The sequence below is a fragment of the Bubalus kerabau genome, chromosome 7 (assembly GCF_029407905.1).
Source record: "Bubalus kerabau isolate K-KA32 ecotype Philippines breed swamp buffalo chromosome 7, PCC_UOA_SB_1v2, whole genome shotgun sequence".
NCBI classification, from domain to species: domain Eukaryota; kingdom Metazoa; phylum Chordata; class Mammalia; order Artiodactyla; family Bovidae; genus Bubalus; species Bubalus kerabau.
The window spans coordinates 117,148,650-117,263,054 of NC_073630.1; the positions used below are offsets into that span (position 1 = coordinate 117,148,650).

The window sequence follows — 114,405 nt, forward strand, 5'->3', positions numbered from 1 at the left end:
CAGGCCACTGAAAGATGGAAGGAAATCATGTGGCAAGTGAAACACGGAAAACCCAGTGTAAGGATTATTAATATTAAAGATCCCACTGGTCTCATAATTTCAGGACCACGAACAGCAGCCACCTCAGGACGCTGTGTTTCTGGTGACCATTATGAGACAGAGCAGGACACGGAGGGGGTCTGGAGCTGGTGGGTACCCTCAGAAGGGTTGGCACAAGAAGGGGAGAAGAAGAGATGGCAGGAGCAGATGAACATATGAAAGCGTGTCAGTGCCATGCAGCTGTGTCCTCTGTGCCCGGGTTCTGCACTGGGGTTGCCTGCCTTGGTATGAAGCCCATTTTATGCAAGACAAGCTGAACGGGAATGGGTAGAGAGGAAGGTTCTCAAAATGTGGATGTTTGACTCTGCTCTGAGAAACTTTTCCTTCTCCCCAGCCCCCAAATGCCCTCTGTTGGGGGCAGAGCTGTCTGAACTCCCCTGCTCCCCAGGGATGCCCTATAGAGCTAGACAAAGCCCTGGAAGCCAGCTCCAAGGAGGAAAATAGAGCTGCTCCCTGTGTGATCTTGACATGAATGGAGGACTGACTTTCTGATTCAAGCTGCCTCACCCAAAGCAGGAACAATAACCTCCCCTCTGGACACTAAAGACCTTAAACTGCAGGAGTGTGGATGGACTTGAAAACCCTGCCTACCCATCTCCCAGCCCCAGAGTGAGATTAGAGGCGAGATGGCCAGGGAGAGGGAACAGGTGGAGTTATAAAGAGATGAAGCCAGAGCAGAGAGAGAGAAAGAGCCTGCAGGACCCAGCCTTGCCCTGGCTCTCCTCCCACACCATGGCCCAGGACCAGCCATCTCCCCAGCACCCTGTGCCCTCCACCCCTCCTGGAGGAAGCCCTCCAGGGTCCTCTGAGCACTTCCAAACCACCAGAGCAGATTCTCCTGTGGGCAGAGCCACCACGGCCAAGTCCTGTCTCCCCACAAGGACGTCCTGGGGGCAGCATAACTCGTGCCCCTCGCCTCCAGCACAGAGCCTGGCACAGAGTCAGGGTTCAGTGGCTGTTAACTGATGGAAACTTGAGAATGGGGTGCAGGGTAGCCTTGCAGCCTGGGGTGGGGTGGACCTGCTGTGTATGAGGAGAGTTATCTCTGTGGTCAGGCACTGGGGGAGGGGGGGTGGGTACTTACATCTCAAACAGCTTAGTATCCAAACCACCCTATGGACAGACCTACGAGTGCCCACTGTACAGGTCAGGAGCCCGGGGCTCTGAGTCAGGCTGTCAGGAGGTGTGCACTGTCCTGCTCCAGGGGTGAGGGACTCGCTCACACAGCAGGTGGAGGTGAAGTTGGGAGGAGCTGCTGAGCTGAGCTTTATATGCTGTGCTGTGGGTATCACCCATGTCATCCATGGTAGAAGGGGAACAGCCATGTCCATGACAGTTACATCCCTGAGTTCTTACCCTCAAAAGATCAAGAGGTCCTGCTTTGTTCCTGGAGCAAATCCAGCAAAGGACATAATAGACCCATGTGGACCAAACACACAGGTTAATACAGAAAGATATTCATCAGTAAGTGCTATGGAGGCTGGATGGGAGGCCCATAAAAAATCTTTCAGAGATGAGGTGACATAAAGGGGGAACAGCACCCTGCCAGACAGGAAGTGGGGGAAGATGCTTCCCAGCAGAGGGAGCAGCACCTCAGAGCCTGAGCTGGGAAAGGGCTCGACCTGTACGGAGGCCCTGAGCCTGCAGCTGCAGTGCTTGGAGGACGGGGCTCCTTCCAGGCCAGGAGCACAGAGGCCAGGACTCAGCAGAGGAAAAGGGTCGTGAGGATGGGGGCAGTGGAGCGTCCAGCAGCTTCAGGGTGGACTGAGCAGAAGAGTGCGTGGGAGGTGAGGCCAGAAAGGCGGGGGGGACATGTGCTGGAGGGCCCAGGTGCAGGCTTCGGGTCAGGCTCCCAGAGGGCAGACACGGGAGCTATGGAAGGCTGGAAGCTAGAGGATGCCAGGCCCTGCTGCTGTGGGGTGGATCTTGGCACTGGGTGCAGCCCAGGCAGTCTGCCCATCAGGGCATCCTGAGCCCCAGGCTGGTCACACGCCCTAGAGGACAGACAGCGACATGTCCCCAAGAACACACGGAAGTGGTGCTGGTGGGTCCATTGTGCAGACTCCCACGCAGCACAGCGTAGGGTCAGGCTGCTCCTTCTCTGGAACACCCAGCACAAGTCACGCTTCACACTCTCATGATTCACTATGGCCCAGATCAGGAAGAGGTCACAGGCCACACGCCCATGTGTGACACCAGGGACAAGCTGGCGCTGCTGTGGGGTCCTGCCAGGACCATGTGTTCCCATGGTGCCCGGGCTCAGCGTGCAGTTCATGGTGCATCTCATTGGAGCTGAACACATGTGCATGGGCCCTTTTACTTGATAACACTTTGCTGCCAGGAACCAAGGTCACGTGTCCCGGAACCTCAAGTAGCCTCTTCCACTGGACCACTGGCATGGCAGAGCCTGACCCAGAAAGAGCCACTCCTGTGCTGTAGAAGGAAATGCTACCTTCTCTTGAAGTGTATTAGTCACTCAGTCATGTCTGACTCTTTGTGATCCAAAGGACGGTAGCCCACCAGGCTCCCCTGTCCATGGAATTCTCAAGACAAGAATACTGGAGTGAGTAGCCATTTCCTTCTCAAGGGGATCTTCCCTATCCAGGGATTGAACACCAGTCTCCTGCAAGGCAGGCAGATTCTTTACCATCTGAGCCACCTACTGGTAAAGAACCTGTCTGCCAATGCCAGCGATATAAGCAATTCAAGTTAGATCCCTGGTTTGGATAGATACCCTAAAGAGGGCATGGCAATACACTCCAGTATTTTTGCCTGGAGAGTCCCATGGACAGACGACTGGAATCTATAGGGTCCCCAAGAATTGGACTTGACTAAAGCGATTTAGTAAGCCACCAGTGAAGGACAGCAAGCCTTGAGGCTCTTACAGAAGCTGCCCTAACTCTCTGGGGGTCCTCTGGTCTCCAGATCTGTGAGATAATACATGTCTGCTGTTTAAGACCCTCAATGGGAGGAAAGTGCAGGTCAGGTCAGGTCAGGTGGGTACCAGGGAGAGGATGGGAGAGAGAGGATGGAGACCTGCTTGGAGACCGTGTTCTCCAGATGTGTATGCTGGAGGAGAGGAAAAGGTGGCCAGAAGGGAGAGTGAGTCTCAGGTCTGGCAGCGATATTAAGAGCCACTCAGGTATTTGGGTGTCAGACAGAAGAGCCCACTCCCTTACTCCTGAGCAGGGGGTACAGAGACCCCCAGGCAACACTCTGGCCCCTGCAGGTGCATCACCACCCCCCCTGTCCTCCAGGAAGGAGGCCCTGTGGTTATCATCTCACGTGCATTCCCTCATGGGCCCCAGCTCCTCTAAGGGCGTCCCATTTTACAGGTGGGCTGCCGAGAAGCAGAGAGCTTAGTCTTCTTGCCAAGGTCACTAGCCCTGATCCAGATGTAACTTTGAGTTTCAGGCCTTCTTGCTCCTCCACTAGCTGTGCAACCTCGGGTTCAGTTCAGTTCAATCACTCAGTCATGTCTGACTCTTTGCAACCCCATGAATTGCAGCACGCCAGGCCTCCCTGTCCATCACCAATTCCTGGAGTTCACCTAAACTCATGTCCATCAAGTCGGTGATGCCATCCAGCCATCTCATCCTCTGTCATCCCCTTCTCCTCCTGCCCCCAACCCCTCCCAGCATCAGAGTCTTCCAATGAGTCAATTCTTCACATGAGGTGGCCAGACTATTGGGGTTTCAGCTTTAGCATCAGTCCTTCCAAAGAACACCCAGGACTGATCTCCTTTAGAATGGACTGCTTGGATCTCCTTGCAGTCCAAGGGACTCTCAAGAGTCTTCTCCAACACCAAAGTTCAAAAGCATCAGTTCTTCGGCGCTCAGCTTTCACAGTCCAACTTTGACATCCATACATGACCACTGGAAAAACCATAGCCTTGACTAGACAGACCTTTGTTGGCAAAGTAATGTCTCTGCTTTTGAATATACTATATAGGTTGGTCATAATTTTCCTTCCAAAGAGTAAGAGTCTTTTAATTTCAAGGCTAGAATCACCATCTGCAGTGATTTTGGAGCCCCCAAAAATGAAGTCTGACAAAGTTTCCACTAGTTCCCCATCTATTTCCCATGAAGTGATGGGACCAGATGCCATGATCTTCGTTTTCTGAGTGTTGAGCTTTAAGCCAACTTTTTCACTCTCTGCTTTCACATTCATCAAGAGGCTTTTTAGTTCCTCTTCACTTTCTGCCATAAGGGTGGTATCATCTGCATATCTGGGGTTATTGATATTTCTCCCAGAAATCTTGATTCCAGCTTGTGCTTCTTCCAGCCCAGCGTTTCTCATGATGTACTCTGCATATAAGTTAAATAAGCAGGGTGACAATATACAGCCTTGACGTACTCCTTTTCCTATTTGGAACCAGTCTGTTGTTCCATGTCCAATTCTAACTGTTGCTTCCTGACCTGCATACAGATTTCTCAAGAGGCAGATCAGGTGGTCTGGTATTCCCATCTCTTTCAGAATTTTCCACAGTTTCTTGTGATCCACACATTCAAAGGCTTTGGCATAGTCAATAAAGCAGAAATAGATGTTTTTCTGGAATAATCACAATGGTGTGACCACTGACCTAGAGCCAGACATCCTAGAATGTGAAGTCAAGTGGGCCTTAGAAAGCATCACTACGAACAAAGCTAGTGGAGGTGATGGAATTCCATTTGATCTATTCCAAATCCTGAAAGATGATGCTGTGAAAGTGCTGCACTCAATATGCCAGCAAATTTAGAAAACTCAGCAGTGGCCACAGGACTGGAAAACGTCAGTTTTCATTCCAATCCCAAAGAAAGGCAATGCTAAAGAATGCTCAAACTACCACACAATTGCACTCATCTCACACGCTAGTAAAGTAATGCTCAAAATTCTCCAAGCCAGGCTTCAGCAATATGTGAACCGTGAACTTCCTGATGTTCAAGCTGGTTTTAGAAAAGGCAGAGGAACCAGAGATCAAATTGCCAACATCCACTGGATCATGGAAAAAGCAAGAGAGTTCCAGAAAAACATCTATTTCTGCTCTATTGACTATGCCAAAGCCTTTGACTGTGTGGATCACAAGAAACTGTGGAAAATTCTGAAAGAGATGGGAATACCAGACCACCTGATCTGCCTCTTGAGAAATTTGTATGCAGGTCAGAAGCAACAGTTAGAATTGGACATGGAACAACAGACTGGTTCCAAATAGGAAAAGGAGTTCGTCAAGGCTGTATATTGTCACCCTGTTTAACTTATATGCGGAGTACATCATGAGAAACGCTGGACTGGAAGAAACACAAGCTGGAATCAAGATTTCCGGGATAAATATCAATAACCTCAGATAGTCAGATGATACCACCCTTATGGCAGAAAGTGAAGAGGAACTAAAAAGCCTCTTGATGAAAGTGAAAGTGGAGAGTGAAAAAGTTAGCTTAAAGCTCAACATTCAGAAAATGAAGATCATGGCATCCGGTCCCATCACTTCAAGGATAATAGATGGGGAAACAGTGGAAACAGTGTCAGACTTTATTTTTCTGGGCTCCAAAATCACTACAGATGGTGACTGCAGCCATGAAATTAAAAGACGCTTACTCCTTGGAAGGAAGATTATGACCAACCTAGATAGCATATTCAAAAGCAGAGACATTACTTTGCCAACAACGGTTCATCTAGTCAAGGCTATGGTTTTTCCTGTGGTCATGTATGGATGTGAGAGTTGGACTGTGAAGAAGGCTGAGCACTGAAGAATTGATGCCTTTGAACAGTGGTGTTGGAGAAGACTCTTGAGAGTCCCTTGGACTGCAAGGAGATCCATCCAGTCCATTCTGAAGGAGATCAGCCCTGGGATTTCTTCGGAAGGAATGATGCTAAAGCTGAAACTCCAGTACTTTGGCCACCTCATGTGAAGAGTTGACTCATTGGAAAAGACTCTGATGCTGGGAGGGATTGGGGGCAGGAGGAGAAGGGGACGACAGAGGATGAGATGGCTGGATGGCATCACTGACTAAATGGACGTGAGTTTGAGTGAACTCCGGGAGTTGGTGATGGACAGGGAGGCCTGGCGTGCTGCGATTCATGGGGTCACAAAGAGTCGGACACGACTGAGCGACTGATCTGATCTGATCTGGAACTCTCTTGCTTTTTCTATGATCCAGTGGATGTTGTCAATTTGATCTCTGGTTCCTCTGCCTTTTCTAAAACCAGCTTGAACATCTGGAAGTTCATGGTTCACGTATTGCTGAAGCCTGGCTTGGAGAATTTTGAGCATTACTTTACTAGCGTGTGAGATGAGTGCAATTGTGCGGTAGTTTGAGCATTCTTTGGCATTGCAACCTCAGGTAGTCAGGTCCTATTTGTGAGAGCCGACTTTTCTCCTTAAAAGAGAGATTACAATTGCTATTGCAAGGCTCAGTTTGGGGGTTTCATGTGAAGGAGAGTGTATCACAGTGGGCGTCCTGGTGGTGGCAGGCCCCACACTGAGTGTTACGTCTTGCATGGCAGTGTCAAGGAGCCAGTCCAGTGGGTTGGGGGCAGGGATGGGTAAGATGCCCACTGGGAAATACCACTGGGAGAGGCCTAAGGGAGGGGCATGAGGACTGGGGTGAGGAGATCCAGGTCCGGCCAGAGGGAAGCTGGCAGTCCCCCCAGGGGAGGCGTATTTGGGGTTTGTCTAAAGGTGGATGGTCAGGAAACCACAGATGGGAGCAGAGTGCTGCTAGGCAGTGAGCGAGTGCCACCTGCCTGCACTGCTCAGGTGACAGCATCTGTGTGGGTGTCACTCCTGGTTTCCTTCCCACTGCATCCACCAAGGGGTGGTGGCCCAGTCAGCTGGCAGGAGGCCGGGCCCTGCAGGCAGGCAGACATCCTCCTGCCCCTGAGCTGGCCGAGGAGATGGAGCCGTGGGGCTGGCTACCTCTGCTCCTGTGGTTGGGCCTGATGTGGCCCCTGGGGGCTCTTTCTGAGCCCCGACTGAGGGTCTTCGTGGTTCCCCACAGCCACATGGACGTGGGCTGGCTGCACACCATACAGGTAGGTGCCCCGAGTGACCCCTGCACACCTCTTGAAGCTGCGGGTCTTTTTCCATCTGGACTCCAGAGTGGGTTTGTGTAATGGGTTTGTGCCATAAGGAGTCTCAGCCTGGGGTCCATGACTACTCAGCTATGGACTGGCTGAGGGCTTCCCTGGTGGCTCAGATGGTAAAGAATCTGCCTACAGTGACGGAGACCCAGCTTTGATCCCTGGGTCAGGAAGTTCCCCTGGAGAATGCAATGGCAACCCACACCAATATTCTTGCCCGGAGAATTCCATGGACAGAGGAGCCTGGCAGGATACAGTCGATGGGGCCTCAAAGAGTCAGACACGATGAGCAACAAACATGGGCTGCTCTAGGCAGTGGTGAGAATGTGTCCCTGGCTGCAATGGGTGGAAGGTGTTCCTCAAATATTCCTTGAGTGAATGAATGAACCAGGGCAGAGGAAAAGAGGTCAGGACTGAATTCCATAAGTTTCTGGGGCAGGTAACTGAAATGATTACCCAGGCCTGCACAAGCTCTTTTCTGGAAGGAGGAAGGAAATAAATGCATAGGACCACTCTGTGATCGTGGATACAATACTTTCCCTGAGACGTTAATAAGTGAGTCGCTCATTTTAAAGGGAGTCATGCAGCAAGAGGCCCTGAGGCTGAGGGTTGAGTCTGGTCCCGGATCACTGGGCAGCCTCTGTGGGTGGTCACCCACCTGCATGTGGAACTGCTGATGTGTGGGGAGGCATGCTCATCACCCTCAGTTTAGAGATGGGACACTGAGGCCTGGGGTGGGGTGCTGCCCAAGTCAGCATACATCGCTGCCTTGCCCGCTCACCCCCTGCCCAAGGCTCCTTGCATTCCTTTATCAGCATCTCTGGAAACCATAGTGAGCCAGCCTGACCCAGATGGGAGCAGACAGTGCTCCATCCTGGGGACTCCCAGCCTTAGTGTGCAGTGGGAGATAGACCCAGAGAGATGTTTGAGCTGTCAGCTCCTCTCAGCCTCAGCTCTTGACACACACACTTCCCCATCATTTCATCCCAAGAAGGCCCATCAGGGTCCCTGGACCTCACTCCCAGGGCCCTGTTGTCGACTGGTGTGTCCTCCAAGGCAGGAGTGGTCAGCATGCCCCTCTGGGCTGGCCTGTGGACTTGGCTGGACTGGCACAATCCTCTGTCACGTAGAGTGTCTGTCTCCTCATGACTCTCCTCAGGGGAAGGCTCCCATCAAAGGTTGTCTGCCCGGGTCCTTCTCTCAGTGCAGGGCTCACCATGTGTCCATCACAGAGTGGATACCAGGCTCCCTTGTCTGAGAAGCAGGGGGACCCGACTGCAGGGCCTGGACAGGCTTGGGGGAGCGCCAGTGGCCCCCAGACACCATGTCTCCCTGGATGTTCCTCCTCGGTCCCTGGCCCACGCCCTCTGGTTTCCCCCACGGGTCTAGAGTGATGGTCTCTCCTCCTCCCCACCCCAGGAGAGCATGCAGGCTTATGTCACCAACGTCTACAACTCCGTGGTGGAGGAACTAACCCTTGAGAAGAAGCGCAGATTCATCATAGTGGAGCAGGAATATTTCCGGCTGTGGTGGGATGGTGTCGCCTCAGACAAGCAGAAAGGCCAGGTAACGCTGCCCTCAGGGAGTCCTCACCAGGCAGATGAGAGCAGATGCCCTCGGGGTCCTGGGGACGACCCTTCAGGAAGCTCCTGGGTTGTGCTCCATGAAGCCAGGGCGGGGCTGCATAAACCAGGAGGCCACAACCCGGCGAGGCTGTGCCCAGGGTCCGTTTAGTACAGGTTTGTGGTCAGCCCCACACCCAGGGGACAGGTTTGTGTTTGATCCTGCCTTTCTTGTTTCTCCTGAATAATTGCAGCTCTGGCAGCCCAGCCAGGCACTCAGCTGGTGTGACTGGGGTCACCTCTGACACTGCGCGCTCTGGAGTGACCTGTGTCCACACCTTCTGACTTCATTTGTGGATCTGTGTGGCCCTCATGGGCACCAGAGCCCAGGACCAGCCAGGGGTGCAGGAATCCCTGTGGATTAGCCTCCGGGGCTGATTAACTCCGTGTCACAGGGGGTCAGAGGCCCTGGTCCTTGGAGGGGCAGCCTGGGGCCAGGTCCTCCCCCCATCCCCATATGGTCACAGGTGGGGCTGGCTCTTCAGCTGCAGGTCCCACATCTGGAAGCAGGAGTGACCTCCCTCTTCAGAGAGGCTGTGCCCAGAATGTGCCCAGGATGTAAGCACCTAGGGTGCTTGGGGCGTGGTCCCCTCCAGGCATCACCTGCCCTCAGAGCAGTCGCTGGTGGTGAAAGTCAGAGGCTCAGCCACCTGCTCAAGGCAGAGAACTCAGACGGTGAAGCCGGATCCACCAGGTCCGCAGAGGGGATGTGACCCTGCAGCCTGTGGAGCCGAGAGAACGAGCCTCCCATCTGATGGGCTCTGCCGCGGGCCAGGTGCTGGGCTCAGGTTTTACAGGTTACTCTACTGACTCCTCCCCGCAGCCTGCACGGTGAGGACCCTCTCCTACTGCACAGAGCTGGTCCAGGTTCAAAGAGGGCAGGCATCTGGCTCAAGGTCACACAGCTTATACCTGACAGATGGGTTCTGGGTCAGTATTGTGAATCAAAGCCTTGCTCTCTGGTGTCCACTGGGCAGTTTTTCCTTCTTTACATGGACATGCCCAGACCCAAATCACTTACTCCTACTCTCACAGTTAGGTGTGCTGGCTAAGACCTAGACAGGAAATTCAATAATATGTCCCTGGAAACTAGCAATTTTCTGTGAGTTGTGTGGGCCGAATCCCAGCTCCTGGATGGGGCCCAACATGAAGCAGGTGCACATTTGAAACAGTACACGGTAGTTGTCATTCCACATTTCTCAAATGAACGATCTGCAAAGACAGTACTTTGAGATCAGATCAAACCCACGGTCTACCAAGAGCATGGTGTGCTCAGTGGCATGGTCTCTGACTGTATTCATGCTTCCATTCTGCCCTCTTTCGTGGATATACTTTATTGTTTGCACCATGAGGTCTGTGGGTTGTTAGCTCCCTAAAGTAAAAAGGAAAGTAACTCAGTCATGTCCAACTGCTTCTAATCCCATGGACTGCATCCTGCCAGTCTTCTCTCTACATGGAATTCTCCAATAAGAATATTGGAGTGGATAGCCATTCACTTCTCCAGGGGGTCTTCCCAACACAGGGATCAAACCTGAGTCTCCTGCACTGTAGGCAGATTCCCCACCATCTGAGACACTAGGGAAGCCCATGAAGGGATCAGAGTCACATCCTCATCACTGAAAGTGCATCCTACACACTGAAGCCCCAGGAAATTTCCTTCATTCCTGTGTTCTAAAATATCTGTTAGACAGACATGTGACAAATGCAATTGGAAGAGCATTCTACAAACGTACTAGCCTGAAACCATAAAAATTATGAAACAGAAATACTCAGAAAGTGTTGGAAATTAGAGGATAAACCCCAGTATTCTTGCCTGGAGAATCCCATGGACAGAGGAGCCCAGTGGGGCACAGCCCATGGAGTCGCAAAGAGTTGGACATTACTGAGAAACTGAACATGAATGCATGCACATGTTATTAATGTGAAATAGCCTGAGTTTTGATCATTATATAGCAGTGTAATTATCTTTTTCTTTCAAAAATGACCTAAACTATTCAGATAAAGGCATACAGTTGATAACTTGTACTTTCAAATGGTTTAGAAAAATCATACTGTGTGTAATGACATGGGAGAGTGTTAACAGAAAGAGGTAAAAAATATTAGCAATGAGATAATCTGGAGAAGGATTTATGGGAGTTTTTTGGTACAGTTCCTGCAAGTTTTCCATAATCTTGACATCATTCAAAAGCAAAAGCTGTGAACATATGTATCTGTGTATATGCCTGACGAAGCAGCAGCCAGGGCCAGGTGCTGTTCTCGGAGCTGGACGCAGTGCTGACCAGGACAGACAGTGTTCTGCTTTTGCAGAATAAATGAGGCTGTGGATTTTGAAGGAAGGACCATGAGATGCTATAAGCATGTGCCCAGAAAATACAACTGGCTCAGCTTGGAAGGTGTAACCTGGCCTTTTCTCTCTGCCCACTATCCCAAGGTCCACCAGCTTGTGGCCACAGGTCGCCTGGAATTTGTCCTCGGAGGCCAGGTCATGCACGACGAGGCCGTGACCCACATTGATGACCAGATCCTCCAGCTCACAGGTTTGATTACCCTTCCCCAGATAAGGGTCCCTGTGGCCTCCTGCGGGGCTGGGACTGGGTGTCTGAGCCCTGGTGCTGGGCTCCATCTTCCCCTCTCAGCAGGAGACTGTGACCCGTCAGCACTGTGACTGCTGGCACCGTGTCCATGTCTGTGCCTGAGTGCAGGGGATGAGGGTGTGGATTCTAGACAAGCCAACCTGGCTGACTCCTGACTCTGCAAACTCCCAACCCTGTGACCCTGGCATGTGATGCAGCCTCATTAGGGCTCAGTTCCCTCCTCTGTGAAAGTGCTCAGTAGTGATGGAAGGTCTACCTCAAAAGGGTGTTATCGAGATTCCTTTCAGTTCAGTTCAGTTACTCAGTCCTGTCCGACTCTTTGCAACCCCATGAACCACAGCACACCAGGCCTCCCTGTCCATCACCAACTCCCGGAGTCCACCCAAACCCATGTCCACTGAGTCGGTGATGCCATCCAGCCATCTCATCCTCTGTCATCCCCTTCTCCTCCCGCCCTCAATCTTTCCCAGCATCAGAGTCTTTTCCAATGAGTCAACTCTTCGCATGAGGTGGCCAAAGTACTGGAGTTTCAGCTTTAGCATCATTCCTTCCAAAGAAATCCCAGGGCTGATCTCCTTCAGAATGGACTGGTTGGATCTCCTTGCAGGCCAAGGGGCTCTCAAGGGTCTTCTCCAACACCACAGTTCAAAAGCATCAATTCTTCGGTACTCAGCCTTCTTTACAGTCCAACTCTCACATCCATACATGACCACAGGAAAAACCATAGCCTTGACTAGACGGACCTTTGTTGGCAAAGTAATGTCTCTGCTTTTGAATATGCTATCTAGGTTGGTCATAACATATCACCTCACTCACCACTAAAGGCAGGGTGTGCAGGGGCATCATGGCTCTCAGGCTCCTTTGCAGAATAGAGTATAGAATAGAGAACACAAGCAGAATAGAGAATATAAGTAGGACAAAGAGTCAGTGGGTGAGCCAGGATTGACTGCAGTGTGTGCTGAGCTCTACCCATTCTCACTCCACTAAAGAGGCACTGTGTGTAGGACATCACGATGGCATTGGGGTTTCCTTTCCTCCAAATGTGTTCCTTTTTATGGCTGAGTAATATTCCATTGCATATATGTATCACAACTTTATCCATGTCAACAGATATCTAGGCTGCTTCCATATCCTAGCTATTGCAAATCGTGCTACAGTGAACATTAGGAGTACATGTGCCTTTCATTATTAGGGTATAGGAATGCAAGGGATTTCAGTTTATTACTTTTATATCCTGTAACTTTACTATGAACAGTATGAAAAGGCAAAAGGATGGGATACTGAAAGAGGAACTCCCCAATCACTAGGTGCCCAATATGCTACTGGAGATCAGTGGAGAAATAACTCCAGAAAGAATGAAGGAATGGAGCCAAACCAAAAACAATACCCAGTTGTGGATGTAACTGGTGATAGAAGCAAGGTCCAATGCTGTAAAGAGCAATATTGCATAGGAACCTGGAATGTCAGGTCCATGAACCAAGGCAAATTTGTAGTGGTCAAACAGGAGATGGCAAGAGTGAACGTCGACATTCTAGGAGTCAGCGAACTAAAATGGACTGGAATAGGTGAATTTAACTCAGATGACCATTATATCTACTACTGCAGGCAGGAATCCCTCAGAAGAAATGGAGAAGCCATCATGGTCAAAAAAAGAGTCCGAAATGCAGTACTTGGATGCAATCTCAAAAATGACAGAATGATCTTTGTTCATTTCCAAGGCAAACCATTCAATATCACAGTAATCCAAGTGTATGCCCCAACCAGTAATGCTGAAGAAGCTGAAGTTGAACGGTTCTATGAAGACCTACAAGATTTTTTAGAACTAACACCCAAAAAAGATGTCCTTTTCATTATAGGGGACTGGAATGCAAAAGTAGGAAGTCAAGAAACACCTGGAGTAACAGGCAAATTTGGCCTTGGAATACCGAATGAAGCAGGGCAAAGGCTAATAGAGTTTTGCCAAGAGAACACACTGGTCATAGCAAACACCCTCTTCCAACAACACAAGAGAAGACTCTACACATGGACATCACCAGATGGTCAACACCAAAATCAGATTGATTATATTCTTTGCAGCCAAAGATGGAGAAGCTCTATACAATCAGCAAAAACAAGACCTGGAGCTGACTGTGGCTCAGATCATGAGCTCCTTATTCCCAAATTCAGACTGAAATTGAAGAAAGTAGGGAAAACCACTAGACCATTCAGGTATGACCTAAATCAAATCCCTTATGATTATACAGTGAAACTGAGAAATAGATTTAAGGGACTAGATCTGATAGACGAGTGCCTGATGAACTATGGACTGAGGTTCATGACATTGTACAGGAGACAGGGATCAACACCATCCCCATGGAAAAGAAATGCAAAAAAAGCAAAATGGCTGTCTGGGGAGGGCTTACAAATAGCTGTGAAAAGAAGAGAAGCAAAAAGCAAAGGAGAAAAGGAAAGATATAAACATCTGAATGCAGAGTTCCAAAGAATAGCAAGAAGAGATAAGAAAGCCTTTCTCAGCAATCAATGCAAAGAAATAGAAGAAAACAACAGAATGGGAAAGACTAGAGATCTCTTCAAGAAAATTAGAGATACCAAGGGAACATTTCATGCAAAGATGGGCTCGATAAAGGACAGAAATGGCATGGACCTAACAGAAGCAGAAGATATTAAGCAGAGGTGGCAAGAATACACAGAAGAACTGTACAAAAAAGATCTTCATGACCAAGATAATCACGATGGTGTGATCACTGACCTAGAGCCAGACATCCTGGAATGTGAAGTCAAGTGGGCCTTAGAAAGCATCACTATAAACAAAGCTAGTGGAGGTGATGGAATTCCAGTTGAGCTATTCTAAATCCTGAAAGATGATGCTGTGAAAGTGTTGCACTCAATATGCCAGCAAATTTAGAAAACTCAGCAGTGGCCACAGGACTGGAAAACGTCAGTTTTCATTCCAATCCCAAAGAAAGGCAATGCCAAAGAATGTCCAAACTACCGCACAATTGCACTCATCTCACACGCTAGTAAAGTAATGCTCAAGATTCTCCAAGCCAGGATTCAGCAATACATGAACCGTGAACTTCCAGATGTTCAAGCTGATTTTAGAAAAGGCAGAGGAACCAGAGATCAAATTGCCAACATCCGCTGGATCATGGAAAAAGCAAGAGAGTTCCAGAAAAACATCTATTTCTGCTTTATTGACTATGCCAAAGCCTTTGACTATGTGGATCACAAGAAACTGTGGAAAATTCTGAAAGAGATGGGAATACCAGACCACCTGATCTGCCTCTTGAGAAACCTATATGCAGGTCAGGAAGCAAGAGTTAGAATTGGACATGGAACAACAGACTGTTTCCAAATAGGAAAAAGAGTACGTCAAGAGTGTATACTGTCAACCTGCTTATTTAACTTCTATGCAGAATACATCATGAGAAACGCTGGACTGGAAGAAACACAAGCTGGAATCAAGATTGCTGGGAGAAATATCAATAACCTCAGATATGCAGATGATACCACCCTGATGGCAGAAAGTGAAGAGGAATTCAAAAGCCTCTTGATGAAAGTGAAAGAGGAGAGTGAAAAAGTTGGCTTAAAGCTCAACATTCAGAAAACGAAGACCATGGTATCTGGTCCCATCACTTCATGGGAAATAGATGGGGAAACAGTGGAAACAATGTCAGACTTTATTGTGATTTGGGGCAGTGATTTGGGGCTCCAAAATCACTGCAGATGGTGACTGCAGCCATGCAATTAAAAGACACTTACTCCTTGGAAGGAAAGTTATGACCAACCTAGATAGCATATTCAAAAGCAGAGACATTACTTTGCCAACAAAGGTCTGTCTAGTCAAGGCTATGGCTTTTCCAGTGGTCATGTATGGATGTGAGAGTTGGACTGTGAAGAAAGCTGAACACCAAAGAATTGATGCTTTTGAACTGTGGTGTTGGAGAAGACTCTTGAGAGTCCCTTGGACTGCAAGGAGATCCAACCAGTCCATTCTAAAGGAGATCAGCCCTGGGTGTTTTTTGGAAGGAATGATACTAAAGCTGAAACTCCAGTACTTTGGCCACCTCATGTGAAGAGTTGACTCATTGGAAAAGACTCTGATGTTGGGAGGGATTGGAGGCAGGAGGAGAAGGGGACGACAGAGGATGAGATGGCTGGATGGCATCACTGACTCAATGGATGTGAGTCTGAGTGAACTCCAGGAGTTGGTGATGGACAGGGAGGCCTGGCGTGCTGCGATTCATGGGGTCGCAAAGAGTCAGACATGACTGAACGACTGAACTGAACTGAACTGAGCTTTACTATATTCATTGATTCCCTCTAGTAATTTTCTGGTGGCATTTTTAGAGTTTTCTGTGTATATTATCGTGTTATCAGCAAACTGTGAGAATTTTACTTCTTTTCCTGTCTGGATTCTTTTTTTCTTCTTCCCTGATTGCTGTAGCTAAGACTTCCCAAACTATGTTGAATAATAGTGGCAAGAGTGGGCTGCTGCTGCTAAGTCGCTTCAGTTGTGTCCGACTCTGTGCGACCCCATAAACAGCAGCCCACCAGGCTCCCCCATCCCTGGGATTCTCCAGGCAAGAACACTGGAGTGGGTTGCCATTTCCTTCTCCATTGCGTGAAAGTGAAAAGTGAAAGTGAAGTCGCTCAGTTGCGACTGACTTGTAGAGACCCCATGGAATGCATCCCACCAGACTCCTCCATCCATGGGATTTTCTAGGCAAGAGTACTGGAGTGGCTTGCCATTGCCTTCTCCCTTGTCTTATTCCTCATCTTAGAGGAAACGCTTTCCGTTTCTCACCGTTGAGAACAATGCTTGCTCTGGCTTTGTCGTGTAAGTCCTTTATTATGTTAGGTATGCTCCTTCTATGGCTACTGTCTGAAGAGTTATAATAAATAAGTGTAGAATTTTGTCAAAAGCTTTCTCTTAATCTACTGAGATGACCATGTGGCTTTTATCTTTCATTTTGTTAAGATGGCATGTCATATTGATTGATTTGTCTCTCCTATGATGGTGATATTCTGTATATTGGAGAATCCTTGCATCCCTGAGATAAGGTCTACTTTATCATTAAGTATGATCTTTTTAATGTGTTGTTCGATTCAGCTGGCTAGAATTTTGTTGAGTATTTTTACATCTATTTTCACCAGTGATATTGGCATGTAATTTTCTTTTTTGTGGCATCTTTGTCTGGTTTTGTTATCCGGGTGATGGTGGCCATGTATAATGAACTGGGATGGTTTTTTCCTGTGCAATTTTCTGGAAGAGTTTGAGCAGGATAGGTAACAGCTGTTTTCAAAACTTATGACAGAATTCGCCTGTGAAGTTCTCTTGCCCTGGGTGTTTCTCTGTTGGAAGATTTTGTGAATACAGTTTTGGGAATCTGTGCTTGTGACTGGCCTGTTCATATTTTCTATTTCTTTCTGGTTCAGTTTTGGAAAGTAGTATTTTTCTAAGAATGTGTACATTTCTTCCATGTTATCCATTTTATTGGCATATATTTCCTCTTATGATCTTTTGTATTTCTGTGTTGTCTGATATAACTTATTTTTCATTTTCAATTTTATTGATTTGAGTCTTTCTATTTTTTTTGATGAGTCTGGCTAATGATTTATCAATTTTGTTTAGCTTCTCCAAGAATCAGATTTTTGTTGTATTGATCTTTCCTATTGTCTATTTCTTTTTTTTTTTTTTCATTTATTTCTGCTCTGATGTTTATGATTTCTTTCCTTCTACTAACTTTGGGGGGTTTTGTTCTTCTTTTCTGTTGCTTTAGTGCAAAGTTAGATTGTGTATTTGATGGTTCTCTTGTTTCTTGAGGTAGGCTTGTATTGGTAAAAACCTCCCTCTTAGCACTGCTTTTACTGCATCCCATAGGTTTTGAGTCACTGTGTTTTCATTCTCCTAGGTCTTGATAAACACTCTTGAGACTTAGTTTTAGATAGAATATCTCAATGGGGGAATGGCGGTTTTCCCAGCAGCTCAGAGGACAGGACGAGCTGAGTGTGGCAGCAGGCCCTGGGGATGCGAGCTCATCCTCTCCCTGAGGTGACATTTCTCAGCTGGGATTCTCAGCAGAGGCCTGGAAGAGAGGCGGGACACAAAGAGGTGCCCCCAGTGACCCCATCCTCTGGGAGGGAGCCCAGCTCAGGTCACATGGGGGCTGGGGCTCCCATAACTGCAGTGACAGAAGCAAATGTCCCCAAGAGGGAAGGACATGCCTGGGACAGTCCTGCGAGGACCCTGCTGTCCTGGTTATTCCTGCCCCAGCTCTCGGCCTGTGCCCACCCCCTCCCCCTCCCAATACCAGTAATCCCCTGTCTCCTGGGTGCCCCTCTGTTCCACCTCCCTGCTTCTCTCTGACTCCTCCTCAGCAGAGTTAAAAACTGCTTAACATTCTCCTGAGGAAGAAGGAAGCAGGTCTCTCCAGCTGAGGCGGAGACCACAATTCCAGTGTCCCCTTGGCCTCTCGGGCACCTTAGCCCCTGCACTCTGGCCCCGCCCTCCATTACTGGGCAGGGAGGTCTTGACCTGGTCTTTGTGCTCATTAGGATGCTGGTTCAGCTGCAAGAAGGTGACTGAGTGACAGTGACTCGAGCAAGAGGGAAGGTTACTTCTCTCAGCGCGGGAGTGGGGCGTGGAGTCTACACTTCGGACTGTTCTTGGCCGGTCAAGGGTCACTGCTCCACAGAGTATTGAGGCTTCCAGTAACTGGTGTGTTTTGCTCTGCCACCCCACAGGGTGTCCCTGCCTTCCTTGCATGGCTGAAGGTGCCTCACCCCCCTGAAATATCATCTCAGTTGGGAAGGGGTGGGGAATGAAGGGAAGAGGGCAGTGCGTCCTCAAAAAGGTGACCCTGAACTACCCTCATCACTTCTGGGCACATCCACTGTTCAGAACCTCGTCACGTGGTCTGTCATCCTCAGGAGGCAGGGGAATGCAGGCTCCTGCCAGGAGTCTATTACCCTGTCCTAATTAGGAGGGGCTGTGTGGTTCTGTTCCTAAAAGGCAGAGGGGAGAGTATATGTTGGGCAAAGATTAATTGTTTTATGCATTAATCACCTGTTCGTCTGGACCTCAGGAAGGTTTTCTAACAGTGTTGAAAAAACCTGAGGTACACTGAGCTGTCATTAAGATATTTACTGCTTCCTTACAAAGAAGGGGGAGGATTTAGGGACAGATTCTGCAGCCCACTGATGTTTCTCATATTCTCATATCGTCTCCCACATGATCACAGAATGGCTGCTACTGCTTCAGTCATCAGGAAAGGAAAGGGGTACAAGGGGACATTTCTTGCTAAATCTTCTTAAAATAGAAAATGTGTGAATTCTTGCCCTGAAACTCAAGCCAGTTAAGCCCATACATCTTTTCAGCTATAACTATTTGCATGCCCACTTCTAGTTCCCACAGAGGTGGCAAAAACAAGAATCAGGCAGAGGTGGATCTTTCCATGACCTGTGGGACCAGTGCTAAGTCATCCCTTGGGTCTGGGTCAATATTCCCTGATTGAAGTGAGGATTCTGAGTGTGGAATTAGGGGCCATCAGACCTGCCCTCCTCAGGCAGATGATATGGGGACAGGGTGTGCCCTTCACAGATTGCTGAACCCCCATCTCAGACCCCCCATCCCCAAGTCTTCCCCCTCTTCTCCAGCTGCTCCTCCTTGGTCTCCTCTGCTTCCTGCGCCTCCTCTGCTGCTCCCACTGGTTCCTGAGTTCTCAGAGCCCACCCCAAGTCCAACCGCCTGGCTGTCTCTTTGCAGAAGGACACGGCTTTCTCTATGAAACATTTGGGGTCCGGCCACAGTTCTCCTGGCAGGTGGACCCATTTGGTGCATCCTCCACGACCCCCACCCTCTTTGCCCTGGCGGGCTTCAATGCCCACGTCATCTCTAGGATCGACTACAACCTGAAGGAGGCCATGCAGGATAACCGGGTGAGTGGTAAGCTGCATCTACTCATCCACTTTCTCACCATCAGAACTGAAAAAAGCTGCTGTACCTTTAGTAATAGTGGTGAGCTCCCGGTGTCTGCAGGCATTCAAGCCAAGTTACAGACAGCCTGGCTGGCACGCCCTGGCAGAGAGTCCTGCCCTGAGGAGGGTCAGATGAAGGTGCAGACAGGCGGCATCTGGCGGGCTGATTCCTCTGCCTCCTGTGGCTTTGGGAGGTCAGGGCAAACCTTGAGGAGGGGGCAGCAGAGGGGGATCTTGACCTGAACCCCTGAGAGCAGCGGGGGCGGCGAGGAGACTCAGGTGGGGCCTGAGTGGGTTGGGGACCCGGCAGCCGTGTCGCCCCTGGGCTCTCACTCCGTTCCCTCCGGGTTTGCAGCAGCTGCAGTTCGTGTGGAGAGGGTCCAGATCCCTGTCGGCACAGCAGGAAATCTTCACACACGTCCTAGACCAGTTCGGCTACTGCTCGTGAGCACCTGCCTCGGGCCAGTCCCTGTCCCAGCACCCTCCCTGGACCACCTCAGCCACGCCCCTCATGGCCGGCCCTGAGGGCACGCACTGAGCTCCCATCTTACAGAAAGAACAACTGAGGCCTGGACACCCAGCCAAGGTCCCGTGGTAGCCGCTGTAGGGCAGCTGCACTGGGCTCAGAAGGCAGCACCAAGGCCTCCATGTCCTCAGTCTCCCTGGGTCTGAGGATTTTGTAATACTGCTCTGTCTTTATATAGAATTTTGTGATTCTGTTCATCACCATGTTTTTTGCATTATTTTTTAATTTGAAAAGTGTGAAAATCTCATTATATTGTTACTGAGATTTTTACAAGTGCGGAGTTTTGTGTGAAGGCAAGTATCTCACTTGCCTCGTTCTGGTCCCAGCCCTGCTCAGGGTTCTTGGAATCAGAACTGAAGGGCACAAGGATGACCTAAAGAATGAGTGATCGCATGAATTGCTCCTGATCCACATGGAGGAAGTGGGGCCCAGAGGTTGTGGGCTCCACGGAACAGCTGAAAAGATACGGGCTTGTAGGGTCACGTGCCCAAGGTCCTGCAGGGCTGGAAGGTGACGCCTTCTGTCCACACAGCTCTCATCTGCCCACCGCCCCCCTCCACCCTCTGATGGGAGACAGAGGTCCCGAGCCCGGTCTGCAGGCACAGTTGCTCTGGCCTTGCTGAGTCCTCCCGGCCTCCTAGGTCTCGGGCTGCTGCCCTTCTCAGGGCTGGTCCCTAACACTCGTCTCTCTCTCAGTGAGGGATTTTACTGGGATGGTGACCCAGTCTTCCCAGGTCCTCCCACGAATGGCCTGTACCCCAGCATGGAAATCCCTGTCACTGAGGACACCATCCCAAGCTTTACCAATCTCCTGCTGAACAACGTGTTGGCTCGAGCCACCTGGTTCCGGACACCACACGTCCTCTGGCCCTGGGTAAGTGGGGATCCCTGACCCTGGTTGCTCAACTCTGCACAAGGGCTGCTCCATGTGTCCCACCCTAGCAGCTGGGTCCACCCCAGGACGGTGTGTCCTGTTCTAATCAGGCCAGCATCCATCCAGGCAGTGGGCCATCCCAGCCCCGGCTCAGTCCTCCTTCCCTGCACCCCGAGTCCTCACCCAGTCTACCAGCTCCTCACCCCACCCTGGATCACCCCAACAACCTCTGCCTCCAATGCAGCCCCTCCCCGATGCAGGCTCCAGCCTCTCCCCAGCTCTCCCCTCCTTTCTCCTTCTCAATGCTGGGAGCAGAGGCTTCGGCCTGAATCCTGGCTTCCTACTCAGGAGCTGTGAGACTGGGAACACTCTGAGCCTCACTTTCCTCATCTGTGAAATGGGGATGATGACGGGACCTGCTCATAGGCTGGATCTGAGGTCAAGTGGGAAAGACCCCCCAGGGGACAGTGCCTGATGTTATGTCATCATAGGTGTCACCGCTAAACTGTAGGGAGCACCCCGTTTTACGGGATGCATGTGTCTCCTCCATTTCCTCTGCCCCACTGGGCATAGGGGCAGGGCCTATGGTGTCCTGCCTACTCGTAAGGGACTGAGAGCCAGAGAGGTTAGGGAATCTTCCTGAGGCCACATAGGTACTTAGCAGGGCAGCTAAGAAAGTGGAATTTGCTCAGAGCCGTCAGAAAAGCTCCCGAGCGAGAACGCACGTGTGCACGCACACGCAGTCAGCATGCTGCACGTTACGTCCTCATGACTTGTTTTTCAGATGGAAATATAACTTCTGACCTCCGTCAAGCATTTAGCCCGCCCTGCAGCCCCTGTCTTTGGATCTACCCATATGTTCTCTCCATACATGAAGTTATTTTCCACATACTTTCTGCTTTCCTTTCATTCACGTATACCTGAGACCGTATAGTATTTCATCTTTCTCTGACTGGTTTCCTGAGCATAGTGCCCCGAAGTTTCATCCATGCTGTTGCAAATGGCAGGATTTCCTCTTTTTTTGGTGAATAATACCGTGTACATATATAACATTTTCTTGATCTCGTCGTCCACTGATGCACATGTAGGTTGATTCCATATTTCTTGCCGATTATAAATACAGCTGCAGTGAACATAGGGTTTCAGAAGTCCTTCCAAGTTAGTGTTTTTGTTCTCTTTGAATAAATACAGAGAAGTGGGGAGACTGAATCACGTGGCAGCTGTATCGTTCGTTTTTCCAGGAACCTCCACACTGCTTTCCATAATTGCTGGAACAATTTACTTCTAAATCAACAGTGCGTGAATGTTTACATTTCTCCTTATCCTGATGTACATTTGTTGTTTCTTTTCACTTAGACAATAGCCGTTGTAACAGGTGTGAGGTGGTACCTCTGTGTGGTTTCGATTTGTTCAGCATCTTTTCCTGTGTCTGTTGGCATCTTCATGTCTTCTCAGACAAATATCTATTCAGGACCTCTGCCTATTTTTTACCTGGATCATTTTCATCATTACTACTGATCTATATGTGTTCTTTTTATATTTTGTGTATTATGCCTTTCCAGATTTATGACTTGCAAATGTTTCATTTGATGGAAGTGAAAGTGAAGTCGCTCAGTCGTGTCCAACTCTTTGCAACCCCATGGACTGTAGCCTACCAGGCTCCTCTGTCCATGGGATTTTCCAGGCAAGAGTACTGGAGTGGATTGCCATTTCCTTCTCCAGGGGATCTTCCCGACCCAGGGATTGAACCCAGGTCTCCTGCATTGTAGGCAGACACTTTACCATCTGAGCCACCAGGGAAGTCCGTTTCATAGGCTGTCTTTATTTATGAAGTTTCTTTGCTGTGCAGAAGCTTTTAGTTTGATGTAGTCTTACTTGTTTATTATTCTCTGTATTCCTTTTCCATGTGATGTGAAATCCAAAAACTCATCATCAAGATTGATGATGAGGAATTTACAGTGTATGTTTTCTTCTGGAAGCCCTTATAGTTCCAGGAGTTACAATCAAGTCTTTAATTAGCTTGACTTACTGTTTGAGTACAGTGTCAGGCAGTGGTCCAACCTCATTCTACACCTGAGGATGTTCAGTTTCCATAAGACCATTTCTGGTAGGAGATGTCCTTTCCCAGTTTATATCCTTGCCCTTTTGCTTTAGTGTAATTACCATACACACATGGCTTTGTTCCTGAGCTCTCTATTCTATCCCATTGATCTATCTGTATCTTTTATTATAGGTACCAGACTATTTAGATTGCTATGACTTTGCAGTGAAGTATGAAATCAGACGGAGAAGGCAATGGCAACCCACTCCAGTACTCTTTCCTGGCAAATCTCATGGATGGAGGAGCCTGGTAGGCTTCAGTCCATGGGGTCGCTGAGTCGGACATGACTGAGCAACTTCACTTTTCACTTTTCACTTTCGTGCACTGGAGAAGGAAATGGCAACCCACTCCAGTGTTCTTGCCTGGAGACTCCCAGGGACGGCGGAGCCTGGTGGGCTGCCATCTATGGGGTCACACAGAGTCGGACACGACTGACATGACTTAGCAGCATGAAATCAGGGTGTACAATGCTTCTAGTTTTGTTCTTACTAAAGATTGCTCTGACCACTCATGGTCTTTGTGGTTCCCATAAATTTTAGGATTGGTGGTTCTATTTGTGTGAAAAACATCATTGGAATTTCAAAAGGTTTTGCCTTGAATCTGTAGATTGCTTTGGAAAACGCAGCCCTCCTCTTGCAGTCATGAGCTCAGAATATTTTCCCACTTAACTTGTGTCTTCCTCCATTTCAATCATCACAACGTCGTCTAGTTTTCAGTGTGCAGGGCTGTCACCTGCTCCATGAAATGTATTCTTAGGCATTTTACCTTTTTGATGTAACTATCAAGAGGATTGTTTCCTTCATTTCTCTTTCTGATGGTTTGTTGTTAGTATGTGGAAACACTAATCAGCAGGTGATTGTGTCTGTTGATATTTTATCCTGCAACTTTACTGCTGTTATTCATTTAAGATTAGTACAGCCACTATGGAGAACAGTGTGGAGATTCCTTAAAAAACTGGAAATAGAACTGCCATACGACCCAGCAATCCCACTGCTGGGCATACGCTCTGAGGAAATCAGAATTGAAAGAGACATGTGTATCCCAATGTTCATAGCAGCACTGTTTACAATAGCCAGGACATGGAAGCTACCTAGATGCCCATCAGCAGACAAATGGATAAGAAAGCTGTGGTACATATACACAATGGAATATTACTCATCTATTAAAAAGAATACATTTGAATCAGTTCTAATAAGGTGGATGAAACTGGAGCCTATTATACAGAGTGAAGTAAGCCAGAAAAAAAAAACACCAATACTGTATACTAACACATATATATGGAATTTAGAAATATGGTAATGATAACCCTATATGCAAGACAGCAAAAGAGACATAGATGTATAGAACAGTCTTTTGGACTCTGTGGGAGAAGGCAAGGCTGGGATGATTTGAGAGAATAGCACTGAAACATGTATATTATCATGTGTGAAACAGATCGCCAGTCCAGGTTCGATGCATGATACAGAATTCTCAGGGCTGGTGCACTGGGATGACCCAGAGGGATGGGATGGGAAGGAAGGTGGGAGGGGGGTTCAGGATGGGGAACACGTGTACACCCGTAGTGGATTCATGTCAATGTATGGCAAAACCAATACAATATTGTAAAGTAATTAGCCTCCAATTAAAATAAATACATTGATATTAAAAAAATTTTTAAGATTTGTCTCTAGGGTTTTCTGTAGTCACTATTTTTATGACATCATTACAGCAGCCATTAGTGAGAATTTTATTTCTTCTGTTCTGATTTCCATGCTTTTTCATTACTAATTGCTGCAGCTCTGATTTATAATACCACATTAAATAAGTGGTGAGTGGGATCATCCTTGTCTTTTTCCTGATCTCCCAGGAATAGTTTTACCTTTTCTTCCTTGAGTTGGTGTTAGCTGTCAACTTGTAATATATGGCCTCTACTATGTTGAGGTAATTTTCATCCACACCCACTTTGAGAGTTTTTATCACAAATGGAATTTGAATTTTGTCTTATGCCTTTTCTGCATCTGTTGAGATGATCATATAATTTTTATCTCACATTTTCTCACTGGTTGATTTGAGGATGTTGATCAATCCTTGCATTCCTGGAATAAATTCCTTGCATTCTGCTTTATGATGATGCAATATTGTCTTCAAGTATTGTTGATTTTGTTTGTTATTATATTGTTGAGGATTTTTGCATCTATGTTCCTAGGATATATTCAGCTATAATTTTCTTTTCTTGAGGCTTCTTTGCCTGGTTTAGTGTCAGGGTAATCTTGGCATTGTAAAATTATATTGAAACCTTTCAGTCCCCTTCTAGTTTGTAAAAGAGACTAACAAGGATTTGTATTCCTGAATCCTTGATGGCAATACCAGACCAGCTTACCTGCCTTCTGAGAAATTTGTATGCAGGTCAAGAGCAACATTTAGAACCAGACATGGAACAATGGACTGGTTCCAAATTGGGAAAGGAGTAAATCAAGGCTGTATATTGTCACCTTGCTCATTTAACTTACATGAAGAGTACATCATGCAGAATGCCCGACTGGATGAAGCACAAGCTGGAATCAAGATTGCTGGGGGAAATATCAGTAACTTCATATATGCAGATGGCACCACCCTTATGGAAGAAGCAAAGAGGAATTGAGGAGCCTCTTGATGAAACTGAAAGAAGAGAGTGAAAAAGCTGGCTTAAAACTCAACATTCAAAACACTAAGATCATGGCATCTGGTCCCATCACTTCATGGCAAAGAGATGGGAAACAATGGAAACACTGAAGGACTTTATCTTATTGGGCTCCAAAATCACTGCAGATGGTGACTGCAGCCATGAAAATAAAAGATGCTTGATACTTGGAACAAAAGTTATCACCAACTTAGAAAGCATATTAAAAATCAGAGACATTCCTTTGCCAACAAAGGTTCATCTAGTCAAAGCTATGGTTTTTCCAGTAGTCATATATGGATATGAAAGTTGTACCATAAAGAAGGCTGAGCACCAAAGAATTGATGCTTTTGAACTGTGGTGTTGGAGACAACTTTTGAGATTCCCCTGGACTGCAAGGAGGTCAAACCAGTCAATAGTAAAGGAAATCAGCCCTGAATATTCATTGGAAGGGCTGATCCTGAAGCTAAAGCTCCAACACTTTGGCCACCTGATGCGAAGACCTGACTCATTGGAAAAGACCTTCATGCTGGGAAAATTTGAAGGCAGGAGGAGAAGGGGATGACAGAGGAGGAGATGGTTGAATGGCATCACCAACTCGATGGCATGAGTTTGAGTAAACTCTGGGAGTTGGTGATGGGCAGGGAAGCCTCAGGTGCTGCAGTCCATGGAGTCTCAAAAAGTTGGACACAACCGAGTGATTGAACTGACTGAACAAGGATTTGTATAAATTCTTCAACATTCGATAGACATCGGTGCTGAATGTTGATCTTTGCTTTCTTGTGAAGTATTTGGATCCTGGTTCAGTTTGACTGTAGTATCCATTTGTTCAGGCTTTCTATTTACACATAATTCAGACTGGGCAGGTTATATATTTCCAGGAATTTATCTGTTTTTCTACTTTGACATCTTTCTGAGGATGGGATTAAGGTCAGTAAATTCAAGCAAGCCATTCTGCTTTTTATTCTTGTTTAGTATCTCATCATAATCAAGGTTATTGATAACTAAGAGCAGTGCTGGGATTTAAGAAACTGTCAGGAAACGGAATCTGGCAGACACAGAAAATCGAAACCTAAATCATCACGCTTATGTGGAATTTTACAAAACCAGTCTCATAGAGAAAGAGATCAGATTTTGGCAGCCAAAGGCGGCCCTGGAGAGTGTGGAGACTTGGGGGAATGTTGTGAAAGGGTACCAACCTGCAGCTGTAAGACAAACCAGTGCTGGGGAATCACCCTCAACATGGCAGAGAGGCAGACACGCCCAGCACAGGGCCCGGGATCGGTGCCCGCTGCGGGGAGTGCGGGTGGTCATGGGGGTGAGAGGGGCTCTCCCCGTGCAGGCTGGGCTCTGAACCCAGAAGGACAGGGCGTTGCTTCTGTCCCCGGGCCTGCAGGGATGTGACAGGCAGTTCTTCAACGCCTCACTGCAGTTCACCAACATGGACCGTGTAATGGAGGAGGTCAACAAGTTCACAGAGAAGCACGGCATCTCGATGGAGTACGCCACGCTGGGCAACTACTTCCGGGCTGTGCATGCTCACCAGCTCTCCTGGAAGGTCCGAGACCACAGAGACTTCCTGCCTTATTCCTCAGGTAGGAGCCGCTGGTGGGGGAGCAGGGAGGGATTCGGTGCCAGGGAGGAAAGGGGCCCCCAAACTCAGTGCCTGCTCGGGCCTCTGCTTGGAGCCTGCTAGGGGCCCTGGGGGAGGTACAGGCCCTGACCCTCCTTCCTGACCCCCTCCACACTCTGCCCACTTCCTAGCTCCCGGAGCCTCTCACGCTGTCCACATGCAGCAGGCCCCGTCTCTGCCTTGTATTGCAGTGCTGCCGGAAGGACTGCCCCGTGCCCACCTCCTCTTCCTGCAAAGTCCCAGTTGTCCTGTGGTGTCACCTCCTCTGATCCCCAGGTGGTGCTTGTGGTAAAGAACCCACCTGCCAATGCAGGAGACACAGGAGATGCAGGTTGGATCCCTGGGTAGGGAAGATCCCTCGGAGGAGGAAATGGCAACCCACTCCAGGATTCTTGCCTGGGAAATCCCATGGACAGAGGCGGGCTACAGTCCGTGGGGTCGCAGAGTCGGACAGGACTGAGCATGCATGCATACATGTCACCTCCTCCAGGAAGCCTTTCCTGACCTTAAGTCTAGATCGGGTGTCTCCTCTTCCCCTCAGGGTCCCACTTTTCACCTATTGCCACAGAGTCATTACTGGGGGGCCTTGTCTCCCACAAGCCTGTGTCCTGGGGGCCAGGACAGGTTTGGCTGTGGCCAGCAAGGCTCAGGGTGAAAGGTCGTGGAGTGAGCCTTGTGCTGGGTTGTGTGCACCGTGGAACCGCTCTGTGTCAGGACAGGGGGGACGTTCATCTTGGTTAGCGCATCCAGTGTGAGAATGAAGTGAGATGAGGAGAGCCCTTAGCCTAGTGCCTGGGCCAGAGCCAGGGCTCAGCAGATGCAGCTTTTAACACTGACAGTAGCATCTCCATCCTGGGAGGCCAGGCGCCATCCTGGACATGCTGTGGACACTCCGTGCTGAGGAAGCTAGCCCGGGGCCTGATTGCCCAGAAGGAAGCCCAGCATCAGCGTCTCTTCCAGGTCCAGCCCCACCCACCTCCAAGCGGACCCCCCTATAAGGTCCAGCTCCGCTATCTGCAAGCCAGACAGGAATTATGCACACACAGCCTCCCACTGACAGCTGGGGAGGCAGAAACGCCCTCCACACCCCAGTCCAGCCTTTGCTCAGGGCATCCGCGGGGGATGGTGTTGGCTAAATTATTGAGTATCTGAAACTCTTACTGCATACAATGCCAGAATCCTTGAAGGATCCTTGTTGTCCTGCTCCCCTTTTCAAAAAAAAAAAAAAAAGAGGAGCTAAGGGGTATGGTCGTGGGGGGAGACTGTGGCCAGGACCCCATGAGCCAGGGCAGCCCAGGGACCCTGATCAGGTCCTACTTCCCAGCCAGGTTTGCCCAGCCATCGGTACACGGTGGGATCACTCAGCAGGACAGGTTGTTTTAGAAGGGAGAGGTGAGGTGAGTGTCTGTCTCCATGGACAGTTAGGAGACCCAGGCTCACAGCAGCATCCACTGGCTGAGCGTCCTCCAGGGGACCAGGGTGCCTGGGCTGCGCCTCTCCAGGCCCTGTGCCCTGCCCGCCCTCACCATTCAGCAGGCACAGTCTCTCAGCAGGGCTGGCCCCAGGCGGTGACTCAGATGCTCACCTGGGTTGAGATCGCAGCTCCTGCCCCCACGGGCTGAGTGGCTTTGGGTAAATGACATCACCGCTCTGAGGCTTGGTTTTGTCATCCATGACATGGGTTCTCAGAGGACTGGAGGGACTCCCACATGGCAGTTCAAATACAACCACTCCCCTTCTCATTTCCTTCCCTTCCGAAGAGACAACAGGATGGGCCCCCAGCTGCAGGGCTGGTTCCGGGCTGGGTGCCACCCTGACTGCCCCAGACCTGGATTTGCAGTGCCTCTCCGGCCTTGGTCTTCTGCCTGAGTGGTGAGAAAGGGGAGCTACATACCTCTCAGGACACTTTCCTTGGGACCTCATCAGACTGGGGGAGAGCTGGCTCCTGGAGTAGATGAGAGGGGCTACCAGAATGTGGGCGGTGTCCCAATTGAGGTGGGTGTGACAAGGCCGTGTGGGCGTGGTCACACTTGAGGTGGGAGGGGATAGACGGTGTGGGCGTGGTTACCAGGAGGCAGGAAGGAGTGTATGCTGAAAGGTCCAGTGAAAAGCGAGGTGGGTGTGGCCACTTAGCCTCCCTCTAGAGAGGCACCATTTAATCAGAGACTAAAGTTCAAGGAGGAGACTTGGTCCTGATCTGAGAGCAGGATTATCTTGGTAGCTTTGTCTAGTTGGGTCCCTGCTTAGAGCTGAGGCTGTGGTGAGCCGGTGCCTGACCTGTGTGCTCAGCTTCTGGGAGGAGCTGTGGAGGGCCCCTGTGTCTGCCCCCTCAGGCTGTAGCCTTTCCCCGGTCCTCCTGGCTTCCCTTCCTTGTCTAGCCAAGGTCCTCTGAGGGAAGAACAGAGAATGGAGGCACAACCCAGCCTGGGGAGGAGGCAGGAGGAGGGAACAGTCGGGAACCCTGAACCACCTGCTGAGACACATCCCAGCCCCAAGGTGTTCAGACTCTTGCCCCTTCCACCAGCCTCACACTCTTAGTCCAGGGTCAGGACAGTGGCTCCGGGGCTCTCACAGCTCCCACACCCCTGCCACCCTTCCCTGCTGAGCATCCAGAGAGAACTGCTGAAATGCATGCCTTCCAGGACCCACTTTTTCTCCAGAGGCACACAGGGGCTGCCAGCACTCCAGCGCTTCCCCTCTGGGTCCCTCAGTCCTCGCCCTCATCCCTCTCCCTCCTCCCCTGAGGTACTCAGGGCGTTTCCCCACAGGCCCTACCAAGGGTTCAGGTGCACACTGAATTCTTGTCATCACAGTGCTTCAGCACTCGGGCCTCTCCAGGCCTGCCCCAGCCCAGCCTGTCCCTGCCAGCTGCCCAGCCATCCAGGGATCTTGTACCATTGCTGATCTGGCTGAGACAGGAGCCCTGAGATCACCCCCCTGACCTAGGCTGTGTCCCTGGGGACCCAGGCAGATCTATCTCTGACCTCATCTTCCTCAGCATTTCCCAGATGAGGCTCAGGGGCCTCCATGGGCAGGACCTCACACCCACTACTGACCTTTTGCTTCTAGAAATATTTCACGCTTGGACCGGATTCTACGCCTCCCGAAGTGGTCTCAAGGGGCTGGCGAGGCGAGCCAGTGTTCTGCTGTACGCCGGGGAGTCCATGTTCACGCGCTACGTGCTGTTGGCTCCCCACCGGTTCCTGGACCCGGCCTGGGGCCTGCAGCAGCTCCAGCAGCTCCGCTGGGCCGTCTCCGAGGTAACACAACGCCTCCCAGAGACAGGACAGGATTGGACCCTCCTGGGCTGTGTGCTTCTTCCTCCCTAGGTCAGCACACCTCCCAGTCCTTGGTCACTACAGGTCTACTTTACAGATGAGAATACTGAGGTTGCCTTGGTCACAAGACCTGTGCCTGTTGAAGCTGCCCCAAGGCTAGCACCATGGCCTGCAAGGGTTCAGCTTGTGGTTCAGTAAGATTCAGAGCCCGATTGACCCAGAGGGGAAAGGGCAAAGTGGAGTAGCACTGATATCCAACAATCCAAGGCTGGGCTCAAATCTCAGCTCAGTTCTGTGACCTCAGGCTACTGCGTTTCCCTCTCTGAGCTTTGTTGCAGAAACCAGTGCTTGAGAAACCAAGCACCACACTCAGCGAGTTGGAGAAGTCAGGTTTACTACGCTGGCAGGCCTAGAGGAGTTAGCACTCTAAGCTGTGATCCCCAAACAAAGGGGTTACAGAGTTTTTAAACACGGACAGGAATGACTCTGTGGATTTGCAGGGGCTGGGAGATTGCAAAGAGCAGGACAAGGGTGAGTGAGATAAGATCCAGTTCCTAGTATTGTGAGTCCCCACTTTCTGAGACTATGTGACCTGCGTGATCCAGACTTTGCAAGGAGCAAGCTGAGTTACAGAGGCAGAAGGAGCAGGGGGTTATGTAAAACTTTAACTTATCCTCTGCATTCCCCCCTCTTGATGCTTCTATCATTCACTGTAGAAAGCATCATCTCGTGTTTTGGTAGGATATGCAAAGCTCCCCTTTGTTTAGGGGGTATATTGAGCTATTACCATTGTAACTTTATGGATTCAATTCGAGAGGTTATGAACTGGGTAATAGCACTGAGAATACAAGGGCCAAACAAGAGCGCCACAAAGAACATGAAGAGAGGACTGGTTTAAGGGAGAACCCACAATGTCCAGCTCCATATGTGGTTCCAGTGACCCCAGGAATTTGTTAGTTCCTCTCTCTTTTTCATCATTCATTCCCTTAGATATTGGGCCGTGTCCCTGACTATTCCTATTTGGTTTACATTAAAGCAGAAGTCTTTGTTCAAGAAGAGGCAGAGGCCTCCCTTTTCAGCTGTCAGTAAGTCTAGTCCTCTTCTATTCTATAAAGCCACCTTAGCCAGGGAATCTGTTCGGTCCTGTAAAGCCACTAAAGATTTGGCTGCTCTCTCCATGTTGTCTGTGAAGTCCCTGAATAGTGTATGGCACGAGGTGGTTGATGAAACAATTCCTCCTATTCCCATACCTATCCCAGGAGTAATTTCCAGACCAACTTGTAGAGTCATGAACTGGGTGGCTCTTTTGACCATGTCTTTGCTGCCAGAGGTAAGGTGAGAGTCTGGCTGTTAGGGGCAATATTCATCGGCAGAGTGAGGAAAGCTAAGATGCAGATACCCATCCAATTGACTGGTAGGCATAAGTAAGCATCTTTCCCACAAAGAAAAGGCCTTGATGGGGCAGCAGCATATTGTGTTTGTGGGAGGATGAGTGGGCCACTCACCTTTTAAAGTTTGATTACACTGGTCCCTGGCTAAATTGTCTACAGATTCAGTTCCTGCATTATTTGTAAAGCATTCTGGAGCCTTTTGAGTTAACTCAATTGTCCTTAAGACTGGCCCTTGTAAGGGTGAATATATAGGAGGTCCCATGGCTGTTGCATTATTCAGTGGTACTGGTATAGCTAAGTGCCGTGGCACTCCTCAGGATAAGCAAAGCCGGCAGTCCCTGACCAGCTGGGGGATGGTGTCTTTAAGAAGGCGATGGGTTGCACTGAGAACCTGGTACAGATGAGGGTTTAAAGGGGAGTTAACTCTGTAACCTGAGTCATACTGCCAAAGGACAGAGCCTGAGTGTTCAGGGCAAAGTTGCTCGGTGATTTTGTCTGTCTGCATTATTGTTCCTGTCCAGTAGGTTTTTCCATTTATTTGCAGACAGACACCTGTTTTCTTTTATTGCATCTGTGTGGCGTTTGGGGGTAAACGGGGGCACAGGGGCATGATGACAATGGCATGGTATCAGGATACCCCCGGGGCTTGGACCACCTGGTGGGGGAAGGCAGTGGGGGGCATGAATGGAGAACATTTTTGGTGCCCAGGCCTCTGGATACACGTCACATGGTTAAGGCAGTAGGTGACCAGCCTATAGGATTGGCTATCTATACATTGTTCACGCTGATGATTAAGGACGCAGTTTTCCAAGTTGACCAGTGCATGATGGGTAAGGATCGGCACCATCTGTTACAGCAAGGGACAGAAAAGGTTGCAAAGCAACCTGCACATAACAGATAACTGAACACTAGCAAAAGATTTTCTCCCATCTTTGGGTTGTCACGGCTATAGCAACTGAGCCTATCGTGAAGGGGGTCAGCTATAGTGAGCGATTTAGTTAGTAGGGTGAATGGATCATAAGAGACATGATCCCTGAGGCTTCCTGCTACAGTGAGATAACAGACAGCTAACTGCAGCTTCGGACCCAAATCCCAGCCCTGGAGTGCAACTGAAGCTAGTCCTGGAGCAAAGAGCACAGCAATAACGCCAACCAGGGATAAAGACCAAGGTTGACAATGAAAATCCATTGATATTTTGATAGCCAGATCTTCAAGTTTCCACTGGGGGGATGACCAGTCAGCTGTCGGAGTGTGGCTGGAACAATCCTCAAGCTTCTGCTGTGCACTGACTAGTCAGCTTCTGAAGTGACTAGAGCAGGGCTCAGCTCCCTTTGTGGGTGAAAGCCACTGTATTTGGAACCAGACCTTGAGGGGATTTTCAGAGTCCTGAACTGCTTTCCAGATGTCCTCGTCACAGGAAGCCACTGCCTTCCTGACTCTGGTGGTGGATCCAAGGGATGAAGTCTGTAACTTTAACAGCAATAGGGGTTGCCAGGACGACAGTGAGAGGGCCTGTCCCAACTTGTGGAAGTGGTTCTTTTTCCAGTCTTTAACCCATAGCTCATCTTTTGGCTGATAGGGATGAATCCAATTGCCAAAGGAATGGGTGTCCTTTCTAAGGTTTCTTGGGCGATATGGTGGAAGACTTTTCCCAGAGCCTGGAAGTATCAGTACATCTCCAGGTCAGCTGGTTATTGGGGGTTTCCCTTGAGTTTTCCTATCATTGGGGGCATTTTCCCATATAAGATCTCAAGGAGAGAATTGCCTGAGGACCGCAAGATACATCTGGCTCGGACTAAGGCTAGTGGCGACATGTCAACCCAAGATAAATGAGTCTCCTGACAGTGTTTAGCTAATGTAGTCTTGAGGGTCCGATTCATGTATTCAACTTTCCCTGAGCTCTGTGCTGGACTGCATGATTGCTGGGGACAGCGAGTCTTTGGTCTGGGAGCTTCCACCAGCCCTCCTTTTCTTTTATTCCTCCATCATTTAGAGCCCATTGGTCTTCTTTCTTGGTGTATCTCGGGGATGGAGGCAATTCTGGTGCCAAGAGGACCTTAAAGGTGGCCTCAGGGTCGACTCTGGGGATTGGTTGGGTCACCGCCTCCCTGGCTGCCTGGTCAGCTGACCAATTTCCTTTGCTGATTGGATCAGTTCCTCGCTGATGGCCTTTACAATGGATGACTGCTATTTGGAAAGGCTTCCAGACTGCGTCTAACAACTAAAGGATTTCTTTTTTGTTTTTAATCTCCTTTCCCCCTGCTGTCAATAGTCCCCTTTCGTTATAAATGGCTTCATGTACACGTAGAGTATCCAAGGCATGCCTGGTATCAGTATAGGTGTTGACTCGTCTCCCTTTGGTGTGCCTTAGCGCCTGGCTGAATGCCCGTAGCTCAGCCCGTTGTGCTGACCACCCTCGTGGCAAGGCCTCGGCCTGCACTTTCTCGTCAGCTGTTGTTACGGCAGAGCCTGCTTTGTGCTGCCCGTCTTGGATGAAACTGCTTTTGTCAGTGAGCAGTTCCAGCTCTGGGTTCTGGAGGGGGATGTCCATCAGGTCCAGCCTGCTCAAGTGAATTTCATCTATGACCTCCTTATAGTTATGGTCAGGGGTTCCCACTTACACAGGTAAAATGGTGGCGGAGTTCAGCATCCGCACAGTCTCGAGTTGTACCTGTTTGTTTTCCCAGGGCAGTCTTTTATAGCAAATCATCCTGGAGTTGGTCAGCCACTTATGGCCCTGGCTGTTCATCAGGGCAGTAACAACATGGGAAACTTTTACTTTTATATTTTGTCCTAGAGTAAGCTTATCTGCTTCTCTGGCCAAAATCACAGTGGCAGCTGATGCCTGGAGGCATGGTGACCGTCCCACAGCCACTGGATCCAATCGCTTTTACAGGTATGTGGCCGGGCGCTGCCATGGCCTAACTGTTTGTGTGAGGAGCCCCACTGCAGTGTGATTTTTCTCACGCACAAAGAGGTTAAAGTCCTGTGCCACATTTGGCAGCCCTAATGCAGGAACAGTGGTCTAGAGTCTCTTTATCTCCTTGAAGGCCTTTTCCTGTTAAGGGTGCAACTCCAGGGGGTCCTTACCACTCTGTTGTGGCTTTCAACAAAGGCTTGGCAATTTCAGGGAAACCCAGTATCCAGATCCAGCAGAATCCAGCCCCGAGGAGCTCACGGACTTCTTTCTTGGTGTTCTGCCGAGGTAGTGAGCAGATGGCTTGCTTCCCCTCCTGTCCCAGTGCCTGATGCCCTTTTCAAATGACAAACCCCAGTACTTGACCTCCTATGTACAGATCTGAGCCTTTTCCATGACACCTTGTACCCTGTGGTGGAGAGAAAAGCCAACAGGGCTTTGGTGCCTCTACAGCAGTCCCCTGGGTGGGACTGGCTAGCAACAGGACATGCACATACCGGGGTAGTGCGCAGTTCAAAGTTTCTCTGCGAAAGGCAGCAAGGTCTTCAGCCAGGGCTTCACCAAACAGGGTAGGTGAGCTTTTGAAGCCTTGTGGCAGCCGTGTCCAAGTCAGCTGTGTCTTCCTCCCAGTGTGTGGGTCTTCCCTTTCAAAGGCAAAGAAGGGCTGGCTGGCAGGCTGGTAAGAGCCAGAGCCAGAAGAATATATCCTTGTGATCGAAGCAGGTGAACCAGCTTGCATGAGCGAGTAAGAGCCTCAGGAGAATGTTGGGATTTGGGGCCACTGGATGGAGGGTGATCACTGCACTCTTGATGCCACAGAGGCCCTGGATGGGGCGGTAGTCATTCCCTCCTGACTTTTTGACTGGTCAGAGTGGGGTGTTCCAGGGACACTGACATTCCATTAGGATCTCGGCATCTTGTAGGCACTGGATGTGGTCCCAAATTCCCAGGCATGCCTCCTGTAGGTACTGGATATTGTTTCTAACAGGAGTGACTCCTAGCCTCAGGTCCACTACAATGGGGGCATGGTTTGTGGCCAAACCTAGGGGCTCCTTCTCTGCCCAGACATCAGAGAATTCTATTAGCAAGCTTGGGGGATTTATTTTTTCACTCCTTGAGTAGCAGAGATGCCATTCATCTTCCCTGGGCATAGTCATGGCCTTCATCAGAGCTGATTGGCTCCCCAGAGTGAGGCTCGTATGCTTTCCAGGAGCAAAGGTGATTTGTGCCCCCAGGTTTGTCAGTAAGTCTCTACCCGGCCAGGGAATGGGGCATTCAGCTAAGTAGAGAAATTCATGGGTCACCAGATGGCCCCCTAGCTGACACGAATGGACCTTGCACAATGAGCAGGCTGCCGTGTCCCTGTGGCCCCAACAATAGTTGCTGTTCAGCCTGTGAGAGGAGCCAGAGGTGTGGTTACCATGAAGTGTTCAGCTCCACTATCTGCCACAAAAGTCATTGATTGGCTTCCTACTTTCATTGTGACCAGGGGCTCCCAAGGGCCCAGGATTAGCGAGCCCAGTCTTCCTTAGTCTGATTTTGCTCCAGCCAGGCCAACAAGGTTTTAGACGGCCAGTTCAGGCTGGTACCTTTCTTTTCGGGTTGACCGAGCTTCTTTGACCCTTTAGATGGCCCTCTGTGACGGTGGCACTCAATCCTCCAGTGTCCAGTCTCTTTGCAATAGGTGCATGGGTCGTGGTGTAGAGGTGGTCTCTTCTTAGTTTCCCCTTTCCACGAGGGAACATTCTGTTTCACTTGATCTGAGCTCCTCAATGATGCTGCTAGCAGGGCTGCTCTCTGTTTCATTAATATATCTGATTCTCATTGGGCTTCATGGTCTAGGTTCATGAAGACTTTATTTGCCACCTCCGGTAGGTGTGAGAGATTCATCCCAGTGAAGCCTTCCGGCTTTTGGAGCTTTCATTGGGTGCCTGCACAGGATTGAGCCACAAAGGAAGCATTAATCATTGGTTGATTCTCTTTTGTCTCAGGGATGAACAGGTTGTATGTCCGGAATGCTTCACACAGTTTTTCATAGAAATTGGTGGGAATGTCATCTGCCTTTTTTGACTGTTGTTGTAATTTTGAACATATTGGTGGGCTTTTTGGCTCCTGCTTGAAATCCATGTAGAAAGGCATCACAGTAGCGACCCAGGGTTTCTTATCCTTCTCTGAAATTGAAATCCCTCATCTCTGGCATCACTTCTCGTGCCCATCCTTCTGCATCTAAGACCTCTGTGGACACTTGTCCTTGGAGCCATTTTGGGGCTTCTGTTGAGATGCGTCAGCTTTCTTCAGTGGTGAAGAGAGACGTAAGGGGCTGGTGACAGTCATCCCATGTAGGCTGATGGGTGTGGGAAATGGCCCCTAGGAGGTCAATCATAGCCAGTGGTTTATCAGAGTACACTGGGTTATGGTGTTTCCAGTTTAGGAGATCAGTAGGGCTGAAGGCTGGTGATAGAGGAGGGAGCGACCAGGCTGGACTGAGCCTCATCCACTTGTTGAGGACCTTGAGTTTCTTGCAGTGGCGTCTCATGGGCCGTGGCCAGCTGCTTAGATTGTTTGGCTGAGTGAAGCTGCTTCCCTACTGGCTCAGGGCTGGTGTCTTGCTCATGAGGTGCTGCGGGGGACATGGAGGGAGGTGGACTGTCTGGCAATGGGTCTGGTGCTGACTGTGCCGGGGCGTCTGGAGTCAGGGGAATGTACAGCAGGGACAGTCATGGGTCTTCCACTGGATCTCCCTGGAATATATATTTTTTCTCTTCTTTCTTTTTCTGAGTTCTGGTTGGGGAACAAATACCCTACTCTTGCAGGATCTGTGCTATTAGAAGCCAGGTGTCTATATATGCGGGCTTCCTTGGTGGCTCAGAAGGTAAAGCATCTGCCTGCAATGCAGGAGACCTGGGTTTGATCCCTGGATCAGGAAGATCCCCTGGAGAAGGAAATGGCAACCCACTCCAGTACTCTTGCCTGGAAAATCCCATGGACAGAGAAACCTGGAGTCCCAGTGACTACCTGGTTCACTGCTTGAACAGTGGGAAGGTCAGGATTGCCTCTGGCAGCCATCCAACATCAAAGGATGGCAACTGAGCTCACATAAGTTAAGTTTCCTGGGGGTCATCTTGACTAATCTCCTGCAGAGCCCTTCTTGAAGCTCTTTATCAGTCTAAAACTGTTGCTTCAGAGGAACTGCCACCCATGTTGACAAGCGTAATCTCCCTTGCAGGGTTTTGAGGAAAACCTCATCTCTTACCTGTCAGCTCAAGGAGTCAGTCAACAGAAGAATAACCAGTAACCAATAATTTCTCCCTCACTGTATATCCCACCCTGAGTCAGTGGTGCAAAGACAAGCAAGGGTGGGTGGCCCGTCAAAAGAGAATACCATTCAGGTGACTGCTTGCCTGCGTCCCTGGGGGGAACTTAGGTGCCTCTTAGCATTGGCAGATCAGTATATACCCCTGATCCAGTTCTGTCTCGCAATGAGGGACTGGGTCCCTCAGAGCAGACACCGCCTTGAACCACATGAGGTCACCACGGAACCACAAGTTAGGGCCTACTCGAACTCCGTAGCCATGAAGGCCGTGAAGCCACACAATCAAGCCGGAAGCACAAGCAAATCAGGCTGCACACTCGTTCACATTCATGTCTCATCCTCCTGGCTGCTCTCTTGAGGGAGATTTAAGATGCCTCTGAACACTGGCAGGTTGGTATAAACTGCCGACCCAGACCAGCCTCGCAGGGAGGGATCAAATCCCCCACAGACTGGCCCTGCCTTTCAGCCTTATGAGGTCATCACAGAACTGCAGGTTTTGGATCCGCTCAGGCTCTGTAGTCCGAGGACTGTGTAGCTCACTTCCACTTCCTTCAATCAGCAATCATGCATACACAGTAATTCAAGAGGTCATCACAGTACCTCCCTTTTCCTGAGTCCCCAGGTCTCCCTATCTGATGCTCCCTTCCTGGGATCTCCAAGGAGGTGATCAGTCTCCTCTTCTACTCATTAGGGTAGGGCCTGACTGGGGACTGGCCACGGGGCCTTACTTGATCCTGTGGCCCTTCCTGGTGAGTTGGTCCATTCCTCCAATGAGTCTGGTCAGGGCTAAGCCACCTGGAGAGTCAGAACGCTGGTCCAAAAGAGAACCCAGAATACCACCAGATGGTGTGCCACCTCATCCCTTTCGGGGCTCCTCCACTCCGACCCAGCTGAGCAACCAGTCTGGTGGCTGAGGGGGTGGCATGGTTACAATCTTGCTGGGGCCTCCAGAAATTTTGCAGAAACCAGTACTCAAGAAACCAAGCACCACACTTGGAGAGTTGGAGAAACTCAGGTTTTCCAGAGGAGTTAACACTCCAAGCTCTGAGCCCCAAGCATGGGGCTTACAGAGTTTTTATACACAGACAGTGATGATTAGTGAATTTGCAGGGGGCTGGGCGATTGCAAAGAGCAAGACAAGGGTGAGTGAAATATGATCCAGTTCCTAGTACTATGAGACCCCACTTTCTGAGACTACATGACCTACATGATCCAGACGTTGCAAGGAGCACACTGAGTTACAGAGGCAGAAGGAGCAGGAGGTTATGTAAAATTTTAACTTTTCCTCTTCACCTAGGTCAGCACACCTCCCAGTCCCTGGTCACTACACGTCCACTTTATAGATGAGAACACAAAGGTCGCCTTTGATCACAAGACACATGCATGATGAAGCTGCCCCAAGGCTAGGACCATGGCCCGCCTGGGTCAAGCTTGTGGTTAAGGAAGATATACAGCCAGATTGCCCCAGAGAGAAAAGGGCAAAGTGGAGTAGCATTGATGTCCAACAATCCAATGCTGGGCTCAAATCTCAGCTCAGTTCTGTGAGCTCAGGCTATTGACTTGCCCTCTCTGAGCTCTTATTTCCTCCTTGGAAAATGAGAACCCTATATCCAAATCACACATAAGTTGTTGGGCTCTGTAAATTGTTAATAACTCTGCATCTTACTTGTCCCCACTGTACAGATGGGAAAACTGAGACCGAAGATCTCCTACAACTTGTCTCTTCACTAGTCAGAAATGGGCCACACTGCTCATGACATTCATAGTCACTAAAAAGAATTGTTGGCAGGACTAGTCATTGTGCGGGGGGGGGGGGGGGGTGGGGGTGGGGGGGGTGGGGGGGGGGTCGGGGGGAGGCAGTGAAGGGGATTGACTTTAGCATCCATCAGAGTGGGTGGCCATGTGGCTTCACCTCACAGGGACTCAAGTTTCCCTTCTGTGAAGAGGAGGTCATCCAACCCTACATGGTGCAGACAAGTAATAGGCCATGTGTGGGGCTTTTCTGAGCAGGTTATCAGCACTTATCGAAAGGTTGTTGCTGAACCATGAAAAACACCGGATTCTTGGCCTCTGGAGGAGAATTCAACGCGGGGCCAGAGACGAGGCTTGCTCACTCAGAGCTTTTGTGTAATAAAGTTTTATTAAAGTATAAAAGAGATAGAGAAAGCTTCTGACATAGACATCAGAAGGGGGCAGAAAGAGTATCCCCCTGCCAGTCTTTAGCTGGATGTTATATAGCTACTAGAAATCTGCTAATTAGAGAAAGGAAATGTCTCAAAACTCAGAGAATGGCACCAGGCCCCTCACCCACAACATTCATTGAGATAACATTAGCACCAGGTGAGTCATCCCAGGCCATAAAACGATTGACATGAATCTTGAAGTAGGGCAGATTGTCATACACAGATACAGTTTCATTAACATAGATTAGGAGAACAATGTATGAGTACAACATACTGGTTTGTCAAGTGGGTTCTGAGTCTTTAGGGGGAACCAACTTGAAGACAGAGTCTAGGGTAAATGCATAGTACATTAACATAGCTTAAGACAAACATTTCCAGAAGAAAAATGCATTGGTGAGCTCAAGGTTGGAGAAAAGTTAAGTTCAGGTGGGACCAGGTGTCATTATGGCAACACAGAATTTTAAGAGAAACCTCTTTTTAAATTTGTATAGAAAAGGGAAAAAAATATAACACTAGTTTGTTTCCTCCTGCCCCTTAAGAGAGAGATAAAAATGTTGGACACTCTTCCATTTGGAGACCCCTGGCCTTCCTGCTTCTTACCCTCTCATTATGGGATGGCCGGGTCATGGAAGGAAGCTGGGGAGGGTCCTTTTCAGAAGTCAGTTTTCTGTCCAGAGTTAGGGCCACAGTTATGTGTTTTCCCAAGGTCAAAAACACTTGGGAAAGTTCATCGACCTCTCTGACCTGTTTCCTCTTCTGTAAAGTGGGAGGAACCCCCAATTCTCCAGCAGCACCTGCTGAGAGGGAAGTGGTGTCAGGGCCCTGTGGGTGTCAGGACAGCAGGTGCTGAGCAGAGGCTGGCCTGACCCCACTTCTGTCCTGCTCCTGCGGGGGCCCAGGTCCAGCACCACGACGCCATCACCGGGACTCACGCTGGCAAGGTTGGTGACATGTTTGTGGAGCACCTGAGCACCGGGATGCAAGGGGTGCACAAGCTGATGGCCTCCATCACCCAGGACAGGTCTCCAGCAAACTCAGGTAAGCGAGGCCCCTGGGGGCACAGTGGGCCATGGCAGGTGTCTGCCCGGTTGTACTGCCCAGCTCTGCCCTCCGCTCTGTATCTGTGTGCAGTCCCATCCTTCTTTCAGAGTCTGCAAGGGCCCTGGAGACCAGGGGTGCAGCATACAGGAACTCTGCCCATGCAGACTGGTGTTGGGAGGGGAAGACTTTCTCAGTAAGGGACTTAGAACTGGGTTCTTCTGGTTCCTGGTGGGGCTGGCTATTCCAATGAGCTTGACTGACTCCCCAGGCAAGGTGTAGGTGGAGACCCCAGAAAGGCATCCAGCCATGGGAGCTGCCCAGGCAGAGGCCAGGGACTGGACAGTGTGTGCAGTGTTCAGGGATCCAGGAGTCATCAAACATGATCTTATCCTGGGGCACATCTGGTGGAGGATGGAGTGGAAAGAGAATCCAGGTTCATACCAAAGAGACCTCCAGTGCTGACCTTGGTGATTGACCTTGACCCTTCAAGCTCCAGAGAATTTTCTGTACATTTCCAAGCTTTTAAGCTTTGGAACCATGCCTTAGAACATGGGTCACCTTGGACAGCTGACCCTTCTCTCTGCACCTCAGTGTCTGCACCAGTAAAGTGGGCTGACAGGAAGAGATGTGTGAGGACCTCATGGACCCTCATCTCTGGGTGGATGCTCTCCCACCCCCCCTGGGAACCAAGACCCAGCTTGAACAGATTAGGAGGGAGTTGGACGTCAGAGCCCACGTGTCTGCTTGTTCTTCCCCCTGGACTCTGCAGAACTTGTCTCACCTGCCTCAGTTTCTCTTGTTCTGAGGGGCACCGGGGTGAGGGGTGGGTCAGGTACAGCAGTAGAGCCTGTTCTCTGTATGCAGGCCCAGAGCCTGGGGGCCACTTTGCAGTGGTCTACAACCCGCTGGCCTGGACGGTCACCACCATCATCACCCTGACTGTGGACTTCCCCAATGTCAGCATCACAGACGAGTCAGGCCGCCCTGTGCCTGCACAGGTAAGGGTGACATCCCATCTATGGTGCATGCCCTGTTGCTGCCCCTGCTTTGGGCTGGGGCCCCAGAAGTAGGCATCTAAAAGGAACATGTGACACGCTGCCCTCACTGTGAGGACAGTGTCCTATGGGTGAGTCACCATCAGGGTCAGTGGATCCACCCAGGGGACTGACCCTGGGCTTTGGGCATCTGAGTTGACCAGAAGTCTGCTCTACTCTTCCTGCCCTGGAAGGTCTCATGGTATCTTCAGCTCCATGGGAGGCATCCACCCACAGTCCGGCCCCTCATTGGGAATATATATATATATATATATATTTATACATATGTATACATTTCTACTTCTCATGGGGAAGCCAGAAATAGTCCTAATTGTGCATTTATGGAGGCGCTGTCATAGGCGCAGGCCCCAGCTATGACACCCACATCCTGTGTGGTCCCTCCTCATCTCCTTCCCAGACCTGGGGCTAGACTTGGTTCTAGAGGTGACCCTACTGTTACCAAGCCAGCCCCTTCTTGAAGAGGTGAGAGAGGGAATGCCATCCAGTCCATCATTCCAGAAACACTGCCAAATGTCTGTTCTGGGCTTGGCCCCAGATGAGTGCTCATCCCTGGACTGTGGAACCATCCTGGGATTCAAGAAACAGACACAGAAATGGACAGTTAAGGCATGGGGTGATGACCTAGCAGGCAGGGCGGTGATCCTTAGCTGAGACAGAGGAGGAAGATTCCTCTATGTCAGGGTCGGGAGACATGAGGGTGTTGGGTTGAGTAGACCCAACACATAATATCCCCCTCCAACCCAAAGGCACCACCCACTAAGTCTAAATGCTCTTAAATACTCAGATCAGATCAGTCGCTCAGTCATGTCCGATTCTTTGCGACCCCATGAATCGCAGCATGCCAGGCCTCCCTGTCCATCACCACCTCCCAGAGTTCACTCAGATTCACATCCATCGAGTCAGTGATGCCATCCAGCCATCTCATCCTCTGTCGTCCCCTTCTCCTCCTGCCCCCAATCCCTCCCAGCATCAGAGTCTTTTCCAATGAGTCAACTCTTCGCATGAGGTGGCCAACGTACTGGAGTTTCAGCTTTAGCATCATTCCTTCCAAAGAAATCCCAGGGCTGATCTCCTTCAGAATGGACTGGTTGGATCTCCTTGCAGTCCAAGGGACTCTCAAGAGTCTTCTCCAACACCACAGTTCAAAAGCATCAATTCTTCGGTGCTCAGCCTTCTTCACAGTCCAACTCTCACAGCCATACATGACCACAGGAAAAACCATAGCCTTGACTAGACGGATCTTTGTTGGCAAAGTAATGTCTCTGCTTTTGAATATGCTATCTAGGTTGGTCATAATCTTCCTTCCAAGGAGTAAGCGTCTTTTAATTTCATGGCTGCAGTCACCATCTGTAGTGATTTTGGAGCCCAGAAAAATAAATTCTGACACTGTTTCCACTGTTTCCCCATCTATTTCCCATGAAGTGGTGGGACCGGATGCCATGATCTTCGTTTTCTGAATGTTGAGCTTTAAGCCAACTTCTTCACCCTCCACTTTCACTTTCATCAAGAGGCTTTTTAGTTCCTCTTCACTTTCTGCCATAAGGGTGGTGTCATCTGCATATCTGAGGTTATTGATATTTCTCCCAGAAATCTTGATTCCAGCTTGTGTTTCTTCCAGTCCAGCGTTTCTCATGATGTACTCTGCATATAAGTTAAATAAACAGGGTGACAATATACATCCTTGACGTACTCCTTTTCCTATTTGGAACCAGTCTGTTGTTCCATGTCCAGTTCTAACTGTTGCTTCCTGACCTTCATACAGATTTCTCAAGAGGCAGATCAGGTGGTCTGGTATTCCCATCTCTTTCAGAATTTTCTACAGTTGATTGTGATCCACACAGTCAAAGGCTTTGGCATAGTCAATTAGTCAATAAAGCAGAAATAGATGTTTTTCTGGAACTCTCTTCCTTTTTCTATGATCCAGCAGATGTTGGCAATTTGATCTCTGGTTCCTCTGCCTTTTCTAAAACCAGCTTGAACATTAGGAAGTTCACGGTTCATGTATTGCTGAAGCCTGGCTTGGAGAATTTTTAGCATTACTTTACTAGTGTGTGAGATAAGTACAATTGTACGGTAGTTTGAGCATTCTTTGGCATTGCCTTTCTTTGGGATTGGGATGAAAACTGACGTTTTCCAGTCCTGTGGCCACTGCTGAGTTTTCCAAATTTGCTGGCATATTGAGTGCAGCACTTTCACAGCATCATCTTTCAGCATTTGGAATAGCTCAACTGGAATTGCATCACCTCCACTAGCTTTGTTCGTAGTGATGCTTTCTAAGGTCCACTTGACTTCAAATTCCAGGATGTCTGGCTCTAGGTGAGTGATCACACCATCGTGATTATCTGGGTCGTGGAGATCTTTTTTGTACAGTTCTTCTGTGTATTCTTGCCATCTCTTCTTAATATCTTCTGCTTCTGTTAGGTCCATACCATTTCCGTCCTTTATCGAGCTCATCTTTGCATGAAATGTTCCTTTGGTATCTCTGATTTTCTTGAAGAGATCCCTAGTCTTTCCCATTCTGTTGTTTTCCTCTATTTCTTTGCATTGATCGCTGAAGAAAGCTTTCTTATCTCTTCTTGCTATTCTTTGGAACTCTGCATTCAGATGTTTATATCTTTCCTTTTCTCCTTTGCTTTTCGCTTCTCTTCTTTTCACAGCTATTTGTAAGACCTCCCCGACAGCCTACTGAACACCTAATATGTGCCGGGCATTACTCTAGGCACTGGAGAAACTTTAATAATCATGTAGACAATAATCCCTGCTCTCATGGGGCTTCTATTCTAGTGGGGGATGCAGGAAAGAAGAAAATAAGAAAGTGTAGGAGTGACAGATGACAATTGTGGTGGAGGAAATCCTTCAGGACAGGCGTGGGGTGTGAGGTGGCAACAGGTGTCTTCTTTAGCTCAGAGAAAGGCCGTGCTGGAGACTGTGAAGTGAAACATGAGTTTCTTCATAGATCCCCCAAACCCTCCGCACAGGACTCAGAAATGACACGTGTTTCCTAGAAAGTTAAGGACCTCCTGCATGGACCTCGTGTCCTCATCCAACTCCCTTCCCTGAATCAGATGACATGGAGATGGAGAAAGTCCTGCAGGATAATCTGGAAACCTCCCTCCTTGGGAAAACTGGAGGATTAAGAGACAAGGGAGCCCCCTTCAAAGAGGTCGAGGGAACGGCATGAACAATGGCTCAGAGGCAGGAACAGGAGGGAATGTGTGAAGAGGGCAGGTGGTTTGCAACCCCGATGGAGAAAGAGGAAGGAGGGAGAAGAGTTTGGACCCGGTTGAGCAGGGAGGATGCAGGAGGGGAGCCCAGCTCAGCCCAGTGTTGGATGACACAGCTGTCTCTGTGCATAGCAAGCACTCCATCCACCAGGTGTGTAAGCCCAGGATTTCCAAGGGGACTGAGGCATCTTCCATCCCTGACATCCATCATTCATCTTGTCCCTCAGGCCTTTCAGGTCCAGAGTTCAAAGGAGGTGACCTCTGCCTATGACCTGCGCATGCTGACCACAATCCCAGGACTCAGTTACCGGCACTACAGCATCCAGCCCAGCAGGAGTTCCCAGGAGGCCACTGAGGAGACTGCACCCTTTGTGGCCAGCACCCAGCATTTTGGACACAGACTCAGGAGACGTGGCAGACAAGTGGGCTACCACCTGGTACCTGTGGAGAATGACTGCTACACCGTGTTCTTGGACACAGATACCAACCTGATGCACAGCATCTGGGAGAGGTGAGGTGCAGTCATTGTGCCTCTGAGGCCAGGAGGACCCTGCACCTGGGCAGGTGATGCCTCACCTGGGTCTCCATTTCCTCAGCTGCAGGGAGAGGGTGTGATGGTGATGAAGCTCCCTGCAGTGCAACCAGGTTTATGTCTAGTTGTGGGAATCTAAGCCAGGTCCATACAGCCTTTCTTGAACTTGTTCATTCCAAAGATTTTAATCCTCAGAAAATGGGGTATATACTAACACACCCTGGGAAAATATACTAATCATGAGATCAACTTTTTAAAACTGAGAGCCATATGAAATCCATCTATTCACCCACAGTCCCATCCACTATGCACTCACACAACCACTTATCTATGCATCTAACCTTCCCGGTTTCCATCCATCATCCATCCATCCATGCATCATCCATCCATCCATCGTCCATCCACCCATCCACTGAACTATTCACTCACCACCAGCTATTCGTTGGCAGCAGAGAGGGCAGCTGAGCCCCAGGAAAGGTCCCCAGAGTTTGAAGTCAGCCCTGTCCATGGTGAGGTCACATGATAGGCAGTTTTGATACCTCTTCAGCTCTTTGTCCAATGCACCCACTTCTGTTTCTTGATGTGATCTCCTAACAGGAGCAGAAGTTTGCCAGGGAGGGGGTCAAGGAACCTGGGGTGGGGGTCCGGGCACCGGGCAGAAAGTGAGGTAAGGAAAGAGAAGGAAGAGGCAGCCAGAGAAAGGGAGGAAGACAGGGCACATCGGTCTGAGGTGAGTGTCACCTGCAGCTCAGCCCTGTCATCTGTCAGCAGTCTGCAAGCACAGACCTGGACCCCCTCAGTAGGGCTCCCTCCTCCAGTCAACCCACAGGTCCTTCTTGAGAGGGCATGAGGCATGTAGTCAGGGCTGACTGCAGAGAGTGTGGTGGAGCGGAAGAAATGGGCTGTCACCCCAGCAGGTTGTGAGTGACTGCCCCCCCCTCCTCCAAGGGGTCACGCTTTGAAAGGTGGAGTCTGCAGGCCAGCTTGAGCTCTGTCATCACTCAGGCCCCATGCCCCTGCTGGAACACCCCTGAACAGCCAGGTCCATCTCGCCATCCCGTTCTTCCCTCCCTCAGGTACCCCATCCCTAAGCCAGGACCCCACACGGCGCTCCCCAGGGGAAGAGCACGTGTCCTGCTGTCCACCTTCCTTACCCTGTGTGTCTTCAGGTGCTTTTGTCTCAGGGAGGACAGCGTGTTCTTATGGGGCCGCTTCACATCCCAGTAGGGGAACCACCAGTGCCTGCAGAGTCAGAGAGGGGAGACTGTGGGGACTGAGAAAGAGTGGTGCAGAGTGGGCGTGGTGGGGATAAGGCCCCTGGAGCCAGGTGTGAGGCCTTGAAGGGCAGGAGGGAGTCTGTGGGTCAGAGGAGGGGGCAGTGGTTCCTGGGAAGGACCCGCACATGCAAAGGCCTAAGGCAGGGAGCCAGCATGTGCACAGACCACCCCAGGGCAGTTTTGCTGGAGGAGGGCCTTTGTTCTTTTATATACATCAAGGGTGTTGCTGAAATGCACATACCGTCTGAGTCATCACTTTCCACTGTACACGTCTGTGCTGTTCCCTGTGATCACAGCGTTGTACAGGCATCTCCACTCTCAGGTTAGGACATGTACATCACCCCCAAGAGAATCCTCACATGTCCTCTCTTCACCTCCCTCAGGGACCTGGCTTCCCTGCTGGCTCAGATGGTAAAGAATCCAGCTGCAATGCAAGAGACCTGGGTTCAATCCCTGAATTGGGAAGATCCCCTGAAGAAGGGCATGGCAACCCACCCCAGTAATCTTGCCTGGAGGATCCCATGGACAAAGGAGCCTGGCAGGCTAGAGTCCATGGGGTTGCAGAGAGTCAGACACCGCTGAGCAACTAAGCACACACAGGGCTACCTGGCTAGTGGAATCTTCTGGACTTGCTTAGTTTAGACATTTCATTCAATGGAATCACACCCTATGGGGCCCTTTGGAGCCTGGTATCCTTCACACGGTTGTTGTTGTTCTGTCGCTACAGCATGTCCGACTTTGTGACCCTATCAATGGCAGTGCCCCAGGCTCCTCTGTCTTCGACTCCCTCCTGGAGTTTGCTCACATTCATGTCCATTGAGTCAGTGATGCCATCCAACCATCTCATCCTCTGTTACCCCCTTCTCCTCCTGCCCTCAGTCTTTCTCAGCATCAGAGTCTTTTCCAATGAATCTGCTCTTCTCATCAGATGGCCAACGTATTGAAGCTTCAACTTTAGCATCAGTCCCTCCAATGCATATTCAGGGGTGATTTCCCTTAGGACTGGTTTGATCTCCTCGTAGTCCAAGGGACTCTCAAGAGTCTTCCCAAGCACCACAATTTGAAAGCATCAAATCTATGGCTTTATGGTCCACTTCTCCCATCTTTGCATGACTACTGAAAAAACTATAGCTTTGACTATACAGACCTTTGTCGGCAAAGTGATATCTCTGCTTTTTTAGTGTGCTGTCTGGGTTTGTCATAGCTTTCCTTCCAAGGAACAAGTGTATTTAAATTTCTTAGCTGCAGTCACTATCTGCAGTGATTTTGGTGGTAGAAATTAAGCCTGTCACTGTTTCCATTTTTCTCTCTTCTATTTGCCATGACATGATGAGAACAGATGCCATAACCTTAGTTTTTTGAATGTTCAGACTTAAGCCATCTTTTTCACTCTCATCTTTCACCCTTATCAAAAGGATCTTTAGTTCATCTTCATTCTCTACCATTAGAGTGGTATCATCTGCATGTAGGGCTTCCCTGATAGGTCAGTTTGTAAAGAATCCACCTGCAATGTAGGAGACCCAAGTTCAATTCCTAGGTCGGGAAGATACCCTGGCGAAGGAATAGGCTACCCACTCCAGTATTCTTGGGCTTCCCTTGTGGCTCAGCAGGTAAAGAATCTACCTGAAACGCAGGAGACCTGGGTTTAATCTCTGGTATTGGAAGATCCCCTGGAGAAGGGAAAAACTACCCACTCCAGGATTCTGGCCTGGAGAATTCCATGGACTGTAAAGTACATGAGGTTGCAAAGAGTCGGACACAACTGAGGGCTTTTCACTTTCACTTTCATCTGCATATCTCAGATTGTTGTTCTGCTGGCAATCTTGATTCCAGCTTGTGGTTCATCCAGCCTGACATTTTGCATGATGTACTCTTCCACTCAGCATCATATTTCCAAGTTTCATTCACATGGCAGTGTGAGTGAGACCCAGTTCCTCTGGGGGGCTGATTTATATTCCATTGACAGATATTCCTGGGTTCATTTATCCAGTTCTCACCTCATGGACATGTGGGTGGTTTTCATTCTGGGGCTTTTGTGAATAAGTCCACTGTGAACATGCATGTACAAGATTTTGTGTTGACAAAAACTTTCCTTTCTCTTGGGTCATTTCCTAGGAGTGGAATTATTTGGTGACAGGAAACTCTATGTTTAACAGTTTGAGAAGTTGTTGGACTGTGTCCCACCCAGCTGCACCATTTTTCAATCTTATCCAAAACTATGAGGGTCTGATTTCCGCATACCCCGCCTGCATTTGTATTAACTGCCTGGCCCATATAGCTACCCTAGTGAACGTGACGTGCTATCTCACTGTGGCTTTGATTTCCAACCCTATGGACTGTAGATGTTGAGCATCTATTCATGGGCCTCTTGGCCATTTGTGCATCTTCCCTGATGAAATGTCTTTTTAGATCCTTTGCCCATCTCAAAATTGGGCTGTTCTTTATTGTGGAGTTGTAAGAGTTCTTTCAACTTAGGAAGAATTACTACAAACAAACCTTGTGAAGGTGATGGAATTCCAGCTGACCGATTTAAAATCCTAAAAGATGATGTTGTGATAGTGCTGCACTCAGTATGTTAGCAAATTTGAAAAACTCAGCAGTGGCCATAGGACTGTAAAAGATCAGCTTTCATTCCAGTCCCAAAGAGGGGCAATGCCAGAAAATGTTCCAACTAATGTACAGTTGCTGTCATTTCACATGCTGGCAAGGATGTATTCAAAATCCTTTAAGCTAGGCTTCAGTGGTATGTGAACTGAGAACTTCCAGGAACCAGAGGTCAAATTCCCAACATATGTCAGATCAGGGAAAAAGCAAGGGAATTCCAGAAAAACATCTATTTCTGCTTCATTAATTATACTAAAGCCTTGGATTTGGATCAAAAGAAACTGTGGAAAATTCTTAAAGAAATGGAAACAGCAGACCACCTTACCTATCTCATGAGAAAACTGTATACAACTCAAGAAGCAACAGTTAGAACTGGATGTGGAATAACCAACTGGTTCAAAATTGGGGAAGGAGTTCCTCATGGCTGTATAGTGTCACTTTGACTATTTAACTTATACGCACAGTGCATCCTGTGAAATGCCAGGCTGAATGAATCACAAGGGGGAATCTAGATTGCCAGGAGAAATATCAACAATCTCAGATATGCAGATGATACCACTATAAAGGCAGAAAGTGAAGGAGAAACCTAAGAACCTCTTGATGAAGGTGAAAAAGGAGAGTGAAAAAGTTGGCTTAAAACTCAACATTCAAAACACTAAGATTATGGCATCGGGTCCCATCATGTCTTGGCAAATAGAAACAGGAAAAATGGAGAGAGTGACAGATTTTATTTTCTTGGGCTCCAAAAATTACTGCAGCAGATCGTGATGTAACATGAAATTAAAGATCCTTGTTCTATGGCAAAAAAAAAAAAAAAAAAGCTATGTGAAATCTGCACAGTATATTAAAAAATAGAGATATCACTTTACCAACAAATATCCATATACTTACAGCTTTGGTCTTTGCAGTAGTCATGTGAGGGTTTGAGAGTTGGACCATAAAGAAAACTGAGTGCCAAAGAATTGATGTTTTTGAAGTGTGGTACTGCAGAAGACTCTTGAGGGTTCATTGGACTGCAAGGAGATCAAACTAGTCAATCCAAAAGGAAATTAACCCTTGATATTCATTGGAAAGACTGTTGCTTAAGCTGAAGCTCAAATACTTTGATCATGTGATGGGAAGAGCCCATTAATTGGAAAAGATCTTGATGCTGGGAAAGATGGAAGGCACAAGGAGAAGGGGGCAGCAGAGGGTGAGATGGTTAGATAGCATCACCAACTCAATGGACATGAATTTGAGCAAACTCCAGGAGATAGTGAAGGACAGGGAAACCTTGTGTGCTTTAGTGCCTGGGGTCAGAAGATTCGGACATGACTTCGCAACTGAACAACAGCAACAACCAGGAAAGGGAAAGGATCTGATGTCATGTGAGCTCTGGTGGGTCCATACCGCTCTTATCCAAACCAAGTGCATGAGCTTCACTAAGTGAGTTCACACATGTCACTGGTGCACTTAGGAGGTTGTTTGTGTTCCCCCCTTGGCCCAGGCTGGCATCTCCAGAGGCTCTGTCAGCCTGGGTCCCAGAATGAGGATGAGATGGCCATGATGATGACACTCTTTTCTCTTTCCTTTCTGTGCAGGCAGAGTAACCGAACAGTAAGGGTGACCCAGAGTTTCATGGAGTATCATGTGAAGAGTGATTCCAATCATGGCCCCATTTCAGATAATTATGTGTTCACACCCAGTGGTAGGGCAGAGCCAGCGTGGGAGGCCGTGAGGATGGAGATCGTGGAGGGGCCGCTGGTGACTGAGATCCGGCAGTACTTCTACAGGTGAGGGCGGCCCTCTGGTTGTGCTCAGCACATGGAGGTGCTCACAGGCAGATGAATGGGGAAGTGAGGGCCTATCCTTGCTTCAGACACCCAGCTCCTGGACCTGGGCTTGGCACGTGGTCCTTCCTCCACGGAAGTTCAATGAAGTCATGAGCTGCTCCAGTCTCTGCAGTCCTGCTCTGCTTGCCTGCGCTGTCACCTCGGTGGTACCTAAGTCTAGAGGCGGGACAGGAGCCCACGGTGACAGTGACCTAGACATGAGAGCAGTTCTTGTGTTTTCATTAGCAGGACAGACAGAGCCACCCAGGTATGACTTGGTAACCAGAACCTTCAGAGAACTGGGTTGCTCCTGTTCTATTGCCTAAGCAAGCTCCCTGTACCCCTGGTGGCAGGAAGGATGGAGGGAGGGAAATGGAAGGAGAGGAAGGAAGAAAGAAGGGCAGGGCACCCAGAATGCTCCCAAGTCTTGACCTACCTTGCCTGCTTCTCCTCCAGGGAGGTGAACGACAGTGAGCCCACATTCGCCATCTACTCCTGGCTGGCCCGCGGGCCCCAGAGCTCTGACGGGGAGCTGCTCTGCCATCGCATAGAGCAGGAGTACCGGGTGGGCCCCTTAGAGCTGAACCGCGAGGCCATCCTGAGGACAAGCACTGATCTGAACACGGGGCAGGTCCTCCACTCGGACAACAATGGCTACCAGATGCAGCGCAGGCCCTACCGGCAGAACATGTGGAACACCATTGCTCGGGTACACCCTGAGCTGTCCCGGGGTGTGGCAGCCACAGATCCAATCCTGGTGGCCTTTCTCCAGAAGGCAGGAGAGCCCCCTTAGGTCTAGAGCATCTCCCAGAGCCCAACTGCCCTGTGTCTGCCCCTAGGGGCTGTGGCCCAGGCATGCTCAGACCTGGTCTCAGAGTCTGGGGCCGCCGTGTGTGAGGTGTGTCCCTGAGGTTTCCTATGTCCACCGCAGGTCTTACTCAGTCAATGGGTGACCCACTGGGGGTTGCTTGAGGATTAAGCACGTGGTACCTGGCTAGGCCTGAATGGGGTATGACCCTCCTCTGCTGCTCTGAGCTGAGCCACAGCCTGGCTGCCAGGGAGGGCTGAGCAGGGGCTGAACTCCAAAATCAGTCAGCTCCCAGGGCCTCGCTCTCCAAAAGCGTGACCTCGGCTGAGTCCCTGGGTGTCCCTGGCCCTTGGTACTCTCCTGGGAAGAGAAGTGCACTGAGCCCTGGGATGATCCAGGGGCAGTGCCGTGCTGACCACCTCCTGAGCCTCCATCCCTGTTAGTTCTTGCTCCTTCCACTGGAGCCCTGAGAATGGGTGTGGTTCCTCCCTGCTCTGTCTTCCTTGAACCTCTGTCCCTTCATCTCTGCAGCTGTTCCTCACCCATTGTGACCTGGGCTCCAGAGAGTCTGGGGAAATCAGCCCAGGACATCTTGCTCCAGTAGAACAAACAAATAGAACAAAAGGTTGTACGAGTGCTTTCCAGCCCAGACACCAGGCCCTTTCTATTTGGAACTCCTGGCTGGGGGCCATCCCTGGCTGGACTGGCACAGATGCCTCATTGTCTCCCTCCACCAGGGGGACCTTTTGGGCACATTTTATAGATGGGGAAAGCAAGGCTTAGCTGGGCTGGGTCCCCCAGGGCATACGGGCAGTGGAGGTGAACTGAATCCCAGTGTGTCCATCTCACAAGTCAGAGCCCCTCCCATCACTGCTGTGCCAACCTGGGCTGCTGCTGTGCCCATGCAAGAGGCTGCCTGGGGCCAGAGGGAGACCCCAGACCTGTTGGCTGACCTGGCCCTCTGCTCCTACCACCAGCCTACCAATGTTTCTGTCCACAGAATTACTACCCCATGGTCCAATTGGCTTCCATCGAGGACTTACCAAGCAGGCTGGTGCTGCTGTCTGAGCAGGCACACGGCGTCTCTAGCCAAGGGAACGGGCAGGTGGAGGTAGGAGGAGGCCCCGCTGGTCACTCTCCGGGACCCCAGGGCCCAGGCAGGCCTGGTCAGACAGTTGTCCCCTGCAGGTCATGCTCCACCGGCGGCTGTGGAACAATGACGGGTGGGCCCTCGACAATAACGTCACACTGAACGACTCTTCGGTCGTCCACCCAGTGTTCTGGCTCCTACTGGGACCCAGGACACTCACCAGTGGCCTGCGCCAGAGGAGTGGGCTGGCGCTGCAGCACCGGCCCGTCGTGATGCTCAGAGAGATGAACGGTGAGGTGGGGGGTCCCACGGTGCACCTGTCATCACTGCCCCGGGTGAGCCAACCTGTCTAGCACTGGGGCTGAGCTGGTGCCTGCAGGGACCTGAGCTACTATGGGGCAGGAAGTGACCAGGGACCTCAGATCTAAGCCCCTCCTTGTAAACGTGGGCATCCTGAGGTTAAAGAGGTTTCAATGACTTGCTCAAGGTCATACGGCTAGTATGAGGAAATGAACCTCCTCTTTCAAGAGCAGAGATCCCAGAGAAAGGTTCTGATTGGTCCTGATCGAATCATGTGACCCGAGACTGACCAATCCCCGTAGCCTGGGAACTGTGAGGGGCTGGCAGTTCCAGCTGGAGCCCAGAGTTGAACAGAGCATCTCCTGGAAGAGGAGAGCTCCGTCTCTCTGGGCAGAGGCAGCGACAGATGACAGCACAGAAGCTGGCTTCCCAGAATTGTTCACAGAGCAGGTCTCTGTGTAAACTCGCTGCATTTTATGGAAGAAATGGCATCTTCTCTCTGGTCTCAGTTTCCCCATCTGCAGTTTTGAAAGGGCTGGACTAGAGATTTAAGGCACTTTGGGGCATTTGCACCAGCAGGTGCTTCTGCCTGTGGTGTGGTTGAAGGAAAGAGATCAGATTAAATGGGGGCCTTAGTATGGAGAGCTAAGAATGCTGAGAGGAGAGTTTGGCCCAAAGCCTCTCCTTGTTGTCCACCTGCCTTGCAGAAACTGCCCACAGAGGCAGTTGGAATAGTCCTTGGAAGCAAGAGGCTGTGACGCTGCCCCCAAGTGTCCACCTGCAGATCCTCAGCATCCCCGGCTGGAAGTACAGCTCGAACCACACGAAGCACCTGCAGACTCTCCAGAAAGGTGAGGCAGGTGTTCAGGTGTCCAGACTCACTCCTGCCTCCACATGTCAGCCAGGTCCCCAGCCCTTCACCGTACAAAGGACTCTCCTCAGAGTCGTCCAGGCTCTGTGAGGTCACCTGGTTCCCTTATCTGGCCAAAGAGGGATCTGAAGCCTCAGGGAGGCGGGTCACTCAGCAAGCAGAAACAAGGTGCGTCTGGATGACGTCAGGTGCTGTGACTGTGTACAGAGGAAGTCCCCAGCAGGGGGTCCAGGAGGGCTTCCTGGAGGACGAAACAACTGCCAGGAACCCATTATTCATATTGGGGTTGCTGCAGCTTATCTGCTCCCTTAACTCCATGCTTCTCAAAGGACAGACTGACTGTGCCTCAGCCACTCCCCTGCTCCAAGAGACCCACCAAAGGCTGGCACACTCCAAGTGTCTGTGAAATGAGGAGAAGGTGGAAAAAGGCAGAGGCCAAAGGTCATCTTTGTACCTGATAGAGGGGCGTTGCCAACTGTGGCTCAAGTCTGTAGACGTGAGAATTCTAACACTGACACACAGCATCTCCACTTGTCACAGAAGGTGAGATGGCGGAGCCTCACCTGCGGTGACAGAGCCTCCGCTACTGTTATGTGTGTCAGGCTAAGTGCACTGAGAACGCATCTTCTGGGGGCAGCTTGTGCCAAAGAGGAGGCCAAGGGGGCTGGGCTGGGCAAGTCCACCCTCCTAGAGAGACATCAGTAGAGACTGCATCAGGGGAGCCACAGGGGATGGCGTGAGGCCTGCTGCCTCTCATGATGCTTGAATCCTCGAGGAATCTCCACCAGCACGATCATTGCCCTCATTATCATTGTCTTCACCATTATTGTCATCACCATCACAGCCACAATCACCATCACCACCATCACCACCATCACATCATCAGGACCATCACCATCACCACCATCACCATCACCACCATCACCACAATCGCCATCACCACCATCATCATCACCACCATCACCATCATCACACCATCAGGACCATCACCATCACCACCACAATCACCATCACCACCATCACCACAATCACCATCACCACAATCACCATCACCACCATCACATCATCAGGACCATCACCATCACCACAATCACCACTGCCGCCATCATCACCATCAGCATCACCATCACCATCATCACCACACCATCATCACCATCATCACCACCATCACCACCAGCATTACCATCACCACAATCACCATCACCACAATCACCAACATTATCAACATCATCATCACCATCATCATCACCACCACCATCACACCATCAGGACCATCACCAGCATCACCGTCACTGCCATCATCACCAGCATCACCATCTTCATCACCATTATCCTGGTCAACTTCGTGTTCTGCTCTGAGAAGTCCTTCCCTGATTCTAGAGCTCCAGTCCCTAATCTCAGCACTTGATGGAAACAAGAGACATTGCAGGCCTCTTAGGCTGCAGTAACAAGGAGCCCACATGCTCTCAGTCCTCACACAGCACAGGTCATTTCGTCCCTGTGCTCTGTGGGGTTGTCAGCGTGGGTCTTTTCATTTGGTCACCAAGGACCCAGAAGGTGGAAGCTGTATTACAACACATTTCCTAGGTCTTGGTGGCAATGACCTGACACATCAACCCTGAAGATGGCGCCTCGTCTTCAGGGTTACGAGGCCATACCATGCTTCACAGTGGCCAAGCCAGAGAGAATCTTCCAGAGAACTGGAAGGTGGAAGGACGAGCACAGTGAAGACCCCACCAGTGAACAAGAATCAGCGCCGGCTTCAGCGTGGGTGGTGGGAGGCGGTAGCTTTGGCTGCACGTGAGGTGGATCCTCCCCCCTCCTTCTTTATGCACACCAGCTGTGTGTCTGGGCAAGTGCCCGCCCCTCTCTGAGCCTTGTTTGGCTCATCTGCGAAGTGGGGCAGTGTTAGCTGCCTCCGAGGGAGGGGGAAGATGTGAAAGGGAGGTGAGAGTGTAAAGACCCAGGCCGAGACTGTCCTCATGCCACCTTCCTTCTGTCCCCAAGACGGAAAGCACGAGGCCAAGGCAGACCTCCGCCGTGTCCTGCTGCGGCTCCAGCACCTGCATGAGGTGGACCAGGACCCCGTGCTGTCTCGGCCTGTGACGGTGAACCTGCAGGTCACCTGCCCCTCCCGTGTCCCGCTCTGACATCACTGAGTCAGGCCCCAGGAGGAGGCACCCTTGGGAGACAAACCCTGGTGACTGGGTGTTTGCTGGGGCGGCCCCACCTGCCTGCCACCTGCTGGGAGTGCTGATCCAGCTCGGCACTTGGGAGCAGCTCCTTCCAGCCTCAGTTCCTCATCTGTAAAATGGGACTGCCCCGCCTCCCGCAGGGACTTGCAATACAATGAATGTGGGGGATCCTGGGCCCTGGTGTGGCCGCCCGTTTTTGTCGGGTTCTCTGCTCAGATCTGCGGTCCAAGTGCTCACCCTTCCCTGTGCTCTGTCCTGCAGTCTGTGCTGCGGGGACTGGGCTCCGTGGTGTCCGTGGAGGAGCGCTCACTCACAGGGACCTGGGACGTGAGTGAGCTGCGCCGCTGGACATGGAGTTCGCGGGACTCTCACCACCACAGAGGTTCGGGCTCCCTGGTCCTGACCCTGCCCCGGGTAGCCAGCCTGACCCCCAGCCAGACCCCAGCTCTGCCCCTAAGGCCTGTGTGACCTTGAAGTGGTGCCCTCCTGCCCCAAGTCTTGGTCTTCCTGCATCTACCGCAGAAGGTTCACAGTCTTCAGGAGAGTCATCACACAGACTATGTATGTAGGTTGTGTGTGCATGAGTCCGAGACCACACACCCTCTCCCTGCCTTGGGTGAGCCTCATCTTGCAAGCATACCCTCAGGGGTTCTGACATTTGCCCTGCTGTGCATTGCACTGTAACACACAGCTAGCTCCTGCAAACCACAGCCTGCTTTACTACTCTATCTGTGCTGTTCCCTCTACCTGGAATGCCCTTGTCCCCTTTATCTGGGCATCTCCTAATGGGGCTCTTCCAGGTGCAGGGCTGAATCCGGGGCCTCCTCTGCTCTCCCCTCTCCCTGAGTTTGCTCTGATCCATTTATCTCCTCTTTGTCTACTGCACACAGCATAGTCTGGCTACATAGGTAGACACTTTGTCAGTCTTGACTGACGGATTAATAGAAGGCTGGTTAGTTGGGAAAAAAGGATATAAAGAAGGGTGGAAGGTAAGTGAATGCTGTACAGGTGGGTGATTGGATGATAGATGGTTGGAAAGATAAAAGGAAGGAAGAAAAGAAGATGGATGAGTAATGGATGGATGAGGAAAGGAACGATGGAAGGAAGGAAAGAAGATAGAAGATGGATTGTTGAGTAGATGGTGAATGGATGGATGATTAAATGATGAATGTTTCAATGGATAGATTGATGCATGGATGGAAGGATGGATGGATGAGCATGTTTCAACCCAAGGAGGAAGCCTAAATCCCAGGGTGTGACCCCTCAGTGGAGTCCACTGAGATCAAGGGCAGGGCCCACTAATGGCCTCACTGATAAAGCTCTTAGGAATTGAGTTCCACACCCTATGGGAATAGGAGGCCAAGAGGGACCAGGGCCCCCTCGTGGCCTCAGTGAGAAGGCTCTTATGTACATATATGGGGCCACAACCCATGGAGATATGAGCCAAGTGGGGCCAGGACCCCCTGTACATGCCTTCACTGTGCTGTCCCTCAGAGGAGGCCAGAAATGAGAGGCCCCCCGGCAGTGAAGTCCTGTTGAGAGGGGTCAGCTGAGGGCTGTAACCACAGTGGGAGCCACAGATGCAGCAGGAGCTCTGTTGCCAGGGGGATGCTGGGAGGAGGGGCCCTGGGGAAGCAGGTGGTCCAGGGGCCATGCTGAACTGACTCTCTCTGCTCCCAGGAAATTCCAGTCGGCCCTCGCCACCGCCAAGAGGCCCTGAGGTCACCATCTACCCGAAGGAGATCCGGACATTCTTCATTCACTTTCAAGAGCAGTGAGCCCTTGGGAGATTCTTGGTCCCAGGACACAGGAAAGCAGCCTACAGGGATGAGGGGAAAGCTGCCAATCTGGAGGGCTAACGGCAGGAAATGGACGGATGGGGGGTGTTCTGACTTCTTAAATAAAATTGCATTAAGGACCTGTGTCTTCCCCTGCCCACTGGAGCCAGCCCTCTCTCTCCTCTCCTATCACAGACAGTAGCTTCACACACACTCACACTCCTGCTTCACTTGCAAGAATCAAAGCCAGGAAGTTCTCCCAAAGACAGAAAGAAATAATCCCCAGTGATACCAAAATGTCTGCAGCCTTGCCAGATCTCAGCAAGTCCACCAGTGTTAACAGTGGCCCTGCTGTGTGACTAGTGACCTGAGGTGCCAGGAGCCAGCATGGTGGGGACAAGAGGACTTCATGGCCCATGGTTTCTGTGTTGGGAAAGCTGTGGAAAGGTTATTCCTGGCTGGAACTGTAGAAACACCTCACAGACACAGCTTGAGGCCCCCTCTTCCTGTAGGGTCCCCCGCATCCTGCACTGGGAAATTTCATCTGCACTCCCTGCAAAAAAGCAATGCAGACAGGAAATCTATCATTGAGCTGGGGCAGACATATTGAGGAGTCCGTTCGGGGTGATGCAGGAACCAGCAGAGGGCCTCTTGTGGTGGCTGCAATGGTCTCTCAGGCTGGATGTCTCTCCCTAAACAGAACAAGGCGAACACAGCAGCTACATGCAGGAAGGTACATCCAGTCTCCTCTTCCAGAGGAGTCTTGAAAAAGTTGGAGGATTGTTGAGAAGAGAGACCACTGGGCACTATCCTCTGGGAGGTGAGGCAGGCAGCTGGGATGGATGCTAAACCAGTTCCAGCATTATGAAGTGTTGGGAAGGGTGCTGTCCATGAGCACTCATGGAGCTGGCTGAGGTCAAGGGGCCCTCTGATCTTTGGCTGCCTGGACCTGGAATGGCAAGAGGTGGGGTGGCCAAGCAGAGCCTTTGGGAGTCATTCCAAGAAAACCCCCAAAACTCCCATCTGGGCTGTTGGTGGAGCCAGACTCCTGGGTGCAGGGGATGTCAGGATTGTAGGGGGCTCTCAGGAGATATCTAACCAGGTCACTTCTAACAGGACACCTCACCTGGGCCCTTGGAGGAGCACCTGGGGATGACACCAGATCACAGCCCACAGGCTGTCAGGATCTGTGTGCAACAGAGGTCCTCACACAGAGTCTGGGACCAGCCAGGTGTCCCAGATCCTAGAGCTTCTTTGGATCTTAGAAAGAGATAAACAGTACCTGTCCTGTATCACAGAGTGCCCAGCAGTGGATCTAGGACAGCACCCATGAGCACAGGCTGCAAAATGTGTCTCCCCAAAATTTGTATGCCGAAGTCCTAACCCCTAGCACCTCAGAATGTGGTTATACTTGGAGATATGGTCTTTAAAGAGGCAATTAACATAAAAGAAGTTATCTTGTTGTTTTGTTGTTCAGTTGCTAAATTATGTCCAACTCTTTGCGACCCCATGGACTGCAGCACTCCAGGTCTCCTTGTCCTTCACCATCTCCCGGAGTTTGCCCAAGTTCATGTCCATTGAATCGGTGATGCCGTCCAATCATCTCATCCTCTGCCACCCTTTCTCCTTTTCCTTCAATCTTTCCCAGCATCAGGGTTTTGTCCAATGAGTCAGCTCTTTCAGTGAGATATTAGGGTGGGTCCCAATCCAGGCTGACTGGTGTCCTTGTGAGAAGAGGAGACTGGGACACAGATGCACAGAGGGATGACCGTGTGAGGACACAGTGAAAAGATGGCCGTCTACACATCCAGGAGAGAGGCCTCAGAAGGAAACCAACTCTGTCCACATCTTGGTCTTGGACTTCCAGCCTCCAGAACTGTGAGATAACAAAATTATATTCACTGGCCCACCCAGTCCCTGTTACTTTGTTATGTTGACCCTGGCAACGTCTCATGAACATTTACACAGTAAGGATATGATATACACAGGAAGTAGCATGAATAAGTGCTACAAATGCCCTCACATCCGTCAGGCCATGTTTACCAGCAAAGAGGTTAAAAAGCAATGTTTCATTTTCAGAGCTTTTTAGGTTTCAGAACTACAGCTGAGCAGGTATGGAGCACTGTAAATTCATAATCAATTTAGAATAACTGTTAAATCATAAAATGTACTTATTAACCTAAAGTCAATTCTCAGTTTCTACTTATATAAATTTTAGAGGATTTAGTTAACAAATCCCTCCAAGCATCACCAAGGAAGGGCAGACACCAGAGGGACACAGGGGCCTTGAACTTATTCATACCCATGACAAATCTCCAGGGGAAGAGCTGGGAGGGTATTCTGAGCATCAGGCTCTGATGGACCCTGCGGGGAGGGACCCACTAATTGGCTTAGAAAAACGTGCTTGACACATCGTTGAAGGAAAAAGTGAATCCGAGTGTAACCAAAAGCAAAGGTCCACCTGCTCGATGCTCAAAAACCAGTAAAGAAGCAAGGATGGTGGAAAGTAAAATTTGCTTTATTTTGGAGCCCCACAACCAGAGGGGTAGGGGGAGAACAGATGCCTGTCCAAAGGCTGACTCCCTGCCACTGACAATCAGTGGGCAAAAGCTTTTATAGACAGAGGGAAGGGGCTACATGAAGAAACAGCACAGTCAGCTCTGATCATCATCTTGAAATTCATTCATTAGCATCAGCTTGATTGTTTTAAGCACAGTTAATCTTCAGTTCTTGCAGTGGTTTGTTCCCATTTCTTTGAGGCCAGTTCTTGGAACTGTGGCCGCCTATGCCATAGCTACAATCTGGTCAGGTAGTTACCTTCTTCCACCCGGTGGGGGTTTTAGTATCTATGAGAAAGCTCACAGTATATGGCTCGGAATATAAGTCCTTAAGAAGGAACTAAAGGTCCCTGGCTTTGCTTAATGACAAAACTATAATTCTTTAGTCTTATTGGACTATCTTCATTTGTTTCTGCCTTTTCTCACTTCTGTGATTAAACTTTGGCTGTTTCCACAGACAAAAGGCAAACAGAGGACATGTAGGGAGGGGGACCACAGGGCCTGGCTCCATGATGAGAACACCCTCACATTAGTTTTTTTCAGTTCAGTTCAGTTCGGTCGCTCAGTCGTGTCCGACTCTTTGCAACCCCATGAATCGCAGCACACCAGGCCTCCCTGTCCATCACCAACTCCCAGAGTTCACTCAGACTCACATCCATCGAGTCAGTGATGCCATCCAGCCATCTCATCCTCTGTCATCCCCTTATCCTCCTGCCCGCAATCCCTCCCAATATCAGAGTCTTTTCCAATGAGTCAACTCTTCGTATGAGGTGGCCAAAGTACTGGAGTTTCAGCTTTAGCATCATTCCTTCCAAAGAAATCCCAGGGCTGATCTCCTTCAGAATGGACTGGTTGGATCTCCTTGCAGTCCAAGGGACTCTCAAGAGTCTTCTCCAACACCACAGTTCAAAAGCATCAATTCTTCGGCGCTCAGCTTTCTTCACAGTCCAACTCTTACATCCATACATGACCACTGGAAAAGCCATAGCCTTGACTAGACAGACCTTTGTTGGCAAAGTAATGTCTCTGCTTTTGAATATGCTATCTAGGTTGGTCATAACTTTCCTTCCAAGGAGTAAGCGTCTTTTGTTTTCATGGCTACATCACCATCTGCAGTGACAGAGTACTACAAACTAGGTGGTTTAAAAAAAAAAGAAAAAGAAAAAAGGTAATTTATTCTATCACAGTTCTGGAGGCCAGGAGTCTGAAATTATGGTGTCCACAGGGCCAGATTCTCTGAGGCTCATGGGAAAGGTTGTTTCTCACCAATTCCAGCTTCTGGTGACTCCCAGCAATTCTTACGTCACTTCCCATTCTTCCATCACTTCCCATTCTTCCGTCACTTCCCATTCTTCCCCTGTTTTCACATAGCCATCTTCCCTTTGTGCGCCCCACCCCCTTCTTTTAAGGACATAAAAGCAGTCATATTGAATTAGGGCCCCGCCCTGTGCCATCATGGCCTCATTTTAACTCGATTACATTCGCAAAGATTCTATTCCCAGATAAGGTGCTGTTCACATACACAGAGCATTAGAGCTTCAGCAAATCTCTGGGACAATACAATTCAACGGACTGCAACCCTACGTGGTATAATTTGTGTCGCTGCGGGTGTGGAGAGATTTCCAAGCTCCAAAATGTTCTGGGAGAGCCTAGTGAAAATTTCCAAGTTGTGCCCAAGACCTATTTTTCAGGAACAGATGGGACTAACAGATCATGGCATTTGCTTTTGAGCAAGTTGTGGCATTGTTTGTGACAGCTGTAAATTGTGAATAACCCAAAGATCTCTTGACAGCCAGATGAAGAAAGTGTGCAGTTGGTCTCAAAGTGTGACCCCAAGACCAGCAGTACCAGCATTGCCTGGGAAGCTGTGAGAAATACAAACCATCAGACCATGATGCTGCGGCAGCTGCTAAGTCGCTTCAGTCGTGTCCGACTCCGTGCGACCCCATAGACAACAGCCCACCAGGCTTCGCCATCCCTGGGATTCTCCAGGCAAGAACACTGGAGTGGATTGCCATTTCCTTCTCCAATGCATGAAGTGAAAAGTGAAAGTGAAGTCGCTCAGTTGTGTCCAACTCTACGCGACCCCATGGACTGCAGCCTACCAAGCTCCTCCGTCCATGATTTTCCAGGCAAGAGTACTGGAGTGGGGTGCCATCGCCTTCTCCGCCATCAGACCCTACCCCAGATCAAATAAATCCAAAGCTCTAGGGTTTGGGCCCAGAAATATGTGCTTCAACAAATTCTACAGGTTTTTCTGATGCACACTCAAATTTGAGAACTACTGCCAGAGAACACTCCCTACCATGGTGGTGCTAGTGGTAAAGAACTCCTCTGTCAGTGCAGGAGACATAAGAGACTCGAGTTGGATCCTTGAGTCAGGAATATCCCCTGGAAGTGGGCATGGCAACCCAGTCGAGTGTTCTTGTCTGAAGAATCCCGTGGACAGAGGAGCCTTGTGGGCTAGAGTCCAAAGGGTCACAAAGAGTCAGACACAACTGAATCGACTTAGCACACATGCACGCACACACATACCTACCCACGTCAACACAGGTGAGTCTCATATATAAAACTGGTAAAAGAAGCAAGATACAAACAAATAATTATGATTCCACTTATATAAAGTTAAAAAATGGGAGAAAACTATACCATATTATTTATGATTACATTTATAGCTGATAAAACAAAGAAAAGCCAAAATAAACAAATAAATAAATAACCAAAAGTCACAAAAGGGGTTATCTCTAATGGGGAGTGGGAGGGCTGGATTAAGGAGAGATGTCTCATGACTTCCCTGGTGGCCCAGTGGTTGAGAATCCACCTGCCAGTGCAGGGGATATGAGTTCAATCCTTGATCCAGGAAGATCCCACATGCCTCAGAGCAACTAAGCCTGTGCGCCACAATACCTGAAGCCCTCCCATTTTAAAGTCCCCGCTTGGCAACAAGATAAGCCACTGCAATGAGAAGTCTGTGCTGCAAAAAAGAGTGACCCTCGAGGGGGGAGGTCCTAAGATGGCAGAGGAATAGGACGGGGAGACCACTTTCTTCCCCACAAATTCATCCAAAGATCATTTGAACGCTGAGAAAATTCCACAAAGCAACTTCTGAACACCGGCAGAGGACACCAGGCACCCAGAAAGGCAGCCCATTGTCTTCAAAAGGAGATAGGACAAAAGATAAAAGATAAAGAGACAAAGGAGGGAGTCATTAAAGAGGAGAAGTTTCCAAATACCAGGAAATCCTCTCACCAGCGGGTCTGTAGGGAATTTTGGCATCTCAGAGGGCAACATAACTGGGAGGAAAAATTAAAAAAAAAAAAAAAAAAAAGCCCCACACATTATGTGCCTAATGGCAACTCCCAATGGAGAAGTAACCCAGACACTCGCATCCGCCACCAGCAAGCGGGGGCTGAACAAGGAGGTACGGCTGCATTGCTTAGGGAAAGGACCGGGCCTGAATGCCCTGAGGACAATTAAAGAGGTAAGTGATCTGATCTAGACACATCCAGCCAGCTCTAATGAGTGGAAAACTGCAAGGGATAAATTATGAAAGGAACAAAATGCTCTTCCTACCAGATGCTAAACTTGAACTAGGACCAATTTTGAATATACCCATGTTGTTTCCCTCTTACCCTTGAACTTCACACACAGTGGAACTATCATTTAGAAGAGAACAGGAAAATATGGTTTTATTGAGCAAATAATCATTATTTTGATCATTGGCATGGCTTTGAAAAATTCAGCAACATCCAGCAACACTAGCCAGATCTGCTGTCCTCTTTCTATACTTGTTAAATTTCTCATAATAATTTCCACTTCCAATTGCTTTTTAAAATATGTTTTGGAAGTCCATGAATCCTTTGAAAATCTTATGAAATATGGGGGCTCATATAGCAAAATGCACTTATCTACAAAGTAATGAATGCAACTTGAGAAGGCTCCCCAAACCTTGAGGGCCTAGGGTTCCAGAGTAAGTTTATATTGTGACTTACAGTTGATGGTATACAGGGCAACCTAAACTGTGGGATAGCCAGAGAGAGAGAAAAGAAGAGAGAGAACTTTCGCACGAAAAGCTATAAACTAAGGCACTGCCAGGCCTGCTCACAGAACAAAGGGCTGAGCAAATACCAGAGGAGAGCTAGCCAGCTGCGGACCAGCCCTTCCCCTGCTGGAGGCAGAGAGGCAGGCGGCCTACAGCCAGAGCTGGAAAGGGACAATCTCGGCCCCAGAGACGGCATCCTCTACCAAATTGCGAGCAGGCTCCCAGTTGCTAACCAAGTCTTCCTAGGATCCTGGATGGTTGACATCCACCAGGAGGGTTGCAGTCAGAGGTCAGCTCCCCAGAGGAGACATATGGCACACCTGAGACAGCGCTCCTGCTGCGCACCCAGGAAACCGAGCGGCTGTGACCAGGGAGGTGATAAGACACACCACCCCACCTGAGGAGAGTGCGCTCGCCAAGTACCTGGTCACCTGAGCTGCTCGGACCTGGGAAGGGCACAAAACACAGATCCAACCAAGTCTGTGCTTTTGTGGAGTACCCGAGAACCTGAACCTGAGTGGCTTAGACCTGGGAAGTGCATGCAATCCAGGGCCCACTGTAGACAGTTCCCCTGCAGAGCAACCTGGAGCCTGAGCAGTGTTGACTGGGAAAGCACACACACCGTGAGCGGGGGCAAACCCAGTGTGCCCGAGACACTGCGAGCACACTGCGAGCACTCCCCAAACACGCCAGTGACATTTGTTTGCAGTGTTCCTCCCTCCCCACAGCACGACTGAACAAGTGAGCCCAAATAAGTGACCACCTTCACCCCCTTGTGTCAGGGCAGAAATTAGACACTGAAGAGACTTGCAAACAGAAGAAGGCAAAATAAACAAGAGAGAACCGCTTTGGAAGTGACAGGTACAACAGATTAAAACCCTGTAGTTAGCACCAACTACATTGGAAGGGGCCTATAGACCTTGAGAAGTATAAGCTGGAACAAGGAACTATCTGAAACTGAACTGACCTAACACTGCCCACAACAGCTCCAGAGAAATTCCTAGATCTATTTTTACTATTATAATTTTTTGTTTTTAATTTTTTTATTTTTAAGTCCTTTATTACTCCTTTAATTTTCATTTTTATAACCTACTGTTACCTTGCAAGAAAAAAACCTATTTTTAAAGCAAATTTCATATATATTTTTTATAATTTTTGTGATTTTTGTTAATATTGTATTTTTGAGAGTCTAACCTCTAGTCTAGATTTTTAATCTTTGCTTTTTGGTATTTGATATCAATTTTCTACCTTTAAAAATCCAATCTTCAGTACCCATTTTTACCTAGGAATGTGGTTACTGGCTTGATTGCCCTCTCCCCCTTTTGACTCTCCTTTTTCTCCTCTAGGTCACCTCTATCTCCTCCCTCCCCCTTCTCTTCTCTACCCAACTCTGTGAATCTCTTTGGCTATTCCAGGCTGTGGAGAACACTTTGGGAACTGATTATTGGCTAGATCTGTCTCTCTCCTTTTGACCACCCCACTCTTCTCCTCCTGGTCATCTCTATCTCCCACCTCCCTCTTATCTTCTCCATGTAACTCAGCAAACCTTTCTGCATGTCCCTCACTGTGGAGAATCTTTTCACCATTAACCTAGATGTTTTATCATTGGTGCTGTATGGATGGAGAAGTCTTGAGGCTACTGTAAGAATAAGACTGAAAACCAGAGGTAGGAGGCTTAAATCCAAAACTTGAGAACACCAGAGAACTCCTGACTCCAGGGAACATTAATCAATAAGAGCTCATTCAAAAGTCTCCATACCTACACTGAAATGAAGCTTCACCCAAGAGCCAACAAGTTCCAGAGCAAGACACACCACACAAATTCTCCAGCAACACAGGAACATAGCCCTGAGCTTTAATATACAAGCTGCCCAAAGTCACACCAAACCCATAGGCATCTCAAAACTCTCTACTGGACATTTCATTGCACTTCAGAGAGAAGAAATCCAGCTCCACCCACCAGAACACCAACACAAGCTTCTCTAACCAGGAAACTTTGACAAGCCACCCGTCTAACCCCACCCACAGAGAGGAACCTCCACAATAAAGAGGAACCACCAACTGCCAGAATACAGAAAGGTCACCCCATACACAGCAATATAAACAAGATGAAAAGGCAGACAAATACTCAGCAGGTAAAGGAACACAATAAACGCCCACCAAACCCAACAAAAGAGGAGGAGCTAGGAAGTCTACCTGAAAAGAATTCAGAATAATTATAGTAAAAATGACCCAAAATCTTGAAAACGAAATGGAGTTACAGATAAATATCCTAGAGACCAGGATTGAGAAGATGCAATAAATGTTTAACAAGGACCTAGAAGAAATAAAAAAGAGTCAATCAATCATGAATAATGCAATAAATGAGATCAAAAACACTCTGGAGGGAACCAACAGTAGAATAACTGAAGCAAAAGTTAGGATAAGTGAGGTGGAAGACAGAATGGTGGAAATAAATGAAACAGAGAGGAAAAAAGAATTAAAAGAAATGAGGACAATCTCAGAGACCTCTGGGACAATGTCAAATGCCCCAACATTTGAATCATAGGAGTCCTAGAAGAAGAAGACAAAAGAAAGGCCATGAGAAAATACTTGAGGAGATAATAGTTGAAAACTTCCCTAAAATGGGGAAAGAAATAGCCACCCAAGTCCAAGAAACCCAGAGAGTCCCAAACAGGATAAACCCAAGATGAAACACCCCAAGACACATATTAATCAAAGTAACAAAGATCAAACACACACACACAAAATATATATATATATATATATATATATATATATATATATATATATATAAAACAGCAAGGGAAAAACAACAAATAACACACAAGGGGATTCTCATAAGGATAACAGCTGATCTTTCAATAGAAACTCTTCAGGCCAGGAGGGAATGGCAGAACATACTTAAAGTGATGAAAGAGGAAAACCTACAGCCCAGATTACTGTACCCAGCAAGAATCTCATTCAAATATGAAGGAGAAATCAAAAGCTTTACAGACAAGCAAAAGCTGAGAGAATTCAGCACCACCAAACCAGCTCTTCAACAAATGCTAAAGGATCTTCTCTAGACAGGAAACACAGAAAAGATGTATAAACTAGAACCCAAAACAACAAAGTAAATGGCAACAGGATCATACTTATCAATAATTACCTTAAATTAAATGGGTTGAATGCCCCAAATAAAAACAAAAACTGGCTAAACGGATACAAAAACAAGACCCCTATATACACTGTCTACAAGAGACCCACCTCAAAACAAGGGACACATACAGACTGAAAGTGAAGGGCTGGAAAAAGATATTTCACGCAAATGGAGACCAAAAGAAAGCAGGAGGAGCAATACTCATATCAGATAAAATAGACTTTGAAATAAAGGCTATGAAAAGAGACAAAGAAGAACACTGCATAATGATCAAAGGGTCAATCTAGGAAGAAGATATAACAATTATAAATATATATGCACCCAACATAGGAGAACTGCAATATGTAAGGCGAATGCTAACAAGTATTAAAGGGGAAATTAACAGTAACACAATAATACTGGGAGACTTTAATACCCCACTCACATCTATGGATAGATCAACTAAACAGAAAATTAACAAGGAAACACAAACTTTAAACGATACAATGGATCAGTTAGACCTAATTGATATCTACAGGACATTTCACCCCAAAACAATGAATTTCACCTTTTTCTGAAGTGCACACATAACCTTCTCCAGGATAGATCACATCCTGTGCCATAAATCTAGCCTTGGTAAATTAAAAAAAAAAAAAAACGAAATCATTCCAAACATATTTTATGATCACAATGCAGTAAAATTAGATGTCAACTACAGGGGAAAAAAAATATTAAAAATTCCAACATATGAAGGCTAAACAATACGCTTCTCAATAACCAACAAATCACAGAAGAAATCAAAATATGCATAGAAACGAACGAAAATGAAAACACAACAACCCAAAACCTATGGGACTCAGTAAAAACAGAGCTAAGGGGATGGTTCATAGCAGTACAAGCTTACCTAAAAAAAAAAAAAAAAAAAAAAAAAAAAACAAGAAAAAAAGTCAAATAAATAAACCTAACTCTACACCTAAAGCAACTAGAAAAGGAAGAAATTAAGGACCCTAGGGTTAGTAGAAGGAAATAAGTCATTAAAATTAAGGCAGAAATAAATGCAAAAGTAACAAAAGAGACCATAGCAAAAATCAACAAAGCTAAAAGCTGGTTCTTTGAGAAGATAAATGAAATACACAAACCATTAGCCAGGCTCATCAAGAAACAAAGGGAGAAGAATCAAATCAACAAAATTAGAAATGAAAATGGAGAAATCACAACAGACAATACAGAAATATAAAGGATCATAAGAGACTACTATCAGCAACTATATGCCAATAAAATGTACAACTTCGAAGAAATGGACATTCTTAGAAAAGTAAAACTTTCCAAGCTTCCTTGGTGGCTCAGATGGTAAAGCATCTGCCTGCAATGCAGGAGACCCAGCTTCAATCTCTGGGTTGGGAAGATCCCCTGGAGAAGGAAATGGCAACCCCTCCAGCATTCTTGCCTGGAAAATCTCATGGTCAGAGGAGCCTGATAGGTTACAGTCCATGCGGTCGCAAAGAGTCGGACACGACTAAGCGACTTCACTTTTCACTTTCACTTTGCAAAACTAAACCAGGAAGAAATAGAAAATCTTAACAGACCCATCACAAGCATGGAAATCAAAACTGTAATCAGAAATCTTCCAGCAAACAAAAGCCCAGGACCAGACGGCTTCACAGCTGAATTCTACCAAAAATTTAGAGAAGAGCTAACACCTATCCTACTCAAACTCTTCCAGAAAATTATAGAGGAAGGTAAACTGCCAAACTTATTCTATGAGGCCGCCATCACCCTAATACCAAAACCAGACAAAGATGCTACAAAAAAAAGAAAACTACAGGCCACTATCACTGATGAACATAGATGCAAAAATCCTTAACAAAATCCTAGCAAACAGAATCCAACAACATATTAAAAATATTATACATCATGACCAAGTGGGCTTTATCCCAGGGATGCAAGGATTCTTTAATATATGCAGATCAATCAATGTAATACACCACATTAACAAATGGAAGGATAAAAACCATATGATTATCTCAGTAGATGCAGAGAAAGACTTTGACAAAATTCAAAATCCATTTATGGTATTAAAAAAAAAAAAAACCCTCCAGAAAGCAGAAATAGAAGGAACATACTTCAAGATAATAAAAGCTATATATGACAAACCCTCAGCAAACATTATCCTCAATGGTGAAAATTGAAAGCATTTCCCCTAAAGTAAGGAACAAGACAAGGGTGCCCACTCTCACCACTACTACTGGACATAGTTTTGAAAGTTTAAGCCACAGCAATCAGAGAAGAAAAAGAAATAAAAGGAATCCAGATTGTAAAAGAAGTAAAACTCTCACTGTTTGCAGATGACATGATCCTCTACGTAGAAAACCCTAAAGACTCTACCAGAAAATTATTAGAGCTAATCAATGAATATAGTAAAGTTGCAGGATATAAAATTAACACACAGAAATCCCTTGCATTCCTATACACTAACAATGAGAAAACAGAAAGAGAAATTAAGGAAACAATTCCATTCACCATTGCAACGAAAAGAATAAAATACTTAGGAATATATCTACCTAAAGAAACAAAAGATCTGTATATAGAAAACTATAAAACACTGATGAAAGAAATCAAAGATGACACAAATAGATGAAGAAATATACCATGTTCATGGATCAGAAGAATCAATATAGTGAAAATGAGTATACTACCCAAAGCAATCTATAGATTCAATGCAATCCTTATCAAGCTACCAACAGTATTTTTCAGAGAACTAGAACAAATAATTTCACAGTTTGCACCATTTCACACCAGTCAGAATGGCTGCGATCCAAAAGTCTACAAGTAATAAATGCTGGAGAGGGTGTGGAGAAAAGGGAACCCTCTTACACTGTTGGTGGGAATGCAAACTAGTACAGCCACTATGGAGAACAGTGTGGAGATTCCTTAAAAAACTGGAAATAGACATGCCTTATGATCCAGCAATCCCACTGCTGGGCATACACACTGAGAAAACCAGAAGGGAAAGAGACACGAGTACCCCAATGTTCATCGCAGCACTGTTTATAATAGCCAGGACATGGAAGCAACCTAGATGTCCATCAGCAGATGAATGGATAAGAAAGCTGTGGTACATATACACAATGGAGTATTATTCTGCCATTAAAAAGAATACATTTGAATCAGTTCTAATGAGGTGGATGAAACTGGAGCCTATTATACAGAGTGAAGTAAGCCAGAAAGAAAAACACCAATACAGTATACTAACGCATATATATGGAATTTAGAAAGATGGTAACAATAACCCTGTGTACGAGACAGCAAAAGAGACACTGATATATAGAACAGTCTTATGGACTCTGTGGGAGAGGGAGAGGGTGGGAAGATTTGGGAGAATGGCATGGAAACATGTAAAATATCATGTATGAAATGAGTTGCCAGTCCAGGTTCGATGCACGATACTGGATGCTTGGGGCTGGTGCACTGGGACGACCCAGAGGGATGGAATGGGGAGGGAGGAGGGAGGAGGGTTCAGGATGGGGAACACATATATACCTGTGGCGGATTCATTTTGATATTTGGCAAATCTAATACAGTTATGTTAAGTTTAAAAATAAAATAAAATTTAAAAAAAAAAAAAAATTTCACAGTTTGTATGGAAATACAAAAAGAACCTCGAATAGCCAAAGCAATCTTGAGAAAGAAGAATGGAACTGGAGGAACCAACCTGCCTGACTTCAGGCTCTACTACAAAGCTACAGTCATCAGGAGAGTATGTTACTGGCACAAAAACAGAAATATAGATCAATGGAACAAAATAGAAAGCTCAGCAATAAATCCACGCACCTATGAACGCCTTATCTTTGATAAAGGCATCAAGAATATACAATGGAGAAAAGAAAATCTCTTTAACAAGTGGTGCTGGGAAAACTGGCCAACCACTTGTGAAAGAATGAAACTAGAACACTTTCTAAAACCATACACAAAAATAAACTCAAAATGGATTCAAGATCTAAACGTAAGACCAGAAACTATAAAACTCCTAGAGGAAAACATAGGCAAAACACTCTCCGACATAAATCACAGCAGGATCCTCTATGACCCACCTCCCAGAGTAATGGAAACAAACGCAAGAATAAACAAATGAGACCTAATTAAACTTAAAAGCTTTTGCACAATGAAGGAAACTATAAGCAAGGTGAAAAGACAGCCTTCAGAATGGGAAAAAACAATAGCACTTGGGGCTGGTGCACTGGGATGACTCAGAGGGATGGTACGGGGAGGGAGGTGAGAGGGGAGCTCAGGAAGGGGAACACGTGTACACCTGTGGTGGATTCATGTTGATGTATGGCAAAACCAACACAATATTGTAAAGTAAAATAATAATAATAGAGAAATGATAAATGGTTAAAAAAAAGAAATGATGACAATCATGTTTGGTTTTCATCCAACCAAATACAATGTTGATAAAGTGCTTTCAGCAAAAAAAAGAAAAAACAAAATAATAGCAAACGAAGCAACTGACAAAGAATTAAACTTAAAAATATAAAGCAACTCCTGCAGCTCAATTCCAGAAAAATAAACGACCCAATCAAAAAATGTGCCAAAGAACTAAACAGACATTTCTACAAAGAAGACATACAGATGGCTAACACACACATGAAAAGATGCTCAACATCACTCATTTATCAGAGAAATGCAAATTGAAACCACAATGAGGCACCATCTCACACCGGTCAGAATGGCTGCTATCCGAAACTCTACAAACAATAAATGCTGGAGAGGGTATGGAGAAAAGGGAACCCTCTTACACTCTTGGTGGGAATGCAAACTAGTACAGCCACTATGAAGAACAGTATGGAGATTCCTTAAAAAACTGGAAATAGAACTGCCATATGACCCAGCAACCCCATTGCTGGGCATACACACCGAGGAAATCAGAATTGAAAGAGGCACGTGTACCCCCAATGTTCATCGCAGCACTGTTTATAATAGCCAGGACATGGAAGCAACCTAGATGTCCATCAGCAGACGAATGGATAAGAAAACTGTGGTACATAAACACAATGGAATATTACTCAGACATTAAAAAGAATACATTTGAATCAGTTCTAATGAGGTGGATGAAACTGGAGCCTATTGTACAGAGTGAAGTAAGTCAGAAAGAAAAACACCAATACAGTATATTAACACATATATATGGAATTTAGAAAGATGGTAATGATGACCCTGTGAGACAGCAAAAGAGACACAGGTGTATAGAACAGTCTTTTGGACTCTGTGGGAGAAGGCAAGGGTGGGGTGATTTGAGAGAATAGCATTGAAACATGTATATTATCATATGTGAAACAGATTGCCAGTCCAGGTTTGATGCATGAGACAGGGTGCTCAGGGCTAATGCACTGGGATTACCCTGAGGCATGGGATGGGGAGGGAGAGGGGAGGGGGCTTCAGGATAGGGAGCAGATGTACACCCATGGCTGATTCATGTCAATGTATGGCAAAAACTACTACAATATTGTAAAGTAATTAGCCTCCAATTAAAAGAAATTAAAAAAAGAGTGCCCCTGACTTGCCACAACTAGGGAAAGCCTGTGAGCAGCAACGAAGACCCCACTGAGCCAAAAATTAAATAAATGAACAAATAGAAGAGACATCCCAGAATGTCTGGGACTGTTGGCATGATTTCATTTCCTGACCTGGTTGATGGTTACATCCACATGTCCTTTAAAACTTCATATTATAGTAAATATACAAATATATGTAATAAAATAGTCCCTATATAAATATATGACATACATTACATATATAATATTTATGTACATGTCATTGTTGCATAAAAATATTTAAAATGTTTCAAAGTACAAACGTGAAAAAATAATCAATGTCAAAGTGAAAAAAGAAGAAAAATTGTTCAAATTCACACCTTACCTCCAACAGGTTTTCTTACATAACCCAGACCACACAGGCCTAACACAAACCGACTTAAACAAGATGGAGATGCTTTGGTTGTAGCAAAGATGGTCAGCTCTCTACCAAAATCCATTCTTACCCTCCACGGTATAAACTGGGCTTCCGTGGTAGCTCAGCGATAAAGAATCCGCCTGCAATGAAGGAGACCCCGGTTCAATCTCTGGGTCAGGAAGATCCCCTGGAGAAGGGATATACTAGCCAGTACAGCATTCTTGGGCTTCCCTAGTGGCTCAAACATTAAAGAATCTGCCTGCAATGCAGGAGACCTGCGTTCAATCCCTGGGTTGGGAAGATCCCCTGGAAGAGGGCATGGCAACCCATTCCAGTATTAAACAAGATGGAGATGCTTTTGTTGTGGCAAAGACAGTCAGCTCTCTACCAAAATACATTCTTCCCCTCCACACTCCACAGCCAGAGACATTTCCCAGTTTCTGTTTCAACCAAAGGCTGCATCTGAACCTCACCACTGTAATCAGAGAAACCAGTGAGACCTTTGGGGGCCTCCCGGCCCATCCAGCCAGCACGACAATGAAGCTGAAGAAGTGGCTCCAGGCAACACTACAAGAAACAGAAGAAGCAACGAGCGAGCCCTGCCCAGATTCCTGAATCCCAGAATTGTGACAAGTGATCCTTAGAGTTCTAGGCCATTGTATTTTGGAGTCTTTAGAAAGCAGCAATAGATGACTGAAACATACAGTGAAAGTGAAAGTGTTAGTATCTCAGTCATGTCCAACTCTTTGCGACCCCATGGACTGTATCCGGCCAGGCTCCTCTGGCCATAGAATTCTCCAGGCAAGAATACTGGAGTGGGTAGCCATTCCCTTCTTCAGGGTATCTTCCCGATCCAGGGATCAAACCCAGGTCTCCTGCATTACAGGCAGATTCTTTACCATCTGAGCCACAAGACATCTTTTATCAGTGCACGATGTCCTTTTTTTCTCTTTCACACTTTGGAGCTTCAATTATACTTTATTCCTTCATTTTTATACTTTCATTGCATTTCATCACTGGTGTGATTCTCATAAATAACACACACCTGGACTTTAAGTTTGACTCCAAATGCCAAATTCTATCTTTTAAGGAAAGTCAGCATGCTCACTGATTGGACTTTACTTCTTTTCTCTTCTGTTTATATTTTACCATTTTTCTCATTTTGCCTTTCCCCACAGAATAAGTGTCACTGCCCTAAAAACTCTTCTGTGCTGCATCTATTCCTTACCCCAGACTTCACACCCCTGACAGCTAATGCTCTTTTTACTGTCTTCATTGCTTTTTTTTCCAGAATGTCATATAGTTGGAATCACACACTATGTAGCCTTTTCAGATTGGCTTCTTTCACTTTGTGATGTGTAATTGTATTTCCTCCATATACAGTTCATTTCCATTTAGTACTGAATGAGATAATCACGATGGTGTGATCACTCACCTAGAGCCAGACATCCTGGAATGTGAAGTCAACTGGGCCTTACGAAGCATCACTATGAACAAAGCTAGTGGAGGTGATGGAATTCCAGTTGAGCTAATTCAAATCCTAAAAGACGATGCTGTGAAAGTGCTGCATTCAATATGCCAGCAAATTTGGAAAACTCAGCAGTGGCCACAGGACTGGAAAACGTCAGTTTTCATTCCAATCCCAAAGAAAGGCAATGCCAAATAATGTCCAAACTACCGCACAATTGCACTCATCTCACACACTAGTAAAGTAATGCTCAAAATTCTCCAAGCCAGGCTTCCACAATACATGAACCGTGAACTCCCAGATGTTCAAGCTGGTTTTAGAAAAGGCAGAGGAATCAGAGATCAAATTGCCAACATCTGCTGGATCATGGAAAAAGCAAGAGAGCTCCAGAAAACATCTATTTCTGCTTTATTGATTATGCCAAAGCCTTTGATTGTGTGGATCACAAAAAACTGTAGAAAATTCTGAAAGAGATGAGAATACCAGACCACCTGACCTACCTCTTGAGAAACCTACATGCAGGTCAGGAAGCAACAGTTAGAATTGGACATGGAACAACAGACTGGTTGCAAATAGGAAAAGGAGTACGTCAAGGCTATATACTGTCACCCTGTTTATTTAACTTATATGCAGAGTACATCATGAGAAACACTGGGCTGGAAGAAGCACAAGCTGGAATCAAGATTGCTGGGAGAAAATATCAATAACCTCAGATATGCAGATGACACCACCCTTATGGCAAAAAGTGAAGAGGAACTAAAGAGCCTCTTGATGAAGGTGAAAGAGGAGTGAAAAAGTTGGCTTAAAGCTCAACATTCAGAAAACTAAGATCATGGCATCCAGTCCCATCACTTCATGGCAGATAGATGGGGAAATAGTGGAAACAATGTCAGACTTTATTTGGGGGGGCTCCAAAATCACTGCAGACAGTAATTGCAGCCATGTAATTAAAAGACGCTTATTCCTTGGAAGGAAAGTTATGACCAACCTAGACAGCATATTGAAAAGCAGAGACATTACTTTGTCAACAAAGGTCCATCTAGTCAAGGCTATGGTTTTTCCAGTAGTCATGTATGGATGTGAGAGTTGGACTATAAAGAAAGCTGAGCGCCAAAAAATTGATGCTTTTGGAGACAACTCTTGAGAGTCCCTTGGACTGCAAGGAGATCCAACCAGTCCATTCTAAAGGAAATCAGTCCTGAACGTTCATTGGAAGGACTGATGCTGAAGCTGAAACTCCAATCCTTTGGCCACCTGATGCGAAGAGCTGACTCATTTGAGAAGACCCTGATGTTGGGGAAGATTGAGGGCAGGAGGAGAAGGAGACAACAGAGGATGAGTTGGTTGCATGGCATCGCCGACTCGATGGACAGGGGTTTGGGTGAACTCCGGGAGTTGGTGATGGACAGAGGGAGGCCTGGCGTGCTGCAGTTCATGGGGTCGCAAAGAGTCAGACACGACTAAGTGACTGAACTGAACTGAACTGATATGCCATCCTCTGGATATACCACACTTTTCCATCCACCTTTTGAAAGCTACCTTCAGTTCAGTTCAGTCACTCAGTCATGTCCGACTCTTTGTGACCCCATGAATTGCAGCACGCCAGGCCTCCCTGTCCATCACCAACTCCTGGAGTTCACTCAAACTCACGTCCATTGAGTTGGTGATGCCATCCAGCCATCTCATCCTCTGTCATCCCCTTCTCCTCCTGCCCCCAATCCCTCCCAGCATCAGAGTCTTTTCCAATGAGTCTACTCTTTGCATGAGGTGGCCAAAGTACTGGAGTTTCAGCTTTAGCATCATTCCTTCCAAAGAAATCCCAGGACTGATCTCCTTTAGAATGGACTGGTTGGATCTCCTTGCAGTCCAAGGGACTCTCAAGAGTCTTCTCCAACACCACAGTTCAAAAGCACCAATTCTTCAGCACTCAGCTTTCTTCACAGTCCAACTCTCACATCCATACATGACTACTAGAAAAAGCATAGCCTTGATTAGATGGACCTTTGTTGACAAAGTAATGTCTCTGCTCTTGAATATGCTATCTAGGTTGGTCATAACTTTCCTTCCAAGGAGTAAGCATCTTTTAATTGCATGGCTGCAATCACTGTCTGCAGTGATTTTAGAGCCCCAAAAAATAAAGTCTGACACTGTTTCCACTGTTTCATCTATTTCCCATGAAGTGATGGGACCAGATGCCATGGTCTTCGTTTTCTGAATGTTGAGCTTTAAGCCAACTTTTTCACTCTCCTCTTTCACCTTCATCAAGAGGCTTTTTAGTTCCTCTTCACTTTCTGCCATAAGGGTGGTGTCATCTGCATATCTGAGGTTATTGATATTTCTCCCGGCAATCTTGATTCCAGCTTGTGCTTCTTCCAGCCCAGTGTTTCTCATGATGTACTCTGCATGTAAGTTAAATAAGCAGGGTGACAATATACAGCCTTGACGTACTCCTTTTCCTATTGGAACCAGTCTACTCCTTGGAAGGAAAGTTATGACCAACCTAGATAGCATATTCAAAAGCAGAGACATTACTTTGCCAACAAAGGTGCATCTAGTCAAGGCTATGGTTTTTCCTATGGTCATGTATGGATGTGAGAGTTGGACTGTGAAGAAGGCTGAGCGCCGAAGAATTGATGCTTTTGAACTGTGGTGTTGGAGAAGACTCTTGAGAGTCCCTTGGACTGCAAGGAGATCCAACCAGTCCATTCTGAAGGAGATCAGTCCTGGGATTTCTTTGGAAGGAATGATGCTAAAGCTGAAACTCCAGTACTTTGGCCACCTCATGCAAAGAGTTGGCTCATTGGAAAAGACTCTGATGCTGGGAGGGATTGGCGGCAGGAGGAGAAGGGGACGACAGAGAATGAGATGGGTGGATGGCATCACCAACTCGATGGACGTGAGTCTGAGTGAATTCCGGGAGCTGGTGATAGACAAGGAAGCCTGGTGTGCTGGGATTCATGGGGTTGCAGAGTTGGACACGACTGAGCAACTGAACTGTTGTTCCATGTCCAGTTCTAACTGTTGCTTCCTGACCTGCATGTAGGTTTCTCAAGAGGCAGGTCAGGTGGTCTGGTATTCCCATCTCTTTCAGAAATTTCCACAGTTTATTGTGATCCACACAGTCAAAGGCTTTGGCATAGTCAATAAAGCAGAAATAGATGTTTTTCTGGAATTCTCTTGCTGTTTCGATGATACAGCAGATGTTGGCTATCTTGGTCACTTCCAAATTTTAGCAATTATGAATAAAGGGGGCTTCCTGGTGGCTCAGACTGTAAAGAATCAGTCTGCAATGCAGGAGACCGGGTTTCAATCCCTGGGTCAGGAGGATCCCCTGGAGAAGGGAATGGCAACCCACTCCAGTATTCTTGCCTGGAGAATCCATGGACAGAGGAACCTGGCAGGCCACAGTCCAAAGTGAAAGTGAAGTCGCCCAGTCGTGTCCGACTCTTTGGAGTGTTGTCTACCAGGCTCCTCTGTCCATGGGATTTTCCAGGCAAGAATACTGGAAGGGGTTACCATTTCCTTCTCCAGGAGGTCTTCCCAACCCAGGGATTGAACCCGGCTCTCCCGCATTGTAGGCAGACGCTTTACCGTCTGAGCCACCAGGGAGTACAGTCCAAAGGCGGGGGTGGGGGGGTGTCACAAAAGAGTTGGACACGACTTAGGGACTAAACAATAACAACCACACACACACACACACACAAATTCCTTCAGGAGACACACTTTGGACCCAGGCCCAAAGCCAGCGTAGCAGCCGGATGGAGGTTTGGGGATGAAAACGAAGCGAGACAAGAGGGAGTGTTGCCTGCCCCTACATGGGTTGCGGAGGCGAGCGCAGCACGAGGGTAACGGTGGGGAGAAGACGAGAGCCCACGTGCACACTGCGTGGGTTAGCAGCGGCAGGCCGCCAGGGGTGAAGGGGGAGGGAGATAAGGGAGCTCGTGCGTGTGCGTCTGCGCGTGCGTGTGTTACAGAAGGACGCAGCCCGGAGGCGAAGGGGTAGAGAGAGCTTGGGTGTGCGCGCGTGCGGCCGCAGTAAAGCGGGTTGCGTCGCCCTCTACTGACGTGCGCGAGCCCGCAGCTAGTTCCACCAGCGGCGTGACCGTAAAGAGGCACGGCGGTGTCGTGAAAGGGGCCGCAACACGCAGGGCGCTGGTTGACGGCTGAACCTCCATTTTGTCCTCCGCTTCTCTGCTCGTAAGTCGCTCGTCTTCCGTAGCTTCTGTGAGGCGAAAAGTTTAAAAGGGGTGAAAGTTTTAAAGAATATTCTGGAAGTGTGTTGGTAAGCCCCGCGGGTCTCCATTTTCTCTCTGCAGCCGCCTCGCATCCTGTGGTTCGGGTAGAGCGGGGAAGATGCGGCCCTTGGACATCGTGGAGCTGGCGGAGCCGGAGGAGGTGGAGGTGCTGGAGCCCGAGGAGGACTTCGAGCAGTTCCTGCTGCCGGTCATCAACGAGATGCGCGAGGACATCGCAGCACTCTCCCGTGAGCACGGGCGGGCCTACCTGCGGAACCGAAGCAAGCTGTGGGAGATGGACAATATGCTCATCCAGATAAAGACGCAGGTGGAGGCCTCGGAGGAGAGCGCGCTCAACCATCTGCAGAATCCGGACGACGGAGTCGAGGGCCGGGGGACCAAACGCTGCGAGAAGGCGGAGGAGAAGGCCAAGGAGATCGCGAAGATGGCAGAGATGCTGGTGGAGCTGGTGCGGCGGATAGAGAAGAGCGAGTCGTCCTGAAGGAGGGTCGGCGGTAAGGCGGGGGGTGGGGGACAGCACGGGGGTCCCAGCGGTTGCCCGACGGTTGGGTCGGCCTCGGGGACGTTTGTTTACAGGGGATGCCCGGCGGGTGGGAGTTGGCAGAAGAGAATAGAATTCTACTCAAGTTTTTACGTTAGGAGGTGTTAGGGCGCACAAAAATTGTTTACTCTTGAACTGGCAATTAGGGGGAAAGCCGGTTGGTTGGTTTTGACTTAGTAAGTGGTTGAAAGCTAAAATCACGGTCATTAGGATAACTACTAGGGTAATAAACAACGAAAATCACAGTATAGACCATTAGGCAGACGGGGATAGAAATAACAGAATTAGCAGAGAGAAGGCCATTATTGGACGGTCCCAGATTTTGCTGGAAGGAGTCAAATGGCCTCCGGAAGAGATGGTTTCCTGCGAGGCTGAATTTGTAATGTTATTGAGTTGTTTTTTTCCCCACTCCGGATTAACCTGTTGATGATGAGTTTCTCCCACTTTCACTTTAGATTTACAGCCAATGGATTCTGGTCAACTGATGGAGATTGGCTGACACCCTGGAGAAGCTGAAACCAGAGAGCCTTTTGTTTTCTCTTTCTCCCCCCCCCCCCCCTTCTGTCTATACTCTGTTCTCACTTACACTACGTTTCTGCTATGGTCTGTGGTTAATGACCTCAATTTCAGTTTTGACTGTTAAATGTTTTTGTTTGGAGAGGTAACTTTAATTTGGAAAATGCACTCACAAGAGTTAGGGCCTAGATTGTAAGCTCTTAGAGCAGCCACATTTGTTCCTGGGCTTTCCTAAACTTGTTCCTAAGTTTTGAGGTGCTTTGCTCTTTCTTGTGTGACCTGATAGCTCCCTGGAACTTTGGGTCTGTGTGTGACAGATGAGACTCAGAGTTGGGGTTCTCTGGCTCTGAAGGTCCTGAAGGAACTACATTATTTCTGGAAGATGACTCCATGCAGCAATCGCTAAAGAAGCTGAAGAAGGGACCAGACTTCAACTGGGAATGTGACTGGAGCTGATCTGGCTGGGACTGATGAACCAGAAGAAGGCCTGGAGGATGATATTATGTTTGGGGACTTTGATTTCTGTGTGAGACCAAAGGAGGAGAAATGTATTTTGTTCAAAGTTTAAGTTTTATGCGGCACACTGATGTAACCTGTCTGGTCAGCTCGTTTGGAAAAGGTAACTCAGCTTTATGTGACACGGAACCTAAAATAGGACGCAAGCTAGGTCTCCGTATTCTGTGTAATGGTTGTGCTACCCTGATACATTTCAGGGGGTTCTGGACATGAAAGCGATATTTGCAAAGGCCCTTAAGGGTCTGGGGAAGAAAAGCAATGGCTGTTTTGGACCCTAAACTGGACAGGGACTAGGTATCTTCAAGATTCGTAAATTGTCTAGCTGTAAGTTCATTTCAGTAGCAGACCTGACAAGCATTTGAGGTCAAAACCCTACCTTGTGTTTAAAAACAATTTACCATGTTAATAAAAGTATTCATTTGCTTGGAAAGACAAAAGACCTGAAAGATTATTGACTAAGAAGTTTTGTTTCTTTAAGAATGAAATTTAATATTATCATTGCGTACGGTTTTTGAGGCTCTCAGTAAGCCTGGCTCATAAGGAAGTTTCGTTGCTGTGTGTGACTGAAAAAAGTGCAGTTATCACTCTAGAGGGTGGAAGGGGTGGGTTCTAGGACCCCCACCTTCCCACAGGTCCAAATCCAGGGCTACTCAAGGCCCTTGTTAGATGACGGCACAGTCGGCCCTCCAACCCTCAGTACCCACGATTCTGCATCCTGCAGAACTTAGCTGCACTCCAGTCTTCACCTTAAGGTCTAATTCATGGGGAATCCAATTGATGGCAAATAAGAAACAAGAGTAAACCAAGTGTCACAGCCAGATACGGTGCCTTAGAGCACTGAGGGAAGGAAGGTGAGGAAATTACTTCAGAGCAAGTAACTGGTGAACTTGGCCTTGAAGGATGGGTGCGGCGTTGGAAGAGGAGAGAATGAGAACATCCCACACGCAGGGAATAGCATGAGAAAAAGCCAGAGTTCTAGGAATGGGGAAGAGTGGGCATGATGAAAAAAGAACCAGGAAAAAGAGTCACCAAAAAATCTGCATTTGGTACATTTGCCAAAACGAGGACATTAATGCTGTACAGTACTACTAACTAGACTACACTTTATTCTAATTTGACTGGTTTCCCACTAACACTTTTTTCTGTCAGGCTATCACATTGCATTTGGTGATTTATTTTTAAAAGAGATAATATAAATGGCCCAGAATTCAAAAGAAAAGTGACCCTCTCCTTAGCGTCCCAGTTCCCCTCGAAGATGACCATTCACTAGTGTCTTCTATCAGTCAGTTCAGTTCAGTTCACTCACTCAGTCGTGTCTGACTCTGCAGCCCGATGGACAGCAGCATGCCAGGCTTCCCTGTCCATCACCAACCCACAGAGCTTGCTCAAACTCATGTCCATTGAGTCGGTAATGCCATCCAACCATCTTGTCCTGTCGGCCCCTTCTCCTCCTTCAGTGCCTTCTTTCCCAGCATCAGGGTCTTGTGTAGCCTTCCAAATGCGTATGTCTGAACATACACATATATAGCTCTCTCCAACCTTTTTATTTTGCATAAATAGGAACATACTGATCTATGACTGTCCTTTGACTTTTTTTTCCACCTAAAACTATAGTTTGGCAGTTAACCCTAGCCAAACGTCCAGGCCTGCATTCTTTTTTAAAAGACAGATTTTTGTTCACTGAACTATGAAGTCAGAGGTGGTTTCTTACATACCCAGAAGTTTGAGACTTGTCCTAGATTATTTTCACTCCTTAGTTCGTCTTTCTTGTGATTTCACTAACAGTGCAGCCGATAATTCCCAATTTCTCCGTTTGCTGAAATCAGTCCTGGCTTGCTAGCAGCTGGAGCAATTCAATCTTGCTTTTTCTGAGCAAAGAATGGTAAGAAGCCAATCTGACAGGTAGTCTGATAGGGCTGTATAATGTTAGATTGAGTCTAACTAGGGTTGCCAGAATTTTTACCATGGATCCATATGTCCCTCCTGGGCCCCAGGCTGTTCAGAGGTAGGTCATGGACAGCTGTGCAAAAAGGCTTGGGGTCCTTGGACAGGTTCCTGCTAGCAGAGGCCCACTGGAGCTGGAAGCTGTCTGCTCAGATGTGACAAGTGACCTTTTTTTATCAAAGTGCTATTACAGGAAGAAGCATGAGGGCTGTGGGAGCATGGGGTCTGGAGAGGCATTCAGGAGATAAACATGGTATTTTGTAACAGAACATCTGATGAGAGGTGCAGAATGTTCAAAATCTGCTGGTCCTACTTGATCACAATCAGGCTGGGGAGATCAAAAAGTTGTGCTACAGAGGTTTTGACATCTGGTTTCATCAGCTGAGATGGCCCCAGGGAGAAAAGAAAATTCTAGTGGACACTACAGAAGTACTGGCAATAGCCAAGGACACTTTCAACTCTGAGGCAGGGTGTGTGGGAGCATGAGTGAAAGTCTGACTCCAGGTGAAGGGAGGTGAGTCAAGTGTTTCTAACCTTGCCGAAGATAAAAGCTCGGAATCCAGGGGCTGGAAGACAGGAGACCTGGCTCCCAGTCAGCCCACTGCCGCTCTCTGTGATCTTGGGCAAGTATTGGCTTGTCTCTGAGGTTTCCAGCCCTGGGTTTCTGTGTGACTCCTTTTTGTTGTTCAGTTGCTCAGTCATGTCCAACTCTGCAACTCCATGGACAGCAGCACTCCAAGCTCCCCTGTCCACTATCTCCCAGAGTTTGTTCAGATTCATGTTCATTGAGTCAATGATGCTATCTCATCCTCTGCTGCCCTCTTCTCCTTTTACCCTCACCCTTTCCCAACAGCAGGGTCTTTTCCAGTGAATCGGCTCTTCGCATCAGGTGGACAAAGTATTGGAGTTTCAGCTTCAGCATCAGTCCTTCCTATAAATATTCAGGGTTGATTTCCTTTAGGATTGACTGTTTTGATCTTGTTGTCCAAGGGACTCTCAAGAGTCTTCTCTAGCACCACAATTAGAAAACATCAGTTCTTTGGCATAAAGTTCATCTGAGGTAAAAATGCCATAGAAGTCCTGAGTACTGTTGAAATAAATTCCAATTCTTCACCTTGCATGCATCTGACCCCCGGCAGTTATGGTCGTGCTGTGTGTGTGTGTGTGTGTGAGTTGTGAGGGAAACATCCAAGCCAAATTCTCCAACATGAGACCATCCAGAGCTCTTTCTTCTGGCTCAGGGACACGACTTTCCAGATGGTGGTCGACTGTCAGCCTGTGTTCCTTGCCGGCCAGTAATGAACATGTCGCACAAACCAGGAAAAACTTTGCTTGTTTTAAGCCACTGAGATTTGGAAATTGTTAGGATTACACAGTCTAGACTGAGATGACTGATACTTCCATTCCTTTCCTTTCCTGTGTTTTGATGAAAGCCTTGTCCTTCTCTCTGAGGCCTGTATGTTCACTTATCCTCACATCTCCCACTAGCTCAGGGCATTGTCCAAAAAAAAAAATTATCTTTCTCTTTCTTTCCTTTGTAGCTGTTTTCTCTCCTCTGCTCTCTAATGACACCAAGGCAAATCCATCCTCCCCTTTCCAGGCAACAGATAAACATGAGTTTTAACCATCTTCCAGAAACAAGGGGATTTGTTATCTGCTTAATACTGTGTCCAGAAAAATCTAAGTCCAAACAGGGATTGCTTCTGCTGCTGCTGGAAGTAAGCCCCACCCCTGATCCTTTCTATCTCCCTTTCTCTGTAGTTCTTTTCTCCTGATTTACATCCCCATTCCTTCTTTCTTCAAGCTCTCTGTGACTCATAAAATCCTCCATTCTGTTATTCCCAGACTCATGCATATTCTTTGACTCTTCAAACAAAGTTTCTTTACCACATGTAACAGCTGAGACTGGACTCCCCCCACCCCCCATCCCCACCTCCCGCCCCCAAGCCTTGGGCTTTCCTGCAGCCCCACTGGTGATGGTTCCAACACCCAATCAATCAAGGGCTGCATTTTTCAACAGAGAGGAGTGAAGGGCAAAAAAAGAAAAGGGGAGTAAGAGGTTGGGGTTATGACAAGGGTGTTATTTCAACCATGACCATGCCCACTAAGTGGATGAGCAGGGGAGAAAGCTGTTCAAGTGAGCTGAGGGCCTGGTGAGGTTTAAAAAGGGTGCTAGTGGGGATTTCCCTGGTGGTCCAGTGGTTAAGAATCTGCCTTGCAATGCAGGGGACATGGGTTTGATCTCTGGTCAGGGAACTATAATCCCAAGTGCCGGCTCACCGCAACTACTGAGTCCTTGCACCACAACGAAAGATCCTGCACGAGGCAACCAAGATCCCAAGTGTCCCAACTAAGACCCAAAGCAGTCAAATAAATAAGGTAAAATGGTGCTAGCGACTATAGTGAAAATGGTGGAAAGGATGGGGTTGAGATCAGAAAAGAGGACTGAGCAGGCACTGAGCAGGTTTGGGGGCAGTAACAAGCCTTAAGTCACACTTAGGAGTGACAGAAGCAAGACCTGTTTGGACTTAGATTTTTCTGGCCACAGCATTAAGCAGATAACAAATCCCCACTTGTTTTTGGAAGACGGTGAAAATATGTTTATCTGCTGCCTGGAAGGGGGAGGATGGATTTGCCTTGGGGTCATTAGAGGGCAGAGGAGAGCAAACAGCTACCAAGGAAAGAAAGAGAAAGAAAGTTGTTTTGGTTTTGTTTTTTTTTTTGGACAATGCCCTGAGCTAGTGGGAACTGCTCATTGGATCCGAAGAGACTGAGGACCTGGGGCCCCAGGTGTGGGATGGTGGCCGTATGAGCATGGAACTCAGCTAGGATGATGGTGGCAGGCAGGGTATGGGGTGGGGAAGAGGGCCAGGGGCCAGGTGGGAAACCTGCGGTGAGTGAGGCAGCCGGTGCAGTGGGGGAGGGGGCGTGGAGGATGACAAAGGAAGAGGACCGTCAGATGAGCAGCAAGCAGTCCAAAGGCATGTCTGTCCCATTAGACACGGGGGAAGGTAGCAGCAGTGTATAGCCACAGCCAGGGGAGGAGCACGCACGAGGAACACAGGGAACTGAGCGGCTTTCCCTCCACGGGCCTGAGGACAGAGTTGGCACAATTCTCTGTGGACAGTCCAGCCAGGGGCAAGATGGGGGTGGGTGAGCCAGGCACATGCAAGCTGTGGCTCAGGAAAGGGTTTGGGGGAGGAGAGCTTTATGGGAAACTTGTCAGAAGAATAGCACCCGAGGCTGACATCTACTTGCATCATCCACAGGAGAAACAGGGGTGACAGGCAGTCCTGAACTCCATCTTCCTCGGGGAGGAGGGTATCCCCTTGGTGTGAACACTATTGTTGTTGTTTAGTCACTAAGTCATGCCCCAACTCTTTGGGACCCCATGGACTGTAGCCTGCCAGGCTCCTCTGTCCATGGGATTTCCCAGGCAAGAATACTGGCATGGGTTGGGGTGGGAAGTGGGAGGGAGGTTCAAGAGGGAGGGATCATATGTATACCTGTGGCTGATTCATGTTGATGTATGGCAGAAACCAACACATTATGGTAAAGCAGAAAGTAAAAGTGTTAGTCACTCAGTTATGTCTGACTCTTTGTGACCTCATGGACTGTATCCAGGTTCCTCTGTCCATGGAATTCTCCAGGCAGGAATACTGGAGTGGGTATCCATTCCCTTCTCCAGGGGATATTTCCAACCCAGGGATGGAACCCCAGTCTCCTGTACTGCAGGCAAATTCCTTACCATCTGAGCCACCTCGGAAGCCCCAATTAGCCTCCAATTTAAAATAAATAAAATGTTTTTAAAGTTAAAAAAAATAATAATAATGGAATGGGTTGCCATTTCCTCCTCCAGGGAATCTTCCCAGCCCAGGGATCAAACTTGAGTCTCCTGCTTGGCAGGTGGACTCTTCATCACTGAGCCACCGGGGAAGCCCCATGAACAGTATGGTGGAGCCAAAGAAGCTGTGGCTGAAGGCTGTCACCCAACTGTGCTTCCTGAATAGCGTCCTTGAAGGAGGTCTAGGAGGCCACCACCACTGTCCTTTGGGGTGGGCAATGGCAAAGATTTCTGCACCCCAACCTGAAACAGCTATAAGATGGCTCCAGAAGTTGTCTTCCAGATGAGATGAGACCGAGGCCCCAAGATTTTTTTCAAGTGTCTCCTTTAAAGGTGCTTCCCCAGATGGTGAATGCCTGCCAAGCAACAAAGACCAAAGGATTACTGTCACCATCCTATCAAGGCCACTGCTTCACACAGACATCACGGGGCTGAAAGAGTCAGGAGGGATGGCACAGAGACCACTGAACAAAACCCAAGCGTCTTCGTGAGATTTTTGTCTGTGATTACCTTCCCGTTAGAATTGACCTGACCAGAAGTAAACAGGAAGCATCCTTGGGTATTGAAGACATGACATCACCAAAGAAATTCCAGACCAGGTGTGCTAAACCTTGGAGGAACTCCTGAGCCTGGCACTTGCAGCAGCAAGAAGCAGGCTTCCAAAGCTACATTACCCCCAAAAGGGTGCACTCCCCCAGGGTGTATTTCATCTGTGGCCTGAGAAGGCGAAAGACAAAGAAGAGCCTCCCTGCATAGGTCCCCTTACACAGCAAAGCAGGAGGCGCTTGATGGCTGAGCTGGGGCTTTGCTCTCGCCTGCGGACTCTGGTGGCTGTGTGCTGAACGTTCTTCCCTTTTCTGAATGGAACTTGTAATCAGTGGTCTTTTACCAACTCCGAGGCAGCAGGTTTCCCCCAAAGAGAATGATCCGAGAGACACGGAGAAAGCACAGGTAAAAATTGCAGTCTTTATTTTTTTGTAACAGCATCTCAGGAGCTCCTAGGATCTTAGTTCCCCAACCAGGGATGGAACCCAAGGAGATCAAACCAGTCCATCCTAAAAGAAATCAACCCTGAATATTCATTGGAAGGACTGATGCTGAAGCTGAAACTCCAATACTTTGTCCACCTGATGCGAAGACCTGATTCATTGGAAAACACTCTGATGCTGGGAAAGATTGAAGGCAGGAGGAGAAGGGGGCGACAGAGGATGATATGTTTGGATGGCATCATCGGCTCAATGGACATGAGTATGAGTAAACTCCGGGAGATGGTGCAGGTTAGGGAAGCCTGGCGTGCTGCAGTCCAAGGGGTTGCAAAGAATCAAACAGGTCTTAGCGACAGAACAATAACAACACCTGAGCAGTCAGAGCACAGAGTCCTAACCCCTGGATTGCCAGGGAATTCCCCAAAAGCTGCAGTCTTTTGACAACTTGATATCACAAGTGAAATATACCATCGGTTCTGCTTTGCTCCGTCAGCAACAGGCCAGAACCACATTCCAAGGAAAGGGGAATCAAGTGTCACCTCTGGGAAATTCCCATGTGGTCCAGTGGTTAGGACTCAGTGCTTCCATTACCGTGGGCCGGGGTTCAATCCCTGGTCAGGGAATTAAGATAACACAAGCTGCATGGCATGGCCAGAAAAAAAAAAGTTCCACCACTCAACAAGGGAAATAGCAAGGAATTTGTGGACACATTGAAACCACCACAGCCATTATCATTACAATCTGATGAAATGTTTTTAAGACATCATAGATTTGAAAGAGTCCAAAGATAAATTATCAGCATTAGTAGTAGAGTTTAGTACTTAGCAAGTAGCAAGTTTTCACGTTTTCTAGAAAAAAAAAATCTATGCCTAAAAGTAAATAGTGTTTATATTCACCAGCAACAAAGAGAAAATATACTTTCTTTTCTTTTTTTCACTCTTTTTTGGCCACCTTTTTGGCTTGTGGGATCTTGAATGCAGGCCCTCAGCAGTGAAAACTGTGGAGCCATAACTACTGGACAGCCAGGGAATTCCCCAAAGAAATATATTTTCTGAAAGGTATTGTTTGTAAAAAAAATAAAATAAAAACCCAAAAAACACTTTTTAAAATTTTTTATTCACATATAATTGATTTATAATACTGTGTCAGCTTCAGATGTACAGCAAAGTGATTCAGTTATATATAACTTTTTCAGATTATTTTCCATTATAAGTTATTAAAAATAGTTCTTTGTACTATACAGTATATCCTTATTGTTTATATATTGTATATGTAGTGGTGTGTATCTGTTAATCCCACACTCCTAATTTGTCCCTCCCCTCTCCCCACATTTTCCCTTTGGTTTTCTACGTCTATGTTGGTTTTCTAATTGAAGAAGGAAATGGCAACCCACTCCAGTGTTCTTGCCTGGAGAATCCCATGGACAGAGAAGCCTGGTAGCCTGCAGTCCATGGGGTCGCACAGAGTCGGACACAACTGAAGCGACTTGGCAGCAGCAGCAGTTGGTTTTCTATGTCTATGAGTCTGTTTCTGTTTCATAAATAAATGCAGTTATATTATTTTTTAGATTTTTTAGATTCCACATATAAGTGATATTTGTCTTTCTCTGTCTGATTTGCTTCACTCAGTATGATAATCTCTAGTTGCAACCATGTTGCTACAAATGGCATTATTCCTTCATTTTTTATAGCTGAGTCATGTTTCGTTGTATATACGAACCACATCTTTCTTTGGTTTTCTCTTTTCTTTTTTAGTTTATTTTTTTATTGAAGGATAATTGCTTTACAGAATTTTGCTGTTTTCTGTCAAACCTCGACATGAATCAGCCATAGGTATACATACATCCCCTCCCTCTTGAACCCCCCTCCCACCTCCCTCCCCATCCCACCCCTCTAGGTTGATACAGAGCCCCTGTCTGAGTTTCCTGAGCCAGACAGCAAATTCCCGTTGGCTGTCTATTTTGCATATTGTACCACATCTTTTTTAACCCTTCATCTGTTGTTGGACATTTAGGTTACTTCCATGTCCTGGCTATTGTAAATAGTGCTTCTATGAGCATTGGAACACATGTATCTTTTTTAATTAGAGTTGTCTATTTATGTATGCCAGGAATGGGATTGCTGGACTATATGTTAACTCTATTTTTAGTTTTTTAAGGAAGCTCCATACTGTTTTCCATAGTGGCTGCACCGATTTACATTCCCACTAACAATGTAGGAGTTTTCCCTTATCTCTACCCTCTCTCCAGCATTTATTGTTTATAGATCTTTAGATGATGGCCATTCTGACTGGCATAAAGTGATACCTCACTGTAGTTTTGATTTGCATTTCTCCAGCAATTAGGGATGGCGAGCATCTTTTCATGTACCTGTTGGCCACCTGTACGTCTCCTTTGCAGACATGTCTATGTCTTCTACCCATGTTTTGATTGGGTTGTTTGATTTTTTGATATTGAGCTGCATGAGCTATTTGTATATTTTGGAAATCAATCCCTGACAGCCACTTCATTTGAGAATATTTTCTGCCAGTCTGTAAGTTGCCTTTTCATTTTGCTTATGGTTTCCTTTGCTATGAAAAACCTTTTAAATTTGATAAGGTCCCATTTACTTATTCAAAAACATTTTTAACAATATATTATTTTTCCTATGGATACCATAATTGCCACAAATTGAGTGGCTTAAAATAATACAGATTGGGGCTTCCCTGGTGGCTCAGTGGTGAAGAATCTGCCTGCCAATGCAGGAGACTCAGGTTCTATCTGTGATCCGGGAAGATCCCACATGCCTTGAAGCAACTAAGTCGGTGCACCACGGGTTTGAGCCTGTGCTCTAGAACCCGGGAAGCATAACTGCTGAGCCCACGTGACCCAACTACCGAAGCCTGAGCACCCTAGAGCCCGTGCCCTGCCACAAGAGCAGCCGCCGCAGTGGGGAGCCTGTGCTCCGCAACTAGAGAGAAAGCTCACGTTCCGCAGTGAAGACTTAGCACAGCCAAAAAGTAATTAATTTAAAATAGCAATAATAATAGACATTGGTTCTCTCACAGTTCTGCAAGGTAGAAATCAGAAGTAAAGGGCTGGCAGGGCCATGCTCCCTCCGAAGGATCTAGGAGAGAATCTCTCCGTGCCCCCTCAGCTTCTGGTGACGGCTGGCACTCTGTGTCCTTCCTTGACTTGTGGCTGCCTCAGCCCCGTCTCTGTCTCTATTGTCACGTGGCCACGTTCCCAGTGTTTCTGTGTCTTTGCTTGGCCTTCACATTGGATACACATCGTGGACTGAGGGCCCACCCTAGGCCAGTAAGATCTCACCTCACCTCGTTACATCTGCAAAGACCTGTTTTCAATACAGTCACATTCTGAGGGTCAGAGAGGATATGAATTTGGGGAAAGATCACTATTCAATCCAGCACAAATAGTAACTAGGAAATTTTAACCAAATGGATGTAAAATCTTTATGCATAAAATTATAATATTCTATTAAAATACATTGTTGTTGTTGTTGCAAGTAGAGAGTAGCCCCCACTCACCGCAACTAGAGAAAAGCCCATTCAGCTATGAAGACCCATTGCAGCCAGAAAATAATTAACCATTTAAAAGTCAGGACATTTCTAAGGAAGAACCAGGAAAGGAACTTGCCATACTTAACCAGATATCAATACTTACCATAAAGCTAATTTAGTTGTCATCATTAAAAATGAGTCTACAAATAACAAAAGCTGGACAGTGCGTGGAGAAAAAGGAACCCTCCTACACTGTTAGTGGGGATGTAAATTGGTGCAGCCACTGTGGAAAATGGTGTGGAGTTTCCTTAAAAAACTAAAAACAGAGTTACCATATGACCCAGCAATCCCATTCCTGGGCATATATAAGGAGAAAACTGTAATTTGAAAAGACACATGCAGCCCATGTTCATAGCAGCACTGTTTACACTAGTCAAGACCTGGGAACAACCTAAGTGTCCATCGACAGATGAATGGATAAAGATGATATGATATGTATACTGTTGTTTATTATTCAGTCGCTAAATTGTGTCCAATTCTTTGCAACCGCATGGACTGCAGTACGCCAGATTCCTCTGTCCTCCACTATCTCCCAGAGTTTGCTCAAATTTATGTCCATTGAGTTGGTGATGCCATCCAACCATCTCATCCTCTGCCAACCACTTCTCCTTATATAAATACACACATACAATGGAATATTACTCAGCCATAAAAAGAATGAAATATTGCCATTTGCCGCAATATGGATGGACCTAGAGACTATCATACTAAGTGAAGTAAGTCAGACAAAGACAAATATCATATGATATTACTCATATGTGGAATCTAAAAAAAAAAATACAAATGAGCTTATTTACAAAACAGAAACAACCTCACATAGGAAACCAACTATGGTTCCCAAAGGCAAAAGGGAGGGAGGGCTAAATTAGGAGCTTGGGATTAGCAAATACAAACTCCTATATATGAAATAGATAAAACATATAGCACAGGGAATGGTATTCAATATCTTGTAATAAACTATAATGGAAAAGAATCTGAAAACGAATATAATAAATAAATTCATATGTTGAAGCTCTGAGCCCAAATGTGACTAAGACTTTGTCTAACATTTGGGCTGTTATAACAAAATATCACAGACTTGGTAGTTTATAAGCCACAGAAATTTATTTCTCACAGTTCAAAGGTCACAAAGGGTTGACCTAACCCTAAGTCACTAAGTCACGACTTAGCGACTGAACAACAACAATGAAAACTAAATCCTCAGCATTAGTTAAATCCTCCACTGGACTCTTTGGTTATTACAGCCATTTGGTTATTACAGTCCAGTCCAGGCAAGAGTAATGGAGTGGGTTGCCATTTCCTCCTCCAAGGGATCTTCCCCACACAGAGATCAAACTCAGGTCTCCTGCATTGCAGGCAAACACTTTACTGTCTGAGCCACCAGGGAAGCTTCAGCATTACTAGCAGAGTTTATCTAAGTTTCTAGAAACAAAATTATCTGGAAGTCTAAGATCAAGGCACCAGCATGGTTGAGTTTTGCTGAGTCTCTTTTCCCAGTTTATAGCTAGAGCCTTCTCACTAAATCCTCCCATGGTGGAAAAGGTTAGAAAATACTGGGTGGTCTCACTGATAACAGCATTAATCCCATTTACGGGGACTCTACCCTGCCAACTTTAACAATATAATAGTCAGTTATTTTACCAGCAGAACTGAGCTGATTTAAGAAAAGCCAGGGGAATTGCATTTGGAATACAGAAACTATGGTGTACCACAGGCAAATCCAGACAACAAGGAAGAGTAACTTGCTTTTACAGGGGAAACGGGATCTTTGGGAAAGGCTATAATAACCAGAGTCCAGTGGAGGAACCAGGAGTCCAGTCCAAAGTGTGGAGGTTTCTTACCGGTTGGGGTGCTACAGTCTCTGGTTGGCTGGACTATCATCTGATGGAGAGAAGTTTTCTTCTTACTGCCGGATAGTAAAGTAGGCAATACCTTCTTGTCTGAGAGGTAGGCATGGATCTCTTCCTGTTTGGAGTTGTTGACAATCCATGGTCTGTCCTGACTCCAGTTTCAGCTCAGGATTCTTTCTTTGATTAATTCCACAACCCTCATGACTTCCCTCCCAATTCTTTCACACTGGGAGTCAAGATTTCTTTTTTAATATTTATTTATTTGGCTACATTGGGTCTTAGTTGCAGCACACGGGATCCTGCTCTTCACTGTGGCATGTGAATTCTTAGTTGCAGCACGAAGGATCTAGTTCCCTGACCAGAGATTGAACCCGGACCACCTGCACTGGGAGTGTGGAGTGTTAGCCACTGAACCACCAGGGAAGTCCCAGGAGTTAACATTTCAACATATGAATTTTGGGAGAGACACAAACAGCCAGACCATGGCAACCAGGTAGCCTTTAAAGAGGTAGTTGAGGTTAAGTGAGGTTATAAGGGTGGCATCCTAATCTGATACGACTGGTGTTCTTAGAAGAAGAAGAGATACTAAGGATGCTCATTCACAGAGGAAAGCCCTGTGAGGAAACAGGGAGAAGATGGCCATCTACATGCCAAGGAGAGAGAATCTGGAGAAACCAACCTGCCCTCACCTTGATCCTGGACTTCCATCCACCAGAACTGTAAGGGTATAAATTTCTGTTGTTTAAACCACCCATTCTGTGCCATTCTACTGTGGCAGCCCTAGCTGACTATTACATACAGCATATCCAAAAAGTGTGTGTGCTAAGTCACTTCAGTCATGTCCAACTCTTTGTGACCTCAGGGACTGTAGCCCACCAGGATCCTCTGTCCATGGGATTCTCCAGGCAAGAATATTGGAGTGGGTTGTCTTGCCCTCCTCCAGGGGATCTTCCCAATCCAGAGATCAAACCCCCATCTCTTATGTCTCTTGCATTGGCAGGTGGGTTCTTTGCCACTAGCGCCAACTGGGAAGCCCATATCCAGAATAGGTAAATGCATAGAAACAGAAAGTAAACTAGTGATTGCCAGGGGGTGAGGCGAAGGGGAGCATGGGGTTATTACTTAATGGGTAATGAGTGTTTTTCTGGGGTGATGAAAAGTAGAGAGCTAAAAAATTTTTTTAAAAAAAACAAAAACAAAAAACTAGAGAACTGGCAGTCACATAACATTGTGGATACACTAAAGGTCACTGAATTCTACACTTTAAACTGATTAACTGCATGTGACATGATTTTCACCTCAATTTTTTTTTAAGCTGCTGCTGCTGCTGCTGCTAAGTCTCGTCAGTTGTGTCCGACTCTGTGCGACCCCATAGACGGCAGCCCACCAGGCTCCCCCGTCCCTGGGATTCTCCAGGCAAGAACACTGGAGTGGGTTGCCATTTCCTTCTCCAATGCATGAAAGTGAAAAGTGAAAGTGAAGTCGCTCAGTCGTGTCTGACTCTTCGCGACCCCATGGACTGCGGCCTACCAGGCTCCTCCGTCCATGGGATTTTCCAGGCAAGAGTACTGGAGTGGGGTGCCATTGCCTTCTCCGTTTTTTTAAGCTAGGGCACACAAATTCACAGACACAGAAAGTAGAATGGTGGCTACCAGTGATTGGGGGAAGGAAATTAGGAGTTATTGGTTGATAGGTCCAATTTGGTTTTAATTTGGAAAGACAAAAAAGTTCTGGAGATGGATGGTAGTAATACTTTGGCCACCTGATGGGAAGAACTGATTCATTGGAAAAGATCCTCATGCTGGGAAAAATTGAAAGCAAGAGGAGAAGCGGGCAGCAGAGGATGAGATGGTTGGATAACATCACTTACTCAATGGAGATGAATTTGAACAAATTTCAAAAGATAGCGGATGACAGAGGAGCCTGCTGCTAATGATGCTGCTAAGTCGCTTCAGTCGTGTCCAACTCTTAGCGACCCCATGGACTGCAGCCTACCAGGCTCCTCCGTCCATGGGATTTTCCAAGCAAGAGTACTGGAGTAGGGTGCCACTGCCTTCTCCAACAGAGGAGCCTGGCATGCTATAATCCATGACGTCACAAAGAGTCAGAAACAACTCAGCGACTGAACAACAAATGGTTGTGTAACGTGAATATACTTAATCCCACTGATCTGCTCACTTTTAAATGGTTTAAATGGCAGATTTTATGTTATGCATACTTGATCATAATTTAAAAAAAAATTTAACTACAATCTTGCATTTATCAAAGAAAACTTAAAGTGAAAAGTTGAACCACATACTCTCTACTATCTTCTCAACTTTTCTATAAACCAAAAAGTGTTTTATAAAGGCTATTTTAAAAACTAGTCAGGTCTCAATTGGGAGAAGATATTTGCCACATACATCTTAGCAAAAGAGAGAGAGAGGAGGGAAAGAGTCAAAGATAAGTGAAAAGAGAGGTCAGAGAATAATAAAGCTGTGAGAAGGCATCAGATCAGGTCAGATCAAATCAGTCGCTCAGGCGTGTCCGACTCTTTGCAACCCCATGAATCGCAGCATGCCAGGCCTCCCTGTCCATCACCAACTCCCAGAGTTCACTCAGACTCACGTCCATCGAGTCAGTGAAGCCATCCAGCTATCTCATCCTCTGTCGTCCCCTTCTCCTCCTGCCCCCAATCCCTCCCAGCATCAGAGTCTTTTCCAATGGGTCAACTCTTCGCATGAGGTAGCCAAAGTACTGGAGTTTCAGCTTCAGCATCATTCCTTCCAAAGAAATCCCAGGGCTGATCTCCCTTAGAATGGACTGGTTGGATCTCCTTGCAGTCCAAGGGACTCTCAAGAGTCTTCTCCAACACCACAGTTCAAAAGCATCAATTCTTCGGCGCTCAGCTTTCTTTTCGGCATCCAACTCTCACATCCATACATGACCACAGGAAAAACCATAGCCTTGACTAGACAAACCTTTGTTGGCAAAGTAATGTCTCTGCTTTTGAATATGCTATCTAGGTTGGTCATAACTTTCCTTCCAAGGAGTAAGCGTATTTTAATTGCATGGCTGCAGTCACCATCTGCAGTGATTTTGGAGCCCAGAAAAATGAAGTCTGACACTGTTTCCCCATCTATTTCCCATGAAGTGATGGGACCAGATGCCATGATCTTCGTTTTCTGAACGTTGAGCTTTAAGCCAACTTTTTCACTCTCCTCTTTCACTTTCATCAAGAGGCTTTTGAGTTCCTCTTCACTTTCTGCCATAAGGGTGGTGTCATCTGCATATCTGAGGTTATTGATATTTCTCCCGGCAATCTTGATTCCAGCTTGTGTTTCTTCCAGTCCAGCTTTTCTCATGATGTACTCTGCATATAAGTTAAATAAGCAGGGTAACAATATACAGCCTTGACGTACTCCTTTTCCTATTTGGAACCAGTCTGTTGTTCCATGTCCAGTTCTAACTGTTGCTTCCTGATCTGCATACATGAGGGGCCTTATTCACCTTCCTGTATCCTTAGGCTCATGACCAACTTTCTTCTAACTTTATACAAATGCTCCACAGGCTAAACTTCAAGCCCCACTTCCAACAGCCCCCTCCTGCACTAGTTCTCTATTGCTACTGTAACAAATTACAAATTTAGCACCTCAAAATGACACAATTTATTTTAACAGTTCTGAAAACCCAAAGTCCAAGTCAATTTAGCAGTTTTCTCTGCTTTGGTTCTGACAAGGTCAAAGGCAAGGTTTTAGAGGCTTCGCTGGTGGATCAGTGATAAAAGGATCCACCTACTGATGCAGGAGACACAGGTTTGATCCCTGATCTGGGAAGATTCCATGAGTCAAGGAGCAGCTAAGCCGGTGCACCACAGCTATTGAGCCTGTGCTCTAGAGCCCAAGATCTGAACTACTGAAGCCCGCACAGCCTAGAACCCATGCTCTCCAACAAGAGAAGCCGCCACAGTAAGAAGCCTGTGCATGGCAAATACAGAAAAGCCCATGTAGCAATGAAGATCCTCCACAGCCAAAAATAAGTGAACAAAAATATAAAAAGCAAGGTGTTAGCTGACAGGCCTTTTATCAGGAGACTTGGGGATGTAGGCTCATTCAGGTTCATTCAGGTTGTTGGCAGAATCCCATTAGTCCTGGAATGTAGGACTGAGGTCCCCACATTCTTGCTGGCTGTTGGTAGGGGCCACCCTCGGTTCCTAGATGACTCTCTCTTATCCTTTTTAGGCTCTCAGATTTTCAATAATGGGCATTTTTAGATCATTTGTAGGCAGTTACTGTTTCACTCTGACTCTTTCACAAATATGCTTCCTCTTACGAGAGATTCACGGAAAGAATTCTGACACTTACTGTAGAATATTCGTTTCTGATAAGCTTTCGGGTCTTACCATTGAACTGGGCGTAGTGATAGTTTACCATCTGGAGATGATTAATCACTCCTGTAAGATTCCTCCTGATGAGGATCCATGTCTGTTTTGAAGACTGCCCATGACTCACTTCCTAAAATGACTCCTTGGTTTGTTTGTTGGGTTTTTTTTGTTGTTTTTCTTTTTTTTTTTTTGCAATTCAGTTTTAATTTTTTAACACCAAAAACATTTTGTATTGGGGTATAGCAGATTAACAATGTTGAGGTAGTTTCAGGTGAACAGCAAAGGGACTCAGCCATACATATATATGCATCCATTCTCCCCCAAGACCCCCCTCCCATCCAGGCTGCCATATAACACTGAGCAGAGTTCCATGTGCTATATAACAGGCCCTTGTTGATTGTCCATTCTAAATGTTTCAGTGTGTACCTGACCCTCCCCAAATCCCTAACCATCCCTTCCCCCCGGCAACCATAAGTTCACTTTCTAAGTCTTGAGTCTCTGTTTCATAAGCAAGTTCATCTGTATCATTTCTTTTTAGATTCCACGTATAAGGGGTGTTCATATGATGTCTCTCTTTCTCCATCTGACTTACTTCACTCAGTATGACACTCTCTAGGCCCATCCATGTTGCTGCAAATAGCTTTATTTCATTCTTTTTAATGACCAAGTAATATTCCTAAAATGGCTGCTTGTCGTTCAAATGTGGCCATAAGCTCTCTAAGCGCACACCTCTCACACAGCACTGCTCTCTCTCCTCTGTGAGACATGACTCTCTGGGACTGAGCCTTCCCAGCACCAAAGGGAGAGGATACCAATGCCAAATACCCAAAAGATCGCTCACCAATGCTTTCTAAAGAAAGATCTTGATCAAAGGGGAGAAATGTGAAAGGAAAAAGTCAAAATGGAGTCATTATTGCTCTGCTGCTGCTGCTGCTATGTCCCTTCAGTCGTGTCCAACTCTGTGCAACCACATAGACAGAAGCCCACCAGGCTCCCACCTCCCTGGGATTCTCCAGGCAAGAACACTGGAGGGGGTTGCCATTTCCTTCTCCAATGCATGAAAGTGAAAAGTGAAAGTGAAGTCACTCAGTCGTGTCTGACTCTTCGCAACCCCATGGACTGCAGCCTACCAGGCTCCTCCGCCCATGGGATTTTCCAGGCAAGAGTACTGGAGTGGGGTGCCATTGCCTTCTCCCATTATTGCTCAGAGAGCTCTAAAATGAAACTGGAGGCCATTAAGGAAGTGTGACTTAATGCGCAATTCGTAAGGATGGAACCCAACATTTGACCTGATGAAGTGTTCCAGAACACCTGTCAGAAACTCAAGATACTTATCAGAACCTTATCATAAAGTAACTCGTAACAGTCCATCTACTTATCCGACCCTTAACCTGAAACAGCTTGTGATTCCTTAAGGATAAATATTTTCACTTCAGAGCTGATCAAGTCTTGCCAGGCAATTTTTAACAACAAGCATGAAGCTTTTTGTCCTTACAAGCCCCTGACTCTTTCTCTTCCTCAGAACACACTTTTGAGGTTACCCTGAACCTGTGTGTCCCAAACTGCAATTCTCAAGATCCCAAATGAAGTCTTTTCTTATTTGCAGCCTCTTGTACTGTTTATTTCGGTTGACACCCTACCTGTGGCTGCTTGCATCTCAGACCCAGTCATGGCACCTTAAATCATTCTCATGCTTTAAATTTGTCCAAAGTCTCTCAGACGACAAGTTGTGAGGCTAACTAGAACCAGCATCAGCACATCCGATTACCTCATGCTTGCGATATCTCTGATTTTTCCTGCTTTCCTTTTCTATCTCACTTCTTTAAATCCAGCCCCAAAACATTCTTTGCTTTAAAGGGCAGAGATTGAGTCCACTCAGATGATCCAGGCCAGTCTCTTTATTTTATGATCTGTAACTTTAATTACATCCACAACGTCCTTTTTGCCATGTAATATATTCATAATTACCAAATATATTATGTAATTCATAATATACTCTCAGGTTCCAGGGATCAGGAATATGGACATCTTTGGGGGCCACTCTGCCTCCTACACTTCCCTAGAGGTCTTGGTTCCCAACACCACTAGGTATGGGAGGAGACACTGAGGCCCAGAGAGCTATCTTCCATCCATTACCTAATTTGCCCAGATACTCCCAGCCAGCAAGTAGTGGGGTTAGGAACCAAACCTCAGATCTGTCTAAAGCCAACACTTTGCCCTCAACCACCACATTATACAGTCTAACAATAATGCCACTTATCTGCCTCATACTGTAGCAAGTTTATGATGCACTTTTGCACCCATTTTCTCACTTAATCCTGTCAATAGCCCTGATGGGCATTCTGAAGTGGGAATACCAGCTCCACTTGGTTGTCAACTGAAAGAAAAGTCCTCAATTTAACAGTTGTGAGTTCAGTTTTATTCAGGCCCTTACTGAGGACTATAGCCCAGAAACCAGCCCCTCAGATGGCTGAAGAACTGGTCCAGTTGGGCAACGGAGGAGGTAAGGCTATATATGAATTTTTTGCTGGGGGGAGGGGAGGAGGGAATCATGTTTCAAATATCACAAGATACTGCTAATCACAAAGAAGAGACATATCAAGTTAATGAAAATTTTCCTTAGATATGTAACTTAACAATCTGGGAGCTGGGACTTCCCTGGTGGTACAGTGGTTAAGAATCTGCCTGCCAGTTCAGGGGACACGGGTTCGCTCCCCGGTCCAGGAAGATGCAACATATCTCGGAGAAAGTAAGCCAGTAAGCCACAACTACTGAGCCCATGTATCTAGAGCCCGTGCTCTGCAAGAAGAGATGCCACTACAGTGAGTAGCCCCTGATACCAGCAACTGGAGAATAGCTCCTGCTCCACACAACTAGAGAAAGCCAGCATGCAGCAAAAAAAAAAAAAAAAAAAAAGACTGAGCACAACCAAAAGTAAAATAATTTAATTTTTTAAAAATCTAGCAGTTGGTGTATACAAAGCACAAAATGCTTTCCATTTTTCCATCCTGAATTCCTCTCAGGTCACACCACAGTGAGGTGAGACAGCAACCAAAGGCGTTGACAAAATTGGAATGACAGGCAACATTCATTTCCTTTACGTGATTTACTAGGGCTTCCCAGGTGGCACTAGTGGTAAAGAAACCACGTGCTAATGCAGGACACATTAGACACATGGGTTCCATCCCTGGGTCGGGAAGATCCCCTGGAGGAGGGCATGCCGACCCATTCCAGTATTCCTGCCTGGAAAATCCCCTGCAGAGCAGAGCCTGGCGGCTACAGTCCATGACATTACAAAGAGTCGGACACGACTGAGTGACTAACATTTTCACATGATTTACTGGAAAACTGAGGCCCAAGTCCACAGCATTTGTGCAAACAGGATCTCCACCCCACACACAATATTTATTGTGTGTCTGGGGGCCATGGGACTAGCACATAAACTTATCCACTTATTCCTTCCCAGTAGTTAGTTAGCGCTCTCCTCACAGACTTGAGTTTGGTAAGGATTTCGTTTTAATAAACTCTCCCTGAGGACCCGCTCTATACCAGGTTTGGGCTGAGGCACCAGACCAGCCTTTGCTTTGCAGAGTTTACAGAGATGGGAAGGGAAGGCAGCCAGGGGCTTCACAGCCCTGGCTGACAGGGCTTGGTGTAACTCAGTTTCTGCTGTGGAAACATCACTTTTGCAACTCAGAGTTAAAACCCACGTCCTCAAGACCCAACCCAAAGGAAAGGCCACGACTAGGAGGCGGAATGAGCGAGCACAGAGGCCCATTTGCCTCACTCCAACCCGTACCCGGATAGAGGTGGCTCGGCGTTTCCACCTGGGGCGTGGCCGTAAAGGGGTCCCGGGGTGTCGTGAAAGGAGCTGCAAAGCCACACCCGGTCCATGGCGGGGGCCATTTTGGGTGTGGCTCTCGCTGCTTTGAGGCGAAAGGCAAAGCTTTATCAAAAAGCGAACAAAACTCAAGAACCTGTTGCTCGTCACAGTGGCGCTTCGCCGAGCTCAGCACCGCTCCCGCCGCGCCTCTGGGGCACGGCGACGGAACCCTGGGCCGTGGGGCTGTGGCCAGGCGGTGCAGCCCGTGGGCGCGGACCCGGGGCGAGCACCGCAAGACGCCGGGGAGAGGGTGGGGAGACCCGCGCTCCCCGCCGCCCGCCGGGAAGTCGGCGCCCGCCAGCGCGCGCATCTGAGGGCGGGAGGGCGAGGGGTTGCCGGAGCGGGAGAGCGACATGGGGGCCTCAGGCGCGCACCCGCCCGCCCTGTTGTGCCTCAGCGGAGAAGAAAGTGATGAGGCTGTGGGAGGAGAGGGCGGAGGAGGCAGCGGCGCCCCCGCTTGCTGGGCGGGGGCTGTGGAGCCAACCAGAGGGTGCGGGGCGCGGGCGTGACAGGCCCTGGGGCGGGGGATCCTGGGGGCTAGTTTGCCCTGCCTGGATTTGACCACACGGGGCGGTGGGCGAGCGAGGGTGGGACCTTGCTGAGCGGTTCTCTTACATATCGGTTTCCATGTTTCAACCTTGGCCGTGTGGACTTAAAAAATATTCACAACCCATAAGTTGAGAGTTGTGTTTTAGTCAGTGGAAAATTTTAGAATTTCAAGCCCAGAAGACAGGAACTCAAGTGACCCTGAGAGAACTGCTCCAAGGAGGCAAGGGAAGGGAGCCAGGTTACATGGAGGTTTTGCAACGAAGGGCAGGTCGTCTGAACGTCAGACGATTATTGTAAACTAAAGAAAAACCAGATACCCCAAGTTAAGGAATGTGCTTTTCTGTGTTGGGGAAGATACAAGAGTCTGGGCTCACTGAACTCATATGTGTGTTACACACCTCACCTGTCGGGCCAGTGGGCTGTGTTCACATTCTGAGTTTCCTCACGGTTCTCTTGGGGAGTGGTTGCAGTCCAATGGCTGCTACATGGCAGGTCTTCTTTCCTCCCTGAGTTCTCCCAGGTTGACCAGCTAGCTCACTATCCACAGTGGCTGCAATCTCTGAGGACTCTGACGACCTTTGTTTACTGATAATCTACTGCAGGAACCATCCCGTTTCCCAGCAGTTAAAATAATGTCATGTGTTGTGAAACGTAAAGACCACTTCTAGTAAAATATTTGCAGAATGTGGACTGGCTCAGGCTTCCCCAGTGGCTCAGCAGTAAAAAAAAAAATCTGCCTGCAATACAAGAGACACAAGTTCAATCCCTGGGTTGGGAAGATCCCCTGGAGGAGGTAATGACTACCCACTCCAATGCTCTTGCCTGGAGAATCCCATGGACAGAGGAGCTTGGTGGGCTACAATCCATAGGGTCACAAAGAGTCGGATATGACTGAAGCGACTGAGCACGGACTGGCTCAGAAACTGGAGTGAAGAACCCTGGTCATAGGGCCAAAAAAAAAACCAGAAGGGGGAGTGTTAGAGACTGGCTGCATGAGCCTACAGCTTCTCATATGTTCTCAGAGCAAGTGGTAGCATTCCCATGAGTGGTCAGGCTTGCCTCTCTGCCTCTTTGAAAAAAGACTCTAGAATTTATGTTGTATTGATGAACTTGCCCCAGTCTAGGTTACTGCTGGTCGACCCTGTTCAGCTTGTAGGGACTGACTTCTTGGAGAGGCTGAACCAGGAGTCTTTTCACTTTCTCTCTCCACATTTCCATCTGTGTATTCACCCCTTAAACACTAAATCTCCAGTACTAGTATGGTAGATGGTTTCAGTATTACATTGTCATTGAGAGATTTAACTAAGTATATGTAGCTTGGGAAAGACCACTTGTAACTGAATGATGTTACATAAAGGAACAGGGCCTAGACTGTAAGCTGCTGTGAGGTCCTATTTTTGTTATTGTGATTTTATTGTATTTTTAAAGGTTGAACATATATTCTTGCAATTTCCCTGGTGGTCCATTGGTTGAGAATCCACTTTGCAATGGAAGGGACATGAGTTCAATCCTCAGTCAGGGAACTAAGATCCCACAAGCCATGAAGCAGCTAAGTCCATGTACTCCAGAGCCTGCATGAGACAATGAAGATGATACAGCCAAATAAATTAAATACTTTTAATTAAAAATTTTTGAAAAGAAAGTATATTCTTACATTATATTATTAAGCATTAAAGTTGCTTCCCAGAATTTGGGAACCAAGAAAGAGACTGGAGGCCAGAATTCTATAAGAAAACAGGCATTACTTGGCTGCAGATGTGGAAGCAAGAACTGAGCCTTCACACCACAACTAGAGAATCCATGTGCCACAACTACTGAGTCCTCACACCACAATGTAGAATCCATGCAGCACAACTACTGAGTCCTCACACCACAACTAGAGAATCCAGTCACCACAACTACTGAGCCCTTACACCATAACTAGAGAGTCCATGAACCACAGCTTCTAGGTCCTCAGACCACAACGTAGAATACATGCCCCTCAACTACTGAGTCCTCACACCACAACTGGAGAATCCATGCAGCACAACTGCTGAGTCCTCACAACACAACTGGAGAATTCATGCACCACAATGAAAGATCCCACATGACAACCAGGATCCCGCATGCCACAACTAAGACCTGAGGCAGCCAATAAATAAATACTAAAAAATACTAAACAAAAAAAAAAGTGATTCAAACAGAAGGGCAAGACTCTATTAGCACGTACTGTTTTTTTCCTAATAAACACTTGACTTGTTTCACTACTTTCCATCTCGTGGGAATTCATTTCCACACAGCTGACAGCTCAGGGCCTCACCGCTGGCCACTGTCACTGGTGGTCTAGTGGCCAGGATTCAGCACTCACTGCTGCAGACTGAGTTCAGTCTCTGGCCAGGAAATCAAAATTCTGCTTCAAGCTGCAGCAGGCCAAAGTCACCCGAGATCAGGCCCAGTGCCCAAATGCCTAGGTCAGCCAGGTAGGCAATGCTAGTGGGCATTGGGTGACTGAAAGCCAAGAGTTCCCAGGGGAAGGCTGAAGGGGCTTGGCCCTGGGTGAGGGTAAAGTTCTTTTGTTTCTTCCACTCCTCCTGACCACATAACACCAAGGTTAGACGATTATGGCAGAGCATGAACTGGGGTGGGCGGGGTTGGGGGGCATTTGTGCTGAGGCAGGAGCACTTTTCTTTCCTAGATCAGCCTGCTCAGAAGGTCCAGCTCCTCTCTCAACTTCCTCTCTGCTTCTTCACTGCTGTTACCCTAGCACCCTGCACAGTCTCACTGCTGCAAAGAAGACCTTGGGTGCCCAAGCCTGGAGGGTGGAAAGGAAAATACCCTTGACCTGGTCAGGGACAGAAGGTTCCTTCTGCATGATGTAATTCACAATTTCCTTTTGGGAAGGAACTCACTGTCCAGATAAAAGCGGTTTCTGCTAAATTTTTAATAGGGTTCAGATTTGGTCTCGGAAAGTACAGGGAAACGGTTGGCTGACAGAGATCAGGAACTTAGTGATCTTTAACTGGGCGTTCTTTTCTGTTTGTGTTCACACTAACAATGGTGATCTAACCACTTCCATTTCCAACCCCTGGAAAGATCTCCAGCAAGATAGGTCTTCTTGTGGGACCCCTTTGACTTTCGTAAGTTTGAGAACAAAACTTCAAACTTTGGGAAGAACACATATGCATAACCAAAGTCACGGGAAAAGCTTTTTTTCTTAGCAAAGAGGTGGAGACGAAGGCTGTGAGTGTGCTGCTGTGGGCCAGCCCTGTGCAGGCACCGCCCTGCCCCTGGCTGCCACACGCGCTCCTGTGTCCGTGAAGGTGGCCCCTTTCTGTCCCATGTCTGACCCAGCAGGTCTGAGAGCTGTCCTCTGGCTCTGACAGACTCTTTTCTTGAACAAACGTTAGTCAACATCCTCTGTTGTTGTTGTTTATTTGCTAATTCACATCTAACTCTTTTGCAACTCTAATACTTTGGCCACCTGACACGAAGCACCAACTCTTTGGAAAAGACACTGATGCTGATAAAGATTAAGGACAGGAGAAGGGGGAAACAGAAGATGAGATGATTGGATGGCATCATCGACTCAATGGAATTGAGTTTGAGTAGACTCTGGGAGACGGTGAAGGACAGGAAAGTGCTTCAGTCCATGGGGTCACAAAGAGTCAGACAAGACTTAGCAACTTAACAATAACAATGGACTGCAGCCCACCAGGCTCCTCTGTCCATGGAATTTTCCAGGAAAGAATACTGGAGTGGGTTGCTATTTCCTTCTCCAATGGATCTTCATGACCCAGGGATCAAACCCATGTCTCCTGCATTGGCAGGTGGATTCTTTACACTACGCCACTAGGGAAGCCCCAATGTTCTCTGAGCCCTCTTTAATGCTATGGCCTCAGGTTTCATCCTTCGATCTGCCTAACCCAACTGTAGCAAATATCAACCAAAAACTTAGAAAGGCTACAAACAAGAAAAAAACTTATTTGGAGTCTTAAGAATTACAATTCAGGAGACATATTCAGGTATTAATAAAACCAAGAGTGTTCCAGGGGCTTATACAGGCAAGGCCACGGGTGGCTAAAGTTGCTTGGTGAGGCTGTTGATGGATTCTGATAGAAGTCATGAAACATTTGTCCTTAAAGGAATCACAAGTTGTTTTCAGATAAGGTCCGATAAGTAGATAGACTGTCAGGAGCTATTTTACGGGTTATTTTAGTGTAAGTTTCAGATAAGTATCTTGAGTTCCTGGCAGGTATTCTAGATGGCTTCCTTAGGAAAATAAGTGCTCAGAAGGTCAGATTCACCCAGGCTGAGATGCATATGTCAGATTTCCTCAGTGGCCTCCCTGCTCTGTATTAGAGTCTTGGAGCAATACCAACTTTTAAAAAAAATTATTCATTTTTTAACTGAAGGATAATTCCTTTACAGAATTTTGTTGTTTTCTGTCAAACCTCAACATGAGTCAGCCATAGATATACAAAGGGAGAGGATATATGTATACCAACTCTGTTTTGATTTTCAGAGTTGAACCGGTCTCTCTCCCCGATTGCAACAGACCTGAATAGTCTTCCTTCCATTTTAACAAGCATCAGAAGCTTTTCTTCAATGGGCCCTCTGACACGAGGGATCGTCTGTAACCCTTTCTTGAGAGTGCAGGCCCGTCCTCTGAGGAGGGGCCCTGGGGGTCGGCACCCATTCTCGTCAGGCTTCCTGGTGAGTTACTCCAGCAGGGGCCGCCCCAGTGGCTGCTGACACTTCAGGGGTGGGGAGAACAGCTCCCACCGGATGTCCTGGCCCTCCTCCCACAGTCACGGAGCTTAAAGTGAGTGATGGAGTATCAATGGTGGGGCTTGGCTGTGGAGCGAGCACCTTCCTTTTGTGTTGCTGATCAGGTCCCCAGTTAATGCGTTCCTTCCAGAGGTTTGTCCTCCCCAGATCTCATCCTATGAGGGGATCAGTCATCCAGCTTGTGAGTGAGGCTGACCTTTCCCTGCTCCCCAAATGATCACCAGCAGGGCCACACCGAGCCTCCCTTGCAGGAGACCTGGAAAAAGGCAGTTCATCCAAGGGAGAACCCTGGGAAGCACCAGGCCAGTGCTGAGTAGGTCGCCTGAGTTCCTCTCCCCATCACCCTGACCTCCAGGTCCCGTCCAGGCTCTCCCTTGACATCCAACATTGGGCAGCTGGGGCCCTGCAGGCTTTCCCAGGAACACAAGCCTCCACCACTGGGGAGGGGAGTAAGTGTGCAAACCTGGCCCAGACACCGTGATCAGAAGCATTCCCGGGATAGACACCGTGATCAGAAGCATTCCCGGGATAGACACCGTGATCAGAAGCATTCCCGGGATAGACACCGTGATCAGAAGCATTCCCGGGATAGACACCGTGATCAGAAGCATTCCCGGGATAGACACCGTGATCAGAAGCATTCCCGGGATAGACACCGTGATCAGAAGCATTCCTGGGATAGACACCGTGATCAGAAGCATTCCTGGGATAGACACTGTGATCAGAAGCATTCCTGGGATAGACACTGTGATCAGAAGCATTCCTGGGAACACTCCTGCACTGGAGGTGGGAATGTAATTTGGTACAGCCACTATGGAGAACAGCATGGAGGTTCCTCAAAAAACTAAAAATAGAGCTACTGTATGACCCTGCAATCCCAATCATGGGCATATATCCAGAGAAAAACATGGCCTGAATAGATCCATGCACCTCAATGTGCATTGCGGCACTGTTTACAGTAGCCAAGACACGGAAGCAATCTAGATGTCCGTTGACAGACGAATGGATAGAGAAGATGTGGTACATATATACAATGGAATATTACTCAGCCATTAAAAAGAATGAAATAATGCCACTTGCAGCAACATGGATGGACCTGGAGAGTGTCACACTAAGTGAAGTATGTCAGACAGAGGAGGAGAAATATATGACATCCCTTATCTGTGGAATCTGAAAAGAAATGATACAAATCAACTTACAAAACAGAAGGAGACTCACAGACTTAGAAAAGGAACTTACGGTTGCTGCAGGGAGGGGATAGGTAGGGACTTAGGGAAGGTCATGTACACACTGCTATGTTTAAAATGGATAACCAGCAAGGACCTATGGTGTAGTGCGTGGAACTCTGCTCAGTGTTGCGTGCCAGCCTGGTTGGGAGGGGCTTTGGGGGAGAATGGGTACATGTGTGTGTGTGGCTGAGTCCCTTCAAGCTTCACCTGAAACTACCACAAGATTGTTCATCAACTATACTCCATTACAAAGGGATTTGACGTTAAAAAATAAAATAATTTAAAAAAGAAAAGAAGTATTCCTGACACGCACAGAGCCCCAGAGGAGGCTTGCTTGTCTGACCCCTGCAAGTACTATGGGTTTAGGGAGCATCACCCAGGGGACAAGCTGGGGGGCTCCATCCGGGGCAGGACAGGCTTGTTCGGGGAGCATGGAGAGGGTTAAGAAGGATGGTGGGGGCAAGAAAAAGAGGAGGGTCTAGGAGGCAGAAGAGACAGAAAGGGTCAAGACCCTGCTGCTCTGAGAGAGCCATCTCTGGGAAGGGAGGCCAGCAAGCCCAGGACTGGACCTGCTGCCAGAGGCTGAGGACCGAGGGCTTCTGAACAAGGAAGGGCTGTGGCCAGGCTGACCGTGGTAACATGGGGTTGGAGCCCCAGTTTACCTGTGACCAGGATTCTTCCTCTGCAGGGGGCCCATGGGGGAGAGGGGGGTGGGAACCCCAGAGCAGGAGGCCTGGAGACACAGGGACCAAAGCCAGGAACCTCTCCAAGGCCCCCTCAGAACCGTCCCTCTCCGGGGCTCCCTGCCCCACCACCTGCCGCCTTGCTCCTGATTCCCAGGCTGCCCGGTGCTAGCGGGACTGAAAGGAGCAATGACAGGTGGAGGCCCTGGAGCCTCTGCAGTGGCCTCTGAACAGAGGGCCGCCTTCCTCCACCTCCCTTCCCGCCTCCCCGCCCCTGCCCTTTCCTCACCTCCCTCCTCCTCTCTGCTGCTCCCGCTCTGGGCCCCTTCTTCACCCCTACCCCTCCCCCACCACACTCCACCTACCCACCCTCTAAGGGGACTAAGCTGAATCTTCCAAATGGAAGCCTGAGATTTTCAGCCTAAAGTGTCACTTCAAAGACTGAGCACTGAGCTTCCCTGGAAGTCCAGTGTAAGAATCCACCTTGCAGTGCAGGGAACACCAGTTCAATCCCAGGTCGGGTGCACGTGCTGCGGGTGACGAAGCCCGAGAGCCACAAGTACTGAGCCCGTGTGCTGCAACTGCTGAAGCCCACATGCCCTAGAGCCTGTGCTCTGCAAGAGCCCTGCAGTGAGAAGCCCGCGCACCACAACTAGAGAAAAGCCTTTGTGCAGCAACAAAGACCCAGCACGGCCAAAAATAAACAAACAAATATACAGCCACGTGGAGGGAAGACATGCCCCCAGTACAGACTCTCCCTCTCCCTTCCGTCTTTTCCCCATGCAAAAGTTGATGCGATTGAACTTCTAATTTATATGCAATTTAATTTCTTTTTGAACTCAGTATTATCACCTGCATTCTCAAGCTCTGATCCTCACTGAACACCCCGTGTCATACGGGGGAATCCCAGGAACACATTTTGAAAACCTGTGGGTGATTAAGTATTCTCAAACTCAGATAACATCAAAAGCACCAGGGGTACTTCCCTGGCAGTCCTGTGGTTAAGACTCGGAGCTTCCAATGCAGGGGACTTGGGCTTAATCACTGGTGGGGGAACTAAGCTCCTGCCTGCCACTAGGGGTGTGGCCAAAAAAAAAAGGATAACCAGGTAACTTGGTTTAAAAAAAAAAAATGTAAGGGGCTCAGTGAAAAATCACTCAGTCATGTTGGACTCTTCCAAGACCCCACGAACTGTGGTCCACAAGGCTGCTCTGTCCATGGAAGTCTCCAGGCAAGAATACTGGAGTGGGCAGCCATCCCCTTCTCCAGGAGATCTTCCTCACCCAGATTAAACCCCAGTCTCCTGCGCTGCAGGCAGACTCTTGATTGTCTGACCCACCTGGGAAGCCTTTCAATACACCTGGCCTGCAGCTGGTGCTGAAGCCCAGGACAGCCGGAGGAGCTCCAGGCTCAGCAATGCCCAGAGCCTTGCATGCAGCCCAATGCCTGGCACAGTCAGAGCTTCATGCACGCTGCTGGCTGCCAAGCTACAGATTTCCAGAGCCTCCCTTCCCAAGTATCCTGCCACGTGGAGACACTGCTCAGTGTACCGTGGAATTTGTGGCTGCAGGACTGGGTCAGAAGCAGCCCCTGCTGCTGCTTTTTGGATCTGCACCGTGGTGGTGCTTGGTCCTCGCTTACCCACTGATGTCACAGGGGCAGGCTATCAGAGGCACCCCCACCACCTGGCCTCCCAAAGACCCTGGGGCCCACGAACTGGGTGCCTGAGCAAGGCAGAGAGCAGCTCTGGGCCTGATTCACTTCATCTGTAACCTGGGGTGATGCCTGTGCCTTGCCAGGCAGTTGTGAGGAACAGAGCTAGCTTGGTGCGAGCAGGCGATGGGTGCTCAATAAACATGATGCAGAGAATTTTAATGGAGTGACATCCACAGAGCGAGTGGCACACCAGCGACAGAGGGCTGAGGGGGCGCATTTCCCGGGACTACTCATGTTAAAGCACGTAGTACAATCCAGAGGCAATCCCCTTCAAAACATGGAAGTTAAGGTAAATATTGCGTCCTGCACTGCACAACACAATTCAAGTTTGGCCTAAAAACAAGCAAACAAACAAAAAACCCTATAGATTGCTTCCTGTGACGTCACAGACATCAGGGCCGCTCACAGCTTCTCAGAGTCCCAGTGTTCTTTTAGGGTCCTGGCTCCAAGTCCACGTGACGGCAAAGGTAACACAAACTCTGCCAAGGCCCAGCACTGCCCAGGCACCCTCATCGCTGACGCCAGGCCCGTCTCCTCTGGACCGGAAGGTACAGGGATGCTGTGGACCACCGGCCCAAGGACCCGGGCACGCGGACGGAGGCCGCGCAGTGGACTTTGGCCAGTTCAGAGCGTGGAAGCTGCGCTGGCATTTTGAGCAGGGAGAGTTCAACAGGCGCCCTGCAGACCCAGATTCCTGAAGGGCGACCAGGCAGGATCAAGCAGCAGGCCTGGCTGCCGGAAAGCCCTTGTTGATAATTATTTCCCTGGGCTGAGCCCGATGATGGCTCTCTGATTAATAAAATCCTCATGAAATGACACTGGTCTCAGAGAAACTGATGGTTTCCTTAAACCTCGGTGTTGGGGGAAGCACACTGACTGAAACCGCCCGCCCTGGCCAGGCACCATACTAACCATTTGCATGAGTTGTTTTACAACAGGAGCTCCTGGTAAGGAACACGGAACTAATAAGCCACCACCAACCGGAAGAGTTCGGGGAAAGCTCAAAAGGAGACACCATGTGTCCAGCCACCTCCCAGAATCCTCTCTGGCATCCATCCTGGCTGAACAAGCCATGCACCACCAGGAAGGACTCTGAGTCAGAATGATTGGCTAAGGACAACCCAGAAACTAACCCCATCACCATAAAACCCAAGACCTCGAGCCACGTGGCAGAGCTGTTCTCCTGGGTTCCCTTACCCTACTGCTCTCCATCCAAGTGCCCTTTCCCAATAAAGTCTCTTGCTTTGTCAGCACATGTGTCTCCTCAGACAATTCATTTCCGAGTGTTAGACCAAAGCCCAGTTTAGCCCTGGAAGGGGTCCCCCTTCCTGCAACATCAGCACCACCCCCAACACATACACACAGCAAATCCGCTGATTTATCACTTAATGCTCACTGCCTGCCCAGCAGAGAGACAGAGATACAAACAACACAGAATCCACTCACAGGTCATTTCCCGAGTGCCTGCCATGTGCCAGCCTGATGGCGGAGGTACAGTCCCTGGCTTTTGCTGACTCATCGGCACAAAGTGAGCACCACCCTGTACTGGACCCAAGGGAAATGCATGGAACCCAAGTACATCGATCTAGTTAGTAAGTCATGTAGCCACTCATCAAACCCTGGCCCCTGCATCTCTTCAAACACGTTTTTTCAAGTAACATATTCTTGGTACAATACAATTTTTTTTTTTTTTTTGCCACCAAAACCATAAAACACAATGTGTATGTATGTGCTGTCATGTCTGACTCTTTGTGACCCCACAGACTGTAGCCCACCAGGCTCCTCTGTCCATGGACCTCCCCAGGCAAGAATACTGGAGTGGGTTGCCATTTCCTCCTCCAGGGGAGCTTCCACAATAACAAAGAAATGAAGAAATGAATTACAAGTGAGGGTTAGAATCACCAGTGAAAAACTGCCCAGATAGGTGCCTTTACAATTTTATGAATCTGTCTTTAGAAAGTAACCCATGATGCAAGTGAGCTTTTGGGTCAATAATTTACCCTGGTTTCGAGAGTCCTTTTTTTTTTTTTTTTCCTTTAAATACCCAGAAGTTGAAGTGTATTCTCAATGTTTGAAGACATATTCACCAGAGCAGAGATGATCATCACTGAGAGATCCTGCACTCGGTGGTGAGCTAGTCAAATCTGAGGCTTCGGCTGATCCCTCGATTGGGAAGGGACGGCCCCTGTTGTTATTGCTGTTATTATGTATCTACTTACCCTGGTCATATCAGGTCTCAGTTGCCGCATACAGGGTCTTTGGTTGAGGTGTGTGTGGACCCAGTAGTTGTGTTGTGGGCTTAGTTGCCCTGAAGCATGTGTGATCTTAGTTTCCCAGCAAGGAATCAAACCCACATCCCGTGCAGTGGGTTCATCTAGGAAATGAATGGTGGCTGCTTGTTTTCCTAAGCTCCATGGTGGAGAGATATCTGATTTGGGTTAAATTTTTTTTTTAATCTGTTATCAACACAAATGTCCATCTACAGATAAATAAATAAGCAAAATGTGGTCTGCTCACATGATGGACTGTTACTCAGCCTTCAGAAGGAAGGAATCCCGATACATGCAGCAAACTGAATGAAGCCTGAAGACATTATTCTAAGTGAAACAAGCCAGTCATGAAAAAGACAAATTCTGTGTAATTCCATTTACATGAGGTCCCTAGAATCATCAAATCCACAGAGACATAAAGTAGAGTGGTAGGGGCCAGGGGCAGGAGTGATGTTGTCTAATGGGTTTAATGCATCCGTTTTGCAAGATGAAAAGTTTTGGAGATTGGCTGCATGATGATATGAATACACTTAGCAATACTGAACTGCATGTACTCTTAGAAATGGTTAAGATGGTAAATTTTATTTTTTTATCACAATAAAAAATTATCCTTTGACCCAGTAGTCTAAGGTTAAAAATTGAATTCATTTCTGGGAAATTATCTGAGCACAGACAGATGATAATAACAGCCTAGGATTATAAATAGGAGCCCCCAAATCTGCAATTTGTAATCTTACCAGTGGGGTGGATGCACCGCCCAGGACCCTTTTCCCAACTGGGACTCCATATTGCTGTTACTTGGGACTTTCTAGCACTATTCAAGTCTGAATATAGGAATTGGCCCAATTTGGTGCTGTATATACACTATCACTTCTCTCTGTTGTTTCAAATCTAAAATGAAAGTAAAACTTTTGGCAAAACAACTGAGTTGGAGGAAGTCTAAGGCACTGCTCTTCTTCACAGCTTCCTCACCCAGAAACAGCTAATTATAATTGGTACAAG

At 47.7% G+C, this 114,405-nt stretch overlaps 2 protein-coding genes across 2 annotated transcripts; both read left to right on the forward strand.

Annotated features, from left to right (window-relative positions):
• The first annotated feature begins 6,972 nt into the window (after positions 1-6,972).
• On the forward strand, positions 6,973-59,126 carry LOC129657331 (epididymis-specific alpha-mannosidase-like). Its single transcript, XM_055587533.1, is given in 19 exon segments — positions 6,973-7,110; positions 8,578-8,724; positions 11,212-11,317; positions 19,143-19,315; positions 19,710-19,819; positions 20,577-20,754; positions 26,890-27,088; positions 30,196-30,386; positions 41,108-41,246; positions 42,114-42,247; positions 45,765-46,039; positions 51,522-51,713; positions 52,209-52,461; positions 53,561-53,671; positions 53,749-53,969; positions 54,686-54,812; positions 56,837-56,941; positions 57,278-57,398; positions 58,697-59,126. Coding segments are annotated over 19 exon segments (3,018 nt in total). The 3' UTR covers positions 58,795-59,126.
• Positions 59,127-79,972: 20,846 nt separating this feature from the next.
• LOC129658136 (MORF4 family-associated protein 1) lies at positions 79,973-82,198 on the forward strand. Its single transcript, XM_055589168.1, has 3 exons — positions 79,973-80,129; positions 80,249-80,682; positions 81,185-82,198. Exon 2 carries the CDS (start codon positions 80,286-80,288, stop codon positions 80,667-80,669), a length of 384 nt encoding a protein of 127 aa, XP_055445143.1. The 5' UTR covers positions 79,973-80,129; positions 80,249-80,285; the 3' UTR covers positions 80,670-80,682; positions 81,185-82,198.
• Positions 82,199-114,405: the final 32,207 nt, after the last annotated feature.

What these genes read in the sequence shown, in the direction of transcription:
- LOC129658136 (XM_055589168.1), top strand. Translation starts at nt 80,286, where the DNA reads ATGCGGCCCTTGGACATCGTGGAGCTGGCGGAGCCGGAGGAGGTGGAG.